The 119,526-nt window shown below is 44.0% G+C and overlaps 3 protein-coding genes across 15 annotated transcripts in view; 1 reads left to right on the plus strand and 2 right to left on the minus strand.

The window, feature by feature from the left end:
- Positions 1-5,251, minus strand: part of LOC106576235 (protein ADM2) — a 17,298-nt gene extending 12,047 nt beyond the window's left edge. The window contains exons 1-2 of the mRNA XM_014153283.3: positions 5,159-5,251; positions 4,521-4,774 (exon numbers count right to left, since the gene is read on the minus strand). Of these exons, the coding sequence (XP_014008758.2) occupies positions 4,521-4,618 (98 nt within the window). The 5' untranslated portion in view covers positions 4,619-4,774; positions 5,159-5,251. The remainder of the gene's footprint in view (positions 1-4,520; positions 4,775-5,158) is intronic.
- Positions 5,252-19,835: 14,584 nt separating this feature from the next.
- On the plus strand, positions 19,836-93,499 carry LOC106576236 (myotubularin-related protein 5). Of its 12 annotated transcripts, none has more exons than XM_014153285.3 (44): positions 19,836-20,065; positions 42,788-42,873; positions 46,699-46,836; positions 47,164-47,289; positions 47,515-47,625; positions 48,322-48,408; positions 51,000-51,029; positions 52,512-52,617; positions 56,825-56,957; positions 57,146-57,269; positions 58,299-58,412; positions 61,207-61,284; positions 61,539-61,652; positions 61,896-62,024; positions 62,127-62,225; positions 64,531-64,741; positions 65,011-65,123; positions 65,327-65,476; positions 65,757-65,825; positions 65,947-66,105; positions 66,287-66,579; positions 66,795-66,967; positions 67,242-67,315; positions 69,023-69,215; positions 69,325-69,452; positions 69,673-69,848; positions 71,200-71,336; positions 71,539-71,746; positions 72,168-72,382; positions 75,268-75,405; positions 76,914-77,009; positions 77,352-77,426; positions 83,777-83,949; positions 84,079-84,255; positions 84,427-84,528; positions 84,698-84,883; positions 88,645-88,771; positions 88,990-89,120; positions 89,378-89,620; positions 89,729-89,836; positions 90,068-90,273; positions 90,371-90,458; positions 90,651-90,782; positions 90,950-93,499. In XM_014153285.3, exons 1-44 carry the CDS (start codon positions 20,011-20,013, stop codon positions 91,046-91,048), a joined length of 5,910 nt encoding a protein of 1,969 aa, XP_014008760.1. In that variant the 5' UTR covers positions 19,836-20,010; the 3' UTR covers positions 91,049-93,499. The 12 variants fall into 12 exon arrangements, with proteins under 12 accessions (XP_014008760.1, XP_014008763.1, XP_014008761.1 ...); XM_014153288.3 differs by having other exon boundaries at positions 72,168-72,364; XM_014153286.3 differs by having other exon boundaries at positions 66,287-66,567.
- A 3,383-nt stretch (positions 93,500-96,882) lies between these two features.
- On the minus strand, positions 96,883-113,685 carry LOC106576237 (serine/threonine-protein phosphatase 6 regulatory subunit 2). Of its 2 annotated transcripts, none has more exons than XM_014153298.3 (23): positions 113,357-113,685; positions 108,088-108,255; positions 106,792-107,046; positions 103,745-103,931; positions 103,521-103,658; positions 103,320-103,385; positions 102,982-103,208; positions 102,545-102,671; positions 102,071-102,223; positions 101,638-101,880; positions 101,192-101,256; positions 100,950-101,065; positions 100,744-100,829; positions 100,515-100,595; positions 100,340-100,437; positions 100,128-100,185; positions 99,899-100,026; positions 99,616-99,773; positions 99,327-99,471; positions 99,039-99,121; positions 98,725-98,899; positions 98,212-98,334; positions 96,883-97,869 (listed from the first exon to the last, which is right to left on the minus strand). In XM_014153298.3, exons 3-23 carry the CDS (start codon positions 107,016-107,018, stop codon positions 97,818-97,820), a joined length of 2,736 nt encoding a protein of 911 aa, XP_014008773.2. In that variant the 5' UTR covers positions 107,019-107,046; positions 108,088-108,255; positions 113,357-113,685; the 3' UTR covers positions 96,883-97,817. The 2 variants fall into 2 exon arrangements, with proteins under 2 accessions (XP_014008773.2, XP_014008772.2); XM_014153297.3 differs by having other exon boundaries at positions 99,589-99,773.
- Between the last annotated feature and the right edge of the window lie 5,841 nt (positions 113,686-119,526).

The raw sequence follows: 119,526 nt of genomic DNA on the forward strand, positions 1-119,526 counted from the left end.
CATGGATGCATGTCAGCAAAACGTTTTGGCCTGAATGCCAAGCGTTACGTCTGGAGGAAACCTGGCACCATCCCTACGGTGAAGCATGGTGGTAGCAGCATCATGCTGTGGGGATATTTTTCAGCAGCAGGGACTAGGAGACTAGTCAGGATTGAGGAAAAAATTAACAGAGCAAAGTACAGATAGATCCTTAATGAAAACCTGCTCCAGAGCGCTCAGGATCTCAGACCGGGGCGAAGGTTCACCTTCCAACAGGACAACAACCCTAAGGAGACAGCCAAGACAACGCAGGAGTGGCTTCAGGACAAGTCTCTGAATGTTATTGAGTGGCCTAGCCAGAGCCCAGACTTGAACCTATTCTAACATCTCTGGAGAGGCGTGAAAATACAGTTGAAGTCAAAAGTTTACATACACCTTAGGCAAATACATTTAAACTCAGTTTTTCCACAATTCCTGACATTAAATCCAAGTAAAAATTCCCTGACTTATGTCAGTTAGGATCACCACTTTATTTGAAGAATGTGAAATGTCAGAATAATAGTAGAGAGAATTATTTCTTTCAGCTCTTATTTCTTTCATCACATTCCCAGTGGGTCAGAAATGTATGTACACTCAATTAGTATTTGGTAGCATTGCCTTTAAATTGTTTAACTTGGGTCAAACGTTTTTTGGGTAGCCTTCCACAAGCTTCCCACAATAAGTTGGGTGAATTTTGGCCCATTCCTCCTGACAGAGCTGGTGTAACTGAGTCAGGTTTGTAGGCCTCCTTGCTCACACATGCTTTTTCAGTTCTGCCCACAAAATTTCTATAGGATTTAGGTCAGGGCTTTGTGATGGCCACTCCAATACCTTGACTTTGTTGTCCTTATGCCATTTTGCCACAACTTTGGAAGTATGCTTGAGGTCATTGTCCATTAGGAAGACCTATTTTCGACCAAGCTTTAACTTCCTGACTGATGTCTTGAAATGTTGCTTCAATATATCCACATAATTTTCCTCCCTCATGATGCCATCTATTTTGTGAAGTGCACCAGTCCCTCCTGCAGCAAAGCACCCCCACGACATGATGCTGCCACCCCCGTGCTTCACGGTTGGGATGGTGTTCTTCACCTTGCAAGCATCCCCCTTTTTCCTCCAAACATAACAATGGTCATGATGGCCAAACAGTTCTATTTTTGTTTCATCAGACTAGAGGACATTTCTCCAAAAAGTACGATCTTTGTCCCCATGTGCAGTTGCATACCGTAGTCTGTTTTTTATGGCGGTTTTGGAGTAGTGGCTTCTTCCTTGCTGAGTGGCCTTTCAGGTTATGTCGATATAGGACTTGTTTTACTGTGGATATAGATACTTTTGTACCTGTTTCCTCCAGCATCTTCACAAGGTCCATTGCTGTTGTTCTGGGATTGATTTGCACTTTTTGCACCAAAGTACGTTCATCTCTAGGAGACAGAACGCATGTCCTTCCTTAGCGGTATGATGGCTGCGTGGTCCCATGGTGTTTATACTTGCGTACTATTGTTTGTACAGATGAATGTGGTACCTTCAGGCGTTTGGAAATTGCTCCCAAGGATCAACCAGACTTGTGGAGGTCTCCAATTGTTTTTTCTGAGGTCTTAGCTGATTTCTTTTGATTTTCCATGATGTCAAGCAAAGAGGCACTGAGTTTGAAGGTAGGCCTTGAAATAGGTACACCTCCAATTGACTCAAATGATGTCAATTAGCCTATCAGAAACTTCTAAAGCCATGACATAATTTTCTGGAATTTTCCAAGCTGTTTAAAGGCACAGTCATCTTAGTGTATGTAAACTTCTGACCCACTGGAATTGTGATACAGTGAATTATAAGTGAAATAATCTGTCTGTAAACAATTGTTGGAAAAATTACTTGTGTCATGCACAAAGTAGATGTCCTAACCGACTTGCCAAAACTCTAGTTTGTTAACAAGACATTTGTGGAGTGGTTGAAAAACGAGTTTTAATGACTCCAACCTAAGTGTATGTAAACTTCCGACTTCAACTGTAGCTGTGCAGCAACGCTTCTCATCCAACCTGACAGAGCTTGAGAGCACCTGCATAGAAGAATGGGAGAAAATCCCCAAATACAGGCATGCCAAGCTTGTAGCGTCATACCCAAGAAGACTCGAGGCTGTAATCGCTGCCAAAGGTACTTCAACAAAGTACTGAGTAAAGGGTAGGAATACTTATGTAAATGTGATATTTCCGTTTTTTATAAATTTGCAAAAATGTCTAAAAACCTGTTTTTGCTTTGTCATTATGGGGTATTGTGTGTAGATTGATGAGGGGAAAAAACGAATGAATACATTTTAGAATAAGGCTGTAACCTAACAAAATTTGGAAAAAGTCAAGGGGTCTGAATACTTTCCGAAGGCATTGTATAAAGCAAGATAATAGTGGTGTTACTGACCTAGTAATAATATGAATAAGTCTCAACAAATGATCATCTCCAGATCCCTTGGTTGATCATGTCTGAGTTACCAGGCCAACAACACAACTCATGGACATTTTTTGGGACCTGTCAGTGTGTCCTACAGCGCGAACCCACATTAGAGAAACAACTAGATACAACCAAGTGCCTTACTTCATTTGCCCCCAAAAAATGACTAACAGCTTTGAACATCCCAGATTTCCATGTAAAGGCATGGCTCTTGGTGAAGGTAATCATCTGTTTTAATTGGTTTCTCTCATTGACAAGGTCCAGGTTCCTGTCAGTCTCCCACCAGAAGAGGGCATGCAGACACTGACTCTAACCTCTGCTCTAGTTCTCACTGCACTAAAACACACCAGAGACTGGAGTCTTTACTAGCGCACTTCTCCTTCACTTTGAACAGGCACGTCTGCCCTCCCAATGAAATAGGAAATGGGAAATTGTGTGTGTGTGTGTGTGTGTGTGTGTGTGTGTGTGTGTGTGTGTGTGTGTGTGTGTGTGTGTGTGTGTGTGTGTGTGTGTGTGTGTGTGTGCGTACGTGCGTGTGTATGGGTATGACCAATTCCCTGTAATCTTGGGATTTTACTACTGTGTCACACATAGAAGAATAGCAGAGTGAGAAAAAAGCACTCATTACAGTATTACAGTACAGTAGCCAATGCCTGACATTTTTGGGGAATTCAGCAAATGCCAACATGAGGAGGACTGTTTTTTCCACCTCTGCTATCATTTGTCCCACATGAGGGCATGTCCCACATGAGGTCATATATGTGTTAGGAATATGACCTCATGTGGGACATATGATATAGCAGAGGTGGAAAAAACAGTTAACTTAAGGACCATACATTTGTCTGAACAAATTACTAAAACCAAACTGAATTTGTAAGACAAACACACAACCATATATCTGTTGCATTCCAAAATATAGTCACACGTGAATAAGGTAAAGTAGATGGTTTGGCGCAATTAACATGAACACTGACGCAAACAGCTAGCACTTTCGTTCAGGGACCTATAACGAACTGTACGGAAGTTTTTCATGAATACTGACAGATTGGATCTAACATTTATCTACATGGGTAATATATCAATCAAATACCTAACAGTCTTTAATAACGCGCCTAACCTGAGCATTTGTGTTTATTGCGCAGTGTGAAAAAATATGACGCAATGACGGTCGTATTGTCCTCTGTCCCATGAGTTAAATGTGGAGTTTTTGGACTAAATTCAGTTGCATCATATAAGAACACAAATTCTGATGAGTACGCTTTATTATGCAGATGGGATAAATGTGTAATTTCATCATGGTGCCCATTTATCAACATATTGATCATGGATAAGATAGCGTTCACTATCATGAACTTTAAGTCAACACAAGCGTTTAAATCCCATAACAAACCTAGCCCAATTGAGAGAGCAGTGCAAACGAGAGACTGCGAAAGGCGCGCATGGATGAACTCTCAATCCATTCTAAAAACAGGGATTCCTCTCAAACTTTTCCACATGGTCATATTATAACTACGGAGACACCAGGTTATCCGAGCGGGTACGCACGTTCACTGTATCACGTCTGTCTCGCTCTGACCTTGAGGGCCAGCACTACTCTCTATCCGTTATCTCCCCGACACAACACCCTGGCTGAACAAAAACTTCAGCGTACATTATGCCATAAACCTCGACATGATTTAATAAGTGGTTCAACCGGTTTGTGGTTTGACAGTGTGATTTAATTTAAAAAAAACAGTAGGCAAAAAAAAGGCGCGCGTCAATTCACCAAACACCGGCAAAGTCGTTGGACATTTGAGAATAACCAATATCATAATAATGCATCTCATCCATCACTGTATTTTCCGAATCCTGGAATAAAATAAGACTACATGTAGCTTATATTTGAATTTCACCTCCAGATTTCCTATTGAAATAGCATGCGCTTTTATATATCCAATGTGCCCTCCAGAATAACATTTCTGTTCAATAATCATCACTTCCAGAAAGGATCACTTTTAGAAAGTGAAAGATAAGGAACTGGAACGCACGTTCAATATAGGAAGGTAATGTAATGTCTTTCTTCTTACCTGTTTCTCTCCAGACGGTCTGCGGCCGGGAGAGCCAGGAGCTGCTGGAGGGAGAATAGGCTGATGCAATACACAGTAACCGGCAGAAGCGAACGCATCTCGGGACGAGTTCTCACACACACCCCTTGGGAAGGAGGGTGTTCCCAAACCACCTGGACGATGTTCAACTCCCGGGGAAGAAAAATTCCCAAAAGTTTTGGTATTTAGGCTAGTACTGATATCCAGGCAACAATGCGTGAGACAGTCAAATAATCCTGTGATAAACAGAAAATAACAAAAGAAAAGTAAATAAATGGTCTAATTTGATCAGGATATTGATCAGGTTACGTTATCGAAATATGCAAGAAATACAGTTATTTTGCAACAAATATTCAAGAGTGCCTGTGGGACACCTGAAAGTGAATTATTCACTCACTATTCAGTAGCCTAATCACGCATACAAAGTGTACGAACCACTCTATGTGTTGCCAATTGAAAGCTATGCAAAAAGAAACCTCAAGCACTAAAGAAAAGGTATAAAAAATATATCCAGCTACACCCATTTTTTCATATTTTACCCCAAAATTATATTGCATTTCAAATTATAACTATAATAACTCATAAAATAGTACATTTTATGAATGTTAGTCATATCTTACGTATATGAGGATTTTCAGAAATATTCTCGTAGGTCTAAGTATTTTCCCACGGATCTAACAAGTGTTGGTCAAGATGAAGTTCTCAAATTCAACTTCTGAAGTTGAGCGCGAGATGACATTGTGCGTATAAATATTGAGTGGGCGGGACTCATTCTGCACCGGTGCACCTGATAGGCTCCGTGAATTGGTCGGATAATTTATTCTTCATTTACTATATGACGTGAATGTGTGCACGTTGAGGTGTGCCATTTACAACTATGCTCTTGCAGGTTTTGGTGGCAAATACCAACTGATATGCCAAAATGATGATGGTGCTTGACTAGTCAAAGACCTTCCAAGAACTTCCAAGAAAACTAGTTCAATGTTTGTTCTGTTAGTTATGGATATTCATATTTAAGATAGATTTTAAGACAGATCCATGCTAATCCTGAACCAACCATTGATCCAAATGTTGTTTTATTAACAATTTCCCATACTATATGCCATATAAACAAATGGTGGCATATTCTCAAAATGCTTTCCTTAGACTTCTAACATGTGTTTTGCACCCCTCCCTTTCCCTTCTCTCTAATCTTTTCCTGAGGGGAAAGTATAGATACTTTTAGCCACACACCCGTGGCTACGCGTTCTAAGTACTGCCCAATGTGCTACTGATACATTAGATATTTGACAGATTGCTTCATGATTATGCCACAAACATTTATTTATCCTACATTTTCCAGAAATATAAGGAAATATGATCTCACAAAGAGTACCATGTGACCTATGATAATGAGTGGTTACAGTGGCTATCATATAGCTTGACGCCACCAGGGCTACAAAGATCACGTGCAGCTAATTTGTTTAGGACATTTTCCTCCTGTATACAATGAGTATATTGTCATTTGTGTTTAGTAACCTTACTACGGCGTTGTAGATGTGTCAGTCACATGTTTAGACTCGTATATACTAAAACGGACTCACATGAGTCATATTTCAATCAGTGACCGTTGGGAAAGTGGGTGAGTCTGTATTGTCTCCCAAGCTTAGCAAGCATGAACACCTGTGCTCTATCCTGATTATGACATGTTTTATTAATTAGGCTGCATAGTCATAATGTACATACCTGATCCACACGAAACACAGAGGAGAGTTACAGTTGAAGTCGGAAGCTTACATACACCTTAGCCAAATACATTAAACTCAGTGTTTCACAATTCCTGACATTTAATCCTAATAAAAATTCCCTGTCTTAGGTCAGTTAGGATCACCACTTTATTTGAAGAATGTGAAATGTCAGAATAATAGTAGAGAGAATTATTTCTTTCAGCTCTTATTTCTTTCATCACATTCCCAGTGGGTCAGAAATGTATGTACACTCAATTAGTATTTGGTAGCATTGCCTTTAAATTGTTTATCTTGGGTCAAACGCTTCAGGTAGCCTTCCACAAGCTTCCCACAATAAGTTGGGTGAATTTTGGCCCATTCCTCCTGACAGAGCTGGTGTAACTGAGTCAGGTTTGTAGGCCTCCTTGCTCGCACACGCTTTTTCAGTTATGCCCACAAATGTTCTATTGGATTGAGGTCAGGGCTTTGTGATGGCCACTCCAATACCTTGACTTTGTTGTCCTTAAGCCATTTTGCCACAACTTTGGAAGTATGCTTGGGGTTATTGTCCATTTGGAAGACCCATTTTCGACCAAGCTTTAACTTCCTGACTGATGTCTGGAGATGTTGCTTCAATATATCCACATCATTTTCCTTCCTCGTGATGCCATCTATTTTGTGAAGTGCACCAGTCCCTCCTGCAGCAAAGCACCCCCACGACATGATGCTGCCACCCCCGTGCTTCACGGTTGGGATGGTGTTCTTCGGCTTGCAAGCCTCCCGCTTTTTCCTCCAAACATAACGATGGTCATGATGGCCAAACTGTTCTATTTTTGTTTCATCAGACCAGAGGACATTTCTCCAAAAAGTACGATCTTTGTCCTCATGTGCAGTTGCAAACCGCAGTCTGGCTTTTTTATGGAGGTTTTTGAGCAGTGGCTTCTTCCTTGCTGAGCGGCCTTCAGGTTATGTCGATATAGGACTTGTTTTACTGTGGATATAGATACCTTTGTACCTGTTTCCTCCAGCATCTTCACAAGGTCCTTTGCAGTTGTTCTGGGATTAATTTGCACTTTTCGCAGCAAAGTATGTTCATCTCTAGGAGACAGAACCCATCTCCTTCCTGAGTCTGCATGGTCCCATGGTGTTTATACTTGCGTACTATTGTTTGTACAGATGAACGTGGTACCTTCAGGCATTTGGAAATTGCTCCCAAGGATCAACCAGACTTGTGGAGGTCTCCAATTGTTTTTTCTGAGGTCTTTGCTGATTTCTTTTGATTTCCCATGATGTCAAGCAAAGAGACATGAGTTTGAAGGTAGGCCTTGAAATACATCCACAGGTACACCTCCAATTGACTCAAATGATGTCAATTAGCCTATCAGAAGCTTCTAAAGCCATGACATCATTTTCTGGAATTTTCCAAGCTGTTTAAAGGCGCAGTCAACTTATTGTAAGTAATCTTCTGACCCACTGGAATTGTGATACAGTGAATTATAAGTCAAATAATCTGTCTGTAAACAATTATTGGAAAAATTACTTGTGTCATGCATAAATTAGATGTCCTAACCGACTTGCCAAAACACTAGTTTGTTAACAAGACATTTGTGGAGTGGTTGAAAAACGAGTTTTAATGACTCCAACCAAAGTGTATGTAAACTTCCGACTTCAACTGTACATAGTTATGCAACCATCATTTCAGAGAAAACAGACCAAATGTATTGCCAAAGGTTGAGTGTCTTTCCCAGTTTAGGAGAGCCCCCTTGAGCTTCAGCTTGGGTTAATAAACTATAGATCTGGGGAAAGTAAATATAGGGAATATCGGTCTGAAACAGAGCACCCCTGAAGAATCACATACATTTAGTTTGTTAAGTCAGTCAGACAGTTTTCCACATTTTGAAATTCTCTCTCCCCCCTCTGTTATGAATTGTGTTTATAAGCAATGTCCATTACTCGCCAAATCGTCTGACTTCTGTCAATTTCCCAATTTCTCACCCTCCACTGTTGTCACTGTGTGTCTTCCAGCAGTGTTGAAGGCTTTGAAGATCTCAATTAGTCTCTCATAAGTATTATAATAACATTAGTATCAGTGCCCACACAGGTAATAGCCACTAGCAGCCTAATCCAGCCTGGGCTGAAATTAAAGGATCCACTCCCTATAATCTTTTATAATCTCTTGGTTTGGTGTTATTTTCCCAAGGGGGATCATAACAATGACGCAGTAAACCAATCAGGAAGTCAACTCACCTTCTTATTGGCCTCAAAAGGCATCAGTCAGGTCTAGCCTGTTACAGTGTTTGGTAAAAATGTACATTATATCATAAAGCATACATTACCCATCTATGAGCATGTTATAAACATTACATTATAGCTACATAGAGCATTGTGATGTTCTGACCCTAATGAATGAGACATGTAATTCTCCTACTCTGGAGATGGCAATTCAAATTTGACCAAAGGCGAGTTCTCAATCAAGATTTTTTTTAAGAGACAAAAAGTCCAAAAGTATATAATTTCACCCATGCAAAACCAAGAGATGGATATCAACCGCAAGGATACCGCAATGCATTACATGTATCTGAATTGGTAACTGATTGATTCAAACTGAGGTTAGGATGTATTGGATATCAAAGCTGGACAGCTCTACCAGGATTTCGACCCATTTATGTAACAATGAGCAGGCATCATGTGACATCAGCCCTGTGAAGCAGTGCCCTCAGTACACTGATGAACAGAGGGGTTACCGCAGACAGTTTTCCACATTTTGAAATTCTCTCTCCCCCCTCTGTTATGAATTGTGTTTATAAGCAATGTCCATTACTCGCCACACACACACACACACACACACACACACACACACACACACACACACACACACACACACACACACACACACACACACACACACACACACTATTTACTTTCCCCAGATCTATAGTTTATTAACCCACATTACTAGTTGCCACATTATATATATTAATGTATATATATATATTAATGTATATATATATATATATATATATATATAATGTAAAACAAGGTGCACATACAAAATTATGCACTTGATTAAGAATCATCGAGGATGAAATGTCTTCAACTTATTTCCATTGTGGTCCTCATTTTCATGAATGCATGTGGCAAGTTTGGCATGTAGCAGGCTAAAAAAAAACAGAAGCGAAAATGGCAGGCAAATTGGTTATTTAGTTATAAAAACACAACATATCCATACTATACACAAAGGAACGCTATTTAGTCATCATCAATGGGCTCGGAGGGATTGCTCACAAAGGCACACTATCCAATAACCAGGATTTCACCTTCCTTTAAAAGCTACACAGAGTGGGAATAGTTTTAACAGAGGCCGACTATTCCACTCAGTGACTCCTTAGTATAAAAAAGTACCTTTCCCTGTCAGGCTTCTGAATCTACACACACACACACACACACACACACACACACACACACACACACACACACACACACACACACACACACACACACACACACACACACACACACACACACACACACACACACACACACACACACACACACACACACACACACACACACACACACACACACACACACACTATTCTGGCTCCTAGCTTTAGTGTTATGATTGTGTGAATCTCTAACATCCATAGGGCAGCCCCAGACAAATACCTTGGGGCTGCCCTATGGATGATCCTATGTACCAGACTAAGCCTAGTCTGTGTGACCTTTGACTCAACGGGCAGCCAGTTGAGCTCCTGAAACTGGCTCCTACCAATATGAGTACGTGGACTCAGATTCAACACCAGCCTAATCAACTTGTTCTGGGCTATCTGAAGGTTGCTTTTTAGTAGATTAGTTAAGCCTTCGAACCATGAAGTGCTATTGTAAAGTGGGGGAAATACAACAAAATGTTGAATTCCTGTAGTCGTACTACGCCCCCTTTTAATACTTGAGGTAGGTCCTTGGGACTAAGCTGAACATAACAGGTTCTTTGCATCAAAAAGTGGAGCATGGGAATCAGACAACAACAATTTATTTTCATCGTCACAAGAAAGGCACAATATCCTGGCCTACGTAATGTCGATATACCATCTTCAGCTCCAGGAGCGCCGTACAACTGTCCGACAAGACAGACATCAATATCACACAAATAACACTAGGTTTATACAGTCCATTCACATACTCAAACAGACAATAATAATGTGTTGCCACAGTCACGGAGGGCGTGCCCAGGGAGGAGAGAAAAGCCTAGGTGGAATATGGACGCCAGTGCCTAAACACACTACATGTACAATAAGTCCTATTTCTCATACTTTGTTAAAAACCACCATCACCACTCCCGCCCTCCCAAGGCAAGCCGACCAGCACATAGTAAGGGGATCCCTGAATGACACAAACAGGAAGGGTTTTATACAAAAGGCCACACCCTTACATAACAATCACACACACCTGACACAGGCAAACGGTTCTAACACGTTACACTAGCATAGTCAAAAGGAGTGCATTAGCTAGCCCTTTCTTACCTAGTACCTTAGTGGCCATACCCCCCCCCCCCCCCCCCCATGTTGCCATCTAGTGTACATTCTAAGTAATTGCCTGCTGTTTTGGCTGTGAGTACCTCTCCTGCTAGCTGTACCCTGATGCCTGAGGACTTGCTTAGTTTCAATTTAGACCCCAACAGAATTGCTTCTGTTTTGCCGAGGTTCAGAGATAGCTTGTTGTCTATGAGCCATGCATTGATGTTAGTGAGCTCTGCACTCAGTATACTCTCCAGTGTGGTTTAGTTTTTGTGAGACACCAGAAGTGCAGAGTCCTCTTCATACAGAAACAGGTGACACTAGCAAGCATCCTTTATATCATTAATGTACATTAGGAATAACAGAGGCCCTAGCACGCTCCCCTGTGGCACGCCACGGCTTATGTGTAGCCTCAGAGGGCAAACCATTTACCTCAACCACTTGTTCCCTCCCCAACAAGTGGGACTCAACCCATTCAAGAGTGGTACTGCCAAACCTTCTCTCTTCTTGTCTCAGCCGATGCAACATTTTTGGGGTCACATACTGTCTGATCGGTTGTGTAAACGTTCTGAAATTGCTAAATGTTTTACTGTGATTTCACGGGAGCCCTTATAAACAGAGACTCCCCAGGGCGAAACAGAACATATTACACACCATAATCTGTGTAGAAATCATATGTGCTATCTAATTTTGTGTACACAGGGGGGTCAGGGGATATGTCCGGTTATGGTTTCTGAACAGGAAGCACCACATAAACAAATTACAGAGCTGAAGTGTTCCGATTTCTTTGAGATTAGGTGGCTTCATTGCAAAACAGCCTAATCATACAAACAAACAACACCTGTGGGCTGGAGGAAGATTTATGGAATCTCCCAGAGTCCAAAAGTTCCCCTCTGTTTCTGAGAAAACCTCTTAACAGATCCCTAAAAATATTTTCTACGGATATAGCACTTCATTTTCCTAACCCACTGGGCGCAGACATCAATTCAACATCTATTCCACGTTGGGTCAGCGTAATTTCATTGAAATGACGCAGAAAAATCCTTGATTCAATCAGTGTTTTCCCAGTGGGTACCCAATACCTGCTTTTCTTCCTTACACAGCAACTTGATAATAACTCAAGAATGATTTCTCAAATATTAATTTCTACTTTACTCCATCTTCCAACAATTCCATGTGCATCTATTCTTTCATCCATCAATTCACTCATATATTAATTTCCTTCCTGCTTTTTCTGTCGTTTCACTTAGTTACAGTGCAGTTCACTGTTTGTGAGCGTCTGCACAGTACCAGAAACCTCACTGTATCTGGTTATTTTACAATTGCTGCCCCCTAGTGAAACTCCTATCAGTCGAATGTTCTACAGTGGAGGACAGTTACTGAGGCCAGCTGCAGAGGCACACATAGCTGAGCCCAGTGGAGCTTTGCCAAACACAAAGGCTTTGACCTCCTATGGGGCTGGGGACAGACCAGATTATGTCCCAGATAGAAGATAAACATCATTTGTCAGTATTTTTTAAAACACAAGAAAACAAACATGATCAAATTAGGACTTTTTGTAATGTCAAACAGACCCTTGAACCCTAAGTATGAGGCACCATTAAATCCTCTATGAGAAATCATTTTGGAGACATGGTCTTTCCCACTGGAATGAGCATTCCTGTCTCCCCTGTGTGCTCACAGGCACAGTGGCTCCCCACATCAAATTTGTTTACATGGCTAGTTTGTAGGGGATTGAGGCACAACCAAGACTGTTTGCGTGGCTAGTCGTCTCTCTCTCTGTTTGCATGGCTCTTGTTACCAGCGAGGGGCCGAAGGTGACGGGGGTTGGAGGAGATGGCCTGAGTGAGTCCGGGTTTTGCCCTGTGTGCCCATTTCATGGGCAAATGAGGGATCACTTCTCTGTGTGGTGAAAGATGGTAGCACAGACGGGGTGCTTGTTGCTAGGTGGGACAGTGGAGGCAGACAATAGTGGTGCTTCCAGAACTGACAGCGCCTGACTGGGCCCTTTTTAACTGGCGGCAGGAGAACAGGAGATCACAGTATCAAATAGCCAAACAAATAAAAGATTGATGATAGTATCATGGCTAGGTACACCGAGTTTACAAAACATTAACAACACCTGCTCTTTCCATGATATAGACTGACCAGGTGAATCCAGGTGAAACCTATAATCCCTTATTGGTGTCACTTGTTAAATCCACTTCAATCAGTGTAGACGAAGGAGAGGAGACAGGTTAAAGAAGGATGTTTAAGCCTTGAGACAATTGAGACATGGATTGTGTGCGTGTGCCATTCAGAGGGTGAATGGGCAAGATAAAACAATGAAGTGCTTTTGAACGGGTATGAGAGTAGGCACTAGGCACACCGGTTTGTGTCAAGAACTGCAACGCTGCTGGGTTTTTCACACTCAACAGTTTCCCGAAGTGTATCAAGAATGGTCCACCACTCATAGGACATCCAGTCAATTTGACACAACTGTGAGAAGCATTATCTTTTTCAAGCAGAAATGTACTTCCTGCAACACAAACTCAAAAAAGTTCTGGGACACTGTAAAGTCCTTGGAGAATAAGAGCACCTCCTCCCAGCTGCCCACTGCACTGAGGATAGGAAACTCTGTCACCACCGATAAATCCACTATAATTGAGAATTTCAATAAGCATTTTTCTATGGCTGGCCATGCTTTCCACCTGGCTACCCCTACCCCGGTCAACAGCACTGCACCCCCCACAGCAACTCGCCCAAGCCTTCCCCATTTCTCCTTCTCCCAAATCCAGTCAGCTGATGTTCTGAAAGAGGTGCAAAATCTGGACCCCTACAAATCAGCCGGGCTAGACAATCTGACCCTTTCTTTCTAAAATTATTGTTGCAACCCCTATTACTAGCCTGTTCAACCTCTCTTTCGTGTCGTCTGAGATTCCCAAAGATTGGAAAGCAGCTGAGGTCATCCCCCTCTTCAAAGGGGGGATACTCTTGACCCAAACTGCTACAGACCTATATCTATCCTACCCTGCCTTTCTAAAGTCTTCGAAAGCCAAGTCAACAAACAGATTACCGACCATTTTGAATCCCACCGCACCTTCTCCGCTATGCAATCTGGTTTCAGAGCTGGTCATGGGTGCACCTCAGCCACGCTCAAGGTCCTAAACGATATCTTAACCGCCATCGATAAGAAACAATAATGTGCAGCCGTATTCATTGACCTGGCCAAGGCTTTCGTCTCTCTCAATCACCACATCCTCATCGGCAGACTCAATAGCCTTGGTATCTCAAATGATTGCCTCGCCTGGTTCACCAACTACTTCTCTGATAGAGTTCAGTGTGTCAAATTGGAGGGCCTGTTGTCCGGGCCTCTGGCAGTCTCTATGGGGGTGCCACAGGGTTCAATTCTTGGGCCGACTCTTTTCTCTGTATACATCAATGATGTCGCTCTTGCTACTGGTGAGTCTCTGATCCACCTCTACGCAGACGACACCATTCTGTATACTTCTGGCCCTTCTTTGGACACTGTGTTAACTACCCTCCAGACGAGCTTCAATGCCATACAACTCTTCTTCCGTGGCCTCCAACTGCTCTTAAATACAAGTAAAACTAAATGCATGCTCTTCAACCGATCGCTGCCTGCACATGCCCGCCCGTCCAGAATCTCTACTCTGGACAGTTCTGACCTAGAATATGTGGACAACTACAAATACCTAGGTGTCTGGTTAGACTGTAAACTCTCCTTCCAGACTCACATCAAACATCTCCAATCCAAAGTTAAATCTAGAATTGGCTTCCTATTTTGCAACAAAGCATCTTTCACTCATGCTGCCAAACATACCCTCGTAAAACTGACCATCCTACCGATCCTCGACTTCGGCGACGTCATTTACAAAGTAGCCTCCAATACCCTACTCAATAAATTGGATGATCTATCACAGTGCCATCCGTTTTGTCACCAAAGCCCCATATACTACTCACCACTGTGACCTGTACGCTCTCGTTGGCTGGCCCTCGCTTCATACTCGTCGCCAAACCCACTGGCTTCAGGTCATCTACAAGACCCTGCTAGGTAAAGTTCCCCCTTATCTCAGTTCGCTGGTCACCATAGCAGCACCCACCTGTAGCACGCGCTCCAGCAGGTATATCTCTCTGGTCACCCCCAAAGCCAATTCCTCCTTCGGCCGCCTCTCGTTCCAATTCTCTGCTGCCAAGGATTGGTACGAACTACAAAAATCTCTAAAACTGGAAACACTTATCTCCCTCACTAGCTTTAAACACCAGCTGTCAGAGCAGCTCACAGATTACTGCACCTGTACATGGCCCATCTATAATTTAGCCCAAACAACTACCTCTTCCCCTACTGTATTTATTTATATTTATTTTTCTCCTTTGCACCCCATTATTTCTATTTCTACTTTGCACTTTCTTCCACTGCAAATCTACCATTCCAGTGTTTTACTTGCTACATTGTACTTACTTCGCCACCATGGCCTTTTTTGCCTTTACCTCCCTTATCTCACCTCATTTGCTCACTTTGTATATAGACTTATTTTTCTACTATATTATTGACTGTAGGTTTGTTTTACTCCATGTCTAGCTCTGTGTTGTTGTATGTGTCAGACTGCTTTGCTTTATCTTGGCCAGGTTGCAATTGTAAATGAGAACTTGTTCTCAACTTGCCTACCTGGTTAAATAAAGGTGAAATAAAAAATAAAATAAAAAATTAGAGTCAACATGGGCCAGCATCCCTGTGGAACACTTCCGACATCTTGTAGAGTCCATGCCCGGATGAATTGAGGCTGTTCTGAGGGTAATAGGGCAACTCAATATTAGGAAGGTGTTCCTAATGTTTGGTATACTCAGTGTAGAATAAAATAAGGTTAAACCTACTGCAGTTAATCTACTTCATGCATTCTCTCAGCGGCATGCTTGGTTCATTAATACATTTACTTACAGACCTGGCAACGACCATAGGCAGGGGTTAAGTTTGTTTCACCTTGAATGGACAGGGATTTTCAAAATACAACGTGTTTATAGAATTTTTTAGATACAGTAAATTCACGTGACCTTTAATTCACTTTAAATAAATGAACAGAAGAGTTCTTGCACCAGAGAGCTCAGGAGAGAGATCTCTGACATCTCTATCTGCCCCGGAGCTTCTTCTCTGTATGTTATGAGTGAAAACATTAATAGTTACAGAGCAGGAATATTGAGTTTACTGTACACAAAGCCCTTTGCTACATTTCCTATTGCCTGCGGGTGTGTGCGTGCTCCAGGCACCTGGGTACCATGGGGACTCTGTGGATCTCTGACCCTAGGGAAGTAGTGAGGAGGCTGGGCCTTGCAGCCTGGGTCAGGGCCTCTTCTATCAATCACAGACTGGTCCAATGACCTCTTTATACAGGCCTCAGTCTGTCAACACTTGCATTTGGTTTCTTTTCTCAAAGAGTGTCCCGCCCTGATCTGTTCCACCTGTCCTTGTGATTGTCTTCACCCCCCTCCAGGTGTTGCCCATCTTCCCCATTATCCCCTGTGTATTTATACCTGTGTTCTCTGTTTGTCTGTTGCCAGTTCGTCTTGTTTGTCAAGTCAACCAGCGGGTTGTCTCAGCTCCTGCTTTTCCCCAGTCACTCTTTTCGCGCCCTCCTGGTTTTGACCCTTGCCTGTCCCGACTCTGAGCCCGCCTGCCTGACCACTCTGCCTGCCCCTGAGCCTGCCTGCCGTCCTCTACCTTTGCCCCACCACTCTGGATTATCGACCCCTGCCTGCCTTGACCTGTCGTTTGCCTACCCCTGTTGCCATAACAAACATTGTTACTTCAACACAGTCTGCATTTGGGTCTTACTTAAAATGTTATAAAGAGTAAATTCCCACGGCAGATAAACATCATAGGCTCAATTACTATTGTGTTTATGTGTACTTAGATGGTATCTGCCTTCTTGAGAGGAAACATTCTGTATTATTGCAACACTATAGACGTCAGTTAGATTGACATCCTGAACTACCCCTCTTCCTTCCACAGTGGGAGCACTGCAGTATATAGAGACCAGATTTTACCTTTACCAGACTACCAGTACATCATAAAACAGTTCCCCTTTTCACTTCTATTGTCAGATACAATACAGTCTGAGACACTTGGGGAAGTGAAACCTTTTGATCGCTACTCTTCTTGTCCTCATTAAGGACATTTTCACGCTTGCTTTATCTCAGAGGATGAGCAATTGAACGCTGGGTGCCCCACGAGAGCTATGATTTGCAAGAGGCCTTCAACCCACTTCCTGTCTGTTGGTTTGTTGGCAGGAAGTCAGGTGACACATCGTATCCGGCCTGACAGTTCTTCTCTTTGTGTTCTGAGTGGGCTGTGTGTCATGAGTTACAGAGAATCAGTGACAGGAGGAGCTGACCCTCTCTGTCGCTGTTTCTGTCTTTGTTTGTGTGTCTTTTTCTCTGTGTGACAATAGAAATCGATGTAGGAACTGAGATCAGGAACAAATACTGTAGCCAATTCTCTCTGCTTAAAAGTCAGTTTTCCCACGCTAATGGCGCTTTTAAGTGTAACTCACTATTAACTTATTCATTTTGCTTGGTAATATTATCAACACACTACATAATAACAGTGTATGCATGCCAGTCTGAGATCTTGCTATCTGTGCTATGTCTACCCAGGGCATGGATGCGCCTAACAGGGGAGACACACATGAGCGGTGAGAAGGACCAGGAATGTCAGCAGCGCTGGGCTGGGTCGTCTTCAGAGGGGAACTGGAACTGGACATGGAGATGAAACAGCTGCAAGGGACGACTTCATTAGTTTGAACTACAGGAAAAGGAGGTCCGAGCACACCCCCATTCTCATCGATGGGGCAGTAGTGGAGCAGGTTGAGAGCTTCAAGTTCCTTGATGTCCACATCAACAACAAACTATCATGGTCCAAACACACCAAGACAGTCGTGAAGAGGGCACGACAAAGCCTATTCCCCCTCAGGAGACTGAAAATTTGGACCATTTGGCATGGGCTTTCAGATCCTCAAAAACCTCTACAGCTGCACCATCAAGAGCATCCTGACTGGTTGCATCACGGCCTGGTATGGCAACTGCTCGGCCTCCGACCGCAAGGCACAGCAGAGGGCCAAGCTTCCTGCCATCCAGGACCTCTATACCAGGCGGTGTCAGAGGAAGGCCCTAAGAATTGTCAAAGACTCCAGCCACCCTAGTCATAGACTGTTCTCTCTGCTACCACATGACAAGCGGTACTGGAGTGCCAAGTCTAGGTCCAAAAGACTTCTTAACAACTTCTACCCCCAAGACATTAGACTCCTGAACAGCTATTTAAATGGCTACCCAGACTATTTGCATTGCCCCTCCCCCCACACTTTTACGCTGCTGCTACTCTCTGTTTATTATCTATGCATAGTCACTTTAACTCTACCTACATGTACATATTACCTCAATTAACTCAACTAACCGGTGCCCCCGCACATTGACTCTGTACCGGTACCCCTGTATATAGTCTTTCTATTGTTATTTTACTGCTGCTCTTTAATTATTTGTTACTTTAATTTTAAATGTTTACTTATCTATTTTTTTCTTAACACTTATTTTTTTTTTAAATGCATTGTTAGTTAAGGGCTTGTAAGTAAGCATTTCACTATAAGGTTGTATTTGGCACGTGACAAATACTATTTGATTTGATTTGTCTTTCTCAAGGCATTGTGGGGGAACATGATCAGTGTATCCATTGTAACTAAGGCCAGAAGACTCTAGGTCGTTCTCTCAGGTCTCTCTGTATCTAGAACACCTTTATTTACTGCAGTAAACAGGGAAGTGAATATTGCTACCTTATAGCCTAGTGCTCAACCAGGACAGCCAAGGAGATGGATCTTGTGTGTTTCCCTCCCTCCTGCCAACTGGCAGTTTGTCAAGTGAAGTTCAAGGCCATGTTACCCATCAGCTGTAAGAAGCATAGACCATCCCCCTTGACCAGACTCACGACAGGCATAGGAAAATTGCATCACTCTATTGTCAACAATGATTTATCAACAGTATATGCTATCGGGTTGACACTGTGCTCACTGAAGGGGGAAGGTATGGGGGGTGTTTCTTGACATAGATTTTCTTGCCAACCACCCACAGCAACAGTCTATCATTATAAGTCATGGGGGGATACCAATCGTCTGGGGGAAGGAGAGAAGGCTATACAGAACAAAAACATTTACATTTACATTTAAGTCATTTAGCAGACACTCTTATCCAGAGCGACTATAAAAAAATGCTTAAGAGCCATGCCTGGTTTTTAATCCCGAGGCGATAGGTACTTTGGGTCAAAGGTCACAGTGCAGGAAGTGTTGGAATTTTCTCAGTGGTGTTAGGATGTCGGCAGCCAAGGACAGCAGGCTGCACGGAACTGGGCCTCTGTTTCAGAGGATGGATAAATGTCATCTGCCTTCAACCTCCCTATCACTTAACGGTATTGCAACATCACTGCAACGTTGTACCGATTATTTTCTGTATAGGTCTACATTACATTTCAACTATATGGGCTACCATCTGTTTTGACCACACACACTGCGAAAGCAGGCATTCCTGCAGGCATTCCACCTCTCTGATCAGTTCTGGCAGACACTCTGATTCCAGAGTATTTCAGCAATGACATGCGGGCTGGGGAACACTTGTGACAGATATGAGGAAGATATGGTCTCTAGTTTAGATAACCAAAATATTGACGTTGAGTGCACAGAAAGGTTATGATACAGTTTTGTAATTTTCACTGTAAAAAGCCCATTTGAGCTGTCAAAGGCTTGTTTTAACGTGTTTATTTGATATGTTGATGTGCTTTGGTTGATTACATAAGGTTTCCCAAGTGTACCCTGTAGGCAAGATGTTATTGATGCATCCTAAATACACTAATTGTTCATAATCATTCTACCGCAAATATTGCATGTTTTCAGTAAGATAATTGTCAGCATCTAGCTAACAACGTGCTGCATTTCTAGGCAACAGTGGTTTGGTTTTTTGCAAGGGATCAACACCCAACTACATTAATGGGACGTTGTGGGACATTCTTGCCATGCGCCCCTCCCTGTAACCCAGTGCGCAGACTCATTACTCTCCGCTGTCAGGGCAAGGCATACTGACGGTATGGCGGCAGGATACAGCAGGAAGGATGCTACTGTCGCCCGTGATGTGTCTTTCGCCAACAGAATGTGAATGGAATATCGACGGTAAAGGGAAAGGATACCGCAATAAAGGCCTGTCTCCGTGAACTCCGAGATGGCCAGGCTCGCCGACTACTTCGTGGTGGTCGGTTACGACCTCGATAAGAGAGGTGAGTTTTGGGCTAGCTATTTTCCTAAGTGCTAGCTAGCTAATGCTGGCGTATTAGCCGCGGTTCAGCCCTGGTAAACAGGCGGAGGAGAGGTAGCGGGGACGGGACGGGACAAAACGGCGTCCCACAGTTGTGGGGTGTCTTATCCGGCAGGGCACTGAACTACAAATCGCGGATGTCAAAGGCCTCTCGAGATTAGCTGGTGTCATTTCAAACCACGAGGAAAGAGTTTGAGTGAATGGCTGCGTTCCATTTTCTTTTATGTCATGCATAATTTTCATAGCCATATCTAGCTAACTAACTAACTAACTTAAGTGAACTTGCAAGTTAATTAGCTTGGTAGAGGATACTTGTTAGCTTGCTAACTAACGACGTGTTTGGCGGCGTTGGTTAGAGTAGATTTCTAACTAATATGGGTTTATTAAACCAACTTATTTAACTAAAGCGAAACCATTTTCTGTCACCTCTCGCCCAGCTAACAGGAATGTGTTAGTAAAGCAAACGTCACACATTCGTGTCGAGATTTTTACATGAGGTCGAAATTAAAAGGACTAACTGGTCATTCTGAGAAGCAAAGCACATCTTTGATTGATAAAAGCGTACTATTCTTACTGCCAATGCTTGTGAACAACTAACGTATGTTTTATAAATGGAAGTATTGTTAGTTGTTTTTGTTTGTGGACTAACCTAGATGGCTTTGCCCCTCCCCAAGCCACTTGAACCAGAGCGGCCGGAACGGAGCCCAGTAGATGCTCAGTTTTCTTCCTGTTGTGTTGTTGCGGACGCTGAGTGTTTGGGACGGTTATCTGACGCTCCCCCCGGTTTGTGCGGTGGCATAGATCCGTGCGGTATAATGGCCTGTTCACCATTAAATATTAAAGCCGCCTTATCCGATGAATATATTAAGCTAGTTGGAAACTTGTAACGTCTTTTATTTATAGAATGGACTCTGTTGATGACTTATTTAGATGGAGCATGCAGAAACATCGTAGCATGACAAGTCCTCAGCTTCTAAAATCAAGCAAGATCTGGCTTATGTACTTATTTCTTGGTTGGAAAGTTGAGGTTGGACAATGAACATTTTGTTTTTCTTTGCACACATTTTAATGCATGTCTGTTTTGAAGGGGGCCAATCTCTGCAAGGTTCAGCGGCAGGATGTTATAATGTGGACGTTGCACACTGCAGAATGTCTCTCCTTCCTGTATCTACCCTGCTGTTCTTGCTGCTGAATGCAGACTAGGCCTGTAAAGCATCTGGGAAGCAGACATTAAAACCCCCAAGCGCTGAGGTGATCAAGGAGAAACGAGGCCTCTGTACCCAATAAAAAAACAAGACTCAGGGATGATGATTTGTCTGTAGTTGAAACCCTTTTACAGCAGCCCAATGCATAATAAATACATGCATAGTAAATCACTTGCTGCAACACATGCATCTGACATCTTATTCTTTAAAGTATGCATTTTACTTTTCAACAACACAAGCATATTTTAGTCTTACCCCCTGTTTCTGAACACTGACTCCATACTCATTACCTAAAGTGGATACCCACTCTTCTGCAATCAGATCGATACTCCAATTTGATACTCTTTATACCGTTAGGCTAATGCATGTTCCCAGGGGCAATGACATTGTCTTCTGACATCATTCTCACATGCCAGAGAGAGCTTGGTGCTCCCTAACATTTTGACAGACCTGTAGCCTACCTGTCCTGCGATGTCCTGAAAGCACAGGTGTGGAGGTGTTGCTTCATCTGTGTTTTGACTGACACACACACACACACACACACACACAGACCTGGAATGTTTCACAACTGCTGACTGACAGTTTGGGTGTGCGAGCTCATCTGTGTTTGTAAGTTGCTTCCACAGACTTGAGTTGTTAAAACATCACTGTATTTCTAGAGAAGATGCTTCCTGGGTGATTACATCATCAACATAACATTCAGTGATGGAGAAAAGCTTTTACCTGCATTCACCCATCCTTTAATTGTATGTGACCACCCTTAGAATTAGAGTCGACAATGTAAAACATTCATCAGTTGAATTATTTGAAGAGGATATCCAGAGGAACAAAACCTCTCTGCTCCCCGTGGGGCAGGTTTTGCTACTGTACTGTTTGCAGTCAATGTTGTGGTTGTAGGACACGCCCTGCCTTGATGACCGCTTCCTGCAGCTCCCATTCACACACTCTATTAGTCACTAAGGTGTCAGGTTAATTGATAATTAATTGTGCTCAACCCAAACTCTCATCGATCAGATAGACTTCACATGGGGAGCCAAGATGGCCGGTCTGTGTTCAGGGTGTGGTCAGCCCGACTGGGGTTTCTTGTGTAGCTCTGTTTTGACAGCCGTCCCCTTTTGGGCTGAGAACACTGCGGCGAATCGGATGCTCCGTTCGCGGTGCTCCCGGCCCAAACAGGAAATAGGAGAGCGGACCCTTGGGAGACGTGTTTAGAGCGAGAATCCAGATTGTCCCTCTGTGTGTTTGTGTTCTATGAAAACTGGGAGAAGGGGGGTGGGGGTGTGTGTGTGTGTGTTCTCATGTGGGTGGGGAGTTGTCGTTAATTTTGTAGAAGCCAGGGGCCTCATTCCATGATCAGCCGCAACACACGCTGCTCTCCGTTCTGACCCCTTTTCTACCTCCCTCCCAGGCAGCTGGAGGAGTGTTACTGTTTGCGTATGCAGCAGTGGGGGACTAGACAGAATGCACAGCAGTTGTTTTTCACCCAGGAGTGACAGCTCTGGCACCGTGCGAGAGCCTGGACCAGAGCTTAGCACTGTGCCTCCGCTCCCTTTACAAGACCTAGAGGTAAACAGATCTGTATAGAGGAGAGAAGCATGAAGAATGCCACCTACTGTAATATTGTGTCCAATTCATTATAATACGAAATACTCATCAGCTACAAGTGAGCAGCATTCTTGTCATTGACAGCCAGGAGATTCACCCACTGCTTCTTTAGGTTAGGTGCATAGATATGCCTACGTTTTGCTGGACAATTTGAATAAGCTTGACATTTGGAGACCGCCAGAGTGAGACTGAAACACCACAACAACCAATGCAGTGGAAAAGGACACGAGCGAGGGAGAAGGCGAGAGAGAGAGCTTGCCAGCACTCCTCTCTTCTCGATCTGTGGGCTACCACTTCCTCCCTGGTTCTAGAGCAGGCCAGGCTGCAGCCACACAGGACCTCCAGAAATAGACCTCACAATCTGTCTTTCAAAGGGGACGGGGGTGCTGCTGGAAGGGGGACAGAGCTGTGTGTGTGTGTCGGAATGTCCCTACCATGGGACTCGTCATGCCATGGTATCTTGGTAACGTTACCGTCTCCCTGTCTGTTAGGCTGTAAACAGACACTGCTTGTCTCCGTGTGGAGCTACACTGAATACTGGCTGGTCTGGTCTCTCTCAGGGCTTGTGCAGGATACTTCTCTCCCTGCAGACATGATGTAAAGTGACTCTCTGGTCCCTGCTCTGACCTGGATGTAAGCCTACTGCTCTTATAGTGAGGGACTTTTGTTTATGTCCCTGCCCCAGCCCGGGGCTGTGTGTGCGTGTGGCTGTTTCATCGCCGTCTGTCTGCTGTAATGAATGCTCCTTATTCAGGAGGCAGACGAGTGCCCCAGGGCCCTGCAGCCTGCCCTCAGTGACCCACTTCTAGAAGCTAGTGATGGGGATAAAAATTTATACAGTTACATATTGGGATATTATTTGACGATACGTCTTATTGTTTTGCAAATATAATTTTTGCGATAGTAGGCTGTACCTGCACCAATACTCTAGTATTTTTCGTTCGTGGCTTGTACTAAAATCTTTTTAATTAGGGAGCCAATCGTGAGAATCGCAATACATATTGTATTGGCACCTAACTATCGTGATAATATTCTATCGTGAGGTCCCTGGCAATTCCCAGCCCTGCTTTGCTTTGATGGTCTTCCATGGAATTTTGAGAATTTATCAGCCTCACCCTTCTCCTCCTGCTGTTACCCCCTCAGGGCAGGACTGGGGCAATCCTGTTCCCAGTCAGCCTGGGGTTAGAGGTGTAATTGTTCCAATCCCCCCAGGGTATATCAGTGGTGGGACTAGATTATCTATGATCAAGACCACCTCCCCTTCATCATCGCCATCAAAGAAAGGAATTATAATCTGGTGTCCCACTGTGTTTCGCCTAATCCCGCACACAGCATCTGATTGGTTGAAAGGGACAGGAAGCAATGCTGATTGGTCCTGGGCCGGACAAAGTTGCTCCTGATTGGATGGTTATTCATCTCTGGTGAATGGAAGATTACATTTTTTTTTTTGTTTGTTTACAGTTGTCAACCCCTCTCCCAGGGAAAGCTGTTTGATTTCTGGGTTCCAGATTATTACTGTGTGGTGTTCACCCTGCCCACCCGGCTGTTTTTTTGTATGCACCTGTCCTTGTAGGTCACTCCAGATAAGATTGTTTGTTAATATATGCAAATGTACTGTGTTCCTCAAAGTGTGGTCCACTGGCTCTTTTCTCTGTGTCTCTGTACCTGTCTGTCTACTAGGCAGCGTTTTCTATTACCGCCGGCCGTCGGCTAATCAGCCATTTACAGACGCATTTTCAGCCGGCTACTTTTTCCACTTCATTGTCGCCCACGATGAATTGGGGAGGGGACTGCGGATTTGTCTCCATCCGTTAGTGTGTTCGTCCGTACGTTAGTCACACGTGACTGGTGACAGCGCTGACCCGATTTTGACAAAACTTGGTGAATGATGCGTCTTGCCATAGTGTCATTTTGTAAATGCCATATTTCTAATTGGCCAGATGGTGGCGCTATAACAAGATTGAAAATACCAACTTTGAAAGGTCACGCCCATCACCCTGTTGGACCTAAAGTCATGAAATTTGGTCCATATGTCCCTCTCCTCACAAGGAACACATTTATCTCCATGGCCATTTACGGTTTAGAATTTCTTGAAAAACACAACGCTACTCTTCTTGCACCTAATGACCGATCTGCACCAAACTTGATATGTGGCATCTATGGACAAAGGTCTCTCGACGCAATATTTTCTAGACTAGTACCTAATGAATGATGCGACTTGCCTTAGTAATTTGGTAAATGACGAATATCTATGATTGCTCCAAAGGGGGCCGCTGCATCATTCGTGGGGGACGACCTGTTTACTGTTGTCTTTGTATTAGTAGGCTACTTTCATTTAAGTTTCAATTGGCTAGTCCGTCAAGCCATCTCCTGCTACAATGAAATGTATGCATCTTCTAGTGATCTATTGATGGGATAGGTGCCTGTCAGTCACAAAGCGAGCTATGACAGGGAAACGCTGTCTGTTTTCTGTCCTGCCTCCCGGTACAATTTGTGTGCGTTGTTTGGTTGCAGTCAAGTTTCTTCACACAGAGGGAGAGAGCATGATGCTCGTGAATTTGCACGTCCCCATGTAATGTAAGTGGTAACGATGAGTCGAAACCCACTTAGCCAAATTATTGTTTTCTGGCACATTCATTTTCTTTCACGTTTCACATAGCCAGCTATGCGGAGTCAGAATGTAAGTTTATTTGTCACATGCGCCGAATACAATAGGTATCAGCTAATGCTTACTTAAGAGCCCTTTCCCAACAATGCAGAGTTAAAAAGAACAATTAGCTAAATAAAAAAAGGAAATAGTAACACAATGAAATCACAATAACGAGGCTATATACAAGGAGCACTGGTGCAGGGGTACCAGGTAGCTGAGGTAATATGTACATGTAGGTAGGGGTAAAAGGGACTAGGCAATCAGGCTACATAATAAACTGAGTAGCTGTGTGTGTGTGTGTGTGTGTAGTCCAGTGAGTGTGCTTAGAGCCAGTGCAAGAGAGTCAGTGCAGAAAAAAGGGGGGTCAATGCAAATAGTCTGGGAAGCCATTTGATTAACTGTTCAGCAGTCTTATGGCTTGGGGGTAGAAGCTGTTCAGGAGCCTTTTGGTCCTAGACAGTCTGACTTGGGTGGCTGGAGTCTGACAATTTTTAAGGCCTTCCTCTGATACTGCCTGTTATAGAGGTCCTGGATGGGTTGGTATGCGAATTGGAGATGATGGTATTGGGAGCCATGACCATCCATTCAAAGCATTTCATGGCTACAGGTGTGAGTCCTACGGGCAATAGTGATTTAGGCTCCCGAGTGGCGGAGCGGTCTAAGGCACTGCATCTCAGTGATAGAGGCGTCACTCCAGACTCTGTTTCAATTCCAGGCTGTATCACAACCGGCCGTGATTGGGAGTCCCATAGGACGGTGCACAATTGGCCCAGCGTCGTTAGGGTTTGGCTGAGGTAGGCTGTCATTGTAAATATGAATTTGTTCTTAACTGACATCATTAGGTAGTGGAGGGCCTCATGATGATTAGGGCCCTCATGGAATTCTGGTGTTAAATTGGAATTTAACAATGTGTATTGAACATTTATTTTGCCCAAGTTTATCATAAGACATGAACAGAATTCATCAGTGATTTGTATTTCCTTCAACATTTTGAAGGGGCAACGAGAATGCCGCTGTCTGTGTATGGGTGTACCACTTTCTGTAGCCGTTGGCGATGATGCTAATGAAAACTGTCTTCTGGTAGATGGAAAGGCTTTCCCAAAAAAACTTCTCAATTAAATATTAACTACAAAGTAGCCTATGCTTAACTGGCAAAATATCATGATCATTTTCATCAATCCAGTGGGTATTTGGTTTGCAAACTCTACCATCCAATGTGTGTTACAAAAACGTAGCTGAACAGCCTCTTGCTAGGTGCACACTTGAATTAAAGTGTAATTACACCTAAAAATCAACATTTCTCAGATTTTTCAGACCAAGTGGTCTCCTGTTGGACTTAAACCATCACATTCTGTGGTTTTTCTATTAGTGTGATTTTGATAGGCATCCTACAGCGATTTAAAAATAATAATAAATAAAACATTTTTTAAATTTTTTTACTGTTGAAAAGCAATACCCCAATTCTAAATATAGTGATGTACACACAGTAAAGGGTACAAAAATATGTTTTGAGCAAAAGTTCATGGAGTAGGGCATTCAATGAGTTGGTCTGATGGAAGTCGTGATGTCATCAGCCTCCTGCCTTGATTGTGGAACAGTATAGGAACAAAAGAGGAAAGGCCCACCCCCCCACTTGTGCTATGTCATGACTTACCTGGACCACCTATTGAGATGTGCCTTTTTAAGTAAATCTGGTGTTTAAATGAGACTGAAGTGACATTTTTAAACATTGGCTTGAATCAAATCAAACTTTTTGTCACATGCGCCGAATACAACAAGTGTGGACTTTACAGTGAAATGCTTACTTACAAGCCCATAACCAACAGTGCAGTTCAAGAAGAGTTAAGAAAATATTTACCAAGTTGACTATAATAAAAAGTAACATAAGAACAACAATAACGATGCTATATACAGGGGGGTACCGAGTCAGTGTGCGGAGGTACAGGTTAGTTGAGGTAATTTGTACATGTAGGTTGGGGTGAAGTGACTACGCATAGATAACAAACGGCGAGTAGCAGCAGTGTACAAAAGGGAGGGTGTGTCAATGTAAATTGTCCGGTGGCGATTTTACTAATTGTTCAGCAGTCTAATGGCTTGGGTGTAGAAGCTGTTGAGGACCCTTTTGGTCCTAGACTTGGGTGACTAGAGTCTCTGACAATTTTATGGGCTTTCCTCTGACATCGCCTATTATATAGGTCCTGGATGGCAGGAAGCTTGGCCCCAGGGATGTGCTGGGCCGTTTGCACTACCCTCTAGTGCCTTACGGTCAGATGCAGAGCAGTTGCCATACCAGGTGGTGATGCAACCAGTCAGGATGTTCTCGATGGTGCAGCTGTAGAACCTTTAGAGGATCTTGGGACCCATGCCAAATCTTTTCATCTATATTGTGCCTTTTTAGATTTCGAGACAATTGACTACTAACAAATAATTTTTCACTTCTCTCATTGACTTCCCAAATCCCGGCTTGGTCTGTTTCGCAAGCGTTCCCGGAAGTCTCGCGTTGTTGCGCCTCTGGGTTTAGAAACTCTGTGGCTATATCACCCACTGCCTCTTTCCTGTGTCGGCCAGCGGAAGAGCAAATGTAACAGCGTGATGTTTTGACACCTTGGAGATAGACTCCAACCTTCTGGGTGTGTTGGATGGTGTGGGCTTAGGACGATACTTTTTAGATGGGATAGCTACTAGGAGGGCCATGGGAGGTAGACACTAGTACCTGGGGAGCTGGTTAAGGGGAAGAGGGGCATAGGGGAAGCGATAGTGATGGAGGAAAACATTTAACATGTCGCAATATTGTTATGGGCGCCATATCGTGCCCGTGGTCACCACAAACGACTTCACATCGTAGATCTTAATACAATGGAATCGGGAGAATTGCAATCCATATCGTATCGGCACCTATATAGTGATAATATCGTGTCATGAGATCCCTGGCAATTCCCAACCCTAGTGAGTGAATCTTCTATCCCACAGTTTATTTGCTCTAAGTGAAGTGTTGGGAGAGGGTTTTGATAAGTTTGATTGCTGAAAATCTATTGTTTTAATTTCCTCAGCCACCCACCCCTGTCCCAATCAAACGAGATCATTGGGAGACTACTGCATGGTCAGTAAGCCATAGGCCTTCTGTTGTTGGGGTCAATCTCCATGGTCAATGCCCTGTGTAACAGCTCTCCTCATAGCCACTCTGTTCTCTGTTAAACAAGACCGCATCAACAAATATCCAAATGTATTAAACTTCAAAGAGATATTGAAAAACCCTCGTCACTTTTTCAAAATACCTCGGTATAGTGTATCTATATACGGTATACCGCCCTAGCCTTGTTGATGATCCCTGCTCTGGAAGTCATTGTCCACTACAGCCTCTAAACTGTAGGCTATTCTATTAGCATAGCATTGTGCTAACATGCTGAAGAGTGTCACTGATTAAAGTTGGAGATATTTGGATCCTTTCCCCCTAGTCTGTATACATACAGCTGTGAATGTGATATGTTGGCAACTCTAGTTTAGTAGTTTGTCACCTAACAGACTGTGTGCTACCTGGCCAAGAGTGTGAGTAGTGCAATGTGTGTGTGTGTGTGTGTGTGCCATGCTCCACAATGAATGTGACGCTTATGAACTGTTGCAAGATCTGTTCTCCTTGACCCCTTATTAAAACCTGACCCCGTCCAAGATAAGTGAAAGCCAAAACACTCTTTCTAGACCAGGGCACTAAGGGCTTTGAGACAGGGTGGGTAGATGCTGTATATGCATATCGGTAATGTAGAAAAGACAGGGGCTCAAATGGAGAAGTCTGATATAGAACAGGCACGTAGATGTCAGACTGTTTTTCTAATATTAAACTGATTTCATAGTGATAACTTTCACTGGAAAGTTCACCCGTGGGGTGGGTGGGTGTGGTCATGGCCAGAAAGTAGTGGAGGAGAAGGAAACAGAAGATAGACCTCCGAGACAAGCGCAAACGACTGCAAAGGAAGTGGGTTATGTTTATCAGTTGACCATATTTGGAGGCGAATAGTGACCTTGACTGTTTTGCTGCAAAACAAAAAGGGAAAAGTTAATGCGTAGACTTGTTGGTCACATCTCTCTTGTCTGAATGGTACCATATTCTCTATGTAATGCACTCCTTTTTGACCAGGACGTCCATTTTGGGTAGCCTACATAGGGTGCCATTTGGGACACAACCTCTCTCTCAGAATAGAGTATTTCCTCTCCTTGAAAGCCTGCATTTTTGTTTGTGTGTGTGTGTGTGTGCGTGCGTTTAGCAGGAAGGATGTGAGTTTGTTGAAGAGTTTTAAAAAAATTGTGTTTTTATTTGTTTTTTAAAATTTATTTATAATTTGTAATTTTTGCACAAAGAAAATGACCCTCACGGTCACCATGGCGACGGCGGTTTCCCCCTTCTGGTCTGCCTGTAAGCCAGTGTTGGTTGCTACTGGAGATCACTTTAAAATGGATTGGGTTCATCTTTCTTTACATAGTGATTTTATTTTATTTTTTCCCCTGGTGTCTTTTATTTCCAATTCAGAAAATGACAAGTTAGCGATATTTGGATCCTATTGATTTATTTATTGCCATACTCTCCAGTGACCAGTCACATTGTGCATCCCACCGTGTCTGAGCCAAGTTAGAGGCCTGGGTCTGGGCCTGCACTGATGCTTTTAATCAGAGCGAGTGACTCACCCGCACCCTCATTCATATTACACCGCTTGCTGTGTGTGTGGCTCGCTGGCTCGCACGCATAGAGAGAGGACTGTGTCAGAGTGGGTGTGGTGATGGGCTTGAAAATGATATAATTTTGTGTTGTTGAGTAGGTTTATTGCCTGTATACTGTGTGCGAGGGAGAAAGAGTGTGTTGTGCATCGGGCCTGTAATGGATCCACTTCTCTGGCCATGTGTGGTTTGGCCTCAGGAGCCTGAAAAATGCAGAGCTGCACAGTGCAGTAACCATGGCACGCTAACCTTGTTAGTGTCCTGCCGTCTTTTTTTTTTTATCAGGTAGTAACATACTTGGTCATGTTGAAACTATGAAGAATAGATCAAGATAATGACCTATTTGCTAAGGATAAGTGATGTGATGGCAGGCCCCAGAGCAGCTCCCCTCGTCACCATGCAGACACACACACAGTGTGCTAATTTATCCTGTGAGTTGCAGTAACCATGGTAACCAGCTGTCATGTCATGGTGGTTTGGAGACGAAAGCGAGAAGCTGTGGTTGTGGTCTGTTCTGATGCCAAGAACACACCACACACACAGGGCTGTTATCAGCCTGCCTTCAAATCTACTTTGTTTCACACATTTTGTAGATGTTATTGTGGGTGTAGCGAAATGGTTATGTTCCTAGCTCCTATGGTGCAGTAATACCCTTGACTGTCCATCCAAGACCATATGATCATTTTCAGTCTACAAGACGCAGGACCGAGTTTGGGGAAACCCTGATCTAAGGCCCCAATCTCAGCAAGTTGTCAGCATAGGACCCCTCCCCCACTTCAACTCTGACCCTGCGTCACCGGTTTCTTACCTCTCACCTTTCTCCACCTTTTCTACCCCTTTCCTCTCTTTCTCCATCTCCAGTAGTTTTTACCCAACAGCAGGTCCCGCTGATAGTAGTGTGTCTGACAATCCCTCACGCTGCCTGGCTCAGTTCACATTCCAGTCACGCTCCAGTCTGAATGCTCTGCAAGGAAACCCTGCTCTTACATCAGACTCTGTTACTTCATCTCCCAGGAGACAGCTATAGTCTAGTCTACCTGACTGTCCACGTTGGCCCAGACTCACTCTGCTGAGGTTTCACTGATGATAAGCTCACATAGTTGTGCCTGAGCCAAGACAATCAGGGTCTCTCACTGTATCTAATTTAGGCCCAAGAGCCCAGTTTTGAGAGTTTCTGCCTGTAACTACCTGATTCAATGAATCAACTGGGCTTTTATGATTAGTGGAATCAGGTGTGTCAGTGCAATGCTGGAACAAAATCCTGCACAGTCCCTGTGGGTCCCCTGGAGTTAGGACCAGGATTGAGAACTCCGGTTACTATGGTCTCTGTAAGGGTGAGGTCTAAAGAACTTAGAACAATGGTCAGGGCTGCTACCAACACGTCAGTTGTCTAGTGGCTCCTTATACCTGATGCTAGGGGAGACATTTCCTCTTCTCTGGAAGAGCAGAACCACCCGGTCAACACCAAACATCTGCTAACTTTCTCACCTTGTGACAATTGACCAAAATAAGCATCACCTGCTCATAGTTTCACTTCACCTCCACCATGTCACACTTAGTGTGTCACTGGGCCTCTCGCAGGGGGGACCTACTGATCAATGGCCTGCAAACCTCACTCATGCAAATATCTGTGTGTTAAAAGTTCACCAGATATAGGCCTAACTTTAATTTTGACATGCTGCTGCTAACTCCAGAACTGTAGCTATGATTCATAATATTTTTGTTTGTGTTTGCAGGTAACACCCTCTACTGTAAATGTTGATAGGGCCTAAGGCCTAGGGCCTGTTCTTTTCCCGTTAAACATACTCTAAATGGCTCAACTTTGACCTACAGGGAGAATTAACTAAGGATTATGCAAGGCCTCCTGCTTGTGCTACCGCTCACAAAATGTAGGTTTTGAGAATGTGCCTAACAGTTGCAAAGTCATAGGTAAACACCAAAACCAATAGCAACAGCCACTTTAAAGGGGTAATCTGCAGTTGCTGCATCCATTCTTTGATTAAAAAATTTATGATATATTATGTCCCGTTAATTCTTGAAGAATATAACTTATAAAAGCCTCATAAGCTAAGTTAAACTATTGTACCCCATCAGAACCCCAAATATAAGCTTGTTTTACGCCAATGTTTGTAAACACTATATAGCATCAACATGGTTGTAACTATAATTTTGATATCACAGATGGTCAGTCCTTGCATCCATTTCTCTGTCTATGAATTTGAGAGCGGTTACATTCCTTCAGCCCCATGCCGCGACTTTTTACCAAAACACTTTGTTTCAACTGCTGATTGTCACTAAGGCAAACAGTAATGTTTAATCATTTATCTGACCATGTCATTGAGTCTGTTTGACCTGTTTACTGACTGGATGCCAACCCAGTGCCCACTCTGTTTTGCCCGTCCTGATGCCAGCTGGTCATATGGTTGGTGGGTGCATTCCCCAGGCCACGGGGTGTGCCAGCCAGAGCTGACCGGTGGGTCATGGGTTGCTCTAGTACCCGGTGCCACCCTGTGCTGGCCAAGCCTGGTACACCTCTGTAGCACAGACCTTTATAGGGACAAGGTCCCTTTGAATGTTTTGCACTTGCAGACAGTTGCCTGCCTATTCTGTTTCCTGGTTATGAACACTAGCGTTCAAAAGTTTGTGATCACGTAGAAATGTCTTAGTTTTTGAAAGAAAAACAATTTTTTTGGTGCATTAAAATAACATCAAATTGATCAGAAAGACAGTGTAGACATTGTTAATGTCTACACTCTTCTTTCTATTCTGGTTAGAGCCAATTTGCGCTGTTCTGTGAAGGGAGTAGTACACAGCGTTGTACGAGATCTTCAGTTTCTTGGCAATTTCTCAGATGGAATAGCCTTCATTTCTCAACAAGAATAGACTGACAAGTTTCAGAGGAAACATTCTTTGTTTCTGGCCATTTTGAGCCTGTAATCGAACCCACAAATGCTGATGCTCCAGATACTCAACTAGTCTAAAGAAGGCCAGTTTTATTGCTTCTTTAATCATCACAGCAGTATTCAGCTGTGGTAACATAATTGCAAAAGGGTTTTCTAATGATCAATTAGCCTTTTTAAAATGATCAACTTGGATTAGCTAACACAATGTGCAACTGGAACACAGGAGTGATGGTTGCTGATAATGGGCCTCTGTACGCCTACGTAGATATTCCATTTAAAATCAGCCATTTCCAGCTACAATAGTCATTTACAACATTAACAATGTCTACACTGTATTGCTGATCAATTTGATATTTTATTATTTATTTTAATGGCCAAAAAATGTGCTTTTCTTTCAAAAACAAGGACATTTTTAAGTGACCCCAAACTTTTGAACAGTAGTTTATATTGTCATGGTAGTCTTCATTACATTGCAGGTTTCTAGGCTCTGTTGTCCCGTACACAGAGACTACTGTTATGACAACCATGTTTATTTGAGCAGTGGTTTGTTTTTGTGCAGTGGGTGTGTGCATGCATGCTCTTCCATGATTCTCTATGCAATACTAAAGTGAAAAGGCCTGTTTTTTGGGGGGGGGTTTTGTCTGTATTTTTTTTTTTTAGGTAGAAGTGAAGGAGCCAATGACTTGACTGTTGTAAAGTGTTTAAAAGCGGTGATATCCCACAGAGACAGAGCCAGCAGCAGAGTGATCCATTAGCAATTCCTCTGAAACACTCTAAGCATCCCTAAATGCCCATGTGTGTGTTGTCCTCCATGCCATGTATTAAAGGAAATCCTAAGAGCCTGTTATGTTTCGCTGACTCTGCAACCTAAATATCTTGGAAATCAAGGATCCTGGAATGGATCCTGGGAATGTTGGAACCGGAGTGAGACTTTAGTATTCCCCCATCAGCACTCTGGGAGTCATGGAAAGTCGGCTTGAGTATCCCTTTCCAGATCGCCAGATGACGGACTGAGCACACAGCCGCTGACAATTCATCACATGGATCTGAGCTCTCCTCTGTTTGTTAGGAGTCTCTGATAGGCTGAGGGAGAGTGGGGGAAGGAAAGAATAAGATGGAGGGTATGATGGAAAGGAGGAGGAGAGACACTGGGAGGGATGGGTCGGATGACTCGGGTACACTGACGGTGTAAGTGTAGGAATGTGTGCTACTGACTAACAGTGCATTTTCCAACAGACACGGTGTCGGCAGGAGAATTTTGGGGGAGCCCCAGTCATTTTAAATTGTCAACATATAGTCAGCTTAACAATGTGAGTTTAGCTATTCTCTGCTTCAGATGTACAATGACAAGGGCGCATTGCACATGCCCATAATGCCACTAATGGCATCATACTGTGGGCCTATGGCTGACAGCCCTGACTATTAAGTTGCTATCACAGGAGGTTGGTGGAACCTTAACTGGGGAGGACGGGCTTGTGGTAATGACTGGAGCGGAATAGGTGGAATGGTATCAAATACATCAAACACACAGTTTGCAGGTGTTTGCCATTCCATTTGCTCCGTTCTCCCCTCAGCAGCATGTTGTGGTTGCTATTGACTCTGTCGGTCTTCATAATGTTCCCCTCTAGGGGAAATTACTGTCCTCCCCTAAAGTTACCTCCCCTATCTAACTAGCTAGTAGACTACTCTCCTTTTTCTGACAGCTGGAGAGGCAAATCCGTTCACCCTCCTCCATGCCTGTTATCTACACATGCATTTGGAGCATGTGTTTTTAATTTACAATGATAAATACATCAAGATAACAAGCTAAAATGACGTTAGCTAGCTGATGATATTTCTCTTAGCTATACAGTATGTTAGGTTGGCTAGCTAGGTAGCACCTCAGTAGCCTAAACACTGGCCTGCTGTAGCCAGCTAGCTACTAAGCGACATTCTGCTAGCTGTCTGAAAAGTGCTTAAAAAAACACATTGCACTGAATTATGGTGGGCTGTTTGTTTGCTTGCTGACTACACTGTGTGTTTTAGGGACCACCCATCTGGGCATCTGACTGCTGCCATTTTTGTACATTTTGCAAAATACAGCCGCCACTTTCTTCAGAGGTGCTAAGTACTCTCGGCCGGCAAACACTAGCGTTGTGTGTGTGCCTTAATTAAGGCAGACTCCTTCCCTCAGCTCTGCTTGGTAATATCACCTTTACCAGATGCAGGATGTCCTGCAGCCTGGCTTTGTACTCAGTGCCATAAACCGGCACTCTTATTTCCACTATATAGCCAAGTTAACATTACTCATTGTGTATTTATTCAGTGTTTTTTTTAAAAACTTTTTTTTATATTGCAGATTGTGGCTTTATTCCTTCTGTTACTATTTTTCCACTATTTCTCTTGTTTCTCTGCATTGTTGGGAAGGGCCCGTAAGTAAGCATTTCACTGTTAGTCTACACCTGTTGTTTATGAAGCATGTGACAAATACAATTTTGATTTAAAATGTTACTATATCCACACCAATCACTGCCCAAGGCTGATTACATAGCTCAACCTAGTGACAGAGGAATCACTCTGCCAGGGTGTGTACCTGACTCTATCTGTTATGGTAACTGTAGTTTTTTGTGAAACATTATTATTATTATTATTATTATTATTATTATTATTATTATTAAAAGGTCATTTTAGGTTACTGTAAGTTTGTTGTGGTGTTAATTTATTTATAACAGCAAAGGGGGTTTGTATGGAGGGTAAATGTTACTACTGGGCCCAGTGACTCCAGTTCCACTGAAGATTTACCCTGGCGTTTTACTAAAAATCCTCAGACTTTTGTGTTTCCACCTCCAGATTACCATGGTGTTTTGCCAAAAACAGCCCTGCTCCTGGGACTCACTGGGTCAAAACCAGCCCGGCTCCTGGGACTCACTGGGCCAAAAACAGCCCGGCTCCTGGGACTCACTGGGCCAAAAACAGCCCTGCTCCTGGGACTCACTGGGTCAAAAACAGCCCTGCTCCTGGGACTCACTGGGCCAAAAACAGCCCTGCTCCTGGGACTCACTGGGTCAAAAACAGCCCTGCTCCTGGGACTCACTGGGTCAAAAACAGCCCGGCTCCTGGGACTCACTGGGTCAAAAACAGCCCGGCTCCTGGGACTCACTGGGTCAAAAACAGCCCGGCTCCTGGGACTCACTGGGTCAAAAACAGCCCGGCACCTGGGACTCACTGGGTCAAAAACAGCCCGGCTCCTGGGACTCACTGGGTCAAAAACAGCCCGGCTCCTGGGACTCACTGGGTCAAAAACAGCCCGGCTCCTGGGACTCACTGGGTCAAAAACAGCCCGGCTCCTGGGACTCACTGGGTCAAAAACAGCCCGGCTCCTGGGACTCACTGGGTCAAAAACAGCCCGGCTCCTGGGACTCACTGGGTCAAAAACAGCCCGGCTCCTGGGACTCACTGGGTCAAAACCAGCCCGGCTCCTGGGACTCACTGGGCCAAAAACAGCCCGGCTCCTGGGACTCACTGGGCCAAAAACAGCCCGGCTCCTGGGACTCACTGGGTCAAAAACAGCCCGGCTCCTGGGACTCACTGGGTCAAAACCAGCCCGGCTCCTGGGACTCACTGGGTCAAAACCAGCCCGGCTCCTGGGACTCACTGGGTCAAAACCAGCCCGGCTCCTGGGACTCACTGGGTCAAAAACAGCCCTGCTCCTGGGACTCACTGGGTCAAAAACAGCCCGGCTCCTGGGACTCACTGGGCCATGGCCTCAGTGGACCTGCTCTGACTTTGGGCCAGGAAGCCCTAGCTATGTGAACACAATTTCCATAGTATAACATCAGGATGTCTGCATTAGTGTAACACTGGTGTTGCAGTCAAAAAGCAGCACCACCAGAATTCACATAGGTGATGTGCCACTGCCTACATACCACGTTACGATTGACTCATGTAGCGCTGGGCAATATATCAAAATCATTAGTTTGTTTTAAGCGCGATATTGGAAATGATCAAGTGTTTTTTTTTTTTTCTTCTCATTTTTATGAACGCTAATGTCCGCTTGTTCACGTTGTCTTTTTGGTCTTGTCTCCTTCACTCCTTCTGCTGTGACCGTGCGCCTTACCATTTACACACCAAGCCCCTCACAACAACAAAGATGAAAGCTCCTCTGACAACAAGGCTATTTGCATTTGTGATCCTCCACTGGCTATTTGCATTTGAGGTTTTGTCACACAGAATCAGTCATATGGACACAAACACATTGAGACACTATTTTCTATAATAGACGACAACTCCTCTAATTGCTTGAAAAGCAGACCCTACTAAAACGGGAGTGTCAATTGATTCTGATTCTGGAAAATGAATGCTCAGTTTCTGTCTCACGCGGGTACCGCGAGCAGCATTTTAGCCACAGACTGTTATACCATCTGCCTAGTCTGTTTTATAAATATGCATGAGGATAAGAAACTATTATATAAGGAATTGGCAACTCGTTCTGAGAAATAAGGTAGGCCACTTTATTTCAACATCTGAACAAAGTGGACAGGCTAGTATGCTGTTCAAACAGTTGGAGATGGACGGACGGGTGTGTTCATAACAAATCAACTGTTTTACCTTGTTAGCTAGCAAATAGATCCAAGTTGGCAAGACTTTAAAGATAAGCTGGCTACTCACTGACACGTGGGCTTGTGTTGAGAGATTGTTTGAGGCCTAATTTTCTATAATGCCTACTACAAAAAGTTGGTCATTATTAGTGAATGTGCATTATGCATGGTTTTGGTTAAATTAGTAACAAGAGCATTTTCATAAACTTGAGAGCCAGATAAGTGATTTATTGCAACAACAAAAAAAACGTTTTAAACCACTTTGATAAAATGATTACATTATTTGCGAGTTTTTTGTTGTTGCGGAAGACCAGCTAGCGATCAGAGTCAGCTTGCAGGCACCCGGCCCGCCACAAGGAGTTGCTACAGTGCGATGGAACAAGGAAATCCCGGCCGGCCAAACCTTCCCCTAACCCGGACGACGCAGGGCCAATTGTGAGCCGCCTCATGGGTCTCCAGGTCACGGCCGGCTCTGACACAGCCTGGGAACAAAACCGGGTCTGTAGTGATGCAGTGCCATAGACCGCGGGAGGCCTTTATACACAGAGTTTACGAAACCTTATGAACACCTGCTCTTTCCATGACATAGATTGACCAGGTGAATCCAGGTGAAAGCTATGATCCCTTATTGATGTCACTTGTTAAATCCACTTCGATCAGGATGAAGGGGAGGGAAAAGGTGTTCTTAATGTTTTGTACACTCGGTGTATATTGTGAATCGCCCATATGTTTGAAAAAAATGAAGATATGATTTTTAGGCTGTATTGCCCAGCCCTAGACTAATTGCATTGCAAACACAGATGTGTAAACACTGGCCAGGCCACGTGCATGTAGCAACAGACAGGTACTGTCAAATATTCTACCTTCGACCGATTCGTTGGTCACGCAAGCTCTTATTGCACATATTAACCTATTCAACATATACTACGTGCACTTACACACACACACACACACACACACACACAAAATGCATGAGGACTATGTTCTGTGAAATAAAGACACACACACCTACCTGTGCTACGTGCTGAAGCTCACAGAGCCAAACCTTAAGGAAGTTTTTATGAACTCAGTCAGTTTACAGTCCACCACTGAGGAGGTCCTCTGAGTACATGTAGAAAACACACTCTTCACCACCACCTGGCTGCCACTGAAACAATACGTTCCAATATCCACGCTAGCATACTACATAAAATAAAGGAATGTATTGGACATGCATTGTAAGTGGTATTGCAGTGTGGATAATTTAGGTACTATTGATAATCTACTACTAGCCATCCCCCTCCCTTCGATGCTGCCTGCACATCACTTAATGTAGCACGAAGTAGGTCTAAATTAATAAACAGCAGTGCGATAAAGTTGAAATTGTAAATTCCTTCCCTGTCCCTGACCTCTGTTTAGACAGAACTTGAGTGGTGTTTTAAACGAATGACAGAGTACATGTAATATGAATGGCTGGCTGCCTGCATTCCTGCAGCTCTGTGTTTGACTGGTCATCATGGGGTTTTGACACCAGAATGTTTTATTTAAAGTGGTCAGGAATGAAGGACATCTGGTCTACGGAACGCAACCCACTGTCTCATGACTCCCATCTTATCACGAGAGCGAGAGAAAGGGAGAGCGAGATGGGATGGTAGCACAGGTGAGATGGGGGGAAGGAGAGAGTGCAGAAGAGAGGATGAGTAGGCTATTTCCTTACCATCTGTGTGTTTGGTTTTGGGAGTTGCCTGCCTGCCCTAGTTGGTTGTATTGTGACTGGGCTTACCGGGCTCCTGGTTTTGTTCCCCATGAAAAAGAGCCTGAGGCTTTTATTATTTTCTCAGACTGACGCAGCATTCAACCACAATTCTGTATTCTGTGTGAAGATGACTGTCTGGACAGAGAAGCTCAAACGTTGGTTAACAGAGTGATTTGTAAAGGTTACATAAGAAGGCTTTTGTCATTCTGCTAAGATGAGCAGCACTAATGTCTTAGCTGAAGTCTGAAGAGAAATCATACTGTGTTTGGGAAGAATCGCAAGAGCGTTGTGCCAAGAAAGTGTTTGCTTATTAGTGAGGCAGCCTGGAACAAGGCCAGTCCCTTCTGGGTCATGATCCCTCAAGGCCAGGTTTAAGGCTCGCACACATTACACGAATGTGGATCTGGCATTCGTCTGCTGATCGAGCTTTTGTTATAGGGACCACCCGCTTTAGATGTCTCTGCCGACATTTTTCATGCGACTCTACAGTACATGTAAAATCTGTGCACACTCAATTTGCAAATTACATTCAGAGGTGAAGTACTCTCGGCCAGCAAACGCTATTGGTGTGTCTGAGTCCTTAGACTGGAGGTACCTAAACCACTATGTCAACAATGACTGTCATGATGTAACAGTTTGTGGCATTGAGCTTATCTTTTTCTGTATGACAGACTGACAGTAAGATAGTGATGGGGGGAAAAAAATCCATACAGTTACATATCCCCAGACTTTTAGGTTTCATTTATTTGCACCCAAAACAATAAGTGATAAAAAAACAATACAGATAAAAACATATATATATAAACTGTGTAGGTGTGGTTGGAAGCCCAAGGGCTTATATACTGTAAAAAACACACCACAAAAAAACTATATACAATATGTAAGTACAAAAATAAGAAAGGTTTGTTAAAATGGATAATATAACCCACTAATAATAAATGTACAAAAGAACCGATCAGCAATCACAAAACATTGTGTGTAAGTGAGATGGGCTATATGGAGGAGATTACTGAGTAGTTTGGTTCATCAGGCTGACCCCCAGTCTTTGCTTCATGAGGTTTTGGCAATGTGAAGATAAGAATTCCAGAGTGTATGGTACCTCTGTATCTGATAGAGAATTGGCTATGCGAGGTGTGGGGAGTGTGAAGGTTATCGCAGTGTGTCTTGCTATATAGATGGATTTCAGAATGAATCTGGCAGAATCCATTGAAGGGTGTCGGTAAATTGTCTGGGAGGTATGAGTTTTTGGTGATGAAAGTGCATAATTGGCGTACATCGATGTCATAAATAGACAAGATATTGAGTTTCTTAAACAAAGTTTCTTAAACAAAGGAGCCAGGTAATTGAGGAGGTGGCTCGTCTTGGAAATGTATTTTGTATGATGAGTAATTTGTGTAGATAGGAGGCATATGTACAGTCCTGTGTGACTCAGTTGGTAGAACATGGCGCTTGCAACGCCAGGGTTGTGGGTTCAATTCCCACGGGGGACCAGTACAGAAAGAAATACGAAAATATATGGATAAGAGCATCTGCTAAGTGACTAAAATGTAAATACTTGGGATGCACCGATTTATTACATTTTTGCCGATACCGATATCCAATATTTTCCTTCCCAAAGAAAATGATGCCGATAACCGATATTTAACATTTTAGCTGCCTTTTAAGCATTCTAGTACAGTTAAATAGTTAGACCACTGCGCGTGTGTGTTTTTTAAGGCACTGCATCTCAGTGCAAGAGGCATCACTACAGTCCCTGGTTCGAATCCAGGCTGTAACACATCTGGCCATGATTGGGAGTCCCATAGGGCGGTGCACAATTGGCCCAGTGTCATCCGGGGTGGGCCGTCATTGTAAATAAGAATTTGTTCTTAACTGACTTGCCTAGTTAAATAAAGGTCACACACACCACACTGACCAAAAGTTATTTTGTTGGCATTTAAGTATGTTTCCATTACCAGTAAAACATAATCAAAACCTATTTCTTTCACATACTTGCTGTTTCATTTTCATTTGTTCAGTTGTTTCATTGTCTTTTTATTTATTCTTTGTTTTACCCTTTTTTCTCCCCAATTTCGTGGTATCCAATTGGTACTTAGTCTTGTCTCATCGCTGCAACTCCCGTATGGACTTGTGAGAGGCAAAGGTCAAGAGCCGTGAGTCCTCCGAAACCTAACCAAGCCGCACTGCTTCTTGACACAATGCCCACTTAACCCGGAATCCAGCCGCACCAATGTGTCGGAGGAAACACCGTACACCTGGCGACCATGTCAGCATGCACTGCGCCCGGCACGCTACAGGAGTCGCTAGTGCGCGACTCCTGTGGCTAGTCCCTGCCAGCCAAACCCTTCCCTAACCCGGACGACGTTGGGCCAATTGTGCGCCGCCCCATAGGGTCTCCCGGTTGCAGCCGGCTGCAACAGAACCTGGACTCCAACCCAGAATCTCTAGTGGCACAGCTAGCGATGCAGTGCCTTAGACCACTGCCCCACTCGGGAGGCCCGAGTCGTTTCATTCTCAACCGGGATTTCATCATGCATGTCAAGCTGTGAAGTTTCAGCTCTGTCTGTCCGTGGCCTCTCTTCCTCTGTGCCCGCTGTCACTGTGTCCGTTTCCATCTTGTCCAGCTGTGTATGTAACATTTCAGGTAAACCCTGTTTCTTGTCTGCACCGAAGTAGCGGTCCTTGTACCTAGCATCGAGCATGGTGGTGACACAGTAAAGAGGCTCAGAGAGAATGCCACGAATCGCTTGTTCACAGCCTCAAGTACTTTTGTAAGTTTTAACCCCATGGTCTGTGTTGGCAGTTTTATTGAGCAGGCGCTTCAATACCATGACGGAGGGTATCACGTCTGCTGCAGACGCAGTTGAGCTGATTTCTCAAGTCAGTTGTTCGAATGGAGCTAGGAGTGTTCATGTTTCTCAAATGCCATTGAAATGGCAGCAGCGGTATGAGAACCAGCACATTCTTGAGCATGCAATACAGCTTTCCTCAGTACAAAATCAAATTTTATTGGTCACATATACAGTTAGTTGGAAGTTTACATACACCTTAGACAAACACATTTAAACTCAGTTTTCACAATTCCTGACATTTTAATCCTAGTAAAAATTCCCTGTCTTAGGTCAGTTTGGCTAATTTTCTCATGCTCTCTCATCCCTGTGCAGCAATATAGTGAGAAATATGTTTGGAACATAAAATCACAGTATTGAAATGCAATACATATAGAAACGGTGCCTAAGTATAGTAGTAATGTCGTATGGTGTGGTCCCTGGCAATCTTAGTCACCCTCTCTCTTTCTCCAGGGGGCAGTGAGGGCCAAGGTCACATTCTCCAGCGCTTTCCTGAGAAAGACTGGGAGGACAATCCCTTTCCACAAGGCATCGAACTGGTATGTAACTAACATGACTCACACACAAACTAATGCACAATAGCCTACATATTTACCCGATGCTACATACAGTTGAAGTCGAAAGTTTACATTCACCTTAGCCAAATACATTTAAACTCAGTTTTTCACAATTCCTGACATTTAATCCTAGTAACAATTCCCTGTCTTAAGTCAGTTAGGATCACCACTTTGAGAATTATTTATTTCAACTTTTATTTCTTTCATCACATTCCCAGTGGGTCAGAAGTGTACATGCACTCAATTAGTATTTGGTAGTATTGCCTTTAAATTGTTTAACCTCTATGGGCTAGGTGGGACGCTAGCGTGCCACCCGTGGTGCACTCCATCAACAGCAGGTGCATTTCAAGAGCGGCAAATTTGAATCCAAATAAATGTCAAAATTCAAATTTTTCAAAAATACAACTATTTTACACCATTTGAAAGATAAACATCTCCTTAATCTAACCACGTTTTACGATTTCAAAAAGGTTTTACGGCGAAAGCATAAATTTAGAGTATGTTAGGACAGTACATTTACAAGAGTTGTGTGTAATGTTTTGTCAAGTCAAAGACAGGGTCACCAAAACCATAAAACCAGCTAAAATGATGCACTAACCTTTTACAATCTCCATCAGATGACACTCCTAGGACATTATGTTAGACAATGCATGCATTTTTAGTTCTATCAAGTTCATATTTATATCCAAAAACAGCGTTTTACTATGGCATTGATGTTGAGGAAATCGTTTCCCTCCAATAACCGGCAGTCAAGTCAGCGTCACAAATTAAATAATTAAAATTAGAAAACATTGGTAAAATATTATATTGTCATTTAAAGAATTATAGATTTACATCTCTTGAACGCAATCAACTTGCCAGATTTAAAAATAACCTTACTGGGAAATCACACTTTGCAATAATCTGAGCACTGCGCCCAGAAAAATACGCGTTGCGATACAGACTAGACGTCATGTTGGGGAGATCTAAAATCGAAAATACTATGTAAATAATCCATTACCTTTGATTCTCTTCATCAGATGTCACTTTCAGGTATCACAGGTCCATAACGAATGTAGTTTTGTTCAAAAAAGCTCATCATTTATGTCCAAAAATCTCCGTCTTGTTAGCACATGATCTAAGCCAGCCGGACTTCTCGTCATGAACGAGGGGAAAAAATATATTTACGTTCGTTCAAACATGTCAAACGTTGTATAGCATAAATCATTAGGGCCTTTTTTAACCAGAACATGAATAATATTCAAGGTGGACGAATGCATACTCTTTTATAACGTATTGGAACGAGGGTACCCAACATGAACTCGCGCGCCAGGTGTCTAATGGGACATCATCGTTCCATGGCTCTTGTTCGGTCAGATCTCCCTCCAGAAGACTCAAAACACTTTGTAAAGGCTGGTGACATCTAGTGGAAGCAATAGGAAGTGCCAAAATATTCCTCAGCCCCTGTGTTTTTCAATGGGATTGGTTTAAAGGTAATACAACACATCAGGTATCCACTTCCTGTCAGAAAATGTCTCAGGGTTTTGCCTGCCAAATGAGTTCTGTTATACTCACAGACACCATTCAAACAGTTTTAGAAACTTTAGAGTGTTTTCTATCCATATATAATAAGTATATGCATATTCTAGTTACTGGGTAGGATTAGTAACCAGATTAAATCGGGTAATTTTTTTTTATCCAGACGTGCAAATGCTGCCCCCTAGCCCTAACAGGTTAACTTGGGTCAACCGTTTCAGGTAGCCTTCCACAAGCCTTCCACAAGCTTCCCACAATAAGTTGGGTGAATTTTGGCCCATTCCTCCTGACAGAGCTGGTGTAACTGAGTCAGGTTTGTTGTCCTCCTTGCTCGCACACCCTTTTTCAGTTCTGCCCACAAATTGTTTATAGGATTGAGGTCAGGGCTTTGTGATGGCCACTCCAATACCTTGACTTTGTTGTCCTTAAGCCATTTTGCCACAACTTTGGAAGTATGCTTGGGGTCATTGTCCATTTGGAAGACCCATTTGCGACCAAGGTTTAACTTCCTGACTGATGTCCTGATATGTTGCTTCAATATATCCACATCATTTTCCTCCCTCATGATGCCATCTATTTTGTGAAGTGCACCTGTCCCTCCTGCAGCAAGGCACCCCCACAACATGATGCTGCCACCCCCGTGCTTCACAGTTGGGACGGTGTCCTTCGGCTTGCAAGCCTCCCCCTTTTTCCTCCAAACATAACGATGGTCATTATGGCCAAACGGTTCTATTTGTTTCATCAGACCAGAGGACATTTCTCCAAAAAGTACGATCTTTGTCCCCATGTGCAGTTTCAAACCACAGTCTGGCTTTTTTTATGGCGGTTTTTGAGCAGTGGCTTCTTCCTTGCTTAGCGGCGTTTCAGGTTATGTCGATATAGGACTCGTTTTACTGTGGATATAGATACTTTTGTACCTGTTTCCTCCAGCATCTTCACAAGGTCCTTTGCTGTTGTTCTGGGATTGATTTGCACTTTTCGCACAAAGGTACGTTCATCTCTAGGAGACAGAACGCGTCTCTTCCCTGAGCGGTATGCCGGCTGCGTGGTCCCATGGTGTTTATAGTTGCGTACTATTGTTTGTACAGATGAACGTGATACCTTCAGGCGTTTGGAAATTGCTCCCAAGGATGAACCAGACTTGTGTAGGTCAACAACAAAAAATGTCTGAGGTCTTGGCTGATTTTCTTTTGATTTTCCCATGATGTCAAGCAAAGAGGCACTGAGTTTGAAGGTAGGCCTTGAAATACATCCACAGGTACACCTCCAATTGACATCATTTGAGTCAATTGGAGGTGTACCTGTGGATGTATTTCAAGGCCTACCTTCAAACTCAGTCCAATTAGCCCATCAGAAGCTTCTAAAGCCATGACATTTTCTGGAGTTTTCCAAGCTGTTTAAAGGCACAGTCAATTTAGTGTATGTAATCTTCTGACCCACTGGAATTGTGATACAGTGAATTATAAGTGAAATAATCTGTCTGTAAACAATTATTGGAAAAATTACTTGTTCTGCACAAAGTAGATGTCCTAACCAACTTGCCAAAACTATAGTTTGTTAACATGACATGTGTGAAGTGGTTGAAAAACGAGTTTTAATGACTCCAACCTAAGTGTATGTAAACTTCAACTGTACATCATCCGTACCTGAAGAAAGGCTGCATTATGAAGGGATCAACATAACCCAGAATCATTTATTGTAATATGTATTTAATGTCTCCCAAATAACACTTATTCCAGTATTGTTTACCTCATTATTGTCTGTGTTTTGCCAGAGTCAATATTGAAGAATTCCTAAGTGTTCATTATGTATTACAAGATGAATGCCTACAGAAAAAAGGTTATTCCTTGGTTTGCTTCTAGCCTATTTCTCACCCCGCTCCAAAATAAGGGTGCACCAGTCCCTCCTGCAGCAAAGCACCCCCACAACATGATGCTGCCACCCCCGTGCTTCACAGTTGGGACGGTGTCCTTCGGTTTGCAAGCCTCCCCCTTTTCCTTCCAAACATAACGATGGTCATTTCTGACGTGGAAAGTTTTCTTAACTTGGTATAGCCTAGCGGTGGAAAATAACCAAATGATAGGCTAGAGATCAGAGGTGAGTCACAGAGAGATGCAGAGTAGGGACATGTGACATGCCACACTGGAATTCGGCCCACTAATACGGTATGTTCCTCCTGTCATCTATCTCTCCCTCTCCTATCTTTCTCGACCCCTGCACCCTTTAACCCATTCTCTGTCAATCTCACCCTCTCCCTCCTCCTCTTTCTCCCTCTCTCCTTTTCTCTCTCAGTTCTGTCAGCCCAACGGCTGGCAGTTAGTTCCAGAGAGGGAGCGTCCGTCGTTCTTCGTGTCGGTTCTGACCGACATCAACTCAGAGCGTCACTACTGTGCCTGTTTCACGTTCTGGGAGGGCCTGGACAACCCTCAGGTGAGAGACTGGAGGAGAAAGAGAAGAGGCCCCCCTGGCCACACTTCTCCTCACACACTGAGCCAATGTCATTATGAACCAGTAACGGTATCGTTACAGCTGTACTGTGTAGCAACAATATGCCAACATTTTACGCTGGCAAGATAGTTGTGGAAATGAGACGATCTGATCATATTAGGAACAGGTAACAGTTTATAATAGTTCCAAGCTGTATGTAACGTCTGTGATATGACGTTAGATCTTTAATGATACGTCTATAGAACATTTGCACAAAGTAGGCTACGTTCTGTACACTGTATGATATTCTGTCTCTTTCTGTGTGTGTAGCTACAGAAAGCTGAGGCCAGTGAGGTGGATGAGGACGAAGTCCCAGGGCTGGTCCAGCCGACACAGGTCTTTGCCCCCAAGAGCTTGGTGCTGGTGTCCCGTCTGGACCACACAGAGGTCTTCAGGGTATAACGCACCTCCAAAAAATACTGCATGTCCCTGTCCGATACTCCCATTGCACTTATCTATGTTTGTTGTTACAACAAAGAGTGATTGAGACAGCTCTAGGCTTGATTTGGCTGTATTTTGCTTTAGGTAGTGTTCTTCACCCATGAACCCTGTTTGTGTCATTTCACTACAAGTCAAGGAAAGTGTGTGCTTGTCTTTTGACTGGGTGCCTCCCCTGTCCAGAACTGTTTGGGGCTCATCTACGCCGTGCACGTGGATAGCCTCAGCGTTCCCTTGGAAACGGTGATCGGAAACCTCCTCACCTGCGTCATCCCCGTCGCTGGTGGTTCTCAGGTAATCACACCTCCTTTCAGCATGCATACCGACTTTTACGTATTCTCCTGGGCTGTGCAACCCTCCCAACCAGCTAGCCTATTAGCTTGTTAGCCCCATCCAACCTGCTAGCATATTAGCTTAGCACGTTGGCCGATGCAGACTGCTAGCACATTACCATACCAACCTGTTTGCATTGTAGCTTAGCATTAGCGGGTGTGCTATGCTAACCCACATTGCCGAGTCAATGCCGGGTCCTCAGCAAAGAGATGGCCAGCATAGTAACTTACACACCACAGGAGGTTGGTGGCACCTTAATCGGGGAGGGCGGGCTTGTGGTAATGGCTTGAGCGGAATTTGTGGAATGGTATCAAATCCATCAAACGCATGGTTTCCATGTGTTTGACGCCATTCCAATCGCTCCGTTCCAGGCATTATGAGCCTCCTCCCCTTAGCAGCCTCCACTGCTACACACTATGTATAGGAATATTTACTTAGTTCTTGTATTCACCCTATGTGCACAATTTAAACGTACTGTTTGTCTCAAACTAATTCAATGACGCTACAGCATGAAGCAGTGTAACATACAGTAAACTAGTATACTAAATCGTGCACTACTAGTATATTGGGCCTATACGTACATTTCTGTACATTTTGTTCCCTTGTGTAACATGCCATTGAACCCCGCTGTACATTGGTTCCTCCTGTGTGTTGCAGATAAATGAGTCCCCAGTATGTAGTTTAAATCTTTCGGTTCCTCAGGCCCTAGCCTGTGACTGGCTACTGGGCTGCTTTCAGGACCAGGTAACATCACCTTCCGGCAGCTTCTTACCAATCCGCTTGCCTCATTGTGATTTTATCTATTTAGATAAACATGATGATTCTAAAAAGTCTGGTTTGTATTTCCTATAATCATCTCAAACCATGCTGATTAATATTCACTCAGTGGTTTGCAGTTTGCTCTAGTCTGCTTTTGTGGGATTTGTGGCCTAACGATTCTCCGTATTCCATGCTACATTAACCTGTCAATCATTTCGATCATTTTTGCGACCTTTTTAAAGTCAATGAATTGTTTTGATTCTGTGTGCTGTTGTTTGTCATGGATCGATCTGATGTGTTTGCCATTATTGATCTGTTATAGAAGTGTATAGACTTTTCACTTGGTGAGGAACACACACCGTACACACACACACACACACATACACTGGTTCTCTGAGGGTGACCATATGTGGCACCAGATGGCCTCATAGCAGGCAGTGCAGTGGTCTGAATGAGAGATGGGACTAATCAGCATTAACACACACACACACGCGCGCGCGCGCATAGATCTTTCAAACAAAAACAAACATACACTTGACTTACACACACTCAGAGACCTTCAGGCATTGAATACTATAGCATAGATCATTCTGTATTATAACAGTACTTGAAAAGCTATGCTAGGTGTTTGTTACGGTGTAATAGCAGGTTTGATACTATCAAATGTCTAACTTTTTATTAGACTCAGGTCTAGACTTGCTAGGACTCTCCCCAGTCATGCCACGTCAACCACTGTCATCCCAACATGTATTGCAACACATCCACTTTACTACTGCAACTGGCAATTATCTCAACTGTCAGATATGCACTCCTGGCATACAGAGCAGCAACCTTTAGCCCAATTACTGTACACTGGAATATATATGAGTCTGATATGGAACCTGCCTGAACGTTTGTGTGTGTGCGTGCCCGTCTGTATGAGGGATTGAATAGATCATTGTAAATGACTGTCTGTCTGGTCTCCACAATGTCTTCTGGTTACCAGCCCAAGGACGTTCTGTCAATTGGCCAAGCTCCATAAATAACTTATTTGATTTCCTGAAATATTAACTGTAAAACATTAACTAAGCAAATTTCCCCTTTTAAAGTAACTTTACTGTAAAATGGCAATGTTACACAAGTATAACATTTCAGTCCTCCGTTATTTCACCCCAAGGTCATGAACACATCATCTGACTAATTTACCCATTGGATGTATGTAGCTACAATAGGGCTGGGCGATATGGCAAATTATCATGATATCTATATATTTTTTTCATTTGATAACGATAATTATCACGATATTAATCAAATGTTTAAAAGGTGCATATCTGCTTCAAACTCAAGAATGCCTGAACAAACTGTGGTTAGAGCGTTGGGTCAGTAACCGAAAGGTTGCTGTATCGAATCCCCGAGCTGACAAGGTAAAAATCTGTCTTTCTATCCCTGAACAAGGCAGGTAACCCACTGTTCCCCTATAGGCCGTCATTGTAAATAAGAAGTTGTTCTTAACTGACTTGCCTAGTTAAATAAAGGTAAAAACAAATTTTTAAATGGTAAGCTACGCAAGGAAAATTGTTCCATGTTTGCTGCCAGGGAGCACGTACCTGGGATCAATTAAATTGATAAGCCTCTTGAAACCTTCCTTTTCAACTGTGCTAATTGGTAGCATGTCCTTAGCAATGCATAATAGCATTTGTGAGGTCTTTTCGGTGTTTGCTTGTATGGCAAACACCGGGCAAACATCCCCAGATTGGCTGGTGCTTGAGGGGTGTTTATCAATACCGTGGCTCAAACTTCCTGCATGTTCCAAAGAGTGATTTTGTTTCAGATGTTGAAAAAGGTTTGTCGTATTACCAGACTTCGTAGCCACCTGTCTACAGCACAATTTACACCGAACGTTGCTCTGCTCTTTGTCGGACTTCAAAAAGCCAAACAACTTCCAAATTACTGAAACAGGTTAACCCTTTTAATCAATAATTTCTTCGTTGGAAGCTGCTCCTTCTCCATGGCTATCACTGCCACTGTTTTGGCCTACATCACACATTTTTTGTGGTTAATAGTGGCTTACTCCATCAGTCGAGGTGCTGAGTGGTTTTTAGTGGGCGTGTACCTCTCCACGTGCATATTGTCACCTCTCCGCATGTTCCTGTTTCGTCAGAGGTGAAATGGACTGCTCTACCTAATGATTCTATATCGACATCAACAAAATCAATCGAAACGTTTTTATATAGTTATTGAGGGAAGTAATTACCTCAATAATTATTGATTTATCGCCCAGCCCTAAGCTACAATGTCAGATATTAAATGTGGCTGAACTGAGCTGTGGATGCTTCCATTTTATTTGACAGCTGGTTTGAAAAAAGTTGACAGCTGGTTTGACTCTGTGCCTTATGTTAATGTTGCTGCACTCATGTCATAATGCCACGCTGTTACCGTCTGTGTATATTTGTTTTGTCATATTAATGTTTTGTCATGTTTTTATTTGGACCCTGTTGTATCTAATCCACGTGTTCTCCTATGGTGTATTTCTCTCTCTCGTGTGTGTGTGTGTGTGTGTGTGTGTGTGTGTGTGGGGGGGTGCTTGACTTGTGTAGCCATGCCAGGAGGAGAGAGAGGAGAGCTTGGTACGCTGCCTGACTACTTTATTCTCCTTTCAACCAATCAGGTCCTAGCTTTCTCTAATTCTGTCGGGATCCTCCTATGTCTATGTATCTCACCTACCTCTCTCTCAAGGGAAAACCAATCAAATCACTTTGATAAGGCCCAATCTGTTACCCAATGGCTGATTTTTTTATTTTTTTTTATAATCTGTTATTGGTAGCCTGGAAAAATGCAAGGATATCTAATTGGTTGTTGATCAGACGAGTGACGGTGAAATGGTGTTCAACAGTTGGATCACTGCTTTCCCATTGCTGCTGCTGTAGAGAGCATGAGCTAACGTCAACCTTTCCTTCCCAGCTATACACAGATATACCTGGGCCCTGTATTTTAAGTACTTTTAAATGAAGATTTGGCTACAGTAGATTCCTGCTTCTGGAGTTTATTTGAAAATGGCTGTTTTTAAATCCATTCCCTATTTTATAGTGAATATGTATTTTTGAAGAATTTCAGTACTTAAAATAATTTGCATTCCTACTTGTCAAATGTGGTATACAGCCTCTGTAGGTAGTTCCAGTTGTTTCTGTGTATTCTGTTGTATTACTATATGATGTCTGTCCTAGAGGCTGCTGTGGTTGTGTTTCTATGTGATGTATTGGATGCCTCCTTTGACCTTGTTCTACCTGTCCTGTATGCAACTCTTTGCAATCGGTCTTCATTTGCAGCCAAGACCCACTGTACTTACCATGCTGTGCAAATTGTGCCTTAACTCATGTCGGCTAACATGCTTTTTCAGTCTTGCAAATACTTAAAAATCCAAATTCATTGACATTGCATGCATCATAAAGATCACACTTACAAATGATGGCAACTTATGTCTTACAACAATTAGTACAACTCTCTTGTGCTATAAATGTAATGTATGTGCTACAATGTGAAGTTTACATGACAAAGATAAGATGTTTCATGAATGTTACAATCAACAACAAAACAATCTAAATCATTCTGTCACTTCCCTTCCCTCTGCGTCACATGGCCGTAAGAACTATCCAGTAACACTAAACCAATAAGACATTTCAAATGTTAAGACCCCCTGAAATCATTCAAACGTATGAACTCTGCCCTTTCCAAAAAGCAATGGAAATGTCCCTGTATAGACAATCTGGAATGTCATTGGTATGTGACTCCCATAAAGGCCCATTTAATATGGTGGGCTGATTTGAATCTGTGGTAAGGCCTGTTGCTATGGGTTTCTCAGTTCAGCATAGGTCAGTTCTCTCCTGTTCAACTCTGAATGGCCGTTTACTGTGGAGTTCTAATGTACCTGCTAAACCCCTGTGGTTCTTCTCATCTGTGATTTCTCCTCTCCTCAATACACTCCAACCCTCTGTGATTGTGCTGCAGTTGCTAATCCCCATATTTCCAAGAAAGAGCGTTCACACGATCTGTTCTCTTTTTCCATGCGTCCCTCTCTCTCTCTCTTTCTCTCTCTCGCTCTCTCTCTCTAGAGGACTATAACATTGGGTGCGGGCGATCGACAGGTCATCCAGACTCCCATCAACGACACCCTCCCTGTCAGCGGCAGCAGCGTAGCCCATCTCTTTAGACAGCTTGGTACGGCAAATCACAATGCAGTTTATTCAGCCCAGGACCGATGGGGCACCTTATGATCAGTGATGTCAGTGATATGGACCAATCAGAGTCTGATGTTCCCTCACCTAGAAATGTTCCTTTGAGAGAAGACCTTCACCAATTGTTGAATTGCTTAATGAACGCAAATCACAGGCCTATATTTGATATCAGTTGGGGGAAAAGGCAGAAATGTGTGTATGTGTATATAAACTCAGCAAAAAAAGAAATGTCCTCACTGTCAACTGTGTTTATTTTCAGCAAACTTAACATGTGTAAATATTTATATGAACATAACAAGATTCAACAACTGAGACATAAACTGAACAAGTTCCACAGACATGTGACTAACAGATGGAAAAATGTGTCCCTGAACAAAGGGGGGGTCAAAATCAAAAGTAACACTGCAGCTGGTGGCCACACCAGATACTGACTAAGTACTGCTGTGCATCTCATCCTCATGGACTGCACCAGATTTGCCCGTTCTTGCTGTAAGATGTTACCCCACTCTTCCACCAAGGCACCTGCAAGTTCCCGGACATTTCTGGGGGGAATGGCCCTAGCCCTCACCCTCCGATCCAACAGGTCCCAGACGTGCTCAATGGGATTGAGATCCAGGCTCTTCGCTGGCCATGGCAGAACACTGACATTCCTGTCTTGCAGGAAATCATGTACAGAACGAGCAGTATGGCTGGTGGCATTGTCATGCTGGAGGGTCATGTCAGGATGAATTTGCAGGAAGGGTACCACATGAGGTAGGAGGACGTCTTCCCTGTAACGCACAGCATTGAGATTGCCTGCAATGACAACAAGCTCAGTCCGATGATGCTGTGACACACAGCCCCAGACCATGACGGACCCTCCACCTCCAAATCGATCCCGCTCCAGAGTACAGGCCTCGGTGTAACGCTCATTCCTTCAACGATAAATGCGAATCAACCATCACCCCTGGTGAGACAAACTGTGACTCGTCAATGAAGAGCACTTTTTCCAGTCCTGTCTGGTCCAGCGACAGGGGGTTTGTGCCCGTAGGCGACGTTGTTGCCGGTGATGTCTGTGGACCTGCCTTACAATAGGCCTACAAGCCCTCAGTCTAGCCTCTCTCAGCCTATTGCAGACAGTCTGAGCACTGATGGAGGGATTGTGCGTTCCTGGTGTAACTCGGGCAGTTGTTGCAATCCTGTACCTGCCCTGGTGGGATGTTTGGATGTACCGATTCTGTGCAGGTCTTACACGTGGTCTGCCCCTGCGAGGACGATAAGCTGTCCGTCCTGTCTCCCAGTAACGCTGTCTTAGGTGTCTCACAGTATGGACGTGGCAATTTATTGCCCTGGCCACATCTGCAGTCCTCATGCCTCCTTGCAGCATGCCAAAGGCACGTTCATGCAGATGAACAGGGACCCTGGGCATCTATCTTTTGGTGTTTTTCAGAGTCAGTAGAAAGGCCTCTTTAGTGTCCGAAGTTTTCATAACTGACCTTAATTGCCTACCGTCTGTCTGTAAGCTGTTAATGTCTTAACGACCGTTCCACAGGTGCATGTTCATTAATTGTTTATGGTTCATTGAACAAGCATGGGAAACAGTGTGTTTTATCCCTTGAAGTTATTTGGATTTTGACGAATTTTACGAGTCCTGAAAAAGGGACGTTTCGTTTTTTACTGAGTTTACTCTACCGTTCAAAAGTTTGGGGTCACTTAGAAATATCCTTGTTTTTTAAAGAAAACATATTATATTGATCAGAAATACAGTGTACACATTGTTAATGTTGTAAATGATTCTTGTAGCTGGAAACGGCAGATGTTTTTTAAAGGCCCATTATCAGCAACCATCACTCCTGTGTTCCAGTTGCGTGTTGTTAGCTAATCCAAGTTTATCATATTAAAAGGCTAATTGATCATTAGAAAACCCTTTTGCAATTATGTTACCACAGCTGAATACTGCTGTGATGATTAAAGAAGCAATAAAACTGGCCTTCTTTAGACTAGTTGAATATCTGGAGCATCAGCATGTGTGCGTTCGATTACAGGCTCAAATAGCCAGAAACAAAGAACGTTTCTTCTGAAACTCGTCAGTCTGTTATTGTTCTGAGAAACAAAGGCTATTCCATGCGAGAAATTGCCAAGAAACTGAAGATCTCGTACTACTCCCTTCACAGAACAGCGCAAACAGGCTCTAACCAGAATAGAAAGATGAGTGGGAGGCCCCGGTGCACAACTGAGCAAGAGTACAAGTACATTAGTGTCTAGTTTGAGAAACTGACGCCTCACAAGTCCTTAACTGGCAGCTTCATTAAATAGTACCCGCAAATCACCATTCTCAACTTCAACAGTGAAGAGGCGACTCCGGGATGCTGGCCTTGTAGACAGAGTACCTCTGTCCAGTGTCTGTGTTCTTTTGCCCATCTTAGTCTTTTATTATTGGCCAGTCTGAGATATATTTTCTTTGCAACTCTGCCTAGAAGGCCAGCATCCCGGAGTCACTGCTTCACTTTTGACGTTGAGACTGGTGTTTTGCGGGTACTATTTAATGAAGCTGCCAGTTGAGGACTTGTGAGGCATCTTTTTCACAAATTAGACACTCTTAGAAATGTCCTTGTTTTAAAAAATAAAAATAAAAAATTAAGTTACCCCAAACTTTTGAACAGTAGTGTGTACACACTGCATTCGGATAGTATTCAGAACCCATGACTTTTTCCACATTTTTGTTACATTACAGCCTTATTAAAAAATGTATTAAATAGTCCCCCCCCCATCATTCTACACACAATACCCCATAATGACAAAGCAATAACAGGTTTTTAGAAATTTGGACCAAAAAAAGTATGAAATATTACATTTACGTAAGTATTCAGACCCATTACTCAGTACTTTCTTTTAAGCAACTTTGGCAGCGATTTCAGCCTCAAGTCTTCTTGGGTATGACACTACAAGCTTGGCACACGTGTATTTGGGGAGTTTCTCCCGTTCTTCTCAGCAGATCCTCTCAAGCTCTGTCAGGTTGGATGGGGAGCATTACTGCACATCTATTTTCAGGTCTCTCCTGAGATGTTCGTTCGGGTTCAAGTCCGGCTCTGGCTGGACCACTCCTGTGTTCTCTTGGCCGTGTGCTTAGGGTCATTGTCCTGTCTTCGCCCCCCCAGTCTGAGGTCCTGAGTGCTCTGAAACAGGTTTTTATCATGGATCTCCCTGTACTTTGCTCTGTTCATCTTTCCCTCAATCCTGACTAGTCTCTCACTCCCTGCCGCTGAAAAACATCCCCACAGCATGATGCTGCCACCACCATGCTTCACCGTAGGGATGGTGCCAGGCGTGACGCTTGGCATTCATTTCAAGGAGTCCAATCATGGTTTCATAAGATGAGAGAATCTTGTTTTTCATGGTCAGTCCTTTAGGTGCCTTTTGGTAAACTCCAAGTGGGCTGTCATGTGCCTTTTCCTGAGGAGTGGCTTCGGTCTGGCCACTCTATCATAAAGTCCTGATTGGTGGAGTGCTACAGAGATGGTTGTCCTTCTGGAAGATTCTCCCATCTCCACAGAAGAACTCTAGAGCTCGGTCAGTGACCAAGGCCCTTCTCCCCTGATTGCTCAGTTTGGCCAGGCTCTAGGAAGAGTCTGTGGTTCCAAACTTCTTCCATTTAAGAATGATGGAGGCCACTGTTTTTGGGGACCTTAAATGCTACAGACCTTTTTTCGTACCCTTCCCCAGATCTGTGCCTCGACACAATCCTGTCTTGGAGCTCTACGAACAATTCCTTCAACCTCATGCCTTGGTTTTTTGCTCTGACATGCACTGTCAACTGTGGAACCTTATATAGGCAGGTGTGTGCCTTTCCAAATCATGTCCAATCAATTGAATTTACCACAGGTGGACTCCAATTAAGTTGTTGAAACATCTCAAGGATGATCAATGGAAACAGTATGCACCTGAGCTCAATTTTCAGTCTCATAGCAAAGGGTCTGAATACTTATGTAAATAAGGTATTTCTGTTTTTTTTATTTGTTATAAATTGGCAAAGAATTCTAAGAACCTGTGTTTGCTTTGTTATTTTGGGGTATTGGTTGTAGGTATCTGTCTTAATGCCTGCATGTTTGATCATTTTGTTTGAAGATACATTTGATCTTTACAATCCACGCAGTCGGTCTTTCCCTGCAGGTAAAGTGAATACTGTACCTCTGTTATATTGTTGCTCTCAGGTATAGTGAACGTCCTGTATCTGTTCTGTGCTGCTCTGACGGAACACAAAATCCTGTTCCTGTCCAGCAGCTACCAGAGACTCACAGACGCCTGCAGAGCACTACTGGCCATCATGTTCCCCCTCAAATACAGGTGTGTGTGTGTGTTTTTCATTGTAAAATAGGTTCATAGATGTCTTTTTTTAATATAGTGAATTTACAGGGATTTGATTAACAAGATATTGGTCTGTTAGTTGAAGTAATTTTGTGATTTCCTCATCATGTCATCTCCTAATCTGATTCCTGATAAATCTGATTTCCTCTTGTTTTCCCTCCCGTCAGTTTTACGTACGTCCCCATCCTGCCGGGGAAACTCCTGGAGGTGCTCAGCACGCCCACGCCTTTCATCATTGGGGTCAATTCTTTCTTCCGTTCCGAGACCCAGGAACTGGTGGGTAGCATGACCGTATGTTCCAATCTACAATACTTATTTTTGATTTATTTTCTATATCATGTTTATATATTCCGTCAGTGTATGCATTTGTAAAGCCTATTTGATGCACGTAAAGACCGTCTTCATTCTGTGTTGCCCCCCCCATACTTTGACAGCCTGCGGTACGATCTTGATTATTGGATATGATTGTCAGTTCTCTGGCCCTCTTTCCTTATCTATAATTCATCTCACTCAACAACCCAGACCTGCTGTGTTTTAGCCATCTGAAACCTCTTTTAGATGAAATGCCTCTCAGTACTAACACAACGGTCTTTGTAAACCATGCCAAGGTACATTAGCAATATACCTGACATGTAACTTAAATATCTTCATTCTATATCCAGTGGATTGTTGGATGACTTTGAAAGTTTCCTTTTGTTATTAAGGACAAACTAATGATTAAGATGAATAATACTAATATATTTATTTTGTATATCGCTTTTCATTAGTTATCTCAAAGCTCTGAGGAAAAAAGAATGCAAAAGGATATTCAATAAAAACAAGGTACATTTAGAATGAAGGCAGGTAAAATAGCAGTAGTGGGCTAGGCACTAAATACATTTCAGATTGGGACTAGGACTATGAAAAGACAGTCATTATAGTGTCATGTTTCTGAGGTCTAGGTTAGTGTGCGTTAAACTACATGTGGTCCCTCACCATGCTTTGTTATGTAATGACTTTTAACAACGTACTGCCTGTCTGTATAATATAGTATACTATACAGCCACATGGCTCTGATAGATCGATTTGATGATGGAGTGTAAGGGGTGAGAGGTTATCGCCTTGGCAACCCAACTGCCTGTTAAAAGGTAAATTTCAGTGCTGCAGTAGGTAAAGTTCTGTAATGAACAGCTGTTGACCGACGTGTCTGTGGCTCTGTCAGTCACTACTGTTATCACTCAGCACACTTAGCCTCATGTACAGTATGCAGAACAGTGATCTATTGCAAGAGTAATCAAAGATATCGCACTGACTGAGCCGTCCGTGTGTGTTGTTCTACAGTTGGACGTGATCATCGCTGACCTGGACGGAGGCACGGTGACCATCCCGGAGTGTGTCCACATCTCCCTGCTCCCCGACCCCCTCCTGCAGCAGACCCAGACCGCCCTCTCCATGGTAACCACCGTGACGACAACACTCACACCTCACCGCAACACCCTCCAGACTTCTACACCTTCACTTCATACAGCTAAATCAGTCACCAATACCAGTACAGCACGTTAACCAAACACAGGGACTCCCACTATGCATTACCCTGAACCATGTACAGCTATAGTGGTTTAAGCACAGCATCACATTAAGATGTTGATTTACTACTTCTGAACCAACTCCTTTTCTAAATAAGATCAAGTTCCTTACTGTAATCGAGCTTCTCACTGCCAGCACAATCTGGAAATTCCTCTTGTTCAGATAAGATCCATGTTATGTAAAACTAATCTGATTTCCTGATTGGGCCTGCCTATCATTGGTGTCTGCGGCCGGTTTATGCTTTTGTTCCTATGTGGAGGAGAGCCATGCCATTGCTTTCCCATCATTAGCTATAACAAACAAATGGTGGCAGATCTTATTCAGATTTTATTTATTGAATGATTCTGGTTGATATTGTAAGCAATCATGTGTTTGTGATCAAAGTAATTTCCCACAATCTTAAATTCGAATTGTAAGGTATCGGAACTACCATTACACACCCCTATAAAACAATATCATATTTTACAATATTGAAATTACCCATGAGACACAACTATAAAAACAAAGTTATGAACAGTTCATGAGGATATGTCTTTTTTTTTTGTTTCACTATTGGTGTGAGTTGGCACGTGCAGAGCTTACTGTAATACACAGTAGTCCAATAAAGAATTATGAAAGAATGGATATTCCCATCTTCAATGAATGAAATGATACTACAATCTGGAGCCAAAAGAGGAGTTATTTGTTTGCCTGTATGACATTGGCATTGATTCCCACAGTCCAAACTGTGTGTGTTTGTGTTATCGGAGTTGGACCAGAGGGAGAAGATGAATTATAGAATCTGACATGCTGTCCCACATGAGAAATATTTGGGAACATATTATTCCCTAGATAAAAATGTCTTCCTCCCCTCATTTCTTTATCAGGATAAGAGTCAAGTTGTATGTTTTAATATGAAGGAACATTTGATATGGCCTGCTCAGAATATTGCCAGACAGACATTGCTCGGAACTGCATACTTCATTAGCTTTTTGGCACTTTTCTTAACTGTTATAGAAGAAAAACCATTTTGGGTTGTTTTTTGACACAAGTCCGTGGTAAATCTATATTTTAGTACATGTGACAGTATACAGTGTTTATGCTTTTGTAACTCTCCAAGGCTGTCTGTCTGATGCCAATGGGCTTTATCTCAGGCTGGTCTCTATGATCTCAATTGGCTGGAGGGCATGAAACATGAGCCATACTCAACCTGCACGGTTACTAGCCAATCTGTTACGGCTAGACTGAACAGGAGAGGAGGAGGGAGGGACAAATGAGGAGGGAAAGGGGGGAGAGAGGGAAAGCAAGAAAAGACAAAAGAGGAGCGAATGAGACGGGGTTAGGCTGTTATTGTGTCCTCTCGGTCAGAGGGATATTGAAAAGGAGCTGCTCCTCAACCAGTATACTTCCCCCTTCTCCTTCATTACCATGTTTAAACATTCCTTGGTGTTTGATGAACAACACAGTGGAAAGAGCTAGGTACCAGCCAATAAATGCTCGTAAGTAATGGGGATTGTAAAATTGTTCCATCTCAGAACAACCAGTCCTGTGATGGGACCTGACCATTCTACAATACATTATACAGGCCTCTCCCACTTCCCTCTGTTCTGTCCTCCTTTCTTTTCTTCCCCCTGTCTCCCTCTGTCCTAACTTGTGTGGGCCATAGACTTGTAGTGCTGGCCCGGTGACCCTGCATGGCTGGAATGAGACCAGAGCCCTGTAATGCAGGGAGAATTTCACTGGAAGTGCTAGTCCTTTGTTGTGTCCTGAGTCAATAAAACACGTTATGTGCATGTGACGTGTATGCACACATGCTTCCTTCCATAACCAGTGAAGCACAGTGTGTGTGCTCGTGGGGTCCATTCTGTCCTGCATTTGTCTGTCTTCACTGTCTGTCTGCACGCACTGTCTGTCTGCACGCACTGTCTGTCTGCACGCACTGTCTGTCTGCACGCACTGTCTGTCTGCACGCACTGTCTGTCTGCACGCACTGTCTGCACGCACTGTCTGTCTGCACGCACTGTCTCTGTGCAGCGCTGTCCAGCCTCAGCCCCCCCCCCCCCCCCCCCAGCCGGCTCACATAACAGGCCTGAGTCTAAGTAACCTTCACCCAGACCAGCACAGAGAATAATTGCACTGCGTGAAAAGCGATAGCTTTTGCAACTGGAGGGATAGGTAACTTTTCCAGATGATTAAACAAATGATGTGGTTGGTGGAGTGCAGTTTGTGTGGAGGGGGGTGGTGGGTGACGGTTGTTGCAGCGATGCTTCTAGAGATAGTTGGGCAGCAACCGTTGGGTGTGGTCTTATCTGGGTACTCTGCTGCTCTCTTCATGATTAGCTGAATTAATTCACCTCACCATCCCCAAACATAAATAGGACTGTGAATAGGAGATTCTGCAGCTAATTTAGTTAATGGGTGTTTGCTGCTTAGTCTGAAGCCTCATCGGTCTCATTTATGAGAGGGGCTTCCAAGAATTCTCATCTTCTTAAAAGCTTCTGACAGCGTATTGTAATTTAAGATTCCTGATGAAGCGGTGTCTGAAAGCCAGAATGTAGCAGCAGCTGCTGTAGGATTTATGTACTGAATAATATTGATGAACTGAACGGATGTAATGAGAAGACTGTTAAATGATATTTCTGTCCGTGTTGCTGTAATGTGACTCCTGCCATCTTGTTTGTAGGTGTTGGACCCAGAGCTGGAGATAGCTGATCATGCCTTCCCCCCTTCCTCCACACAACCCTCCACACTCAAGATCCAGGTAATGTAGAGCCCTTCTATCCTCGGTGGAATGTGTGTGTGTGTGGAAAAAGAATGAATAAAATTGCACTCACTACTGTAAGTCGCTCTGGGTAAGAGCGTCTGCTAAATGACTCAATTGTAAATGTGAGAAAGTCCCTGTCCCTTTGTTTGGGGCAATGTTGCAGCAAGGTCTCTGGATTCCTGAGCTTTCCCAGGCTTGCTGTCCCATACTTACCCCTCAGTATGTTATAATTCCCTGTCTGTGTGTTGCAGGATAAGGAGATCCGGGCAGTGTTTCTGTGGCTGTTCGGCCAGCTGTTCCATGGCTATCGCTGGTGTTTGCACATCATCCGGATCCACCCTGAACCAGTCATCCGCTTCCATAAGGTACGCATCACCTTCTATCTCTCTGAACTTAATTCCTAAGGTGATATATTACGTTGTGTTCATACAAGCCTACAACTAACTACGGTCTATATGAAAACAATGGAATATATCACTTGAATGTCTGCCTGGAGGAGAAAAACATTTTGCTCTAAACAGACCTGCAAACTGTTTTGAGTCTAACACTCAGAAAGGAAGAGTGGATCCCAAGAATCTCCAGCCAGACGTGTGTGTGTGTTCCTCCAGGCTGCGTTCCTGGGCCAGAGGGCTCTGACTGAGGATGACTTCCTGATGAAGGTTCTGGACGGTATGGCATTCGCTGGGTTCATATCGGAGAGAGGGCCGCCTTACAGACTCACAGACCTGTTCGATGACGTGAGTACCCCCCCCCCCCACACACACACCTCCCCAATCAGTGGTAAAGATGTGAAGGAAAAAGCATTCTAACTTCCTATTTTTCTTTTCCTGTGTCTACAGCTGATAGCCAATCAGGTGGAGCGTATTCGCCAGGAGGAGTGCAGCCCGCACAAAGTCATGAACCATATCAAGGAGCTGGCCGAGCAGCTCTTCAAAAACGTATGTTGTGCATAAATGTTTATTGGTTTTATTTATAGATGTAGGATCATAATTGATCACCCTTTTGTTGCTTAGAATTTATGCAGATTAGCTTTGTGATTTGCGTAAAATTCCCTGAAAACCCACACTAATGTGGTTATTTTAACGGTATTGGCCGATTTCACGCCAGCATGGCCCGAGAATATTTTTGGTATCACAGTTTTTTGGGGGAAAATCATGATGAAAGTAGCCATTTTAGGCCCTTTTTAGACCTATACTGTACATGCCTCCTATAAGACCTTATGATCCGTGAACTGTACGTGATACAGACAACATCTTGGTGTCATTATACTCTTATAGTGTGTTTTAAAATATGGGGTATGTCTTGATTCTAAAATATATATATTTTTTTTTACATTTATTCAACATTAAAACTACTATTCATATCTCAAAAGTACCCTTTTTGATTTTGTTAATTTTAATACATTGTTTGGAACTATACTCTTAAAACACAAAGTTTCCAGTGTGCTACTTTTGAAGAAATTATCCATTTTATACATAGCAATTGACATAATAGATAATTAATCAATCACAGCCTCATGTCGGATTGCACATTCAGCAAATCACCAGCAGAGGGAATTCCCTTTGAATTCATTTTCCCATTCATTGTGTTGGTGGTGCTCATAAAATGTATCATAACTTTAAAAGTAGCAGAGAGCCCACACTGGAAATTTGATGTACTTGTAGGCAATGTTCCCTCTATGCTCTGCGCGTGCGCAGCTCCCCCGGGACTGCCGCGCAGAAGAAATATCAGCTCGCACAGAGAAGCACGAGATTGAACTTCACTCAACTTTCTAGTTTCCCCATTTAGTTAACACTATCAACAAGTCAGTCCCATACTCAACACAGACTGGTGCGCCATAACCAATCAGCTGCAGTATCCCTATATGCAAATAGATCATTGCCATATATGGATCTGTGCCATTCCCTTTTAACTGGACTGTGTTTACAGCATGAGTGGTAGTGCTAGAGTAGATGCGCTTGTTTTGCATGTGTCCAGGTGTGTACATTTGTTTGCATTCTTGGCTATTAAGTGAGTTATTAGCCCAGTTATATCACATTTCTAGTCAGCAATGGTGGAGTGGTTGCTTCCTGCAAGAGCACAAAATGTTTGCAGTTCTAGACCTCTTTGAAAAGCTAGTCAGATAAAGAGTTTTTTTTTTTTCTGTCTTAAAGGGGCAGTGTTGTATTTTGAGAGAGGCTTGAATAAGCTAAGTAGCCAATAGGCAGAGGGTAGCATAATTTGTCTTATTCTGTGTTATAATGGTATGGGAATAATAATATATTTTATATCAAACACAACATTTTCAGTCACCTTGTCTGAAGGACAAGTGCATACAGGTTAATGGCAATCCCTACATGTTTTTTTCAGTCTCATGGAATGTTGGCCTACGTTGAACATCACACATTAGCTGCTATTGTAGGCTGAATGATAGAACAGCTATTTCCATGTTAAAATGTTATGGGATGCATTTTCTCCATTGTTTTTGATGGTAGGCCACTCTGGTACGCCTATATTATGATCAAATAGCCACAGTAACCTACATGGCCACTGTTAACTGTATTTTAAAGCAAGTCCAGCAGCCTCAGTGTTTACAGTAAACGTGCACTAGAAGTTGCACAGAATTTTCACAACGTTCAGGTTTGCGCTCAGCAGACCTGAAATGTGTTAAGTGCCTACATTTTTGGGAGGTAACATTGCTTGTAGAGTATATTGTTTAAAATTATGTCTAAAAATGTTGAATAAATTAATGTGTAAAATTATATTTCAGAATGTATCATTACTCCATATTTTTGAGGACACTATAAGGAGTATAATGACACAGGTATGTCTGTATCGTGTACGGTTCACAGATCATTGGGTCTTACAGGGGAGGCATGTACAGGTCTAAAAAGGGCCTGACATTTTCACTTTCAGGATTTTATAAAATGGTTTGTGTTACAATGTACGAAGAGTATCAAGCATCCTTCCTCCCAATAAAGTTTCTATGAACAATCTGAGATACCCAAAATATTTTCAGGCCATGCTGACATGGAATCGTCCTATTACACTTTTCATGTAGCCCACTTTTGGCCAGCTAATAGCCTAACCACTGATCAAGTAACATTATGGACTAAGCGTTCAAATCCTGTTGCTGTGACAATATAGGTCAAATTAAGATCCTCCATCTATCTAATGTAGTAACTACAATAACAGGAGACCACTTACCTCTTTTCCTTCTCCCCCTACACCTTTATGGTCTCCCCTTTTATTCTCCCCTATCAGGAGAACCCGTACCCTGCCGTGGCCATGCATAAGGTGCAGCGGCCAGCTGAGAGCCCTGGTCACAATGACCCCAAGAACTTGGCTATCTTCCCTCTGCTGGACGACGTTACGGTCCAGCTCTTCATCGACCATGCCGCCGCCAAGCTCCAGACCGCCCCGCCCGTGGTCAAGGCTGAGCTCAAAGGCATGGTCCCCTCCGGACCCCCACTGGGTAAGTGTGCCAAGCTGGTGGGAAAGACTGAGTGGAGGGGGTTGATGGGGATAGTGAGGGCTGGGGGGGTGGAGCAGCATAGGCATGAGATGGTGGGATTAAGTAGTGCAGTCCTCCAGTCGGGGCCACCCGACAGTCCACTGTGTTCGGACAACCTCTGTGTGACCATCTATCTCTCAGCATTGGTTTAACTGAGCTGGATTCAGTGTAGCTTCAGTGTAGACTGATGAGTGTGATGTAATAACCGCTGAGTCGTGGTGTTCCTCCAGGAGACATTGTGGACAGGCATGGTCATGTCCTGGCTAACAGCGCTCGCAGGCTGGAGGTGGTCAGGAACTGCATTACCTACATATTTGACAACAAGATGCTGGAGGCCAAGAAGGTGAGAGACAAGGCCACAACAGCATCTCAGTGCTCGGCCATTTTGGAATGATGGTGTTAACAATTTATAGCTAGTTTAGAGGTTTGACCTATATGATAGTCTAGTGATTTAAAAATATATATATTTAAATTATTTAAAAAAAATTCCATCTCCTAATGTTGTCCTGTGTCTGCTGCCCCCCCCCCCCCCCCAACCTCACCCAGCTGATGCCAGCGGTACTGCGGGCGCTGAAGGGCCGGGCGGCCAGGGTGTGTCTGACCCAGGAGCTCAACCAGCACGTCCTGCAGAACCGAGCTGTGCTGGACGACCAGCAGTTTGACTACATCGTCCGCATGATGAACTGCACCTTACAGGTACATGCCGACGCCACAAAAACATCTCTCTTCGACACAGTTCTATTGTAGACCGCAGCACCAGTCGGGTTCAGTACATAGAACGGCTGTATTGAAGGATTTCTGAAAGCAATAACTTTAACTCCTTGGGACTTTTTCAAAACAGTACAATGCTACCTATTTTTACACTGCAATGGAGGCCATAAAATCACACACTGAATAATGGAGCCTAATTGGTGGCGTTTGCATGACTGACATTGCGTGAGAGTGTGGCGATGTTGACCTCGATTCTCCTACTCAGGACTGCTCCCACATGGATGAACACGGTATTGCAGCCATCCTCCTTCCCCTGGTCACGGCCTTCTGCAGGGTAAGTCCCAAAAAACAATCCCTATTCAACACAAAATAAACTAATCATTGTCCTTTATCATAGCTTTAAAGTGGTCTGTTTCTAAAGCTTCTGTGTGGCCTTGTGTGTTTGTGTCTGGCAGAAACTAGGCGCGGGCATCACCCAGTTTGCCTACAGCTGTGTGCAGGAGCACATGGTGTGGACTAACATGCAGTTCTGGGAGGCCATGTTCTACAGTGATGTCCAGAACCACATCAGAGCCCTGTATCTGGAGGCAGACGGGGGGGAGCAGTCCACCGCTGTAAGAATGGACCCTGCAATTACACAACAAGCAGAACCTTTTTAAGCTAACGCTCCTGTATATTAGTATCAAACACAGCAATAAAAACACAACCGAGGCCTTTTCCTTGATAATGGTACTTAGTCCTTGGAGTACATCCATACATTGACCCCATCTGACCTTTCCCCTTCAACCCCCCCAGTCTCGCGGTCAGCAGGAGTCTGGTCCAGCAGCAGGAGGTCAGGAGCTGCTGGGTGCTCTGGAGCTGGCGTCAGAGCAGAGCAGGCTGTGGCCCACGCTCAGCAAGGAGCAGCAGAGTGAGCGCGTGCAGAAGGAGGAGAGCACAGTGTTCAGCCAGGCCATCCACTACGCCAACCGCATGTCCTACCTGCTGCTGCCCCTGGACACCAGCAAGAACCGCCTGCTCAACAGGTCCGGGATAGGGGACGTGGAGAGTGTTAGCAACAGCTACGTCACCAACAGGTACACCAACAGGTGGGGGACGCACGCGCGTACACACACAACAACGAGGTACACACAGACAGGAAAACATACCCAACAGCTTTCTCACTAACAGACATGTTAAAAACAGCTTATCAAACGGTGGGCAGCTTTGTAACATCTTACAGTGGAACCAGCAACAAGACTTTATCTTTGAAGTTCAAGCTCATATTGGTCGTTCCTAAGATGCCTTTGTTGTTTTTGTTTAGCATTGCTGGCAGCATGGCAGAGAGCTACGACACAGAGAGCGGCTTTGAGGACGCTGAGAGCTCTGATGTGGCCAACTCTGTGGTGCGATTTATCAACCGCTTCGTAGACAAAGTGTGTAACGAGAGTGGGGTGACCAACGAGCACCTCAAGGCACTACACACCATGATACCAGGTAGGAATTTCCATTTTGTGTTTTTGGTGCTCATGTTGTGAACTTTCCTTGACAGATCAGGGTTGTATTCATTAGGCACTAAATGGAAGAAAAAGCACTGACGGGGAGGGATTCCCTGAAATTGTCCAATAAGAAACACTTGTTTTAGTTTTCCATTTCAAAGCGTTTTGCTACTGTGTTCTCTAATGAGTATGACCCAGGTTTTCTCAAGAGTTCAAATTGTGTATTAGGAGAGAGTTTTAATCAGTTTCTCTCTCCCCCTCCTGTTCCACAGACATCGTTCAGATGCACATCGAGACGCTGGATGCAGTCCACAGGGAGAGTAAGCGACTGCCACCGATCCAAAAGGTAACCAATTCCTTATTTTACATTACGCTGGACAAAAGCCACGCAGAGCCCAGGCCAGCCCCGCCCAACCCCCTCTCCACCAATCACTGCAGTTCAGTGTCACAGTGCCACGCCCACGGCAGGTACGTCTGTCCCAGCGACAGCACCATGTGTAACTCACACTAATACGTCTGAGCAGTGCATGCTGGGTTGATGTAGTTCCCCTCCTCTCAGAAGCCGGGGTCTCGTTCAGTTGGAACTAAATGGGAGAAAATGTTTTGAAAAGGAGGGGGTACTATCTGACTTTGTCCAATACGAACAAGAATGTGGATTTTCTGTTTCATTACATTTTCTCCAGTTGGTGCCTATTGAACATGAACCTGGTAGATGACAACAGCCTGAGCAGTGCATGCTGGAGGTTGTAGTTCTCAGTGACCTGGTTGACTACAGCCTGTGTCACTGACTTGTGCCTTCAGACAGAAGGGTGCAGTTTGCTCTGGTTGTTCTGTGTTGTTTTCTGCCAGCAGTTGGAGAGGGATGGTAGCTTAGCACGGCATCATTGGCATGTCTATTTTGTGTTAATGGCAACTAAGCAGTGTCCTAGCATATTCATCAACCAAGAGCTCAGGGATGCCCTGTATCAGATATCAGTCCAATTGGATCTCACCTTTTGTGAGTTTTCTGTGTTTATCCCATCTTATAATACCTCAGAGAACGCCCCACCTCCCAGAATGCTCTAGATTTTTTTTTCTGCGTGAGCGTTCATATCATATGAATTCCAGTTAAATCCTCTCCCAATGAGCTGGACCCAGGGTATTAGCTGTTGCACAACAGATTATGAAATGGGTTACGAAACGAGTGCCTTAATAAATGTTATATTATGAGTTGAGCTGCTCTGTTTGGTGTAGTTGCCCCAGCATAGGCCTCTCCAGGGTCGCTGGGGACAGGAAATGATGTCAATGCCCTCAGCCAAATGGTCTATAGGTCTTTAACAGAAACTAGACCTGCCACTCTTCATACTTTGAATACCTCTCTATACATCCAAGAATGCTGTTAGATGATTTTGTGAGAACAATTTGAGAAAATACAGAAAAGGTTGTAAACATGTTACCTCTTTCTAAGGGGAAAACCACTCAAAATTGCCATTATATGATACCAGTCTTAAGATATTTGAATGGTTTCATATCCAACTTTATAAAAATAACCACATAAACGTGGCTGTATTTTCCCTTCTGCTTGTTTTACTTGTTGAGCATCAGGGTTGTCTTTGCCAAGATCCCAGCAGCCAGTTGAGATTTAGGCAAACCGTTTGTTATGTAACATTAACAAAAATAACAAATTGCAATCAAATGTCTCCATTTTGATATCTCTGTTTTCAACTGTCTGTCGGGTGATACATTTGTGCTTCAACATGCATCTGGATTGGCGTGTGCCATTTGTTGTGGTGAATTTGCTCTAATTTGGTTTGAAATATAGAACCACCAATGTAAGGATGGCTTATACATTTGAGTTATGTTGGACATAAGGCACTAACAGCTCTTCTACTGTCTCTCTCTTTCCCCCTCATCCTTACCTACCATGTCCCTCTTTTCAATCTTCTTACTTTTCTCCTTCCATAAATTATCAACTCTTCTCGTTTCTTTACCCCACATCTACCTCTCTCTTCTTGTCCCCAATCTCCTCCCCCTTTCCTCTTCTCTCCTTCACTCCTCTCTCTCCGTGCTGCAGCCTAAGCTTCTGAGGCCCATTCTTCTGGCGGGGGAGGAGCTGGTGATGGACGGCATGCGGGTGCACCTGATCTCAGACGGCCGGGAGGAGGCCACGGGGGCCTTGGGGGGTCCACCCCTCCTCCCTGCCGAGGGGGCCATCTTCCTCACCACCTACCGCCTCATCTTCAAGGGCACGCCCAACGACCCGCTGGGTAAGAGGGTGTTGAAAACACAAACATGCACACACGTTAGCAGTAATACACACGCACACGCACACACACACACACTTTCTCTCTAACCCTGAGTGTTGTTGCTGTGCAGTGGGTGAGCAGGTGGTGACGCGGTCGTTCCCCATCGCCTCCCTGACAAAGGAGAAGAGGATCTCTGTCAGTCTGTCCATGGACCAGTTCATACAGGAGGGTCTGCAGCTACGCTCCTGCACTTTCCAGGTACACCTCTACCCTCCATCCTGCCATCCTCATATCCATCACCCTACTGCCTAAACACCAGGCCCCTCGGCCTTCATACCTTCTCCTCCCTCAACCCTGCTACCCCCCCCTTCCACACACTCTCATTCTGCATCGTAACGCTCTCCATTTAAAGTTTGACAGAACACTCATTCATTTGTGTTTTTCTGACACTCCTAATATCGCCCTCCTCCTCCTGTAGCTGCTGAAGATAGCGTTTGATGAGGAGGTGGCGTCGGACCTGGCCGAGGTGTTCCGGAAGCACATGCACAAGCTCCGCTACCCACAGCACGTCCAGGGAACCTTCGCCTTCACCGTGGGCCAGAGTGGCAAGACGTTGGTCGAACACAAGACCAAGGACAAGAACCAGTCAATAAAGTAAGACAAGACCGATATAACACACACTCACGTCAACCACAAGAACCCAAAACGACTCTAAAAGGAAACGGGAAGAGCATACACACGCCAAACACATTTCAACACATTTCAACACACATCAACATTGTATAAAACGTCAGTACCGTTCCAGTTTTATCGTCAGTCAGCAGATTATTAGTAATGAGAGAGTGTAAATCTGTAAGACGTTTCACTCCGCTCACATCCTCCAGGTCAAGTACAGAACATCCCATTTTAAAAAGTGCTAACTCACTAAAGGATGTGGGTCACAGATGACACCCCAGCACTGTAATGTGAGCTGAATATCAGGCCTGCCCGAAGCAGCAGCCTCTGGAGATATAGTAGTCCACATTATTGCCCTATATTTCATAGCCGTCCTGACAGTAGAGAATATATCCAAACCTTGGGTGTTTTTATCTGACGGTCTCTGGTTTAAAGTCAGTGTTTGGTGTGATGTATTAATAAAACAGCATTCATAGACCTTCTGCTTGTGAGTGTAAATGCTTCAGTGAGTGTGAACCCTTGTTCTTGTGTAACCACCAATGGGCCATATATCATGTAGACTGTTTAGTTCTGCTGGCTGCACACTGACTTATTCCAGGCCTGGTCAGTACAGAGGAATGCAGCTTCACATCCTACAGTCTATTCTGTCCACTGTCACTGCCAGTAGACCCCCAGAGTCCCCTTATACTTCATCCCTCACTCCCTCTCTCACTCCCTGTCACTCCTTTTTTCCCCCTCATCTGGGGTATGGAAAGAGCACAAGCTCTCACAGAGAGCTGGCTTCAATCTGTTGAATAATGCAGCAGTGGAAATAGTAATGGCTCTTCCATGTTTGTCCCTGGTGTTTCCATCTCCTCCCCAAGTCGTCACGCCACTAAAAGACTCCCTTCATTCACTGATATTAACCTCACAACAATGCGGGCCCAACCCCCCTGCAGCACTGAGCAGCCTCAGCTAGCAGTCTTTTAATGCATTCATTAGCTTTAATTATGCATACAGACTACCACCAAGTCTGCATTAGGGATGTGCCTTGGATTTAATGGACTGGTACCTTTTTAAATTTCTAACCAGGGTTGTATTCACTTGACATGAAATGGAAGCAAACAGGCCAAAACAGGGAGGTGCGATCTAAACTTGTTCAATAAGAAACACTTGTTTGCATTTTCTGTTGCAAAGTGTTTTGCTATGGTGTGCCCAAAATGAATATGACCCAGGAAGTAGAAGTCATAAAGTTTAGCTTTAACTGAAGTGAACTATGTTTTGAACCCTTTTATGTCTCTCTCTTCCCTCTACTCCTCCTCTTACCTTTTCTCCCTCCACCCTTCCAAAGAACACTTTCCAAAAACCTCGTGAAGAGCGCCAAGAGGACGATCGGTCGACAGTATGTGACCCGGAAGAAGTACTCACCTCCCACCTGGGAGAACAGGAGCAGCCTGCAGTCAGAGCTGGACGAGGATGAGCTCTCCGGTAGGCCATGTTGATAACTCAAGTAGCAACGTCGAGGTTTAAAATCCACGCACTCCCATTGACATAAATACATGTTTTATGTAAAAGTCTTGAGTTGCCGTTTAACTTTCAGCAATTAAAATGTTGAATGGTCTCTACAGTGTTTGACCTGATGTAGTAGACCAGTGTACACTGTCTCTGACTGTCTGTGTGTCTGCTACAGTCTCAGAGGAGTTGGACCAGGGCTCCCTCACCCTGTCTTCCACCATCCGCTCCTCAGACAGACAGACCATGAGCAACGTGGTGGAGCGCGCCTGTTGCCGTGACTACCAGCGGCTAGGACTGGGCACGCTCAGTAACAGCCTGACGCGCTCCAAGAACGAGCCCTTCCGCATCTCCACCGTCAACCGCATGTACACCGTCTGCAGGAGGTCAGTTCACGGTCCAACCGCAGATAGAACATGTTTTTACAACGGGTTCACCGTCAAATCTCATGTGGGACTCCCAAAAAACACTCCCATTCAATACTCTTCATTTTTAGGGAATCTCAATTGCATGTGGTAGGTTTATGGTCAAACCGTATATGGACCATATTGCACGTAACTTCCTGAGTTTAGTGTCTAAGTTTTGGATTCTGGTTGAATGTACACGTTTGATCCTTGACATTTATATAAATCAACATTCAGTCGTTTTACTTTGATGCAACTTGATATGCAGAGTGGGCCAATGAACAAACTATATTTAAACACATGACATTATCTTGTGGTCATGACATTCTGCAGTGACATGAACAGAATGTCATCTCAACCCTAACTCCCTCTGCTCTATCTCTCTCTGTCTGTGTGTTACCAGTTATCCCGGCCTGTTGATCGTGCCCCAGAGCATCCCAGACTCCACCATCCAGCGCATCTCTCGCTGTTACAGACAGAACCGTTTCCCTGTGGTGTGCTGGAGGAACTCTCGTACCAAGGCTGTGCTGCTGCGCTCTGCAGGCCTCCATGCTAAGGGAGTGGTGGGCTTCTTCAAATCCCCCAATGCCCCCAGCGCCGGTACGACACACACTAAAAGTTAGTTAGATGGTGTTTTTAAGGGAGTGACTGGGGATGTTGGGCTTTGTTTAGGAATAATAAAACACGGCAAACCACTCCAAAGCCAGCTACAGTTGAAGTCGGAAATTTACATACATTTAGGTTGGAGTTACTGAAACTCGTTTTTCAACCACTCCACAAATTTCTTGTTAACAAACTATAGTTTTGGCAAGTCGGTTAGGACATCTACTTTATACATGACACAAGTAATTTTTCCAACAATTGTTTACAGATGGATTATTTCCATTATAATTCACTGTATCACAATTCCAGTGGGTCAGAAGTTTACATACACTAAGTTGACTGTGCCTTTAAACAGCTTGGAAAATTCCAGAACATGATGTCATGGCTTTAGAAGCTTCTGATAGGCTAATTGATGTCATTTGAGTCAATTGGAGGTGTACCTGTGGATGTATTTCAAGGTCTACTTTCAAACTCAGTGTCTCTTTGCTTGATGACATGGGAAAATCAAAAGAAATCAGCCAAGACCTCAGAAAATAAACTGTAGACCTCCACAAGTCTGGTTCATCCTTGGGAGCAATTTCCAAATGCCTGAAGGTACCATGTTCATCTGTACAAGCAATAGTACGCAAGTATAAACGCCATGGGACCACGTAGCCGTCATACCGCTCAGGAAGGAGACGCGTTCTGTCTCCTAGAGATGAACGTACTGTGGTGCAAAAAGTGCAAATCAATCCCAGAACAGCAAATCAAAATCAAATTTATTTGTCACATACACATGGTTAACAGGTGTTAATGCAAGTGTAGCGAAATGCTTGTGCTTCTAGTTCCGACCATGCGGTAATATCTAACAAGTAATATAACCTAACAATTTCACAACAACTACCTTATACACACAAATGTAAAGGAATGAATATGTACATAAAAATATACAAATGAGTGATGGCCGAACGGCATACGCAAGATGCAGTAGATGGTATAGTGTACAGTATATACATATGAGATGAGTAATGTAGGGTATGAAAACCTTATATAAAGTGGCATTGTTTAAAGTGGCTAGTGATACATCTAATTACATCAAGATGGCAAGATGCAGTAGATGGTATAGCGTACAGTATATACATAAGAGATGAGTAATGTAGGGTAAGTAAACATTATATAATATAAAGTGGCTAGTGATAAATTGATTACATCAATTTTACCATTATTAAAGTGGGTGGAGTTGAGTCAGTATGTTGACAGCAGCCACTCAATGTTAGTGATGGCTGTTTAACAGTCTGATGGCCTTGAGATAGAAGCTGTTTTTCAGTCTCTCGGTCCCCGCTTTGATGCACCTGTACTGACCTCGCCTTCTGGATGATAGCGGGGTGAACAGGCAGTGGCTCGGGTGGTTGCTGTCCTTGGTGATCTTTTGGCCTTCCTGTGACATCGGGTGGTGTAGGTGTCCTGGAGGGCAGGTAGTTTGCACCCGGTGATGCGTTGTGCAGACCTCACTACCCTCTGGAGAGCCTTCCGGTTATGGGCGGAGCAGCTGCCGTACCAGGCGGTGATACAGCCCGACAGGATGCTCTCAATTGTGCATCTGTAAAAGTTTGTGTGTTTGGTGACAAGCCGAATTTCTTCAGCCTCCTGTGGTTGAAGAGGCACTGCTGCGCCTTCTTCACCACGCTGTCTGTGTGGGTGGACCGTTTCAGTTTGTCCGTGATGTGTACGCCGAGGAACTTAATTCTCACAATGGACCTTGTGAAGATGCTGGAGGAAACAGATCCACAGTAATACGCTATATTGACGTAACCTGAAAGGCAGCTCGGCAAGGAAGAAGCCACTGCTCCAAAACCACCATTAAAAAAAGCCAGACTACAGTTTGCAACTGCACATGGGGACAAAGATCGTACTTTTTGGAGAAATGTCTTTGGTCTGATGAAACAAAAATAGAACTGTTTGGCCATAATGATCATCGTTACGTTTTGAGGAAAAGGGGGGAGGCTTGCAAACCGAAGAACACCCTCCCAACCGTGAAGCATGGGGTTGGCAGCATCATGTTGTGGGGGTGCTTTGTTGCAGGAGGGACTGGTGCACTTCACAAAATAGATGGCATCATGAGGAAGAAAATTATGTGGAAATATTGAAGCAACATCTCAAGACATCAGTCAGGAATTTAAAGCTTGGTCGCAAATGGGTCTTCCAAATGGACAATGACCCCCAAGCATACTTCCAAAGATGTGGCAAAATGGCTTAAGGACAACAAAGTCAAGGTATTGGAGTGGCCATCACAAAGCCCTGACCTCAATCCAATAGAAAGTTTGTGGGCAGAACTGAAAAAGGGTGTGTGAGCAAGGAGGCCTACAAACCTGACTCAGTTACACCAGCTCTGTCAGGAGGAATGGGCCAAAATTCACCAAACTTATTGTGGGAAGCTTGTGGAAGGCTACACAAAATGTTTGACCCAAGTTAAACAATTTAAAGGCAATGCTACCAAATACTAATTGAGTGCATGTAAACTTCTGACCCACTGGGAATGTGGTGAAAGAAAGAAAAGCTGAAATAAATCACTCTACTAATATTCTGACATTTCACGTTCTTAAAATAAAGTGGTGATCCTAAGTCAGGGAATTTTTACGAGGTTTAAATGTCAGGAATTGTAAAAAACTGAGTTTAAATGTATTTGGCTAAGGTGTATGTGAACTTTGACTCCAACTGTATATCAGTAGCAATTTAATGTGGAAGTGTAAGTCTCAACTCATCAAATACAATGAGCAAATAGACAAACACTTTAGATGCATTGAAATGCACAGCTCGTGCCCCTTATAGCTTGAGCAGCATTTTTTAGTCTTCAGCATTTTATACCCAGCATGCAAAGCTGCATAAACCAGTGGTGATTGACAGTTGTGACCCTTCCCCAGGCCCCTCCCAGGCCGACTCGACCAGCCTGGAGCAGGAGAAGTACATGCAGGCGATCATCAGCTCCATGCCCTCTTACTGTGAGCCCAGTGGCAGGAACACACTCGGCGGCTTCACCTCCACTCACATGAGCACCTCAGGTAGGACACGCACATACACATCAGGGTTTCCGTTAGCCGGTAATAGCCGGCTTTTGGCCCCAAAAAATGTAAGAGAAGACGATAAATCAAATTGGCACCGGCCAATTGTCCCACAAAATATAACATAATCCCATTTCAAAATAATGCTTTTTAGCCTATTCGTTGCTGGAAATACCAGTCGATGGAAATGCATTTGACCGATCATGCTTGTCGGTCTATAGGTTCATTTGCATAATTTAATGGAATTATATTGGAATGTGTTTATTTTCTTTAGTCGTTATGATTCTTATTTATCACACGCACATACAGATACAGAACATATATTTTGTGGGGGAATATCTGTAAAACAGAGATTTTATAAGCCCAATCATCGCACAACAATTTTAAATGCAATTACATGTTAACTGTTTTGATAGCCAGCATTAAAAAGAGCTACTATTTCATTTGAAGTGCTTAGGCAACTGAAGGCATGATTCAGAAGGTCACACACCACTTTAGAATGTGAGCTGGAGATGGTATGCATTTTCAAAACATATACTCAATTAAGTGAAACTTTAACGTTTAACTTCATATTATGAGGCATGTCTTACCTTGCTTCAATGTAGCTGAGCCAAAATATGTTCCTGTAAATGTGGAGGCATTTTTTTTATAAAGACTTCCCAATGCCAATGAAACAAGTAGCCACATTTTCTATTGGTTTTCAAATCAACTTTCTTCGTTGTCCAGTAGCCAAAAACACAATCTTGATCATATTAGCAATCCATGCTAGTTGTTGCATCTTTAGATCTCCGATCTTCTACGTTTCTAATGGATATTTTTATCTTACATGAATCCGCTTGCATGTGCAGTGTGCTCTTGACAACGGTGTTTTCCCGCTAATTGCATTATGGAACTAACATTAGCGTGTAGCCTATAACTGCTGTGTGCGCATTGCTGCGCTTATAATGTGAATAAATAAACGTTTATCAACATTTTAAGCTAAACATTCTGATCTGTGCATGAGCCTCAGTGCTTTTAATTTTGATGTACTGGTTGGATGAATTTGGGATCTATCGTCCCACAATTGTCCCAGTCTGTTTGGATTAGGCCATTTCTTTCTCGCACAGAACGACAAGCTGACAAATAGAATAGGTCAACTTTTCTACAATGGTGGACAGTAGATTGACATAGGCTAGTGATTTTCCTGTTCCTTACTCGTCTTGTTAGCTGAGGAAAAGTGAATGTGGACAGTTATTCTAACATCTTAATAGTGCGCTTCAGAATTCGGAAGGACAGGAGCTGTTGCCTTATCATAATCTAAATGATTTCAGTCATTCTGAGCACTGTGGGTGGATGTGTTAGTCAGGTTACACACCCAATGCATTTAGGTCTGGTACATTTCTCAAATGTTTGGTAAATTATGCTGTCGATCAAATGTCCAGCGCCACATTTTCCTAACGGAAACCCTGAAGCACACACACTCTCTCTTAAGCCAGAGTTTGTGATCCTTAGCTTGTGTCTATCCCCAGACTCGTCAGATAAGCTGAGGCAGCCTAAGATCGGAGCTCTGATGAAACAGGTGATGGGAGGCAAGGAGGACGTACCTGAAACCTTCAGCCGCGGAGGTGAGATTGTGGTTTTACTGTGTTTGTATGTGGTTGTGTTACTTGCATCAATTAGTTCATTGAAACTTCCTTTGCAAGGAATGTCTTATTTATAGGTTTGGTTTGGGATTGTATTGTGGCTTGCCCTACAATTACATGCGAAGGAACATTCACTGGAACGAATTGACATGCGAGTGTGTTTTAACCCAAAGAGGAACGGTGGTTATGTTACCTGAATAATAACTAATCTCCATAGTTTATCCATATTTGGGCCTGTGTGTATGTATAGCTGTGTGAAACCATCTCTCCCTATGGTCTATGGTGTTGGTTAACGGGCATCATCTCTGTGTCATTTGACCTCAGCTCTGGGTCAAAGGGCGAGGGTCATCTCCCTCTCTCAGCCCAGAGTTTCAGGCAAGGCCAGAAACCCCCCTGGAGGTACAGTATGCACCGACCCCTAGCTCCCCAATCTAACCAATCAGGACTCTTAACAGTGACCTCAGTCTGTCTGCGTTGGCTGGCGCCCCCGCCTGTCGGTCCCTCTTTCCCTGTGATGTCCTAGTGTGTGTGTCTCTCTTGCTCTCTCAGGACTAACCTTTTGTTGTCCAGTCTCTTTGTTGGAGATATTCTCTTCTTTCAAGGCATCTGTTTGCATGCTTTTCTAGTGGGCCGTCGACTCCACACCCTGCTGCAGATCGTCCTGTTTGTCCATGTTTCTGTTCTGTGTTTGATTACTACAGTGTTCTGTGAGTGGTCTGATGACTCGTGTTTTTCCAGCGTTGTTAGGTTTGGGGCATCATTTTCACACAGCCTATTTAGCAAAATAGATCAATCTTACTATAGTAGCTGTTCAATTATTTATATTTTATCAGCATGGCTTTCAGTTAGTCTAGTGGTATAAAGTACAATGACTATGTGTCACTGCATAAATGGCTTGTGTGTTGATAATGGCAAACTTGGAGGGTGGATTGGAGAATGCATACTGTGTGTGTGTGATAACCCCCTGTAAAACCTCTACCTGTGTGTGATGACCCCCTCTAAAACCTCTACCTGTGTGTGATGACCCCCTCTAAAACCTCTACCTGTGTGTGTGATGACCCCCTCTAAAACCTCTACCTGTGTGTGATGACCCCCTCTAAAACCTCTACCTGTGTGTGTGATGACCCCCTCTAAAACCTCTACCTGTGTGTGTGATGACCCCCTCTAAAACCTCTACCTGTGTGTGTGATGACCCCCTCTAAAACCTCTACCTGTGTGTGTGATGACCCCCTCTAAAACCTCTACCTGTGTGTGTGATGACCCCCTCTAAAACCTCTACCTGTGTGTGTGATGACCCCCTCTAAAACCTCTACCTGTGTGTGTGATGACCCCCTCTAAAACCTCTACCTGTGTGTGTGATGACCCCCTCTAAAACCTCTACCTGTGTGTGTGATGACCCCCTCTAAAACCTCTACCTGTGTGTGTGATGACCCCCTCTAAAACCTCTACCTGTGTGTGTGATGACCCCCTCTAAAACCTCTACCTGTGTGTGTGATGACCCCCTCTAAAACCTCTACCTGTGTGTGTGATGACCCCCTCTAAAACCTCTACCTGTGTGTGTGATGACCCCCTCTAAAACCTCTACCTGTGTGTGTGATGACCCCCTCTAAAACCTCTACCTGTGTGTGTGATGACCCCCTCTAAAACCTCTACCTGTGTGTGTGTGTGATAACCCCCTCTAAAACCTCTACCTGTGTGTGTGATGACCCCCTCTAAAACCTCTACCTGTGTGTGTGATGACCCCCTCTAAAACCTCTACCTGTGTGTGTGATGACCCCCTCTAAAACCTCTACCTGTGTGTGTGATGACCCCCTCTAAAACCTCTACCTGTGTGTGTGATGACCCCCTCTAAAACCTCTACCTGTGTGTGTGATGACCCCCTCTAAAACCTCTACCTGTGTGTGTGATGACCCCCTCTAAAACCTCTACCTGTGTGTGTGATGACCCCCTCTAAAACCTCTACCTGTGTGTGTGATGACCCCCTCTAAAACATCTACCTGTGTGTGTGATGACCCCCTCTAAAACCTCTACCTGTGTGTGTGATGACCCCCTCTAAAACATCTACCTGTGTGTGTGATGACCCCCTCTAAAACCTCTACCTGTGTGTGTGTGTGTGTGTGTGATAACCCCCTCTAAAACCTCTACCTGTGTGTGTGATAACCATCTCTAAAACCTCTACCTGTGTGTGTGTGATAATCCCCTCTAAAACCTCTACGTGTGTGTGTGTGATAACCCCCTCTAAAACCTCTACGTGTGTGTGTGTGATAAACCTCTACGTGTGTGTGTGTGTGTGATAACCCCCTCCAAACCCTCTACCTGTGTGTGTGTGTGTGATAACCCCCTCCAAAACCTCTACCTGTGTGTGTGTGTGTGATAACCCCCTCTAAAACCTCTACCTGTGTGTGTGTGTGTGTGTGATAATCCCCTCTAAAACCTCTACGTGTGTGTGTGTGTGTGTGTGTGTGTGATAACCCCCTCTAAAACCTCTACGTGTGTGTGTGTGTGTGTGTGTGATAACCCCCTCTAAAACCTCCACGTGTGTGTGTGTGTGTGTGTGATAACCCCCTCCAAACCCTCTACCTGTGTGTGTGTGTGTGTGTGATAACCCCCTCCAAAACCTCTACCTGTGTGTGTGTGTGATAACCCCCTCCAAAACCTCTACCTGTGTGTGTGTGTGATAACCCCCTCTAAAACCTCTACCTGTGTGTGTGTGTGTGTGATAACCCCCTCTAAAACCTCTACCTGTGTGTGTGTGTGTGTGTGTGTGTGTGATAACCCCCTCTAAAACCTCTACCTGTGTGTGTGTGATAACCCCCTCTAAAACCTCTACCTGTGTGTGTGTGTGATAATCCCCTCTAAAACCTCTACCTGTGTGTGTGTGTGTGATAACCCCCTCTAAAACCTCTACCTGTGTGTGTGTGTGTGTGTGTGTGTGTGTGTGTGTGTGTGTGTGTGATAACCCCCTCTAAAACCTCTACCTGTGTGTGTGATGACCCCCTCTAAAACCTCTACCTGTGTGTGTGATGACCCCCTCTAAAACCTCTACCTGTGTGTGTGATGACCCCCTCTAAAACCTCTACCTGTGTGTGTGATGACCCCCTCTAAAACCTCTACCTGTGTGTGTGATGACCCCCTCTAAAACCTCTACCTGTGTGTGTGATAACCCCCTCTAAAACCTCTACCTGTGTGTGTGTGTGTGTGATAACCCCCTCTAAAACCTCTACCTGTGTGTGTGTGTGTGTGTGTGTGTGTGATAACCCCCTCTAAAACCTCTACCTGTGTGTGTGTGATAACCCCCTCTAAAACCTCTACCTGTGTGTGTGTGTGATAATCCCCTCTAAAACCTCTACCTGTGTGTGTGTGTGTGTGATAACCCCCTCTAAAACCTCTACCTGTGTGTGTGTGTGTGTGTGTGTGTGTGTGTGTGTGTGTGTGATAACCCCCTCTAAAACCTCTACCTGTGTGTGTGATGACCCCCTCTAAAACCTCTACCTGTGTGTGTGATGACCCCCTCTAAAACCTCTACCTGTGTGTGTGATGACCCCCTCTAAAACCTCTACCTGTGTGTGTGATGACCCCCTCTAAAACCTCTACCTGTGTGTGTGATAACCCCCTCTAAAACCTCTACCTGTGTGTGTGTGTGTGTGTGTGTGTGTGTGTGTGATAACCCCCTCTAAAACCTCTACCTGTGTGTGTGTGTGTGTGTGTGTGATAACCCCCTCTAAAACCTCTACCTGTGTGTGTGTGTGATAACCCCCTCTAAAACCTCTACCTGTGTGTGTGTGTGATAACCCCCTCTAAAACCTCTACCTGTGTGTGTGTGTGATAATCCCCTCTAAAACCTCTACCTGTGTGTGTGTGTGTGTGTGTGTGATAACCCCCTCTAAAACCTCTACCTGTGTGTGTGTGTGTGTGTGTGTGTGTGTGTGTGTGTGTGTGTGTGTGTGTGTGTGTGTGTGTGTGATGACCCCCTCTAAAACCTCTACCTGTGTGTGTGATGACCCCCTCTAAAACCTCTACCTGTGTGTGTGATGACCCCCTCTAAAACCTCTACCTGTGTGTGTGTGATGACCCCCTCTAAAACCTCTACCTGTGTGTGTGATGACCCCCTCTAAAACCTCTACCTGTGTGTGTGATGACCCCCTCTAAAACCTCTACCCGTGTGTGTGTGTGTGATGACCCCCTCTAAAACATATACGTGTGTGTGTGTGTGTGTGTGTGTGTGTGTGTGTGATAACCCCCTCTAAAACCTCTACCTGTGTGTGTGTGTGTGTGTGTGTGATAACCCCTTCTAAAACCTCTACCTGTGTGTGTGATAACCCCCTCTAAAACCTCTACCTGTGTGTGTGATGACCCCCTCTAAAACCTCTACCTGTGTGTGTGTGTGTGATAATCCCCTCTAAAACCTCTACCTGTGTGTGTGTGATAACCCCCTCTAAAACCTCTACGTGTGTGTGTGTGTGTGATAACCCCCTCCAAAACCTCTACCTGTGTGTGTGTGTGTGTGTGTGTGTGTGTGTGTGTGTGTGTGTGTGTGTGTGTGTGTGTGTGTGTGTGTGTGTGTGTGTGTGTGTGTGTGTGTGTGTGTGATAACCCCCTCTAAAACCTCTACCTGTGTGTGTGTGTGATAACCCCCTCTAAAACCTCTACCTGTGTGTGTGTGATAACCCCCTCTAAAACCTGTGTGTGATAACCCCCTCTAAAACCTGTGTGTGTGTGTGTGTGTGATATCCCCCTCTAAAACCTCTACCTGTGTGTGTGTGTGTGTGTGTGAACCCCCTCTAAAACCTCTACCTGTGTGTGTGTGAACCCCCTCTAAAACCTCTACCTGTGTGTGTGTGAACCCCCTCTAAAACCTCTACCTGTGTGTGTGTGATGACCCCCTCTAAAACCTCTACCTGTGTGTGTGTGATGACCCCCTCTAAAACCTCTACCTGTGTGTGTGTGATAACCCCCTCTAAAACCTCTACCTGTGTGTGTGTGTGATAATCCCCTCTAAAACCTCTACCTGTGTGTGTGTGTGTGATAACCCCCTCTAAAACCTCTACCTGTGTGTGTGATGACCCCCTCTAAAACCTCTACCTGTGTGTGTGATGACCCCCTCTAAAACCTCTACCTGTGTGTGTGATGACCCCCTCTAAAACCTCTACCTGTGTGTGTGATGACCCCCTCTAAAACCTCTACCTGTGTGTGTGATAACCCCCTCTAAAACCTCTACCTGTGTGTGTGTGTGTGTGATAACCCCCTCTAAAACCTCTACCTGTGTGTGTGTGTGTGTGTGTGTGATAACCCCCTCTAAAACCTCTACCTGTGTGTGTGTGATAACCCCCTCTAAAACCTCTACCTGTGTGTGTGTGTGATAATCCCCTCTAAAACCTCTACCTGTGTGTGTGTGTGTGATAACCCCCTCTAAAACCTCTACCTGTGTGTGTGATGACCCCCTCTAAAACCTCTACCTGTGTGTGTGATGACCCCCTCTAAAACCTCTACCTGTGTGTGTGATGACCCCCTCTAAAACCTCTACCTGTGTGTGTGATGACCCCCTCTAAAACCTCTACCTGTGTGTGTGATAACCCCCTCTAAAACCTCTACCTGTGTGTGTGATAACCCCCTCTAAAACCTCTACCTGTGTGTGTGTGTGTGTGATAACCCCCTCTAAAACCTCTACCTGTGTGTGTGTGTGTGTGTGTGTGTGTGTGTGTGTGTGTGATAACCCCCTCTAAAACCTCTACCTGTGTGTGTGTGTGATAACCCCCTCTAAAACCTCTACCTGTGTGTGATAATCCCCTCTAAAACCTCTACCTGTGTGTGTGTGTGTGTGTGTGTGATAACCCCCTCTAAAACCTCTACCTGTGTGTGTGTGTGTGTGTGTGTGTGTGTGTGTGTGATGACCCCCTCTAAAACCTCTACCTGTGTGTGTGATGACCCCCTCTAAAACCTCTACCTGTGTGTGTGATGACCCCCTCTAAAACCTCTACCTGTGTGTGTGTGATGACCCCCTCTAAAACCTCTACCTGTGTGTGTGATGACCCCCTCTAAAACCTCTACCTGTGTGTGTGATGACCCCCTCTAAAACCTCTACCCGTGTGTGTGTGTGTGATGACCCCCTCTAAAACATATACGTGTGTGTGTGTGTGTGTGTGTGTGTGTGTGATAACCCCCTCTAAAACCTCTACCTGTGTGTGTGTGTGTGTGTGATAACCCCTTCTAAAACCTCTACCTGTGTGTGTGATAATCCCCTCTAAAACCTCTACCTGTGTGTGTGATAACCCCCTCTAAAACCTCTACCTGTGTGTGTGATGACCCCCTCTAAAACCTCTACCTGTGTGTGTGTGTGATAATCCCCTCTAAAACCTCTACCTGTGTGTGTGTGATAACCCCCTCTAAAACCTCTACGTGTGTGTGTGTGTGTGATAACCCCCTCCAAAACCTCTACCTGTGTGTGTGTGTGTGTGTGTGTGTGTGTGTGTGTGTGTGTGTGTGTGTGTGATAACCCCCTCTAAAACCTCTACCTGTGTGTGTGTGTGATAACCCCCTCTAAAACCTGTGTGTGATAACCCCCTCTAAAACCTGTGTGTGTGTGTGTGTGTGTGATATCCCCCTCTAAAACCTCTACCTGTGTGTGTGTGTGTGTGTGAACCCCCTCTAAAACCTCTACCTGTGTGTGTGTGATGACCCCCTCTAAAACCTCTACCTGTGTGTGTGTGATGACCCCCTCTAAAACCTCTACCTGTATGTGTGTGCTCCAGGGAAGTGGGGCAGTATCCGGGGAAGTGGGCGTCTGAGTGCCTACAACCCCGAAGTGGGGAACAGGCTGTCCAGTAAGGAGTCTCCCCAGCCCAACGGGGGCCCCAGCGAGGCCCTGTTCCTCAGACAGCAGAGGGCCTACCTCTACATCATCGGAGACAAGACACAGCTCAAAGTAACTGCCAATACACAATACTACACTGGACTGTCTACTGATTTGAATATTGATAAAGACTCACTATCTCAAGTCTTTTGAGGTGTTGGTGTCATTGAACCTTGACCCCTGTTTGTCCCATATCATCAGGGTGGTAAGCAGGACTCGTTCCAGCAGTGGGAGGTGGTGCCCATCGAGGTGTGCGATGTGCGTCAGGTGAAGAACAGCTTTAAGAAGCTGATGAAGGCCTGTGTTCCCAGCTCAGCCACCTCTGAACCCGGCATGACCTTCCACCGCTGCCTGGAGGAGTCCGAATGGATGTGCCTGGTAATGCTCTCATTCATACAGTGTGTGTTAGCGTGTGCAACTGTAAAAGTGTATGTATTGTGCAATAGAGAGACCTATGGATACATTTTGTTTTTGTGTGTTTATCCTGACTCTGCATAAGTTCACGTGTGTATGATTTAGGTGGTTTTGTCATGACGTTTGTGTGTCCAGCTCCACAGAGTTCTGCAGGTGTCTGTCCTGGTGGTAGAGTTGTTAGACACAGGCTCGTCAGTCATGGTCAGTCTGGAGGACGGCTGGGACGTCACTACTCAGGTATAACACACGTACTCCCTAAACGTACTCGCAATGCTTACACACCTCTCACAGCTAATATAGGTCTCAACCCTGTCTCTGCCTGACTGCCTGTCTCTCTCCTCACTCCACTGTTTAGGTAGCCTATAAATTACAGTCATCCTGTCTATCGTACCGATTCTGTCTCTAGGTGGTGTCTCTGGTCCAGCTTCTGTCAGACCCGTACTACCGGACCTTCGATGGCTTCCGCCTGCTGGTGGAGAAGGAGTGGCTGTCGTTTGGCCACAGGTTCAGTCATCGCGGCGCCCAGACCCTGGCCAGCCAGAGCAGCGGCTTCACACCTGTATTCCTGCAGTTTCTCGACTGCGTGCACCAGGTATGTACATGTTGGGGTGGGTTTTATGAGTGCAGGTGTGACAGTAAAGTGTGTGTGTGTGTGTGTGTGTGTGTGTGTGTTTGTCTAACCGTGTCACTGGGTGTTTACATGTCAGCTACTTTACCCATATCACCTGGATTCTGCTATTTATCTGTATAGGTGTGTGTCTGAGTAAACATGTGAGTGTTTACCTGAGTGTGACAGTGAATTTCTTTTTTTTCCCGGCCAGTGACGTGGACTTGTATGTATGATGCATCTCTGGCAGAGGGTTTCAATAGTCCTGTCTATATTTATGATCCCAGCTTCACAATGGCGTGCTCTATTTAACCCCCTGTTACTGTCAGTAGTGTTATTACACATACAGGGACGTACACTGTGTGTACAAACCATTAGGAACACCTTCCTAATATTGAGTTGCTCGCCCTTTTGCCCTCAGAACAGCCTCAATTTAACAGGTGACACCAATAAGGGATCATAGCTTTCACCTGGATTCACCTGGTCAGTCATGGAAAGAGCAGGTGTTCCTAATATTTTGTACACTCAGTATCTGGGTCGTTCCCATAATGAGTGTCTTTTTGATATTTTATGTAGAAATTGTACACAAATATTGAATTTTAAAATCCTGTTATATTAAATGAAGTGCCCTTGAATATAGACCGAATGGGGGAAAAATGAATACATTTTGTGTGTCCTCTAACTTGTAAGAAGATTTTTAACCCACTTAATCCCAACAACATCATTGTAAAACACTAGTTATCTTGTTGCTTTGATCGTCATTTCTGAAGATGATTAATTATTTCATGTGATTTTAATTTTAAGGGGGGAAAAAAGCCCCGTTCCTCATTTTAAGGTCAACCCTGTCACGTGAACTCTCATTTTAATATGGGGAAACTATTCCTATTTATTTATTCAAAAGAACCATCTAATAGTCAAATCATAGAGGTAAAGCCGGTGATCTGGTTCTACTCTTTGGCCATTTTCTGGTGTTTGGTAACTGAGTGGGTCGAGCCTAACACGTCAACCCTGTTACCCATACAAAGACGGGCTACAAATGTTTAAACTTATTGGTGAAGCTTGCATTGTTGCCCCTCCCTGTTTTACACAACCTTCCATTCCCCCTGTCACAATGGGATTTATGGATAATTCAAGAATTACTATAGTAATTTTAGTTAACCTCTTGAGATGGGGTTATTTTTTAAATTGAACATGTGCTCTTTATAACAATGTTAAAATTAGGTGAAATGTTTTTTTTCTTCAGTTTTTCACACTACTCAAAAGGCACCTAATTGGTGGAATGACCCATATCTCACCAGGATCCTTTGTCTCTTTCTGCAATAGACTGTCTTTAAATAGTCTTCTTCATGTAAACTGTTACAAAGCTCAGCCGAGAACTATTAACCTGGATCAAATATTTCCTGAATGTAATCAGATGAGTACGCTATGTCCGACCATCCTGTTATATGGATGTGCTAGAACAGATTATTTAAAAGTTTTAACATGTCTTCCTCCTTTCCCCTTCATCCAAACATTTGTTTGAGAGAGTGCAGAGTCTGCTGACTCTCTGTGGCCCTTCCTCATTTGAGTAAAAGTCTGTTCAAAGTGGTAGAGTGGTCCAGGAGCGTGTCAATTTTGAAGGGTAGGTAAATGGAAGAGTTTCCTCCCCTCGAAAGCCACCTTTCATCGAGGATAGTCATACAGTGCATTCGGAAAGTATTCAGACCCCTTCAAATTTTGTTACGTTAAGACTAAAATTGTTCAAAAAGTATTTAATCAATCTACTCATCAATCTACACACAATACCTTAAAATTACAAAGTGAAAACAGGTTTTTAGAAATTTTTGAAAATTTATAAAAAATAAAAAACAGATCTTATTTACATAAGTATTCAGATCCTGGGCCTACCAGGTGGCGCAGCGGTCTAAGGCAGTTAAATAGAGATGCGTTACTACAGATCCGGGTTCATTCCAGGTCTGTGCCACAACTGGCCGTTGCCAGGAGTTCAATAGGACTTGGCACATCGCGCCCTAGCGACTCCGTGTGGCGGGCCGGGTGCCTACAGACTGACTCTGGTCGCCAGTTGAACGGTGTTTCCTCTCACACATTGGTGCGGCTTGCTTCCGGGTTAAACTGGTGGCTGTTAAGGAGCGCGGTTAGCCGGGTTTCAGAGGACGCATGACTCCACCTTCGCCTATCTTGAGCCTATTGGGCAGTTGCAGTGATGAGACAAGATCAACTTTTGGGAGAAAAGGTGGGTAAAAAATATTACTTAATTGGAGTCCACCTGTGGTAAATTCAATTGATTGGACATGATTTGGAAAGGCACACACCTGTCTATATGAGGTCCCACAGTTAACAGTGCATGTCAGAGCAAAAACCAAGCCATGAGGTCGAAAGAATTGTCCGTGGAGTTCTGAGACAGGATTGTGTCGAGGCACAGATCTGGGGTACCAAAAAATGTCTGCAGCATTGAAGGAAGGTGACCAAGAACCCAATAGTCACACTGACAGAGCTCCAGAATTCCTCAGATGGGAGAATCTTCCAGAAGGACAACCATCTCTGCAGCACTCCACCAAGCAGGCCTTTATGGTAGAGTGGCCAGATGGAAGCCACTCCTCAGTAAAAGGCACATGACAGCCATCTTGGAGTTTGTCAAAAGGCACCTAAAGACTCTCAGACCATGAGAAACAAGATTGAACTCTATGGAGGAAACCTGGCACTATCCCTACGGTGAAGCATGGTGGTGGCAGGTGTTTTTTAGCGGCAGGGACTGGGAGACTAGTCAGGATCGAGGGAGAGATGAACGGAGCAAAGTGCAGAGAGATCTTTGACGAAACCTGCTCCAGAGCACTCAGGACTTCAGACTGGGGCGAAGGTTCACCTTCCAACAGGACAACAACCCAAATCTCACAGCCAAGACACGCAGGAGTGGCTTCGGGACAAGTTTCTGAATGTCCTTGAGTTGCCCAGCCAGAACCCAGACTTGAGCCCGATCGAACATCTCTGGAGAGACCTGAAAAAAGATGTGCAGCGACGCTCCCCATCCAACCTGACAGAGCTTGAGAGGATCAGCAGAGAAGAATGGGAGAAACTTCCCAAATACAGGTGTGCCAAGCTTGTAGCATCATACCCAAGAATACTCGAGGCTGTAATCGCTGCCAAAGGTGCTTCAACGAAGTACTAAGTATACTTATGTAAATGTGGTATTTCAGTTCGAAAATGTTAATACATTTGCAAAAATGTGTAAACAGTTTTTACTTCGTCATTATGGGGTATTGTGGGTAGATTGAGAAAACAATTTAATCAATTTTAGAATAAGGCTGTAACGTAACAACGTCTGGAAAAAGTTAAGGGGTATGAATACTTTCCAAATGTACTGTATGTATCCTATCGGAGTTCTTCGCGGAAGAGTTTTGAAATCTGCCACACCCCATTTGAATCAGCTTTTGTTTTTTCGTAGGAGAAAAGCATATACACATTTAAAAACAATATTCTACTTTTATCTATAAAATGTCTTGCACAACTAGCTACATTTTGTTTTATCACGTCATTTATCACATTCGCCTGGTGACGCGAGAGGAGAGTCTAAGCTCGTTTTCCTTCTCCTCGATTATCTTTGAACTTTTTCTAAAGGAGGTGAAATAGGACACAGGAGTTGAGCAAATCCAATTGAGAAAAGGCCAGTGAATGTTTGACGATCAGGAAGTTGAGCAGTAAACAGAGGAAGAGCAACTGACGTGTTAAATCCTGTCCCCCCTCCTCAGATCCACCTGCAGTTCCCCATGGAGTTTGAGTTCAGTCAGTACTACCTGAAGTTCCTGGCCTACCACTACGTGTCCAACCGATTCAGAACCTTCCTGCTCGACTCGGACTACGAACGCATCGAGCTCGGTGAGCCTTTTCTCCGTTCTACAGATAAGGGCTCGAGTTTTTCCCTTATCAGATGGCCTATCTCCAGATTTAGGTTACATGGTTAGGAGAAACTCCAGACCCCATAGATACAATCTGAATTCTTATAAGTAGGATATTTCTGTACACTTGTGGGTGTTTAAGTGTAACTTGTATGCCAGTTGAGTGATTGAGTTGATAAACCTTCTGTCTGTGTTAAGGGGTTCTGTACGAGGAGAAGGGGGAGAGGAAGAACCCGCAGGTGTGTAAGTCAGTGTGGGATTACATCGACCGGCTCAACAAGAAAACACCTATCTTCTTCAACTACATGTTCTCACCAGAGGATGAGGAGGTGAGTGAGCCTAGAACTCTACTGGGTTACGTTAGACTGCCCCCTGGTGGGAAAGTTTACTGAAAATTCAAGTGGATTTTATCCATTTTCTAATCAAGTGGAGGTTTAGTTTTACGATCTTAGACTTAAGATGCACTAGACAATCTTGTAGTTAGAATTATAACTTTTAATTACATGCACGTTTTGTGGTAACAAAAATAATTCCATTTGTTCATTTACTAGTGAAATCCCTCTGTTTACTATTTTCTTTTCCCCAGGTGCTGCGGCCGTACAGCTTCATCTCCAACCTGAAGGTGTGGGACTTCTACATAGAGGAGACGCTGTCTGAGGGCCCATCTTACGACTGGGAGCTGGTGCAGAGGGGCCGGCAGGAGAGGCTGGCTGAGGAGGTACCTGACAAACCAGACACCACCACCCCCAAGTCACAGCGACACATCGTCTGGCCCTGCTACGACAGCCGCAGCAGAGTGGTACCCGACGCCATCACCAAACTGCTGCAGGTTAGTGGCGATTACTTACACATTACGTACCATCAGTATACTGCAGTAGTCCCTGTATAACCCTAACTTGTTGTTTTAAATGCTTATACATTAATCTGACTGTCCTAGGACCTGCAGAGTCTGGAAGCAGAGTTGGGGCTGCCACCGGAGAAATGGAAGGACACCTGGGACAAGATCAAGGCCAACCAACGGGTCGAGGCAAAGCTGGAGAACAGGGTGAGAAACGCTGGACAACCAGAAGCTAACCTAGGGTTTCACTGGCTATTAGGATGCCATCCTTCTGACTGACAAACTTAGACACTTATTTAGACTTTTTGAAGATTATTTGAAAATAACTTCTTGTAATGTGGCAACTATTTGTTTCATTGAATAGATTAGCCCTCATCTAATCGGAGGATATCCTCCTCTGTGTTTTCTTGCTCTTCCTCCGGTTTCTTGCTCTTTCAGCCGTCGTTCAACAGCTCTTTGCTGATGTCGTCCAACCTGAGTCACCAGCGGCGGTCTCAGGGGGTGTACCTTCCGGAGAGTGGAGTGGGCTCCTCCATTAACCTGGCCATGGACCGTGAGATCAGCACCACCTCCACCCCTGTGGCCGGGCGCCCCAGCACCAGCACCCTATACAGCCAGTTCCAGAGCACGGAGAGTGAGAACAGGTCTGTACCCACTCCCTTATCACTGCCCCAGCAACACATTACCCCTCGGTGTGTTACGAAAGTGACTGACTGGGTTTCTTCTACCTTTGACTCCCAGGAGTTTTGAGGGCATCCTGTTTAAGAAAGGCGCGTTGCTGAAGCCATGGAAACCCCGCTGGTTTGTGCTGGACAAGACCAAACATCAGGTAAGAGGAGGGAGGTGGACTATGATACTGATGGTGATTGTTACTGTGGTGGTGATAATGATCTCTCTCTGTCTAGCTTAGATTAATGATCTCTCTCTGTCTAGCTTAGATACTATGAGACCAGGCAGGACAAGGAGTGTAAGGGGGTGATTGTTACTGTGGTGGTGACGATAATGATCTCTCTCTGTCTAGCTGAGATACTATGAGACCAGGCAGGACAAGGAGTGTAAGGGGGTGATTGAGCTGGCGGAGGTGGAGTCTGTCATTCCAGGCACGCCCACCATGGGAGCGCCCAAAAACATAGAGGAGAAAGCCTTCTTCGATGTGAGTTACCAGAGCCCTCAGGGTGATGTTTTTTATGAGTGTGTATTGTGACATGTTATGATCAGCAAGTGTGTTTGCTAAATGACTAAAATGTAAAAAGGAAATATATGCGGTAACATAAAAACGGTCAAACAGTCTTAACCTCTCTCGTTCTCTTTCTACGGCAGCTCAAGACGACCAAAAGAGTGTATAACTTCTGTGCGCAGGACAGCCCCAACGCACAGCTGTGGATGGACAGTATTCAGAGCTGCCTCTCTGATGCCTAGAGAGATGCGCGGCTCCACCATAACAGGAACTATCCAACCAGGAACCAATGAGCAATGCTGAGGCACCCGATGGACATCTCTGCTGGCCAATCACAGGAGTTCCTCTCCAGAAGGAGGCGGGATTGAGACAGATGGGGGAGAGTCCTTTCCACAGTTGAGCGCCGTTCAGTGTCGGTAGTAGTGTTGAACTGATGTCACGTTTCAGTGTTTTTGTTATAAAAATGAAAGAAAGAAGTCCCTGAATGACCACTCGCTTTTGTCTCACCGTGTTGCTGGCTGCAGCCTGTCACCTTGGTAGTACAACCACTCTTTGCGCTGGATGTCTATGCAAAATGGAGCTAAAAGAAAGAAAGCATGATGTAGTTTGTGTGAGCTTGAAGATGGACAGTTTCTCACTAATCTAACTGGGGCCTCCAGCATGCAGATGTAGACCCTCCCATCTCCTAGAGACTACAACTCCTATTCCGCCACACACCTCAACACTCCAGGGAGGAAGTAATGGTGAACTACATTATCCAGCCTTGTCTCCAGCCTGTTGTCCATGAAAACAGGAAGTGAATTGGAGTGTTTCCTTTAACAACAGAACACAGAATCGTGCAGAACAGTCATCATGGTTACCTGCTAGCTAACGTTGAAGCCTCCCGTTTCCCCGTCACTGCCTGATGTAGCTGAATCTTACCCGTGAGGAGTTGGACACATAGATCCTCTCCTCTAAGATGTCTCTTATTCCCCAGACACACCACCAAGGGAGCCCTCTCAACGGTTTATGAAGGATTTCTATTTTTTACAGCTGATCTGTTACATTTTTGGGTCAGAGAGATCAGGCCTCCTCGTTATCACACCCAGAGAAGTTGGTGATATGCTGTTATTAGCCCTCGTGATCAAACCAGGAGAATGGCAGTGGGAGATTCTAAATCCGCAGAACAATATTAGTGTTTACACAAGAAGCTATGGGCTGTACTTCTCAAGCTAAAGTTCTTCCTCTATATTTCTTATCAAATACAAACCACTATTACAGTTGAATGTTAAGGGATGCTGAAGGAACAGGAGGGATATATTTTTGTGAAGATTAATTTATGCACAAAATGGTAAAAACAAAAGGTGATTGATGGGGCCTGTGGGCAGAGCAGAGGGGATTATGGGATGGATGACTAGTCTGTTTACATGGCACAGTGCTGAGACTGGATCTGGATATGACCCCCCACCTCCCCCTCTGTTTCTATGGTCAGGTTTAATGTTGGACAAATGGTATTTCAGTTATACAAGTGCCAGTGGATTTTAACATGTGACAAGTATTAGACAGTTGGATTGGAATGTGCTCTAAACAACCAATTTTGTTTTCAGGTAATATAGTTCTTAACCAGAGGGGGGCGTTAGTGGTGTTCAAGGCACTTAAAATAAATCAAATCCAACTATAATTACGCAGTCAATTAATAGCATTGTAAGTCTCAAAAGCATGTGTCCGAGCATAAGATATCACTCTCTGCACCTACTCAGCCTTTGTTTGGTGGTCTGTGAGTCACAGCTTGGCTTCTGAACAACTGCATCTATGTGAACAGTAATACTTCAGCGAGTCCCAACTTTCTCGCCGCTGCTCTTCTGTCTAAACCAGTGTTTTTAGCTAGAGGCTGTTACATTCTATTCTTAAGCCTGTACATAGGAGTCAATGTCTGTTAGAGCCTTGTAGAGAGAATATGTTTAGCTGGAATTTGTGAGATTGCGATTTAAGTCAATTGTTCGTTTTTTTTATGCTACAGAGCAGTATCGGTTAGCCCTCATTTTGAGCCCCCAAGTTACGAAAACAGACACTCTCCTCGTTTAACACAAACATTGCCGTGTAAAATATGGTTATACTGCTGTCTTGTTGAACATAAAATTTGAATTGTAGATTTGTGTCTAACTCCTTTTGTATATACTACTCAGATTTGTATGTAACGTTTATGGTAGTAATTTATTTAACTTTGTCTCCTTGGTAAGAAAAGTTCCTCAAGCACCACTTATTTTAAATTAGGAATCCAATGTGCCATTTGTTTATTTCTGTGTTGTGACTAATTCTACTACTTTTTGGAAAATGTGCTGTGTAAGTAAACCCTCAATGTCTTTTTTTTTTTTACATTGTCCTTCCCCAATATCAATCCCTAAGAAGAGTGGAAATTGTGTGAGCAAGAACTAGCCTCCCTAGTTTTACGGAACCTCATTAAGTTGCTTACCTGCACAGGTGGGGTGTTTAAAATGTCACACACCCACCCCAACAGGCCAGCTCATCCCGTTTTCTGCAGTCTACTAATCTCCTGATTTGGGTAGATTATATCCACAACATTAATCAGATCAGTATAATATAACCTTATTTATTTTTACTTTTTTTTTTCTAATTAGAAATTTCCTTCTGAGCCGGGTCTGTCAATCATGTAATATTTTTTAGAATTAAAACAAAAACACTGTGGGTTTAAACTTCACTGGTTTGTCCTTTTTGTCTCAAGTCCTTATTTAGTCCAAGATTATCACCAAGTAACAAATGTTAAATCTGTTAATTTATGAAGCTCTCAATTTTAGAGCTACATGAGTTCAAAGACACAGCACCAACCAGGGAATGAGGTTGGTTTTACCTGGCTATGTTAGACACAGAACCAGTATGAAGGTGGATGTGGTTAAATAGATGACGGATCTATTAATTATACACTGCTCAAAAAAATAAAGGGAACACTTAAACAACACAATGTCACTCCAAGTCAATCACACTTCTGTGAAATCAAACTGTCCACTTAGGAAGCAACACTGATTGACAATACATTTCACATGCTGTTGTGCAAATGGAATAGACAACAGGTGGAAATTATAGGCAATAAGCAAGACACCCCCAATAAAGGAGTGGTTCTGCAGGTGGAGACCACAGACCACTTCTCAGTTCCTATGCTTCCTGGCTGATGTTTTGGTCACTTTTGAATGCTGGCGGTGCTTTCACTCTAGTGGTAGCATGAGACGGAGTCTACAACCCACACAAGTGGCTCAGGTAGTGCAGCTCATCCAGGATGGCACATCAATGCGAGCTGTGGCAAGGTTTGCTGCGTCTGTCAGCATAGTGTCCAGAGCATGGAGGCGCTACCAGGAGACAGGCCAGTACATCAGGAGACGTGGAGGAGGCCAACAACCCAGCAGCAGGACCGCTACCTCCGCCTTTGTGCAAGGAGGAGCAGGAGAAGCACTGCCAGAGCCCTGCAAAATGACCTCCAGCAGGCCACAAATGTGCATGTGTCTGCTCAAATGGTCAGAAACAGACTCCATGAGGGTGGTATGAGGGCCCAACGTCCACAGGTGGGGGTTGTGCTTACAGCCCAACACCGTGCAGGACGTTTGACATTTGCCAGAGAACACCAAGATAGGCAAATTCGCCACTAGCGCCCTGTGCTCTTCACAGATGAAAGCAGGTTCACACTGAGCACGTGACAGAGTCTGGAGACGCCGTGGAGAACGTTCTGCTGCCTGCAACATCCTCCAGCATGACCGGTTTGGCAGTGGGTCAGTCATGGTGTGGGGTGGCATTTCTTTGGGGGGCCGCACAGCCCTCCATGTGCTCGCCAGAGGTAGCCTGACTGCCATTAGGTACCGAGATGAGATCCTCAGACCCCTTGTGAGACCATATACTGGTGCGGTTGGCCCTGGGTTCCTCCTAATGCAAGACAATGCTAGACCTCATGTGGCTGGAGTGTGTCAGCAGTTCCTGCATGAGGAAGGCATTGATGCTATGGACTGGCCCGCCTGTTCCCCAGACCTTAATCCAATTGAGCATATCTGGGACATCATGTCTCGCTCCATCTACCAATGCCACGTTGCACCAGACTGTCCAGGAGTTGGCGGATGGAGGAGATCCCTCAGGAGACCATCCGCCACCTCATCAGGAGCATGCCCAGGTGTTGTAGGGAGGTCATAAAGGCACGTGGAGGCCACACACACTACTGAGCCTCATTTTGACTTGTTTTAAGGACATTACATCAAGGTTGGAACATTTACATTTAAGTCATTTAGCAGACGCTCTTATCCAGAGCGACTTACAAATTGGTGCATTCACCTTATAATATCCAGTGGAACAACCACTTTACAATAGTGCATCTAAATCTTTTACGGGGGGGTTAGAAGGATTACTTTATCCTATCCCAGGTATTCCTTGAAGAGGTGGGGTTTCAGGTGTCTCCGGAAGGTGGTGATTGACTCCGCTGTCCTGGCGTCGTGAGGGAGCTTGTTCCACCATTGGGGTGCCAGAGCAGCGAACAATTTTGACTGGGCTGAGCGGGAACTGTGCTTCCTCAGAGGTAGGGAGGCGAGCAGGCCAGAGGTGGATGAACGCAGTGCCCTTGTTTGGGTGTAGGGCCTGATCAGAGCCTGAATGTACGGAGGTGCCGTTCCCCTCACAGCTCCGTAGGCAAGCACCATGGTCTTGTAGCGGATGCGAGCTTCGACTGGAAGCCAGTGGAGAGAGCGGAGGAGCGGGGTGACGTGAGAGAACTTGGGAAGGTTGAACACCAGACGGGCTGCGGCGTTCTGGATGAGTTGTAGGGGTTTAATGGCACAGGCAGGGAGCCCAGCCAACAGCGAGTTGCAGTAATCCAGACGGGAGATGACAAGTGCCTGGATTAGGACCTGCGCCGCTTCCTGTGTGAGGCAGGGTCGTACTCTGTGAATGTTGTAGAGCATGAACCTACAGGATCGGGTCACCGCCTTGATGTTAGTGGAGAACGACAGGGTGTTGTCCAGGGTCACGCCGAGGCTCTTAGCACTCTGGGAGGAGGACACAAGGGAGTTGTCAACCGTGATGGCGAGATCATGGAACGAGCAGCTCCGTCTTGCCGAGGTTCAGCCTGTAGTGTGGTTTTCCACTTTAATTTTGAGTGCGACTCCAAATCCAGACCTCCATGGGTTGATAAATTGGATTTCCATTGATTATTTTTGTGTGATTTTGTTGTCAGCACATTCAACTATGTAAAGAAAAAGTATTTAATAAGATTATTTCTTTCATTCAGATCTAGGGATGTGTTTGAGTGTTCCCTTTATTTTTTTTGAGCAGTGTATATCTATGCAGGTGATGGTTGTCCGGAGGGGCCTCACCCTGGAGTGGTTAATGGTCAGGGATCACCATTCTGAACTCTTTATATAGCCTTCCTGAAGCCACTGTTAGACTTGGCAGGAGAAACAGAAATCTGACTCGCCAAGTTAGAACATGCACTTTTTTGGAAGAAAATGCTGTCAGGTTACAGACAAGTTAGAATCTAGGGTTGAACTGTAGACTTAACAAGGCAAGATAACATACTATTAAAGATGTTCACAAAATGGAAAGTGATGGAGATGACAGGGTGTGAGGAAAGCTGATGCTTTCACAAACCAAAGCATATTTTCTATGCTCACACTTATATTTAGATTGAAACAAGTTGGCATCAAGACACTCACCTCCATTCTTGTCACAGTCCCAAAATGAGGGAAACACCAATGCATCTATGCCATGTTCAAATGCACTCTCTCTGCCTGAAGGTGATGGCACTATGGTTGTCATCCAGGCCATTGTTGGATCAGTGACATCTCCAAGGACTTTGCCATTTGTGTGGTCAACCACACTAATTGTCAACTAAATACACTGGCTGAATTATGCTCTGCCCGGAGTACCCACCTCATGTGAATTTTACCAGTAGACCTATGGTGTCATGAGTATGTACCCCTGGTTGGGAACCACTGCACTAGAGAGATCAAGTATTTAGCAGAACCCAACACTGACCTTCGCCCCTATCTGGTGCAAAGGCAGTTCCTGCCCTGTAAGGGTTTAGGAAAAACGGAACATTAACACACGGTGCTTGTAAAATTACTTTAAAATGTAGATATTTGAATATAGGTAGATCATGTTTGGTTGATTTTAAGGGGGGTAGCAATAACAGTCAAATACAATCAGGTCTCAGCTCACTAGCTAGGTCAATGGAGAACCGGTTATACATGCAATAACACAAATCAAAACCTTGAGTTTATATCTGAATTAGTTGGCCCATAACTATACCGAATGAGTCTTCCTTTCGACAACACAAAGTTGATTTAAATAAAATGGCTAATTGTCATTATTGCATATGAGCAGAAGATAGAACTGTGTTCCTTGACCCACCCTTTTCCTTGGACACTTTAAAACATTCAGAGAACTGGTGAGGTACAAGAATAAAGAGATGTTTTTCCATGACAAAAAAAAAATAAACAGGTTTGGTAAAAAACCTTGATCTGAGAGACAGACAAGATGGCCAACAGAGCTGAGGGTAGAACACTTAACTGTCCTATAATGTACAGTAAAAATGGCTGCATAAGTGCCTTTTAAGCTCTCAAGGAGAAAAATATTTCAGAAAGGTATTTATTGTTGAGGCATCATTTCGTTAAGTTAACCTGTGCTATCCACTCACGTCCAACCGTTTGTGAAAAGAGTATGAGAACAAATCCTTCAGAAAAAAACTTTATACTCCTTTCGGTTGTTTAAAAGATCACTGCTACATTAAAACCACACGTACTTATGAGCAACATCAGAAAAGGCTTTGAAGACAATTTCCTCTACACTGTTCTGCCTATTGGTTGCTTTTACACGTCCCGCCTCCTCATTATTGGTGTTGATTGGCAGTGTCCAGGTCCAATAACATGGCAGCGTGATTCATTAAAACACTGTAGGTTGCAGTGAGGTTATTTGGGAGGGGTTGGTCTCCCTGGAAATGGCACAGTCTGTCACACCAGTCTGGGGTTTAGGACTGTCTGCCCCTCAGACAGGCCCGTTGACTGCTGGCATCTCTGGGCACTGGGGCGGATCCTCTCTGGAGGGGGGGAGAAGAAGAGAGGGTGTAGAGACACACAATTTAAGAAAGTGAGGAAGATGGGGAGAGAGAAGATGGAGACAAAGTGAGTGGAGGGTGATAACATAATCCTACAGTGCAGACCACCTCCCCTTCTCTGGCAGGCTAGAGTTCACAGTAAATATTTCTACAGGCTCACAACGCTGGCAACTAGCAATGCTATTGTTCAATGTCCAGATGTGTGGCTTGGCTCTGGCTGTTTGGAAAAGGAAACCGGGTTGCTAGAATATTTTTAGCCTTGATCTGCCTGGGATCTCTACGTGCAAGCATGCATTATTTGTACACACACGAGCTGGCACCTACTTGTTGTCTGTCTGAGGGGTGGGGGCTGAGGCTGGCGGTGTGTCTGCTGCAAGCTGTGCCTTTGGGGGGGACTTGGGGGTGTCTGTGAGGGACAGTTTTTCCAGAGGGATGGGGTTCTCCTCACTGTAGCACAGAGAGAAAAGGTTAGGTTTTTTCCCCCTTCTTGTTAGTCATCAACAGAAGTGTGTGTAGAAAATAAACGTGATGAGTCTTTTGAATTGAACTGTTAAACTGTATTTTGGTAGTTTAACCACTTGAAATCTTATTTAAAATGCTAGTGATTCTTCCTCTTCAGTAAAGCACATTCATAGTTCATGGGAAGCTCCCTGGATTTATAAACTCTGAATCCAGTCATTTCAGTTCAAGTCCAGTGTATAATTACTTCAATGTGGTAGTTATGTTTCAAATATAGATGTTTATTTACATGGGTACTAAGGCTTGAGTGGACTTCTACAGAAAATGATTTAGCATTGACTGCGAGTATGACGAGACTGTAACTCATTTTAAACCAACCTTTTGACTTCTGCTTTCTTGTTGGCGCCCGAGCTGGTGGTTTCCGTTACGGCGGCGGCAGTCTTGTCGTCCTCCTCGCTGTCGGAGCCCCCGGAGGAGCTGCTATCTGAGGCTACGAGGGGAGCCTTCCTACCCTCACCCACTGGCCACTCACCACCGGCAGAGGGGCTCGCACCTGGACACACAATCACTATCGCTTTGGCTTGTGCGTTAAGTAATGAAAGCCTTGTAAAACGTTTTATTGTTCTCAAATGCAATAATGACCGTCTCCACAAGGGGGAGCTAAGCCAAACCTCCCATCATCCCACACTCACCACTCTTGTCCAGACCCGGTTTGACTTGTTTGTCTGCGTCACTGCTGCCTACGGGAGAGCTGCATCTGGGGCCAGCCTCTGGGCTGCAGGGAGAGGAGGTAAGCTTCAGGTACAGAGAACTGACAACACACTACTCGGTATGTCACACAATGAAGTAATCAACAAGGTCTCATGTTGGTGATTTAAAAAGGTCTTACTAAAAACATGTTGATAAATTGACAAGTTACAATATCCCAGACACTAACATCAAATGTATATAAAATTGTATGGAGAGTGTTTGGTTCCCACCTGCTGAAAGGTTGGAACTCAGTGAAGTTGGCCCAACCTGCCTCCTGTTTGTCTCCTCCACACCCCCCTGGGGAATCCCAGCCTGCAGGACCTGGAGAGGACGAGTTACCCCCAGCTTCCCCGAAACTCGCTGTCCAGCTTGGACCTTCACATGATAACATGGTAAGATGAAAAAAATCTACAATAATGGTTTTCGCAAAGTGGAAACCATTCATGATGACTGTAATTGATTGAGTAAATATGGGTAATAAGCATAGTTTACAAATAGCTGATTGACTGCAGGGCGTACTGGGAGTGTTGTCCTTGCTCTCCTCCAGGCTGCCTGGATCTGAGGCACACTGTCTGGAGTCGTCATCCTCGTCTGAGCCCGACCCGCGGTCCCGCTCCCGACCCCCGTTCTCCAGACTGCTCCTGGAGCTGCTCTCTGAGGTGTGGGACACCCCAAACCTGACACACACACACAGAGAGAGAAAGAAGAGCTGTTTGATGAGACAAAGAGAAAATCGAGGGAGAGAGCTACACATTGGCATAACATCCCCTACTTTGTTTTTGGATCTTGAATTTTTACCAACCTTGTTCTGGATTTGACTTGTGTTGCATAGTTAATCTCCTTCTCCTCCCAAATGTCGTCCTCCTCTTCAGCATCGTCAAACTGACGTATCCTCTCTTTACAGCAGGCCTCAAAGGCAGTAGCGTTGGCCTGCATTCACACACAGGGAGAGCGAAACGCATGTAAACATTTAACTTTCACTACACACACAATGAAGCTGGTAGACATTACAGAACAATACAACAACTTACACTATTATCATCAGCATCTAGATTGAAGTTTATTTCTGCAATCCGGTCAAATGTGGCACTTAGGAAAGGAAGGAAACAAAATAGCGTTTAATGCAAACAGCAGCTGTTAGCCCCCCCAGAGGTCTTTGTCATAGCAAACTGCTGTACAGTCTGTTTCAAAGCTGATTTCTGGTTATTGGAGAAGGAATAGTGGAACGGATGACTAAACTCACTTGATGTTTTCATCATGCTCACTGAACTCCTCATCGTTGAACCCAAACTGATCCACAAAGTTGGCAGTCATCTGCTGGATCTGATAGTCTGAGAAAGCCTGGGGGGGGAAACATGAAATAATGATCTTTCCTCATGGGCAGACAAATGTGTCGCCGTGGTGCTGTGGCTTCCTACCTGTTGGAGTGACAGATCGTTGGGGAAGGGACTCTCCATATCATCATCTTCACTGGAGGAGTGCAGGTTATGGGTGCTCACCTGGGACACACAGGACAGACAAGAGAATTAGAGTGAGGAAATGACAGACAGAATGTGTAGAAGGGAATTCTTGTGTGATTGAGCAAGAAAAAAAGGGTGTCTATGTGTGTTGGAGAGACACGGAGGATGGTGACTGAATGGTTGATACCAGTTCCACTGTGTTTCTCCTGTTGGTCTCTCTCAGGGTCTCATCCACAAAGCTCTCCCAGCGTCCTCTGCAGTCCTCTGGCAACTCTGCAATATCACAGACCAGTTCTAACTCTGAGCACTCACCCAGGCACAGTAACCGGCAGTGGAACATTCTTTTATGAATACAGAAGTGGTAATCTGGCAGCTCATCAAAAACACACATACCTTTGATGAGGTCACTGATCTGGGACTGGACCGGTCCTTTCTCTAGGTTCTGTACCACCATGTTGGCCATCCTGGTCAGGTGACCCATGTTACCTCTCCTAGCGCCGCCCTCCGCCCTGCGAGACAAAACCACACACCGGTTAATGACATCTAACAGACAATACTATCATGTTAGATACCACCACTGTAATGAAACAATACTAAAAGCAGTTCTACAGATTTCAGTGTCTGACATGTCTTACTGTATTTGATCGTTCTCCTCCCAGGCGTCCAGGATCCTCTGTACCAACCGACACTTCTGGAAGAGCTGGGGAGGAAGTAAAATTAAAAATAAATACATTCAGAGACAACATAAAAACAGAATAATAATGTATAACGCTCTCGGACCAACAGGCTCCGAGACGGCTTCCACCCCCAAGCCATAAGACAGCTAAATAGTCAACATTCACAACACTCACACACACTTTTACACTCATATGCTGCTGCTACTCTGTTCTCATCTATCCTGATGCCTAGTCACTTTACCCTGCCTTCATGTACATAGCCTCTACCTCGTACCTCTGCACATTGATTGATTTTACCATTTTTGCATCGTAGGGAAGGGCTCATAAGAAAATAAAATGTGATGTTTTACACTAAGCTATTACTGCACATAGACAGATAAACGCAGAGCTACCAAGCCACCTACATTTGCCACCAGGGTGTTGTGAAGGGTGATCTCCTCCACCTGGTCGCTGGACTTCGCTGGCTCCCCAGCTTCACCTCCTGCCTCCCCCTGGTTCTCTGGGCCTGCCGAGGTCTTCTCCTCCTCGTGGTTCTGGAGGCCCGGGATGGGCCGCTCCTCTGGGACAGAGTGGTTCAGGATGGACGCCACACACAGCTCCACTTGGAAGTGCAAGAAGTTATTCCATGAGTACTTGAAGAACAGGTCCTGTGGAGAGCAAAGAGCGAGAGAACCGTGGTGACCGATGGTGGGTGACAGAACAAGAGAGAGCAAGAATGCGAGTGTGAACGACAGAAAGGAGAGGAAGTGAATAAAATAAAAGTTCAAGAGGGTGAACAAATGAATGAATGCGAAAGAGATAATGACAAGTTGATGAAACCCGGCGGTGCAGACACACCAGTAGCTGGTCCATTGTGGTGAGCTTGCAGAGCTCCTGACAGACACTGGGGGCGCTGGTCTGCAGCAGGGCGGCCACTAGCCGGGCCACGTGAAGGCGGGCGTTCCCCAGCGGCTCCTCCAGAAGGCCAACGGTCGTCAGTATTGCACTTTTCTACACACAGAAACACACACTGTGTTCAATTCAAGTACTAAACAGTCCATCAACAGTCAAACGTACACAGGAAGAACTGTGTTGGAACAAGTTGATTCAATTGTGTGTTAATGGTTGGAGCCGAGGTAAACACCCTGAACAGTTACTTTTATAAATTATGGTTGGAATTCTACTGCAGTCTGTTGGCCTCCAACATAATCAAATAAGAACATTTTGACTAAAAGTATTATTTGTATGTTTCATGACTGAGTCTCTTTCTTTCTTAGTACCCACTGACCACTGTAAATTGATCAGCCATACGGCCATACTGTATGTCCTTACCTTGGGGGGATTCAGGAGAAGCTGCTGGAAGTCCTTTAGATGGGGCTCAATGGCATGTAGAATACTGCTGTTGACAGTGTAAGACCTTTCATATCCCTGAGAATAGAGATCCATCAGCCCCTCCAACCTGGGACGGCGAGAGAGAACGAGGGAGGGATAAGGAAAAAGATGTTCACATGCTAAAATAGCTGGAGAGATGGTCCCTGTCCAGAAACAACCTCTAGCCCCTACCTTAAGCATTTGTGGAGATCTGAGATGTGGTGATAAATCCAGACAGCCTATCAGAAGGCAAGGTGGATGTATTAACATATTGCTTAAATCTATCATATCCTTTTAAGATCTCCACAAGTGGCTAGAGGTTGTTTCTGGACAAGGCAATGGAAAGAGATGAGGGAGGGAGAGTTTATTTGAGGAGAGAGAACAGTTGTTCCACTCACCCGGACCTCCTGGTCTCCAGTAAGGTAAGTAGCACTTGAGTTCCGTTAACAATGGAGGCCTCACTCCTCTCCCCCTCAAACATGGTCTTCAGGAGCCCCGCTACGCTCTCCTGCGACTCTAGTACAGCCAATAAGGGGTCGGCCTCGACGTTCTCCTGCATCTGATTGGCCTGGTCTCGACTAAGGCGGATGATGTCACAAAGCGTCTGGGACGCATTTGATTGTCTCTGGAAAATAGAAATAAAAAAGGATTCATACTTCTGACCAGACAGTTAATATCAACTGCCGTGCCTTGTCCAGGAGAATACTGCAATATCAGTCTAAGGTCTATGACTCACTTCCTCGTCTTTGCCGGTGTGGATGAGCTCTGTGAGTCTCTGAATCAGCTTCTCTTCGCTCAGCCACTGAGATAAGGAAAGAAAAAGTATGACAGGGAATGAATGAGAGAAATACAAGACGTCCAAATCAATAAGAAATTATATTTATAATTGAACAACATTTATGAGAACAGGAACAGCTGGCAGACAGTGGCAGCTTACATTGAGGACCTCCTGTCTCAAGGGGGCAGGCTCCACACAGCTGATGAGGCGAAGCAGCAGGTCCATCATGGCGGAGGCGTCGATGTGTTTCAGCACCAGGCCGATGAAGCCATCCTTTTTCCTCAGGAAGGAGATTACCTGGAGCAAGAGACATTTGGTGAGCTCCAGGTAGGTCCTTACACTTTCTTTATCCACCTCTATAACTTCTTGGGCATTGAGGTTACCTGTTCTGTTTTCCTAGCGATGAGGTTGCCGATGGTCTTGCTGAAGAAGCTGGCTAGTAGCGGGTTGAGGGGCGGGTCCTGCTCCAGGAAGTGGTAGAGAGTCTCCAGGAGTGACTCGTCCCCGCCCAACTTGTCGTTGATGAGGGACACGTCTGATGTCAAGAGCTCACAGGCGATGTTAGGGAACCTGTAGCGGGGGGACAACAGGATGAGAGGGGGAGAAACAGTCTAAGGAAAGGCTGTGTGGGAGGGAGGTGTACAGTCTATTAATTCTTGAAATATAACTTTTACGATGCTTGGAAATATTCTGACAACGCTCATTTCGTCAATTCTGAATTCATGTTTATTGGACGGAGTATGCTGAAGACCACGTTGTGCATGCTATGTTAACAGACCCAATCAAGATCAGGGCCCAGTTTCCCAAAAGTATCTTAAGGCTAAGTTCTTTGTTAGAACCATAGGATCCTATCCTAACTCAGCCTTAAGATTCTATTGGGAAACAGGGCCTATTTAGTGTTCTTTGTGTCTTGTAAGCTACTTCAGAGGGCATGCATAGAACTAGGAATTAGAATAGTAAAGTAATAGGATCTCTGATCATGTTTCAAACCCAACGCCACCTGTTGTACTCTTCTGTTACATTAGAAGGACCAACCTAAAAACATTAACTCATTTAGAGGCATACATCATGGCACTGGTAGTTCTGTTCCCAGTTCATGACGCTGAGAGTTCAAAACATCATAGTGTTTCTGCACTGTCAATTATCAGTCTTCAACCTTAAAGCCTTCATAAACGTATCTTGGCTCCCACTAAATCCGGGATTCAATCCAATCACGAGTTATAGGCATTGTGGCTTTTAAAGGCAATGTTCCGTTTTTGCAGAGATCCCATTCACAGTAAAAGCTGCATAAGAAAAAAAAAGAAAAAATGTAACCTTTATTTAATTGGGCAAGTCAGTTGAGAACAAATTCTTATTTACAATGACGGCCTACCCCGGCCAAACCTGGATGACGCTGGGCCAATTGTGCGCCGCCCTATGGGACTACCAATCATAGCCGGATGTGATGCAGCCTGGATTCGAACCAGAGACTGTGGTGACTCCTCTTGCACTGAGATGCAATAATTGAATATGTCTGCTCAATCGAAATTGCCTTTAAAAGCCTCAATGCCTATTATATAACCCGCAATGCGATTGAATTCCAACTTATATATTTGACATATTTTCAAAGAAATGTCACATTTCCTGAAGGAGACAGCGGGTGAGAATTAACAACCTGGCCTCACGTCTAAACTTGTGGGTTCAAATCTAGCAAGCTGTGTTTTTGTTTAAACAATTCTCAACATCAAATATTTGAAGAGAACTGTGTATTTTTGGGGGCGTATGAGGTAAGACCATTGCCTCAAGCATTGGGTCAAAGGTTTGAATCTAGCTGGCTGTGCTTGTTTGTTCTACTCAACCTCAACTGTGTAAAGAGAGCATGTATAGTGAAGTACTCAGTGGCTCTGGAGTAAGAACCTTGCCTCAAACTGATGGTTGTGGGTTCAAAGTTAACTGGTCGTGTTTGTGCTTTCACAATTCTCAATGTCAATCATATGCAAAGGCATGTATGAACTGTGAAGGTGTTGTGGCTCTGGGGTAAGAACCTTGCCTCCCATACTGATGGTCATGGGTTCAAATCTAACTCTGCTGGTTTTATTCATGTTCTTGGGGAGTGGCTGCCACAAATGGTTGGAGGGCAGTGGTGTTGGAAGGGAGTGATGAGCAGATGGGATAAACCCCCCCTACCCCCACCTTCGTAACACTGAACAGCAGTGATTATTTCCCCAAAAAGTGGGCACTGTAGGCTTTAATGCTGAATCAGTTTTGGAATACTGACTGTTCAAACGTTAGAAGTGACCAAATCGGGTGTGTATGCACAGACAGCAGTCATTAGCTCACTAGTTAGTAACGATGGGTGTGTGCGCAGTGGTGTTGTAATAGTAACAACGGGTGTGTGCACAGTGGTGTAGATTGATTGGTGATGGTGCGTCCTATCCCTGAAAGTTATGTAGCAAGCTAAGATGACCACATCGTCGGCCATGGACGTGTCCCAGTTGCTTTGAATGTTAGAAATCTTAAAGTAACAATTTTAAAGCCTCAAAAGGCCACGGCACTCAACTAGCTAGCTTTCTAGCACATTCACTCATTTCTAAACAATTAACAAGCTAGTTAGTTTTGACAAGAACAGGTGGTAGCTGAGTAGCTAGCAAGCAACAAGATATGCCAAATAACAGTAAAAACCACTTGAGGGTAAATAAATCAGATTTGACTGTTCAGACAAGTTGCATGGCCATGAATCGGATTTGTAGCCGATTTCAAACCACCTTCGAATGTGGTTTGAAATGTGGCTTGAAATATCTGATTCCATGTGCTTTTTGACCGTTCACACTGCAAGAGAAAAAGAACAGATTCAAAACAAAATGTATGATTTGAGTCACTTCAAACTGCCAATGTGAACAAGGCTTTAGTTTTTATAGGCAAAATCTGTATTTCAATATCAAGTGGCCATGGTGCTCCAGCCCCTTTTACCTCTAATCATCACAGCTGCCATTCAACCAACTCTGCAGATGACAACTCCGTAGACATAACTGGATTTGAACTCTCAACCTCTCGGTTACAAGGCGAAGCCCCCACAGCCACAAGCTCTTTCACTCTAGACAGAGATCTCGGTGTGTTAGACATTGAGAATCACAGGAAAACAAAGAATGTAATAGCGTGTACGCATGCTGGTCTTAGGTTGAAACTTGGCAGTTGGTACTTATCCACTGAGCATAGAACCCAGGCCATGTTAGAGCATGTTACGGACAAGCCCCTTTCACTTTGCACAACTGGTCTTTAGAGGAAAGGTCAGTCCGTGATGGCTTAAGCATAGGGTGTATTTGAATATTTATTTCATTAAAAGTATCTTTTGTTTAGCATAAATTCTCTTACAATAATGACATAGTATACACGTGTGTTGAGCAGCCACTTTCAGCCCATCCCGCTTCCCCCTCGGGCGACCCTTTCTCACTTAAAGCGGCTCTTCTCCTCTAGGTCAGCAGGGGGCTCTGTGGTGATGAGGTTGACCAGCTCTGTCATGCAGTGGTCCTGGGAGAGGAAGAGCAGCAGCCGGCGGTTCTGGGCCTTGCACTCCTGCAGGACATCATCCTCCTCCATGAGCTCCCGCAACGTCACGTCCTCCCGGTCCAGCAGCTGGTCGATGTGGGACGTGGTGTGCAGGTCAAACTTCCAGAACATGGTGGCTGCTTGGACAGAGGACACAGCCCTAGAAGGTAGGAGAGAGTCAGAGAGAGAGGGATGCAATGATGGCATGGCACCCTAGTAGCAGCCTAAGCAGAGAGCTCCTTTAAATATGGTTTTTCAACAACAACAAAAAATACTATAATTATCAGCCGTTTCGTTTTTTAACATTGAGTTTTGCTGCATATTTCTGGTGGTTATGTAGCCCTCTACAAGATCATCACCAGACACTTCATCTCCCTGACTACCTTCCTCTGAGCAAGCCATGAACTGTCCCTCTCCATCTTTAAAGGATGCATGCACTCAAAGGTTTGGCCTCTATTGGTTGATCTAGCCAACTATAGCTTGGCTACTCATGATGATGTACTGGTTGACCTAGCCAACTATAGCTTGGCTACTCATGATGATGTACTGGTTGACCTAGCTAACTATAGCTAGGCTACTCATGATGATGTATTGGTTGACCAAGCCAACTATAGCTAGGCTACTCATGGTGATGTATTGGTTGACCAAGCCAACTATAGCTAGGCTACTCATGGTGATGTATTGGTTGACCAAGCCAACTATAGCTAGGCTACTCATGATGATGTATTGGTTGATCTAGCCAACTATAGCTAGGCTACTCATGATGATGTATTGGTTGATCTAGCCAACTATAGCTAGGCTACTCATGATGATGTATTGGTTGACCTAGCCAACCATAGCCAGGCTACTCATGATGATGTACTGGTTGACCTAGCTAACTATAGCTAGGCTACCCATGATGATGTATTGGTTGACCTAGCCAACTATAGCTAGGCTACTCATGATGATATTGCTTGCTTGTTTGTTTTTGAATCGCTTTGAGATGAAAATAAATCTAATAAATGATTTTGATTGAAGAGGAAGAAAAAGGAGGAGATTAAAAGAGCTGAGGTTCATGCGGAGGGGAGGGTAACAGGGGAAATAAACAAAGAAACGGATGAAAACAATGAAGCAGGAACATGGTCACTGGCTCTGTCCACACATGAACAACAAACTCATTACAGATATCATTTGAGATGTAACCTCCAGTAATTGTGCTTACCAGTAGAAGAAATGTGGGTATCTTTAATCAGATCTCCCTCAGACAGGCAGGCATTTGTGTTTGTGCAGACGGCAGAGAGCGTGGCGAGGCCTGGCATTTATCAGCATGGGTCTCCTCTTAGAACACAGGCATCCTTAGTACACAACACACTGAAAGGCTCACCATAACCTGAGAGAGAAGGGGATGGGGTTACAATAAATTATAATTAAATTCATATAGGACCTTGCATCAGATCTCAAAGGTATTATTAGTCAGCAGCAGTATTTGCATAGTCATCTTTAAACACAAGATGCATGTGTTGCATCAGATTTACCCAGACTACTCGACATCACAAGGAAGATTCTGAACAGAGCTTTTCTAGAAATATGTTTGTCTGGCTGCCATTAGTTATAGGATCATGACCTAGCCTTCTAGTTAGTAGACTGCTAGTGAGAAAGCTGTAGCGGGGTTTGACTTTAGAAATCTTAGCCTCGGGCAGCCGAACCCTAAGTCAACCTGCTTCTATAGAATTCTTAGCTTTCAGTTATGAATGAGACAATGAACTGATGTGCCAACGGCCTGTCCTGACTTGCCTTGTGGCTTATATAAAAATAAAAAAAGAGAACTAGGCCTAGTCTAATGTTATATATCAACTCAACTTAGCCTAACAACGGTGAAATGTGCAACGTTTAGTGTTGTGTCGTCAAGAACACTAACAATAAAAGAACTCCAGCTAACTTAATTACTTGACGACAGTAGTGAATGGCATTTAGGCCAACAATGGAGAGGCTCACACAGAAAAATAGGCACACCATCAACTAAGAGATGCTGGCTGGAAAATCTTAAACAAAATTCCAGATGCATGCTTTGGGTCTTGTTAGGCCTACGCAAATGCTTTATGAAATGAGATAAGCATTTTGAAATGGATTATAGGCTTGCACAGGCTACCAATTACGGTCAAATGCATGAGTACTTTGTCTGAAGTCTAATGTATGAACAATGGGCTGACTAGCAGGGTTAGCTGCCTAGCTACTACAATGAATATCATTATCTGTATGCTTTAAAATATATGCAGAAGTAAAGATACCTTTCCTGGACCCTCACTCATACATCACTAATGTGAAAAGGTTGTGGTTAGCTCTAGCTACTTCACTGTTCTTGACGTCAGCATTTCACACTGAACAACCTAGCTATAGGTCTAGGCAACCACAACTATAGACAGGAAATTAGAATAGTTTTGAAAAATCTGTTGGCTATGGTTGCTATGATAAACACACTAACTAGCCTATCAAGACCATTATTCAGACATGTTGGAAGGGACAAAAATCAAACCAACTTGCTTAGTCAACAAAAGACGAATGTGCTGGCCGGTGCAATATAACACTGACTGGCCGCCCACACAACACAAGAATGGGTCTGAAAAAGAAAAGCAAAGTGTTTCCTACTTTTCCCTCTTATTTGGACAATCCTGCACGTGCGGGAGCGTCCATCTGGCATACATTTACACAGAGCACACTAGTGCAACAATAACCCCGAGAGCTCCCCTGTGGATGCTACACAGGAAAAAGCTCAAACTTGACTTCTCATCTAAAATAAAACTCACCAGGGACCTCTTCAACAAAACAGTCCACTGGCTGAAAGAGTAAATGATGAAAAGAGGAACAATGGTTTAAGAGCAATCAACTGGATGCTATGACCCAACAGTAGCCTGTCATTAAAACCTGTTGTGGATAGGGGGCAGTATTTTCATGGCCGGATAAAAAAACGTACTCTATTTAATCTGGTTACTACTCTTGCCCAGAAACTAGAATATGCATATAATTAGTAGATTTGGATAGAAAACACTAAAGTTTCTAAAACTGTTTGTATGGTGTCTGTGAGTATAACAGAACTCATATGGCAGGCAAAAACCTGATAAGATTCCAAGCAGGAAGTGGCCTGTGACAATTTGTAGTCCTTCTGTTGCATCTCTATCGAAATTACAGTATCTGAGCTGTTACGTGACACTTTATAAGGCTTCCATTGGCTCTCTAAAGCCTCCAGAAACCGGATTGACGCGTCTCCTGTCTCTGGGCAGATAACAGCAGCACAGTTTGTCAGTGGACTGCCTGGTGACAGAGAGACTGGAGATGCGCGTTCACGAGACCTCGCCATTTTTTTATTTTCCTCTTTGAATGAATACAACATTGTCCGGTTGGAATATTATAGCTATTTTATGAGAAAAATAGCGTAAAAATTTTAAACAGCGATTGACATGCTTCTAAGTACGGTAATAGAACATTTTGCATTTTTTTGTCACGAAATGCGCTCGCGCGTTACCCTTTGTACAGTGACCTGAACGCACGAACAAAACGGAGGTATTTGGATATAACTATGGATTATTTGGAACCAAAACAACATTTGTTGTTGAAGTAGAAGTCCTGGGAGTGCATTCTGATGAAGAACAGCAAAGGTAATACCATTTTTCTAATAGTAATTCTGAGTTTAGTGAGCCCCGAAGTTGGCGGGTGTCTGAATAGCTAGCCTGTGATGGCTGAGCTATGTACTCAGAATATTGCAAAATGTGCTTTCGCCGAAAAGCTATTTTAAAATCTGACATAGCAATTGCATAAAGGAGTTCTGTATCTATAATTCTTAAAATAATTGTTATGTATTTTGTCAACGTTTATGAGTAATTTAGTAAATTCACCGGAAGTTTTCGGTGGGTATGCTAGTTCTGAACATCACATGCTAATGTAAAAAGCTGGTTTTTGATATAAATATGAACTTGATTGAACAAAACATGCATGTATTGTATAACATAATGTCCTAGGAGTGTCATCTGATGAAGATCAAAGGTTAGTGCTGCATTTAGCTGCGGTTTGGGTTTTTGTGACATATATGATTGCTTTGAAAATGGCTGTGGGATTATTTTTGGCTGGGTACTCTCCTGACATAATCTAATGTTTTGCTTTCACTGTAAAGCCTTTTTGAAATCGGACAATGTGGTTGGATTAACGAGAGTCTTATCTTTCAAATGGTGTAAAATAGTCATATGTTTGAGAAATTGAAGTTATAGCATTTTTAAGGTTTTGTATTTCGCGCCACGCTCTACCATTGGATATTGGTGAGGCGTTCCTCAACAGGTTTTAAGCAAAGCAAGTGGCTTATGGGGCAGCATAGTAATGCAGCGTTCGTTCACACACTCGTCAGACATTCCTATTTCCTAGTTGTGATGTCGGATATACAACTGTTTCATTCATGTGCTTTTTGATCGGAACAATTCGTCAACCAACAAGATTTTAGTTAGCTTGATAAGCTAGCTAACATTAGTAATAATAAAAGTTTGCTAGCTTGCTTAACATTGACAATATGGTCAATCTAGCTTCTTTATCCATATTTATAAGGTTGTAGTTGTCAATAACGCCACAACAACTTTCTCAGAGTTTCTCCACTTGTAATTCAGACTTGGAGGGTCGTTTAAGTGTAACTTCCCAGTCGGAACTAGGAATTTCTGATAACACATGAACGCAGCATAGACAGAGAAAACAGAGGGCAGGCTGTCACAAATCGTAGATGGCTTCCTTTCCTTGTTTCCTCACCTTCATGACCACTGATTAGATATGCAAAAGCAAAATGGTGGAAACTTATAGTCTACTACGATCGGTGGTTATGAAGGAGAGTTGATTGGGAAAGGAGGCTATCGAAGATAATTGGGACATAGCCAGGCTCTCCTATTTCCTAATTAGGTGCTTATCAGTCTCAGTTGGCTGCACTGCTAAGCACCTGCAGGTGTGCTTCTCCATGAGTTGCTAACAAAAGTAGCAACAGGGAGCCTCATTTAAGATGCTCTTTCTTGTTGCCACCTTATACCTAGGATTCAAGATGTGGTTGGTTTTGGAGAATTGCTTTATTACGAACATGACCATTTTGTTTTGTCTGTAGGCCTATCAAGGACCTCAGCCACAGCCTTTTCTCCCCGCTTCCATTACTTAGATGCAGGCAGTATACTTACCCTGCCCCCACTCTCCAATGGACATGTATCATTGCTTCAGTTGTCAAAGTGTATATTATTTGTAGTATTGTCTCATGTAAACATTTATTTATATTATCGTTTCATTCACTTCAACACTCCCCCAATTCTACTTTTCAGTATTGATAATTTCTTTGGCTCAGTTGGTAGAGCATGGTGTTTGCAACGCCAGCATGGTGTGTGCAACGCCAGGGTTGTGGGTTCGATTCCCACGGGGGGCCAGTACAAAAATAAAAATAAATGCATGAAATGTATGCATTCACTACTGTAAGTCGCTCTGGATAAGAGCGTCTGCTAAATGACTAAAATGTAAATGTAAAAAACATTTGCAAGATGAAGAACCCTTTAGGGTCTACTATCACTCCTTGTCTGACAATGCAGGGACAAGTGTTCTGTAGAACTGTAAAATGATATGTTGGTGGCCTTGGCAAGAAATGCACATCAACTGCTGAGTGTTGGAAGCTCACATTTCTGTTTACTTCACAAGTCACTACAGTAGTACTTGCTGGCTACTTCTATTCACTACTTGGAGATTTGACATTGATTATTTATAAGCTAAAGCTGCCAGTGCCAAACCCTTGCCCTGCAGTTGGAAACGGGGTTGAGTTTGTTTGTTCGTTCAATGGATAGAAATTCCAAGACCGTCGATTTGTTTCTAGACAACTATAATTTTACGGTGTGGAATTTTCCGCAACAAGTATACCTTCACGAATGCAGGAAGTAACATGTTAGTTAGTTAACATTTCTTGCAACCAAGACATGATCTTGAACGAACTTCACTTCTCTCTTTTTGGTCTTGCTAACGTCGAATGTCTGAACAGCAGCAGCTAACGTCAGCTAGTATTAACGTTAGTTAGCTAGGACACATTAGCAAGCAACCTAATTCAGTTAGCAAAGTAGATTGGCTAAGCCAGAGGGATTCGACACAGTCAAAGGCGGAGAGAATCCTGAGCCGCTAGCTATCCAGGTAGTTAGCTAACTTAACGCTAGCATACAATTTAACTAGCTTTAGTACAAGGACTTGAGCAAATTATCATCAACTTTGTCGCCAGATGGTTAAAGGGCTGGTTGTCGGCGTTAGTTTCTCTCCGAGTCCGATAACTAGCAGCTAACGTTAACTAACATTAGCATAACTTTAGCTGACTAAATTGGCAAAAGCTAGCTAACCCTATTTAGCTAACTAAACTAGGTACTGATAGCTTAACCAGGTATTTTAAGTCGCCAAGCACAAATAACTCACCCGCTTTAGTTAGCCAACGTTGGTCCCGAGAAACTTACCGTGTTGTTCAAAGTTTGCAATCCACTCGTCTGTATGGCTAGAAGTTAGCTAACGTTAGTTAGCGAACTAGCCAAACGTGATTTGTTTTGATGGTTCAGGCTGACGAGCAGTACGAGCAAAGTATCTGTCAACCTGGTGACACGGATATTATTCTCTTGCGATGTGGCAACGGACAGGCCTCACATGTGTACCTTGTATATTCAATATTATTACGCGTAATATCTATGTATGTTCTCTACAGTACATACATTGAAAAGCTAGCCTGTTACAAGCTAAAGCAGGAAAAACTCGGTCATATTTTCGAAACAAAATGGCGAATATTCTCGCGGAGGCGCGCAGGGGAGTGCGCATTGACTTCTTCTATGGCCTGGGTGTCAAACTCATTTTTCCCTGGGGCCGCAAAATTGGTTATGTTACTGTACCTCACCATCTACATTTGCAAAATATAGTCCTCTATCCATCGTTTTTGTCATTTTTGATACACCCTGTTTACCTTTAATTTCCGTGATTATTAGGGAGCTGGACACATTCAATAAACTGTTTAAAAAAGGTCCATTATCATTTCGACACAGTTTCGAGTTGGTTTTAGTCATTTTAAAGTATACTGATCAAATATATAAACACAACATGCAACAATTTCAAAGATTTTACTGAGTTACAATTCATATAAGAAAATCAATCAATTTTAATTAATTAATTAGGCCCTAATCTATGGATTTCACATGACTGGGAATACAGATATGCATTTGTTGGTTACAGATAACTTTTTAAAAAGGTAGGGTCCCATAATTTTCTTCAATGGCTGTGCGAAGTTGTGGATATTGGCGGGAACTAGAACACGCTGTGCCTGTGGTACGGGGTCAATCCAGAGCATCCCAAACGTGCTCAATGGGTGACATGTCTGGTGAGTATGCAGGCCATGGAAGAACTGGGACATTTTCAGTTTATGTACAGATCCTTGCTACATGGGGCCGTGCATTATCATGCTTATGCCTGCCCATAGCATAACCCCACCGCTACCATGGGGCACTCTGTTCACAATGTTGACATCAGCAAACCGCTCGCCCACACAGCGCAACACAGGTGGTCTGTGGTTGTGAAGCCAGTTGGACATACTACCAAATTCTCTAAAACTACATTGGAGGCGGCTTATGGTAGATACATTACATTCTCTGGCAACAGCTCTGGTGGATATTCCTGCAGTCAGCATACCAATTGCATGCTCACTCAAAACCTGAGACGTCTGTGGCATTGTGTTGTGTGACAAAACGTAATATTTCAGAATGGCCTTTAATTGTCCCCAGCACAAGGTGCACCTGTGTAATGAATGCTGTTTAATCAGCTTCTTAATATGCCACACCTGTCAGGTGGATGGATTGTCTTGGCAAAGGAGAAATGCTCACTAACAGGAATGTCAACACATTTGTGCACAAAATTTGACAACCCTGTGCTTATGGAACACTTGTCTGCTTTTTGTACATATGGAACATTTCTGGGATCTTTTACTTCAGCTCATGAAACATGGGTACAACAAATTAAATGTTGCGTTTATATTTTTGTTCAGTGTATATTGAGTCATTTTGAAGTATATACTCCCTGATAGTCTAGCTTGAATTTCTGTGATTATTAGCGAGTTGGACACAGTCAAGAAACTGAATAAAAAGGCTTATTTTTTTACTCAAACCACCCGCTTTTAAACCACAAACTTTAAGGTGCATGCTGCCACCTACTGTGCTGGAGTGTGTGGTCAATCACAGTTTACATTAGCTCTACATGTATAAAAGGAAGCAAACCGATAAACATAAATCCACCTACCTAACTGTACTATTAGGAACATTTAAAAGAGCCCTACTAACTTCTAACAGACCCTTCCCCATCCCTTCCAAATCCATCCAAACCTGTCCAACCTCAATGACTCTACACTTCAATCTTTCCCTCTCTTCAACATAATTACAACAATATAACAACACATGCTCAAACGTTTCATCGACCATACACTCCAGACACAAACCATGCATTACATGCTTGCCAACCAGATGTAATGACGAGTGCAATGTACACTGTCCTAGACAAAACTGAGAAAACACCACCTTCCTTCCTAATCTGACCTTTGAATCTTGAGAGAGACGAGGAATAGACTATACATCTTTGCATCTGTTCCCTGTCGAGACTGTCGATTTATCAAACAATATAATTTCCATTATTACATTATGATTGGGATAAACAGTTGATTTTCTTATTTTTTTATTCACCAGCTCCTGGATGCCTGCATGGGGAATTTTATGTCTGTCCGCTACAGTTTTCAATACATTGGGACCAGGTTGGGGCTTAAGTGGATTGTTGACAATGAGCTGCATATTAATGTAAATAAATCACAAGTATATATGACATCTCCTGTCTGCGACATTACTGTGATAGTGGATCTAATGGTCTTGGCCTGCTCCTCTGATAAGGCATTTTTCCACTAGAGTGGACTAGAGGTCTTCGATAATTCCATCAAAAGATAATCAATTGATTTACCACTAATTACCAGTTGTATACAGAAATGACCATGCATCATCTGCACTGTCCATGGAATAACTTTTATTTTTCATGTATTGCTACAGATCTAATACAATGTTCAAGCATACGTTTTTCTGCACAAACACAATGCATTACAGTCGTGGCCAAAAGTTTTGAGAATGACACAAATATTAATTTCCACAAAGTTTGCTGCTTCAGTGTCTTTAGATATTTTTGTCAGATGTTACTATGGAATACTGAAGTATAATTACAAGCATTTCATAAGTGTCAAAGGCTTTTATTGACAATTACATGAAGTTGATGCAGAGTCAATATTTGCAGTGTTGACCCTTCTTTCTCAAGACCTCTGCAATTCGCCCTGGCATGCTGTCAATTAACTTCTGGGCCACATCCTGATTGGTGGCAGCCCATTCTTGCATAATCAATGCTTGGAGTTCGTCCAAATTTGTGGGTTTTTGTTTGTCCACCCGCCTCTTGAGGATTGACCACAAGTTCTCAATGGGATTAAGGTCTGGGGAGTTTCCTGGCCATGACCCAAAATATTGATGTTTTGTTCCCCGAGCCACTTAGTTATCACTTTTGCCTTATGGCAAGGTGCTCCATCATGCTGGAAAAGGCATTGTTCGTCACCAAACTGTTCCTGGATGGTTGGGAGAAGTTGCTCTCGGAGGATGTGTTGGTACCATTCTTTATTCATGGCTGTGTTCTTAGGCAGAATTGTGAGTGAGCCCACTCCCTTGACTGAGAAGCAACCCCACACATGAATGGTCTCAGGATGTTTTACTGTTGGCATGACACAAGACTGATGGTAGCGCTCACCTTGTCTTCTCTGGACAAGCTTTTTTCCGGATGCCCCATTCCTCAGCAGTTCAATCCCTGTACCTTTTGCAGAATGTCAGTCTGTCCCTAATGTTTTTCCTGGAGAGAAGTGGCTTCTTTGCTACCCTTCTTGACTCCAGGCCACCCTCCAAAAGTCTTCGCCTCACTGTGCATGCAGATGCACTCACACCTGCCTGCTGCCATTCCTGAGCAAGCTCTGTACTGGTGGTGCCCCGATCCCGCAGCTGAATCAACTTTAGGAGACGGTCCTGATGCTTGCTGGACTTTCTTGGGCGCCCTGAAGCCTTCTTCACAACAATTGAACCGCTCTCCTTGAAGTTCTTGATGATCTGATAAATGGTTGATTTAGGTGCAATCTTACTGGCAGCAATATCCTTGCCTGTGAAGCCCTTTTTGTGCAAAGCAATGATGACGGCACGTGTTTCCTTGTAGGTAACCATGATTGACAGAGGAAGAACAATAATTCCAAGCACCATCCTACTTTTGAAGCTTCCAGTCTGTTATTCGAACTCAATCAGCATGACAGAGTGATCTCCAGCCTTGTCCTCGTCAACACTCACACCTGTGTTAATGAGAGAATCACTGACATGATGTCAGCTGGTCCTTTTGTGGCAGGGCTGAATTGCAGTGGAAATGTTTTTGGGGTATTCAGTTCATTTACATGGCAAAGAGGGACTTTGCAATTAATTACAATTCATCTCATCACTCTTCATAACATTCTGGAGTATATGCAAATTGCCAAAACTGAGGCAGCAGACTTTGTGAAAATTAATATTTGTGTCATTCTCAAAACTTTTGGCCACGACTGTACATTTGCAACTCAATTATTATGTATGATAAAAATATAAATGACTTTATTATATTTTTTGTTATATTTGTATATTTTATTATATTTATTTGATGCTGCGTTGAGCTGGGATGAAATGCGGAAGATGGAATTCAAGGCGCATGCCGAGATGAAGCGAGGCTGAAAGAAGAGCGTGAGGTTCAAACCCAAACCAACATCTGTTCTCTCTGCTACCACACGGCAAGTGGTACCGGAGCGCCAAGTCTAGGTCCAAGAGGCTTCTAAATAGCTTCCACCCCCAAGCCATAAGACTCCTGAACATCTAGTCAAATGGCTACCCAGACTATTTGCATTGCCCCCCCCCCCCCCCCCCCCCCCCCCCACACCACTGCCGCTCTCTGATGTCATCTATGCATAGTCACTTTAATTAACTCTACCTACATGTACATACTACCTCAACTAACCGGTGCCCCCGCACATTGACTCTGTACCGGCACCCCCCGGTATATATTGTTATATTTTACTGCTGCTCTTTAATTACTTGTTACTTTCATCTCTTATTCTTATCCATATTTTTTGAAACTGCACTGTTGGTTAGGGGCTTGTAAGTAAGCATTTCACTGTAAGGTCTACACCTGTTGTATTCGGCGCATGCGACTAATAAAATTTGAATTGATTTGAAATACAAGCACAATACTTTCTCCTTTGAGTCAAGCACAGAAGAGATAATTACGTGCCTGAAAACCCTGAGCAGTCAACGGATAGTGAACTCTCAGAAATTGAACCTGATAGAAGTGAAGAGGAAGAACCTGCACCGACAGGTGATGTGAAGGCTTCTGAGCCTCACCCCAATGATCAGGAAAATGGCCGAGATGACTCTAGCCCAGCGCGAGTACAATTCTTTGAAAAAGTAGATTCATGCCTTTTGGCGATCCATTTATGGTATCAGGCTGGGTGAAGAAGGAGTTGGTTCTTGTCAATTCAGTCAAGGTATCCAGAAGTGGACTTGAGTAGATTTTTTGTGTGTCTGCTGCCCAGAGGGAGAGGGCACTACGCGACTCGGGATGAGAGCTGTGTCCTGCTTTGCTCTCCGGAGTAGAGCGCTGCTGAAAGGAGTGATAACTGGGGTAGCGTTGAGTGTTGAGGTGGATTGACTAAAGTTGAAGATCCCTGGTGTCTGTGACGCATACCGTTTGTTGTGATGCAGACCCGGTGGTAAGCGCAAGCCTGAGGAGACCCTGCCTGTCCTTCTGAGTTTTTATGCATTCACACTCCTTGACTTTTTCCTCAATTTGCTGTGTTACATCCGTGAGAGCTTTTGTTTCAAACCCACTACGGTGTTTCAGGTGCCAAGTTTATGGTATTGTTGCAGCAGTATGGAGGGGGGGGGGGGGGGGGGGGGCATGTTGCTAGGTATCAGAAATGTCTTATGCAAGTGAGACAGGTTGATGTTTCCAGGGTGAGAGCAGTGCACAAAGTGTCATTTGCTGAGGCAGTGATGAAAGTAGAGGATGGAGGGCAAAGGGTGAGGATGCCTGAGAGGATCCTTGTTATTAGTAGGCCAATACAGAGTGACCCGAACAGTTTGTGCTTTAGTAAGGTGGCTGCTTGGTGTTTATTTCTATGGTCATTAATTGTACTGCACAGATGGAAAGAAAATCCCAGAAGATTGAACTGGTAGTAGCAGCAGCAGATATGTTTTTGGGTGTCAAAGATTTTAGTGCAGAAGAACTACAGGGGGTTTTGAGAGAAGGGGTGGTGGGGTGTGTTGGGGATAGTGGTATTTGTTTTATTTAACTAGGCAAGTCAGTTAAGAACAAATTCTTATTTACAATGACGGCCTACCCCGGCCAAACCCAGACGACGCTGGGCCAATTGTGCACTGCCCTATGGGACTACCAATCACGACCGGATGTGATACAGTCTGGATTCGAACCAGGGACTGTAGTGACAGCCTCTTGCACTGAGATGCAGTGCCTTGGACTGCTGCACCACTCGGGAGACCAAAAAAGGGTATAT

Source organism: Salmo salar, chromosome 17, assembly GCF_965601325.2.
Source record: "Salmo salar chromosome 17, fSalSal1, whole genome shotgun sequence".
In the NCBI taxonomy this organism is placed as follows: Eukaryota; Metazoa; Chordata; class Actinopteri; order Salmoniformes; family Salmonidae; genus Salmo; species Salmo salar.

What these genes read in the sequence shown, in the direction of transcription:
- LOC106576236 (XM_014153285.3), top strand. Translation starts at nt 20,011, where the DNA reads ATGGCCAGGCTCGCCGACTACTTCGTGGTGGTCGGTTACGACCTCGAT. An exon ending in CAGTCATCCGCTTCCATAAG is followed by an intron (nt 61,653 to 61,895) that starts GTACGCATCACC and finishes GTGTTCCTCCAG; the next exon opens with GCTGCGTTCCTGGGCCAGAG. An exon ending in AGCACGGAGAGTGAGAACAG is followed by an intron (nt 90,274 to 90,370) that starts GTCTGTACCCAC and finishes TTTGACTCCCAG; the next exon opens with GAGTTTTGAGGGCATCCTGT.
- LOC106576237 (XM_014153297.3), bottom strand. Translation starts at nt 107,018, where the DNA reads ATGTTCTGGAAGTTTGACCTGCACACCACGTCCCACATCGACCAGCTG. An exon ending in TAGATGCTGATGATAATAGT is followed by an intron (nt 100,027 to 100,127) that starts GTAAGTTGTTGT and finishes GTGTGAATGCAG; the next exon opens with GCCAACGCTACTGCCTTTGA. An exon ending in GAGTTCCAACCTTTCAGCAG is followed by an intron (nt 99,122 to 99,326) that starts GTGGGAACCAAA and finishes CTCTCCCTGCAG; the next exon opens with CCCAGAGGCTGGCCCCAGAT.